The sequence below is a fragment of the Heteronotia binoei genome, chromosome 10 (genome assembly GCF_032191835.1).
Source record: "Heteronotia binoei isolate CCM8104 ecotype False Entrance Well chromosome 10, APGP_CSIRO_Hbin_v1, whole genome shotgun sequence".
In the NCBI taxonomy this organism is placed as follows: Eukaryota; Metazoa; Chordata; class Lepidosauria; order Squamata; family Gekkonidae; genus Heteronotia; species Heteronotia binoei.
The window spans coordinates 6,282,176-6,425,296 of record NC_083232.1 but is presented as its reverse complement, the minus strand read 5'-3'; the positions used below and the strand labels follow the sequence as shown (position 1 = coordinate 6,425,296).

Sequence of the window (143,121 nt, the reverse complement as noted above, 5' to 3'; positions counted from 1 at the left end):
ACTAAAAAAGGAGTTGGCATGGTTACTTATCTTGGCAGCCAAGCTTCCGAGAGCTTCCAATGGGAAGATTTCAGCTAATTCTAATTATAGAAGAAGAAGCTATTGGATTTATATCCCGCCCTCCACTCCGAAGAGCCTCAGAGCGGCTCACAATCTCCTTTACCTTCCTCCCCCACAACAAGACACCCTGTGAGGTAGATGAAGATATTGGATTTATATCCCGCCCTCCACTCCAAAGAGTCTCAGAGCGGCTCACAATCTCCTTTTCCTTCCTCCCCCACAACAGACACCCTGTGAGGTAGATGAAAATATTGGATTTATATCCCGCCCTCCACTCCAAAGAGTCTCAGAGCGGCTCACAATCTCCTTTACCTTCCTCCCCCACAACAGACACCCTGTGAGGTAGATGAAGATATTGGATTTATATCCCGCCCTCCACTCCGAAGAGTCTCAGAGCGGCTCACAATCTCCTTTACTTTCCTCCCCCACAACAGACACCCTGCGAGGTGGGTGGGGCTGAGAGGGCTCTCACAGCAGCTGCCCTTCCAAGGACAACCTCTGCCAGAGCTATGGCTGACCCAAGGCCATTCCAGCAGGTGCAAGTGGAGGAGTGGGGAATCAAACCCGGTTCTCCCAGATAAGAGTCCGCACACTTAACCACTACACCAAACTTGCTCAACTTGCTCTATCTCCTTTAGATAGTTGGTTCCTAAAAGTCTGGGATGTTTTAATTTCTGATAAAATAGCTGCACAAATTCAGCAGCGAGAGACTCCACAATTTAGCAGTGAGTTCCTGCAAAGATGGTTTTATTTCTCTGACTATAGAGAAAATTCTAATTGAGCGTATTGTAAAGTACCTCTGAAATACAAAAAACTTTGTCGTTTATTGACCAGACTGCTTGTAATGAACGGGGGAGGGGGAGCGATAAGTGAAGATTATGTATCTATCTCTAATCCTTTTGTTAATGGAAAAGTTACTATCCCGCACGGATGTGCTGATTTGTTGGTTTGTTGTAGTATACGTAAAGCTCATTTATAAAATAAAAGTTAAAAAGTTAAAAAAGAAAAGAAAAGAAACATGGTCTCTTTAAATGTGATGGCCACAACTCCCTTTGGAGTTCAATTCTGCTTGTCACACCCTTGCTCCTGGCTCCACCCCCAAAGCCTCCTGGCTCCACCCCCAAAGTCTCCTGGCTCCACCCCCGAAGTCCCGAAGTATTTCCTAAGTCAGACCTGGCGACCTTAACACAATCGGATCCAAATTACAGCAAGCTAGTACGGATCACAGCCCCGCCCATAATTTATTAAAGTAACCTGCTTGGTCTGGAATTGTCTTAGATTACAGCTGGCCTTCAGACTACAGAGAGCACTTCAGGAGAAAATGACGACTTTGGAGGGTGGAGTCTATGACATTATACCCTGCTGAAGTCCCACCCCTTTTCAAACCACGCCTGCCCCAGGTTCCACCCCCAAAGTCTCCAGGAGTTCCCTAACCGAGAGTTGGTAACACGGGATTTTTGCCTTTTATTTCGCTACAAACTAACACAACTACAGTTTTCCAAGATACCCCCCCCCCTTAGGGTTGCCAGTTCTGACTTTAAAAATATCTGGGAAGTTCGGGGGTGGAGCCAGGAAACATTGGGGGTGGAGCCAGGAGCAAAGTTAGGACAAGCATCATTGAACTCCAAAGGGAGCTCTGGCCATCACATTTAAAGGGACTGCACATCTATTAAATGCCTTCCCTCCATTGGAAATAATGAAGGATAGGGGCACCTTCTTTGGGGGCTCATAGAATTGGACCCCCTGGTCCAATCCTTTTGAAACTTGGGGGGTATTTTGAAGAGAGACACTGGAAGCTATGTTGCAAATTTGGTACCTCTACCTCAATAAACAGCCCCCGCCCAAGATCCCAGATACTGGCAGATCAACCTGGCTGCTCCTTCTTGCAAAGACAGTCAGTAATTCAACAGGTGCAGCGGCTACATGAGTCCTAGGTTTAATCCATGATTCATTGGCACTTCCACTGGCTGCTATTCTTTTATAATCTGGAACCCGTGGAGACCCAGTTTGGTGTAGTGGTTAAGTGTGCGGACTCTTATCTGGAAGAAATGGGTTTGATTCCCCACTCCTCCACTTGCACCTGCTGGAATGGCCTTGGGTCAGCCAGAGCTCTAATAGAGAGCCAGTTGGGTGTAGTGGTTAAGTGTGCGGACTCTTATAATAATAATAATAATAATAAATTTTATTTATACCCCGCCCTCCCCTGCCGAAGCAGGCTCAGGGCGGCTAACAATACGGTGACCAATGGTGCACCAACAATAAAACAGTTACATTAAAAACATTAAATTAAACATTAAATTAACCTTAAAAACCAGAATTAAAACAATTAACTAAAACATTTTTGACGCTATCCTTGACACTCTTCTAGTTGATGTTGATGGCGGATTTCAGTTATTCATAAGCTAATTTAAAAAGGGTGGTCTTGCAGGCCCTGCGGAACTGATCAAGGTTCCGCAGGGCCCGCACCTCCTCTGGGAGTTGGTTCCAGAGATGTGGGGCTGCGGCCGAAAAGGCCCGAGAGCGAGTATTCTGTAGTTTAATTTGTCTTGGCCCAGGGGTAGTCAGTCTGTTCTTTCCTACTGACCTCAGTGCTCTCTGGGGTTCATACGAGGAGAGACGGTCCTTCAGGTAGGCTGGTCCTCGGCCATATAGGGCTTTAAAGGTGATAACCAGCACTTTGTACTGGACCCGGTATACAATCGGTAACCAGTGCAGTTCGCGTAGCCCCGGCCGCACATGTTCCCATCTTGGGAGACCAAGTAACAGCCTGGCCGCCGCGTTCTGCACTAGCTGTAACTTCCGGGTCCGGCACAGAGGCAGCCCCATGTAGAGGGCGTTACAGTAGTCCAATCGTGAGGTGACCGTCGCATGGATCACCGTTGCTAGGTCCCGACGCTCCAGGAAAGGGGCCAACTGCTTTGCCCGCCTCAGATGGAAGAAAGCTGACTTGGCAGTGGCTGTTATCTGGGCCTCCATTGATAATGAAGGCTCCAGTAAAACACCCAGACTCTTCACCTGCTGCGCCGCCTTTAGCTGCACACCATCGAAGGTCGGGAGAGATATTTCCTCCCCTGGAGCGCCGCGACCCACACAGAGAACCTCTGTCTTTGCCGGATTCAGCTTCAGCCCACTCAGTCTAAGCCACGTTGCGATAGCCTGTAACGCCCGATCCAGGTCTTCCGGGGGGGAGGCGGGCCGGCCGTCCATTAGCAGATAGAGCTGGGTGTCATCTGCATATTGGTGGCAGCCCAGCCCAAACCTCCTGGCAATCTGGGCAAGGGGGCGCATATAGATGTTAAATAACATCGGGGAGAGGACTGCTCCCTGAGGCACCCCACAATCTAGTGTGCGCCTCTGGGATCGTTCACCCCCGATCGCCACCCTTTGTCCCCGACCCCTGAGGAAAGAGGAGAGCCATTGTAAAGCAGACCCCTTAACCCCAATGTCGGCGAGGCGGTGAATCAGTAGCCGATGGTCAACCGTATCAAATGCAGCCGACAGATCTAATAACATCAGCACTGCTACACCGCCTCGATCCAGTTGCCGTTGGAGGTCATCTGCCAAGGCGACCAAGACCGTCTCCGTCCCGTGGCCCGGTCGGAAGCCAGACTGGCACGGGTCTAGGACAGAAGCGTCATCTAGAAATCTCTGTAGCTGCAACGCCACTGCCCTCTCGATGATTTTACCTAAAAATGGTAAATTAGACACCGGTCGGTAGTTCGCCAATTCGGCCGGGTCTGCTGTTGAAGGGGAGAACCGGGTTTGATTCCCCACTGGGAGAACCGGGTTTGATTCCCCACTCCTCCACTTGCACCTGCTAGCATGTCCTTGAATCAGCCATAGCTCTGGCAGAGGTTGTCCTTGAAAGGGCAGCTGCTGTGAGAGTCCTCTCCAGCCCCACCCACCTCACAGGGTGTCTGTGGTGGGGGAGGAAGGTAAAGGAGATTGTGAGCCACTCTGAGGCTCTTTGGAGTGGAGGGCGGGATATAAATCCAATATCTTCTTCTTCTAAGGCAACAGCTCACACAGCTTATTCACATCTCATTAGTTTGCACAAAGTGGAAGTGTAAATGAAACATGGATTAAACCTAGGACTTGTGTAGCCGCTGCACCTGTTGAATTACTGACTGTCTTTGCAAGAAGGAGCAACCAGGTTGATCTGCATCTGTTAACAAGAAGGATGTAATAACAGCAGATTGTGTACCTGACGACATCCAAGGTCTTTGACTGTAACCCATAGACGGTGTTCTGCTTTAAGAGACATTTGAAATAGTTTTTGAAACAATATCTACGTAAAGAGTGTTTGTGCACTTATAACACTGGAAAAAGTGCAGAAAGGGGCAACTAGAATGATTAAAAGTTTGGAACACTTTCCCTATGCAGAAAGGTTAAAACGCTTGGGGCTCTTTAGCTTGGAGAAGCGTCGACTGCGGGGTGACATGAGAGAGGTTTACAAGATAATGCATGGGATGGAGAAAGTAGAGAAAGAAGTCCTTTTCTCCCTTTCTCACAATACAATAACTTGTGGGCATTCAATGAAATTGCTGAGCAGTCAGGTTAAAACGGATAAAAGGAAGTCCTTCACCCAAAGGGTGATTAACATGTGGAATTCACTGCCAAGGAGGTGGTGGCAGCTACAAGCATAGCCAGCTTTAGGAGGGGACTGGATAAAAATATGGAGCAGAGATCCATCAGTGGCTATTAGCCACAGTGTGTGTGTGTGTGTATGTATGTATGTATATATATACACATATATTGGCCACTGTGTGACACAGAGTGTTGGACTGGATGGGCCATTGGCCTGATCCAACATGGCTTCTCTTATGTTCTTATTGCAACATATAAGAGCCCTGTGGCGCAGAGTGGTAAAGCTGCAGTACTGCAGTCCAAGCTCTGAGTTCGATCCCAGTGGAAGCTGGGTTCAGGTAGCTGGCTGCAGGTTGACTCAGCCTTCCATCCTTCCGAGGTCGGTCAAAGGAGTCCCCAGCTTGCTGCGGAAGGCAATGGCAAACCACCCCGTAAAAAGTCTGCCATGAAAACGTTGTGAAAGCAAAGTCACCCCAGAGTCGGAAACAACTGGTGCTTGTACAGGGGAGTACCTTGACCTTTTCTTTTATCGCAACGTATAGTTACGCCCTTTTGAGTTGGAGATGCCGGGGATTGAACCTGGGACCTTCTGCTTACCAAGCAGATGCTCTACCACTGAGCCACCGTCCCTCCCCTGCTCTCCAGGGTCTCCAGCTGAGGTTTTTCACGCCTACTTGCCTGGACCGTTTTTAGCTGGAGATGCTGGGGATTGAACCTGGGACCTTCTGCTTACCAAACAGATGTTCTACCACTGAGCCACAGTCCCATTCATGGCTCTCCAAGGTGTCCAGCTGAGGTTTTTCACGCCTACTTGCCTGGAGCCTTTTTAGTTGGAGATGCCGGGGGTTGAACATGGAATCTTCTGCTTCCCAAGCAGATGCTCTACCTCTGAGCCACCGTCCCTCCCTAAAGTCAGTATTGTCTACTCAGACTGGCAGCGGCTCTCCGGAGTCTCAAGCTGAGTTTTTTCATGCCTACTTGCCTGGACCCTTTTTAGCTGGAGATGCCGGGGACTGAACCTGGGACCTTCTGCTTACCAAGCAGCTGCTCTACCACTGAGCCACCGTCCCTCCCTAAAGTCAGTATTGTCTTCTCAGACTGGCAGCAGCTCTCCAGAGTCTCAAGCTGAGTTTTTTCACGCCTACTTGCCTGGACCCTTTTTAGTTGGAGATGCCGGGGATTGAACCTGGGACCTTCTGCTTCCCAAGCAGATGCTCTACCACTGAGCCACAGCCCCATTCATGGCTCTCCAGGGTCTCAAGCTGAGGTTTTTCACGCCTATTTGCCTGGACCCTTTTTAGTTGGAGATGCCGGGGATTGAACCTGGGACCTTCTGCTTCCCAAGCAGATGCTCTACCACTGAGCCACCATTCCTCCCCAACATATATGAAGCTGTCTTATACTGAATCAGACCCTCGGTCCATCGAAGCCAGTATTGTCTACTCAGACTGGTAGTGGCTCTCCAGAGTCTCAAACTGAGGTTTTTCACGCCTATTTGCCTGGACCGTTTTAGTTGGAGATGCCAGGGATTGAACCTGGGACCTTCTGCTTACCAAGCAGATGCTCTACCACTGAGCCACCGTCCCTCCCCCATGTGTGTACCTATTTAAGATTAGGTAGCAGAGATATAAATTTTATAAAGAACACAGACAAACACAAATATATATTTTAAAAAAACTTAAAACATGCTTTAAACCTTGGCACTCATTGGTTTTAAAGATGCTTTCTTTGTATTTCTCCCACGGGATCCAGGGAACTGGGCAAAGGTAGTTCTGGCTCTTTCCTTTCTTCCCTAGGGGACTGGGGGAGAGCCTCAGCCAATAGAAGGAAGAGAGGCTTGGCTCAGTAGCTCTGCTATTGAGAGACCCTGGCGAAGCATGCTATTGAGAGAGCCTGGCAAAGCATGCTATTCCTCTCCCTTCCTTTCCAAGGGAGCAGCCTCAACCAAGAGAGAAAACAGAGGTTTTGCTCTGTAGCTCCTGTGCGATTGAGCAAGCCTTTCTTTGTATTTCTCCCACGGGATCCAGGGAACTGGGCAAAGGTAGTTCTGGCTCTTTCCTTCCTTCCCTAGGGGACGGGGGAGAGCCTCAGCCAATAGAAGGAAGAGAGGCTTGGCTCAGTAGCTCTGCTATTGAGAGACCCTGGCAAAGCATGCTATTCCTCTCCCTTCCTTTCCAAGGGAGGAGCCTCAACCAAGAGAGAAAATAGAGGTTTTGCTCTGTAGCTCCTGTGCGATTGAGCAAGCCTGGCAAAGCAAGCTGTGATGCAGAAGGAAGCGAGAGAGAGGGAGAAGGAAGTAGATGACAGCCAGTTGTTCGGGCGCCTGATGGGAGCCCTCCGGGGCCTGCTTCGGACCCCTGGCCTAGAGCATCCCTGACCAGTGTTTGTCCAGCCGCTGCTTCAAGACTGCCAGGGAGGAGCTGATTGGACTCTGAGACCGATTTCGCACTCACCCTTAAGCCGCTCTCACGTCTGTCTTCCCAGCGTGGCGTCCTCCCGATTTCCCACGATTTGCACCAGGGCTGCAGCAAACGTCGCGGTTTTTGTGCAGCAGACGGAAACCGCCAAAACCCAGTTTCCAGGGTGAGTGCGAAATTGGCCTAACTCTGACTAAAAAAGTTCTTCCTGCTCTCCAGCTGGTACGTTCCTGCCTTTCATTTAAACCCCTTTATTGCAAGGAGGAGGAAGAGGAGTTGAATTTATACCCTGCTCTTCATTCAGAGTCTTAGAGTGGCTTACAGTCTCCTTCTCTTTCCCTCCCCACAACAGACACCCTATGAGGTGGGTGGGGCTGAGAGAGCTCTCACAGGAGATGCCCTTTCAAGGACAGCTCTGTGAGAACTGGGATGGACCCAGCTGGCTGAATGTGGACGAATGGGGAATCAAAGCCAATTCTCCAGATTAGAGTCCACCACTCTTAACCACTACACCAAGCTGGCTTTCAGCAGTAATTTCCCCAGGGGCACTGATCTCTGTAGTAAGAAGAAGAAGACTGCAAATTTATACCCTGCCCTTCTCTCTGAATCAGTCTCAGAGCGGCCCACAATCTCCTTTCTCTTCCTCCCCCACAACAAACACCCTGTGAGGTGGGTGGGGCTGAGAGAGCTCTCACAGGAGATGCCCTTTCAAGGACAGCTCTGCGAGAGCTATGGCTGACCCAAGGCCATTCCAGCAGCTGTAAGTGGAGGAGTGGGGATTCAAACCTGGTTCTCCCAGATAAGAGTCCACACGCTTAACCACTAAACCAAACTGGTGTGTGGGGGGCGGAATCTTTTCTGAATCAGTTGTCAGCCCATCTTCCATAAAAGTTTTATGTCACTTGGAATTCTTATGGCACTGAGATCTTAAGGAGACCTTTGAAAAGTCTGGAGGTGACGTGTAATTCCAGGGCAGGCAGGGGGACTGAAGAACTGTCTTTTTTGCTCCCCGCAAAAAAAGACGCAGAGCCACACAGCATTCTTGCTGCATTAATTCCTGGCCGTACTGATTTCCAGATGTTTCCAGTGCCAACAGCTGTGGGTCACCTGCCGGCTAAATCAACTTCAGCGCAGTTCTGACCTGTGATAAACTCCTAATGCAAACAAGCCTCGGCTTGGAGCCCTGGGATATTTATTTATGTAGCAGAGTGGGTTTCTTAAAAAAAAAAAAAGAACTTGTCCTTTCCCCCAAAGATTGCTGAGAAGATAATCAACCGGGTTTATAGAACATAAATAGAAAATCCAAACGGTTCAATATTAAAAAGCCGAGATGAAACACAGCATGGGATTTTCCCCCCCCGATCCGTCCACAACGGCTGAATGCTTTCCAGCTTCCTTGACTGGTTGGCATTCGGTGATTTTTTTGGGGGGGAGGTGCGGGGGGGTCATCTCTGAGTTCTCTTCCCGCTTCGAACCAAAGCTGCCCACACCGATAGGTCCATGTTCAGAAAGCTTGAGAGAGCCAGTTTGGTGTACTGGTTAAGTGTGTGGACTCTTATCTGAGAGAGCCGGGTTTGATTCCCCACTCCTCCACTTGCACCTGCTGGCATGGCCTTGGGTCAGCCTAGCTCTGGCAGAGGTTGTCCTTGAAAGGGCAGCTGCTGGGAGAGCCCTCTCAGCCCCACCCACCTCACAGGGTGTCTGTTGTGGGGGAGGGAGATAAAGGAGACTGTGAGCCGCTCTGAGACTCTTGAGTGGAGGGCGGAATATAAATCCAATGTCGTCTTCTTTATTAATGATTTTTCCTGCCTACCTGTCATCTGTCTGAGAGCCCCACAACGAGACTCGACTCATAAGAATGAAAAACCCTTCAAATCTAATCTGGGCTATAAGATTTGCTTTCAAAGGGAAAAGGTTCATCTCAGTTAGGGTACCTAATCCAGACTGGAAAAACTCTGGGAGCTATGGGGGAATGGATGCTGGGGAATTAAGATTGCCGGGAAAAACATCAGCAACCTCAGATATGCAGATGAACATAGGGTTGCCAAGTCCAATTCAAGAAATATCTGGGGATTTTGGTGGTGGAGCCAGGAGACATTGGGGACAGAGCCAGGAACAAGGGTGTGACAAGCGTAATTGAACTCTAAGGGAGTTCTGGCCATCACATTTAAAGGGACAGCACACCTTTTAAAATGTCTTCCTTCTATAGGAAATAATGAAGGATAAGGGCACCTTCTTTTGAGACTCATAGAATTGGACCCCCTGATCCAATCGTTTTGAAACTTGGGGGGGGGGGGTACTTTGGGGAGAGGCACTAGATACTATACTGAAAATTTGGTGCCTCTACCTCAAAAAACAGCTCCCTCAGAGCCCCCGAAACCTCCAGATCAATTCCCCATTAAACCCTATGAGAATCGATCTCTACATAGGGAATAATGAAGTGCTCAGCAGAGGTTTCCTTTCCCCATCCCCGTTTCTGGCAACTCTGAAGCGAGGGGTTGGCCCCTCTACTCACAAGTTGCTGCCAACTTCTTCCAAGTAACACAGACACCCCATCCCAAGAGGAAGCCTTTCAATCGGAGACTGAAGCCTCCAGAGGTGGAAAGGCACATGGTCCTCTGGGGGCGGGGCTTCTCCCCACCGGCCAGCTGCCTGGAGGCGGGAAGGAGCCTGGGAAAGCTGAAGAACCCCCACTGGGACCTGGGGATTGGCAAGCCTAAGATGACACCAGTCTAATGGCAGAAAGTGAGGAGGATCTAAAGAACCTCTTGTTGAGGGTGAAAGAGGAGAGCACAAAAGTAGGCTTGAAACTCAACATCAAAAAAACTAAGATCATGGCATCTGGCCCCATCACACCTTGGCAAATAGAAGGGGAAGACGTGGAAGTAGTGACGGACTTCACATTTCTGGGATCCAAGATCACTGCAGATGGTGACTGTAGCCATGAAATTAAAAGATGTTTGTTCCTTGGGAGGACAGCTACGGCGAACCTGGGCAGTATAACAAAAAGTAGAGACATCACCCTGCCAACAAAAGTCCGTATAGTCGAAGCTATGGTATTCCCAGGAGTAATGTATGGCTGTGAGAGCTGGACCATAAGGAAGGCCGAGCGCAGAAGAATAGATGCTTTTGAGCTGTGGTGCTGGAGAAGAATCTCGAGAGTCCCTTGGACTGCAAGAAGATCCAATCAGTCAGTCCTAAAGGAAATCAACCCAGACTGTTCCCTGGAAGGTCAGATGCTGAAGCTCAAATACTTTGGCCACCCAATGAGAAGGGAGCCCTCCCTGGAGAAAACCCTGATGCTGGGAAAGACAGAAGGCAAAAGAAGAAGGGGACGGCAAAAGATGAGATGCCTGGACAGCGTTACAGATGTAACAAACAAGAATTTGAGCAGACTTCGGAGGATGGTGGAAGACAGGAGGGCCTGGCGTGACTCGGTCCACGGGGTTGCAGAGAGTCGGACTCGACTCTGCGACTGAACAACAACATCCTGGGGAAGGTGGTGTTTGGTGAGAGGATGTAGTCATAGAGCAGGGGTGCGGAACTCATTTGTTATGAGGGCCGGATCGTTCATAAAGGAGATCTTGTTGGGTGGGGCCTTGTATGTCATAAAATGTAATTCCAGGTAGCAGAGACGTCAACTTTATAAAGGACACAGACAAGCACAAGGAAAGATTTAAAACAACTTAAAATAAAGCGTGCTTAAAACATTAGTATTCGTTGGTCTTAAAGGGGCTTTCTTTGTATCTCTCCCATGGGATCCAGGGAACTTGGCAAAGGAAGCTCTGGCTCTTTCCTTCCTTCCTTCCTTCCTCAGGAGACCGGGGGTGGGTGGGAGGAACCTCAGCCAATAGAAGGAAGAGAGGCTTGGCTCAGTAGTAGGCTTCCCAATCCCCAGGTCCCAGAGGGGGATCCCCTGGTTTTACAGGCTTCCCCCCTCCCCCAGCCAGCTGGCTGGCAGGGAAAGTTCCGCCCCCAGAGCCATCATGCACCTCCATGAATGATTCCTATAGGGAATGATGGGAAATTGATCTGCGGGTATCGGGGGCTCTGGGGGGGCTGTTTTATGAGGTAGAGTTACCAAATTTTCAGTATAGCATCTAGTGCCTCTCCCCAAAATACCTCCCAAGTTTCAAAAAGATTGTACCAGGGGGTCCAATTCTATAAGCCCCAAAAGAAGGTGCCCCTATCCTTTCCTATTATTTCCTATGGAAGGAAGGCATTTGAAAAGGTGTGCAGTCCCTTTAAATGTGATGGCCAGAACTCCCTTGAAGTTCAATTATGCTTGTCACACCCTTGCTCTTGGCTCCGCCCCAATGTCTCCTGGCTCCACCCCCAAAGTCTCCTGGCTCCACCCCCAAAAGTCCCCAGCTATTTCTTGAATTGGTCTTGGCAACCCTACTCAGTAGCTCTGTTGTGCAATTGAGAGAGCCTGGCAAAGCAAGCTATTTCTCCCCCTTCATCCCCAAGGGAGGAGTCTCAGCCAAAGGAGAGCATAGAGGCTTCACTCTGTAGCTCCTGTGCGACTGAATAAGCCTGGCAAAGCAAACAGTGATGCAGAAGGAAGCAAGAGAGAGGGAGAAGGAAGCAGATGACAGCCAGTTGCTTGGGGTCTGATAGGAGCCCTCCGGGGGCCCGATTCAGTCCCCAGACCGCATGTTTGACACCTCTTCTAGAATCCACCCTCCAAAGCAGCTGTTTCCTTCAGGAGAACTGATCTCTGTAGATCTATTGTAATTCTGGGACAGTGTGAGGTTTCACTTAGAGGTTGTGAAAAACAACTAAAAAATTTTGCCACTGTGTGGCACAGAGTGTTGGACTGGATGGGCCATTGGCCTGATCCAACAGGGCTTCTCTTATGTTCCTATGTGACACAGAGTGTTGGACTGGATGGGCCATTGGCCTGATCCAACAGGGCTTCTCTTATGTTCCTATGTGACACAGAGTGTTGGACTGGATGGGCCACTGGCCTGATCCAACATGGCCTCTCTTATGTTCTTATGTGACACAGAGAGTTGGACTGGATGGGCCATTGGCCTGATCCAACAGGGCTTCTCTTATGTTCCTATGTGACACAGAGTGTTGGACTGGATGGGCCACTGGCCTGATCCAACATGGCCTCTCTTATGTTCTTATGTGACACAGAGAGTTGGACTGGATGGGCCATTGGCCTGATCCAACAGGGCTTCTCTTATGTTCCTATGTGACACAGAGTGTTGGACTGGATGGGCCACTGGCCTGATCCAACAGGGCTTCTCTTATGTTCTTATGTGACACAGAGTGTTGGACTGGATGGGCCATTGGCTTGATCCAACAGGGCTTCTCTTATGTGACACAGGGTGTTGGACTGGATGGGCCACTGGCCTGATCCAGCATGGCTTCCCTTATGTTCTTATGTGACACAGAGTGTTGGACTGGATGGGCCACTGGCCTGATCCAACAGGGCTTCTCTTATGTTCTTATGTGACACAGAGTGTTGGACTGGATGGCCCACTGGCCTGATCCAACAGGGCTTCTCTTAAATTCTTATGTGACACAGAGTGTTGGACTGGATGGGCCATTGGCTTGATCTAACAGGGCTTCTCTTATGTGACACAGGGTGTTGGACTGGATGGGCCACTGGCCTGATCCAACATGGCTTCCCTTATGTTCTTATGTGACACAGAGTGTTGGACTGGATGGGCCATTGGCCTGATCCAACATGGCTTCTCTTATGTTCTTATGTTCACAGTGTACAAATCAGGAAACAAACAAACAGAAATCACCATGACGACTGACTATTAATTGTATAAGTAATTTAAAATCAAGAGTTTCCTTTAAACGGCAAATCTCATAGTGTTATTATTGACACACTAAATCCACAATAGACGGAAACGTCTCCATGCTCTCTCCGTAGAATACACCATCGATTGTAATTTATGCGATGAAAAGGTGATGCGGTATAACAATAACGAAGAATCCCCTGTTGTAGAAAGCCGAAGTCAACTCTCACACTAAAGTTCTCTGATGTCCAAAACCAGAAGCTTCATGACCGTATGTTGGCCGACTCCAAAACTGGAAACTTTGGAACAAGAGACGGAAATAGTCATCTTCGTCCAAGGCTAGAAGCTTCCGAAGAAATCTTAATTAATTCACAACTTTCAAGGTCTACATCAAAAGCCAGAAGCTGCAAGACAAGATGAACATGAGACATGAGGAATACCCAGATCTGAACTTGTTTCACGCAGAATCTTCTTCATGTCATTATGTCTGACAAGTCACTCCTTCTATATACATTCCCACAGTTCTCACGTTCTCGCTCTCTCTTCTAGCATGTCACCCTTGAGTTGATGTTTCTCCAAGATAAAGAGCCCAAAGCATTTTAGCGTTTCTTCATAGGGAAAGTGTTCCAACCCTGGAATCGTTCTAGCTTCTGAGATCTGACATGTTCTCACAGTGCCAGGACTATTTTTGGTTCGTTGGGTCATCATCCCGCGTACCTCTTCATTGTTACTCACCTGGAGGTTGGCACCCCAGCCTTGATAGCTCTTACACCTGAGGACAGCATTTATTTATTTAAAACATTTCTACCTTACAGGATTCAAGGCAGCTTACGATGTCAATAAAATGTAAAGCATGACAAAAAGGAAAACGCATAAAAGGGCATTAATTCAATATCACAGTTTTTAATTGCCAGTAGGCAGAAAATGAAACTAACTGATGTTGTCTTGAACAACAGTTTTCTGCAGATTTCCTGCCTAAGAACGTAAGAGAAGCCATGTTGGATCAGGCCAATGGCCCATCCAGCCCAACACTCTGTGTCACAGAAGAACATAAGAGAAGCCCTGTTGGATCAGGCCAATGGCCCATCCAGCCCAACACTCTGTGTCACAGAAGAACATAAGAGAAGCCCTGTTGGATCAGGCCAATGGCCCATCCAGCCCAACACTCTGTGTCACAGAAGAACATAAGAGAAGCCCTGTTGGATCAGGCCAATGGCCCATCCAGCCCAACACTCTGTGTCACACAGTGGCCAAAAAAACTAAGTGCCATCAGGAGGTCCACCACTGAGGCCAGAACACTAGAGGCCTTCCCATTGTTGCCCCCCCACCCCAAGCACCAAGAATACAGAACATCACTGCCCCAGACAGAGTTCCAACAGTAGGCTGAGGCTAATAGCCACTGATTGACCTCTGCTCCATATGCTTATCAAGTCCCCTCTTGAAGCTGGCAGTGCTTGTAGCCACCACCACCTCCTGTGGCAGTGAATTCCATGTGTTAATCACCCTTTGGGTGAAGAAGGACTTCCTTTTACCTGTTCTAACTCGACTGGAATGTCCATGAGTTCTCATATTGTGAGAAAGGGAGAAAAGGACTTCTTTCTCTACTTTCTCCATCCCATGCATCATCTGAGCAGGCAGGTTAAAACGGATAAAAGGAAGTCCTTCTTCACCCAAAGGGTGATTAACATGTGGAATTCACTGCCACAGGAGGTGGTGGCGGCCACAAGCATAGCCACCCTCAAGAGGGGTTTAGATAAAAATTTGGAGCACAGGTCCATCAGTGGCTATTAGCCACAGTATGTGTGTATATATAAAATTTTTTGCCACTGTGTGACACAGAGTGTTGGACTGGATGGGCCGTTGGCCTGATCCAACATGGCTTCTCTTATGTTCTTATCTTGCAAACTTCTATCATGTCACCCCGCAGACGACGTTTCTCCAAGATAAAGAGCCTGAAGCGTTTTAACGTTTCTTCATAGGAAAAGTGGTCATTCTAGCTTCTGAGATCTGACAAGATCACGACTCAGAAAGGCTGCTGGTGATGGGAAATGCCTTCAAGGCATAACCTGGACTTCCTTGGAGGCACTTTCCCTATGAAGAAAGGTTGAAACGCTTGGGACTCTTTAGCTTGGAGAAACGTCGACTGCGGGGTGACATGATAGAGGTTTACAAGATAATGCATGGGATGGAGAAAGCAGAGAAAGAAGTCCTTTTCTCCCTTTCTCACAATACAAGAACTCGTGGGCATTCGATGAAATTGCTGAGCAGATAGCCACAAGTATAGCCACCTTCAAGAGGGGTTTAGATAAAAATATGGAGCACAGGTCCATTAGTGGCTATTAGCCACAGTGTATGTGTGTATATAAAATTTTTTGCCACTGTGTGACACAGAGTGTTGGACTTGATGGGCCATTGGCCTGATCCAACATGGCTTCTCTTATGTGACACAGAGTGTTGGACTTGATGGGCCACTGGCCTGATCCAACATGGCTTCTCTTATGTTCTTATGTGACACAGAGTGTTGGACTTGATGGGCCACTGGCCTGATCCAACATGGCTTCTCTTATGTTCTTATGTGACACAGAGTGTTGGACTGGATGGGCCGTTGGCCTGATCCAACATGGCTTCTCTTATGTTCTTATGTGACACAGAGTGTTGGAATGGAGGGGCCATTGGCCTGATCCAACATGGCTTCTCTTATGTGACACAGAGTGTTGGACTTGATGGGCCACTGGCCTGATCCAACATGGCTTCTCTTATGTTCTTATGTGACACAGAGTGTTGGACTTGATGGGCCACTGGCCTGATCCAACATGGCTTCTCTTATGTTCTTATGTGACACAGAGTGTTGGACTGGATGGGCCGTTGGCCTGATCCAACATGGCTTCTCTTATGTTCTTATGTCTCCCACCCAAGGTACTGACCAGGGCTGACCCTGCTTAGCTTCTGAGATCTGATGAGATTGGTCTACCCTGGGCCATCCCGGTCAAAGCAAGAGATGAACAGAGGTGGTTTGCCCTTGCCTGACTCTGCATGGTGACCCTGGACTTCCTCGGTGGTCTCCTATCCAAGTACATTAACCAGGGCCCGCTCTGTAAGGGCCAGTTTGGTGTAGTGGTAAAGTGTGCTAACTCTTATTTGGGATAACCGGGTTCGATTCCCCACTCCTCCACTTGCAGCTGCTGGAATGACCTTGGGTCAGCCATAGCTCCGGCAGAGCTGTCCTTGAAAGGGCAAGTTCAGGGAAAGCTCTCTCAGCCCCACCTACATCACAGCGTTTGATTCCCCACTCCTCCACTTGCACCTGCTGAAATGGTCTTAGGTCAGCCATAGTGGTTAAGTGAGTGGACTCTTGTCTTGGAGAACTGGGTTCGATTCCCCACTCCACCACTTGCAGCTGCTGAGATGGCCTTGGGTCAGCCATAGTGGTTAAGTGAGCGGACTCTTGTCTGGGAGAACCGGGTTCTATTCCCCACTCCTCCACTTGCAGCTGCTGGAATGGCCTTGGGTCAGCCATAGTGGTGAAGTGTGCAGACTCTTATCTGGGAGAACTGGGTTTGATTCCCAACTCCTCCAGCTGCTGGAACGGCCTTGGGTCAGCCAGAGCTCTCACAGGAGTTGTCCTTGAAAGGGCAGCTGCTGTGAGAACCCTCTCAGCCCCACCTACCTCACAGGGTGTCTGTTGTGGGGGAGGGAGGTAAAGGAGATTGTGAGCTGCTCTGAGACTCTCAGATTATAGGGCGGGATATAAATCCAATTTCTTCTTCTTCCTCTTCTTCTTCTTCCAAGATTTGACAAGATCAGGCTTATATCTATTAGATATTAATAAATCGATTTGCCACACTATGTTTGTGAAGCGCTTTGGAAGACCCAGGCAAATGCCCCTTACTTATTATTTCCCCTCTCCGGCTTCATCATCACCTCTTTTGTAGACACCCAGGACTCTATCAGGTGGGGAATTCACTTTCACCAGTCGGGTGGATTATTAACCACAAAAGCAACAGAGGTTGCTGACCTGTTAGCCGCAGGAGAAGATTTTCTAGCTTGTCAAGGGGGGAAAAATAGCATAGATACAAAAGTCACTATCTCCTATCCTGCACTGCATATGCCCATTCCGGGCCTTTCCTAAACTCCTCGTCTTTCTCTGCCTTCATATCCTGACCTCATTTGTCGCAAGCCTTGCGAATAACATGCTCCCAAAAGGAATCAACCTTACGCTGCCGAGAATACCCAAGTCTCGTCCCCAATGTTGCCTCTAAGCTGCAGAGTCTTGGGAGCAAAAACTGGGAGCCGCTGCCACTAAAGTTGCCAGCTCCCGCATCAATTAGGGTGCTCCAGGGCCAGTTTTCCTGAGCTGAGACAAAAAGGTGTGAGCGGGAGACTAAAAAACGATGCGCTAGCTCACACTAACTGAGCTTAGAGGGAACACTGCTTGGGGCCAAGGCAATTTTTGTAGAAAAAGCCGAACAGAAACCCATTTGTTTGTTTGTTTATTTAATTATTTTCTGTCGATTTATAAGAACATAACAGAAGCCATGTTAGATCAGGCCAGTGGCCCCTCCAGTCCAACACTCTGTGTCACATAAGAACATAAGAGAAGCCATGTTGGATCAGGCCAGTGGCCCCTCCAGTCCAACACTCTGTGTCACATAAGAACATAAGAGAAGCCATGTTGGATCAGGCCAACGGCCCCTCCAGTCCAACACTCTGTGTCACATAAGAACATAAGAGAAGCCATGTTGGATCAGGCCAATGGCCCCTCCAGTCCAACACTGTGTCACAGAAGAACATAAGAGAAGCCATGTTGGATCAGGCCAATGGCCCATCCAGTCCAACACTCTGTGTCACAGAAGAACATAAGAGAAGCCATGTTGGATCAGGCCAATGGCCCATCCAGTCCAACACTCTGTGTCACAGAAGAACATAAGAGAAGCCATGTTGGATCAGGCCAATGGCCCCTCCAGCGCAACACTCTGTGTCACACACTGACCAAAAACATAAGAACATAAGAGAAGCCATGTTGGATCAGGCCAATGGCCCATCCAGTCCAACACTCTGTGTCACATAAGAGAAGCCATGTTGGATCAGGCCAATTGCCCATCCAGTCCAACACTGTGTCATAAGAGCATAAGAGAAGCCATGTTGGATCAGGCCAATGGCCCATCCAGTCCAACACTCTGTGTCACACAGTGGCCAAAAAAAATTATGTGTGTGTGTGTATATATATATATATATATATATATATATATATATATATATATACACACACACACACACACACATATACACACTGTGGCTAGTAGCCACTGATGGACCTCTTCTCCATATTTTTATCTAACCCCCTCTTGAAGCTGTCTATGCTTGTGGCTGCCACCACCTCCTGTGGCAGTGAATTCCACATGTTAATCACCCTTTGGGTGAAGAAGGACTTCCTTTTATCCGTTTTAACCTGTCTGCTCAGCAATTTCATCGAATGCCCACGAGTTCTTGTATTGTGAGAAAGGGAGAAAACGACTTCTTTCTCTACTTTCCCCATCCCATGCAGGATTTATAGCCCGCCCTATCCCATGATGGGCTCAGGGTGGGTCCCGCCACAATAAAACAATCAAGCCAACAATAAAACAGACTCAGACAATTAAAAACATTAAAATTTAAACTAAAGTTTAAACAGATTAAGCCATTTCACTTAATGCTGATTCCAGTGCGGCATGGAATGGTGTGGACTAGGCTTGCCAATCCCCAGGTCCCAGCAGGGGTTCTTCCACTTTCGCAGGCTCCTTCCCGCCCCCAGTCAGCTGGCCAATGGGGGGAAGCCCCGCCTCCAGAGGTCCATGTGCCTTTCCCCCTCTGGACGCTTCAGTCTCCGATTGAAAGGCTTCCTCTTGGGATGGGGTGTCTGTGTTACTTGGAAGAAGTTGGCAGCAACTCGTGAGTAGAGAGGCCAACCCCTCGCTTCAGAGTCACCAGAAAGGGGGGGGGAAAGCGTCTGCTGAGCACTTCATTATTCCCTATGTGGAGATCGATTCTCATAGGGTATAATGGGGAATTGATCTGGAGGTTTCGGAGGCTCTGGGGCAGCTGTTTTTTTAGGTAGAGGCAGCAAATTTTTAGAATCTAGTGCCTCTCCCCAAAGTACCCCCCAAGTTTCAAAACGATTGGACCATGGGGTCCAATTCTATGAGCCCCAAAAGAAGGTGCCCCTATCCTTCATTATTTCCTATGGAAGGAAGACCTTTAAAAAGGTGTGCTGTCCCTTTAACTGTGATGGCCAGAACTCCCTTTGGAGTTCAATGATGCTTGTCACACCCTTGCTCCTGGCTCCGCCCCCCAATGTCTCCTGGCTTCACCCCCAGAGTCTCCTGGCTCCACCCCCAAAGTCCCCAGACATTTCTTGAATTGGACTTGGCAACCCTAGTGTGGACATATCAGTTCGAGGCAGCTTGGGTGTCAAGAATATGAGTTGTATTGGCCCGACTTAAGTAACAGTGCAGGGAGGCCTATTGGGAGGTATAGTCTGGTAAGGATGTCTGCCTGCCTCAGCCATAGGCCTGGCGGAACAGCTTCGTCTTACAGGCCCTCCGGAATAGCAAGAGATCCAGCAGGGCCCGAACGTCTAAAGGGAGCTGGTTCCACCAGGCTGGGGCCAAGGCCGAGAAAGCCCCAGCCCTGGTCGAGGCAGGCCAGACGTCCCTTGGGCCACGGATGGTCAAAAGACGTTGATTTGCTCATCTTAATGACCTCCGGGGCTGGTGTATTAGGCCACACCCCTGCCATCAAGCCGGTTGGAACTGTGCTTGCAATCTGATGCGAGCCTAGGGTTGCCAAGTCCAATTAGAGAAAAATCTGGGGACTTTGGGGGCGGAGCCAGGAGACTTTGGGGGTGGAGCCAGGAGACATTGGGGGTGAAGCCAGGAGCAAGGGTGTGACAAGCATAACTGAACTCCAAGGGAGTTCTGGCCATCACATTTAAAGGGACGGCGCACCTTTTAAAATGCCTTTCTTCCATAGGAAATAATGAAGGATAGGGGCACCATCTTTTGGGGCTCATAGAATTGGACCCCCTGGTCCAATCGTTTTGAAACTTGGGGGGTATTTTAGGGAGAGGCACTAGATGCTATACAAAAAATTTGGTGCCTCTACCTCAAAAAATAACCCCCCCAGAGCCCCCAATACCCACGGATGAATTCCCTATTATTCCCTATGGGAATCGTTCTCCATAGGGAATAATAGAGTGCCCAGTAGACATTTCCCTCCCCCTCCCCCCACGCTTTCTAAAGGGGGGAGGGCCTCCAAACCAGGGAATCCCCTGCCCCCTCCCTCTCTCTCACACACAAATACTTACCAGATCTTCTTCCGGAGAAAACTGTGAAAACTAAAGCAAAAGAAAGGGAGGGGCCATTCTCCCAAGCCCTTCCTGCTTCCTGCCCAGCCTTAAAGGGGCGTACATTTTACAAACGGCTCAGGAGCTCTATAATAACATGAAGCCTACAGGTATGTTCTCCCCCGCCCTCCACCCCTCACCCCCCGTTTCCCAATTTTTGAAGAGCGGGAGATGAGGCTGCAAACCCAGGGGTCTCTCGCCAGAGCAGAGGTTTGGGAAGCCTATGCGAGCCGCTCTATTTGGGAGTATGTGCTGTTATTTATCCAGTGGTCGTTTTGTAGAAAAAAGAGGTGTTGGAGCTCATGAGTACAACTCCTACGCAGCACTCCTTTGCATCTGCCGCACACCTCTGACATCACCGGAAGGGGCACTAAATTACATCAGCTCAGCATCTCCCTTCAAATGCTTCTTGAATTGGAATTGTCATCCTAAAACCTTACTGCCTCGGATTCAGCAGGATCTGAACCTTTCTGAGGGTTCTCTCGCCTCCTTCCCACTTTGTCCATTGAATAGTAGGTGCAACTGCATAACAATCCCTGGCTGAGCTCCACCACCTATTTTTCTACAAAGCGAAACCCTGACTCCCATCATACTTTTGAAATCACTTTCTCCTGTGTTGCCACAGCGGCAGGAAGAAGTTTCCCAACTGAGAGCCAGTTTTGTGTAGTGGTGAAGTGCATGGACTCTTATCTGGGAGAACCGGGTTTGATTCTCCACTCCTCCCCTTGCAGCTGCTGGAATGGCCTTGGGTCAGCCAGAGCTCTAATAGAAAGCCAGTTTGGTGTAGTGGTTAAGTGTGCGGACTCTTATCTGGGAGAACCAGGTTTGATTTCCCACTCCTCCCCTTGCAGCTGCTGGAATGGCCTTGGGTCAGCCATACCTCTAATAGAGAGCCAGTTTGGTGTAGTGGTGAAGTGCATGGACTCTTATCTGGGAGAACCAAGTTTGATTCCCCACTCCTTCACTTGCAGCTGCTGGAATGGCCTTGGGTCAGCCATAGCTCTTGTAGGAGTTGTCCTTGAAAGGGCAGCTGCTGCAAGAGCCCTCTCAGCCCCACCCACCTCACAGGGTGTCTGTTGTGGGGGGAGAAGGTATGGGAGATTGTAAGCCGCTCTGAGTCTCTGATTCAGAGAGAAGGAAAGGAAAGGAAAGGTCCCCTGCGTAAGCACCAGTTATTTCCGACTCTGGGGTGATGCTGCTTTCACAACGTTTTCACGGCAGACCTTATTACAGGGTGTTTTGCCGTTGCCTTCCCTGGTCATTACACTCCCCCGCGCAGCAAGCTGGGTACTCATTTTACCCATCTCGGAAGGATGGAAGGCTGAGTCAACCTCGAGCCGGGCTACCTGAACCAGCTTCTGCTGGAATCGAACTCAGGTCGTGAGCAGAGGGCTCCGACTGCGGTACAGCAGCTTTACCACTGCGCCACGGGGCTCTTCAGAGAGAAGGGCGGGGTATAAATCTGCAATTCTTCTTCTGTCTGCTTTCTATGTTTCACGTGGGGCTTTTTTTGTAGAGGAAGCCCAGGGGGGACTCATTTGCATATTAGGCCATACCCCCTGATGCCAAGCCAGCTGGTACTGCGTTCCTGTGCATTCCTGCTTAAACCCTCCCCCCCCAGCTGTGCTGAGTCTTTGACCTTCCTTCAGGGGACGTTCCACTCCAGCCTCTTCCTGCCTTTCCCCTCTCTGCTTCAGATTCCCAGTTCTCCAACATCCTTCATAGATGTAGCTCCTTCTGACTGTCCAAAAGTAACAAGAAAGCCCCAGGAGTCCAGCTTGCCGGAGATTGCGGAGGAACCTTTGGCAACCCTCCGCTGCGTTCCACATGCCACCGTGTCACATCTCGTTTCCACTGTTTGTTGTGATTCATAACAACCGTGGCACACAAGGCCCCGTCCCTCCCTGGTGCCCCCTCCTGGGAGTTCACTTTGGGGGTGCTGCACAGCCAAAATTCAATAATCACAGGGAAAGATTATTTGAAAAAGCCCTGCTCCGAGAACCTTTCGCATGATGAGCAAACTTCATTTCGGCAGTGCCGTAATATTTGAGGCAGCGGTGGGTCTTCTGACAGTTCGGGCAAGCAGGATGTTTAAGCTGGAGATTCTCCAAATTGGGGGGTGGATAGGAAATTTGGGGAAGGGGAATGGAGTTCCTCTGATGGGGAGGGGGTTACAGAAAGGGTAAGCAAGTGAACCTTTGTGATAAAAGTAGAACAAAGGTTTCCAAGTTTCATTCCTAAAGAAGAAGAAGAAGATATTGGATTTATATCCCGCCCTCCACTCTGAAGAATCTTAGAGTGGCTCACAATCTCCTTTACCTCCCCCCCCCCACAACAGACACCCTGTGAGGTAGATGAAGATACTGGATTTATATCCAGCCCTCCACTCCGAAGAGTCTCAGAGTGGCTCACAATCTCCTTTATCTTCCTCTCCGACAACAGACACCCTGTGAGGTAGAAGAAGATATTGGATTTATATCCCGCCCTCCACTCCGAAGAGTCTCAGAGTGGCTCACAATCTTCTTTCCCTTCCTCCCCCACAACAGACACCCTGTGAGGTTGATGAAGATATTGGATTTATATCCCGCCCTCCACTCCAAAGAGTCTCAGAGCGGCTCACAATCTCCTTTACCTCCCCACCCACCAACAGACACCCTGTGAGGTAGATGTGAAGATATTGGATTTATATCCCACCCTCCACTCCAAAGAGTCTCAAAGAGGCTCACAATCTCCTTTACCTCCCCACCCACCAACAAACACCCTGTGAGGTAGATGTGAAGATATTGGATTTATATCCCGCCCTCTACTCCGGAGAGTCTCAGAGGGGCTCACAATCTCCTTTACCTTCCCCACCCCCCACAACAGACACCCTGTGAGGTGGGTGGGGCTGGAGAGGGCTCTCACAGCAGCTGCCCTTTCAAGGACAACCTCTGCCAAAGCTATGGCTGACCCAAGGCCATCCCAGCAGCTGCAAGTGGAGGAGTGGGGAATCAAACCTGACTCTCCCAGATAAGAGTTCGCACACTTAGCCACTACACCAAACTAGAAGGGACCACAGGGTCATCTAGTCGAACCCCCTGCACAATGCAGGGACTTCACAAATACCTCCCCCTAAGTTCACAAGATCAGCATTGCTGTCAGATGACCATCTAGCCTCTGTTTAAAAACCTCTGTTTAAAAACCACACACTGAAGACTCCGCACACTGAAGAAATGCTGTGGTCTGCATGGGTTGAGCTGACAACTTTCTTGCTGCAGGACTTCTTCAGTTACTTGAACAGACACATGACAGACAGACATCCAACAGATAAAGCTCTCCATTTACTTCCACTTTTTGCTAAGAAGATTTCCAGAAAGGAGGATTATCTGTATCACTACTTAGCAACGGACAGGATGAGCGAATCATAGAGTTGGAAGAAGAAGAAGAGGGTGGCAGATTTATGCCCCACCCTTCTCTCTGAATCAGAGACTCAGAGTGGCTTGCAATCTCCTTTATCTTCTCCCCCCACAACAGACGCCCTGTGAGGTGGGTGGGGCTGAGAGAGGTCTCACAGCAGCTGCCCTTTCAAGGACAACTCCTACAAGAGCTATGGCTAAACCAAGGCCATTCCAGCAGCTGTAAGTGGAGGAGTGGGGAATCAAACCTGGCTCTCACAGATAAGAGTCTGCACACTTAATCACTACACCAAACTAGAAGGGACCACAGGGTCATCTAGTCCAACCCCCTGCACAATGCCTCCCCCTAAGTTCACAGGATCTTCATGGCTGTCAGATGGCCATCTAGCCTCTGTTTAAAAACCTCCAAGGAAGGAGAGCCCACCACCTCCCAAGGAAGCCTGTTCCACTGAAGAACTGTCAGGAAATTATGTCTGGAAGCTCTAACTGTCAGGAAGCTGTGGCCTCTGTCAGGAAGTTCTTCCTAATGTTGAGCCGGAAATGCTTCTAATTTAAATTCAACCCACTAGATCTGGTCCTACCTTTTGGGGGCAGCAGAAAACAATTCCACCCCATCCTCTATATGACAGCCCTTCAAGAACTTGAAGATGGTGATCCTATCACCTCTCAGCCGCCTCCTCTCCAGGCTAAACATGCCCAGCTCCTTCAACCTTTCCTCATAGGACTTGGTCTCCAGACCCCTCACCATCTTTGTCGCCCTCCTCTGGACCCGTTCCAGCTTGTCTATTCTTAAAATGTGGTGCCCAAAGCTGAACACAATACACCAGGTGAGGTCTTACCAGAGCAGAGTAAAGCGATACCATCACTTCACGTGATATGGACACTAAACTTCTGGTCAGCGATTGTTATGCAGATGCGCTTACTAGTCAATGGACAAGGTGGGCAGGAGGAGGGGGAACTGTCAGAAAGCTTCAGGAGCTGCACTCCTGTGCGTTCCTGCTGAATTCAAGGCCTGCTTCTGTTGATACAGCCCAAAATTGCATTTGCCTTTTTAGCCGCCGCATCACACTGTTGACTCATGTTCACCGCATTTATTTATTTGATTTATTTATTTGTAATTTATATCCCGCCCTTTCCACCAGGTGGCTCAGGGCGGCTTACAACATATAAAATCTAACGTAAGAGTATAAAATTAAGCATAAAAGTTTAAGCATCTCACAATTTACATAGTTAAAATCTAAACATTTCACACAGTTATATACTTAAAACATTAGAAACCTACAGCGATCTTACAAGCTACGCTCAGTTTCAAGTTTCAGTGCCGGTTAGTTGTAAGCCAGCCGGAAGAGGGCTGTCTTACAGGCCCTGCGGAATTGAGCAAGGTCCCGCAGGGCCCTTACCTCTTCCGGCAGCTGGTTCCACCAGGAAGGGGCCATTACGGAGACGGCCCTATCCCTTGTAGATTTCAAACGGGCTTAGTATGGTCCACTAAGACCCCTAAATCCTTTTTCGCACACACTACTGCCAAGACAAGTCTCCCCCATCCTATAACCTTGCACTGGATTTTTCCTACCTAAATGCAGAACTGGCTGCCTATAGTGTACTGAATCCACTTCAAAGTGTTGGTATTGACCTCTAAAGCCCTCTATGGCCATATTTTGGCTGTATTGGCCATATGGCTATATTTTCCAGCAGGCCTACGGTAACTAAATGCATGAGGAGCTGGCACCCTTATGTCACTGAATACTACCACCTATCTATAAGACACCTAATAGAGTAATGCAGAGAATTGGGAACCAAAACGAAACTGGACCGCCTATGTAAGAAATTTCATAGCACCATTTTAAAGTGTTAAATTATAAATTCTTTGCATGTGTTTGATTTTATGATCGTAAGGTATTGTTACTGTTGTATTATAGCTGTGAGCCACCCAGAGTCCGTATGCGGCGTGGGCGGCATAGAAATGTAAGGTAAATAAATAAATAACATAAACTTTGCATTTATCCCTGTGAAAATTCATTTTAGTGGTTTTAGCCCAGTTTTCCAGCCTGTCAAGATCGTCCTGTATCCTGTTTGTGTCTTCTACTGTATTTGCAACCCCTCTCAATTTACTATCATCTGCAAATTGAATAAGCATTACTTTGTCCTTCATCCAAATCATTGATAAAGATGTTGAACAAAACAGCTCCCAGGACAGATCCTTGAGGCACTCCTCTTGTCACTCCTCTCCAAGAGGATGAGGAACCGTTCACAAGCACTCTTTGGGTGCGATCTGTCAACCAGTTACAGATCCACCTAATGGTAACAGGATCCAAACCACATTTTACCGACTTGTCAACAAGGACAGTATGTGGAACCTTATCAAAAGCCTTACTGAAATCAAGACAAACGATGTCTACAGCATTCCCCTGATCCAGCAAGGTAGTCACTTCCTCAAAAAAAGAGATCAGGTTAGTCTGACATGACATCCTTGAGAAACCCATGCTGGCTCTTAGTAATCACAGCGATCCTTTTAAATGCTCAAGGACTGACTGTTTGTTGATTTGTTCTAAAACTTTTCCAGGTATAGATGCCAAGCTGATGGGCCAGTGGTAACCAGGATCCTTCTTTTCCTCCTGTCTGTGGCATTGTACCATGCTGAGACCGCTCCCCTCCCCAAAACCCCACCCTCTCCCAGATCCATCCCCAAAGTCTCCAGGTGTTTTCCAAAACAGACCTGGCAGCCATACATCTAATGCTGAAGCTTTGAGTTTCTGTGGGCATTAAAAATGCCCTCACAAAGTTTGGATGTGAAAGACGCTTTAGTTCCATTGCAAAACAGGACAGCATATCTGCATTTGAATGGGGCATTCGAAGAGATTAAGCACTTGAAATTTGCAGGGTTTTTTGGGGGGTGGGGGGAGGTCTGGCCCTATATTTGAACATTTCAGTAACTGAACATTTCCAAGAGTTGTTTTCAATAAATCATTCAGGGGGATTTTCTTTCCATTTTCCCCACGCCTTTATTTCAACAAGGAGCCCAGAATAGCATGCATAGCTCTTCTTCCATTTTACCCTGAGCATAAACCTGTGAGATTAGATCATGCTAAGAGACAGACACTGCCCAGTGACTTGTATAAGTGATCACTGGAGATTTGAATCTGCGCTTCCCAGTTTGTGGTCTGGGCATTGTTAGCAGGCTGGTTCTGAAGACAAAGGAAAGTGGAGGCAGGAATTTGCACCATGCAAGACGGCGATTCACTTTGAAAAACGGGCGTCAACGTGCCACAAATCAAAACCTTCCTCTCCGGTTCCTTATCATTTATCAATCAGGCCTCTTGCAATGCTGCCATCGCCAATGTGGGCTTCAGAAAGCGATTGCAACCTTGGCTTTGGCGTCACGGAGCGTACCCCCGCTGTTTTGGGTTTCGACGGGATTAAACATAACAAAAGGCAAAATGTACTTCGCGTGATGAGGTCTTGTAATGCAAGCGAAATTGGACAGAACTAAATTGACCGGCTAATGAAGTTATTTGGGTACATTCCAAAATGCTTGGCCGGGGCGGAGTTATTCAGCCTAAAGGTTAACCATTCACCTTAAGAGAATAGCTTCAGGTTGTATGAAAGTGAACCTAATCAAATAAGGTTTTCAGTGAATGGCCACATAGGTCAGCAGAAGAACAGCTAGATACAAGGCCTAGAGACCACTCCAGAGACCAACCAGGTTTTTGGGGTCTCCAAGGTGGTCTCTAAAATGCTGCTGGACATGCATTTGCCTGTTCCAATGAAATCAAATGAATATATTCAGGGCTAGTCACTGGTTGTGTGGCTAAAGTTAGAACATAACAAGACAATGATCTACCTAGTCCAGCCTCCTGTCTCACACAGTGGCCAGCCAGTTCCTCTGGAGGGCCAACAACAAGGCAGAGAGCCAAGGCCTTCCTCTGAGAAGAACATCAGAAGAGCCCTGCTGGATCAGACCAGGGAGGGTCCATCTAGTCCAGCCTCCTGTCTCACACTGTGGCCAACCAGTTCCTCTGGAGGGCCAACAACAGGGCAGAGGCTGAGGCCTTCCCCTGAGAAGAACATCAGAAGAGCCCTGCTGGATCAGACCAGGGAGGGTCCATCTAGTCCAGCCTCCTGTCTCACACAGTGGCCAATCAGTTCCTCTGGAGGGCCAACAACAGGGCAGAGGCTAAGGCCTTCCCCTGAGAAGAACATCAGAAGAGCCCTGTTGGGTGAGACCAGTGAGGGTCCATCTAGTCGAGCATCCTGTCTCACACAGTAAAAATTTTGGCGGCTATTCGTGGCTGCTGTATTCGGCACCCAAATCAGATCAGAGACTCTGACATGGCTCTATACAGCCTGAACATAGCTGAATCAGCTGTTTTTCAGTGTTGTATTCAGTTCAGCCGAACGGAATCCACATCCCTAATAAGAACATAAGAAAAGCCCTGCTGGATCAGACTATCTAGTACAGCATCTTATACCACACAGTGGCCAATCAGTTCCTCTGGAGGGCTGACAACAGGGCAGAGAGGACGAGGATGAGGCCTTCCCCTGAGAAGAACCTCAGAAGAGCCCTGCTGGATCAGACTAATGAGGGTCCATCTAGTCCAGCCTCCTGTCTCACACAGAGGCCAACCGGTTCCTCTGGAGGGCCAACAACAGGGGAGAGAGACCTAGGCCTTCCTCTGAGAAGAACCTCAGAAAAGCCCTGCTGGATCAGACCAGTGAAGGTCCATCTAGTCCAGCATCCAGTCTCACACAGTGGTCAAACAGTTCCCTTTGGTCACCAGGAGACCTATCCTCCACAAATTTTCTTTAAAGCTGTCAATGCATGTGGCCACAGGTTGCCAACCTCCAGGTGGGGCCTGGCGCTCTGCAATAATTACTCCTGATGATTGGAGGACAGAGATCAGTTCCCCAGAGAAAACGCCTGCTTTGAACATATGAACATATGAAGCTGCCTTCTACTGAATCACTCCCTCTTTGGGCCATCAAAGTCAGTATTGTCTTCTCAAACCGGCAGCAGCTCTCCAGGGTCTCCAGCTGAGGTTCTTCACACCTACTTGCCTGGACCCTTTTTAGTGGGAGATGCTGGGGATTGAACCTGGGACCTTCTGCTTCCCAAGCAGATGCTCTAACACTGAGCCACCGTCCCTCCCACCGTCCCTGCTTTGGGGGGTGTCTGCTGAGAACCCTGCCTTCCTCGTACTCTGCCCTCTGAGGCTCCAGCCTCAGAACTGAATAAAACTTTGTTGGTCTTAAAGGTGCGACTTGACTGCCACTTTGTTCTGCCCGCTTGGATCTAGCCGCACAGGAGAAAGTGATTTAAAAAGCACGATGGAAGTGAGCTTTTATGATGACAATCCTAATACAAGCAGTGTTTTAAGGTAGATGCTGAGCTTCTATAATTTAGTCCCCCTTCCGGTGATGCCGGGGGGCGTATGTGTGGCATATGCAAATGAGTTACGCCCAAAGGATTGTGCTTACGAGCTTCAACACCTCTTTTTCTACGAAATGACCCCTGCACACCGGGGGTTCTCCAGCCTGTTAACAAGGCAGGGAAACCAGGCCACCTAGAAACCCCGCAGAGCTTCCTGCAATGCTTGCTTGCATGCAAGAATAGCCCCGGTGCTTGCACAGGGGACCTTTCCTTTCCCAGCCCCAACATCTGCAGAAGGCTGCGGGTGTTCACTCCTCTTCCCATCGCTTCCTAACGCTCCTACCAATTTCCATTGCCGGTTTCCAATAGCCCAGACTTGAATTACCCAGGTCTCTTCCCATCTACGTCTCTGCGCTCAGACTCTGGCCAATAACCTTCATGCTGCAAGTTTCTATGGCTGCTTCCCAACTGTCCAGACTTTGATTTCCGTGATTGTCCCCAAATCCGCCTCTGCACCAACCATCTATTCGCGCAACAGTCTCCAATAACAGCTAATGAGAATGTCTGCAAGTTTCTAAAGCTGGTTTCCAGCAATCTTGACTTTGCGCTTCCAAGACTCCCCCCTCCCCCGCATCAGCATCTGCATTCATGCAATCCCACCCCCTCTTGCCTAGTCTGGATAACTTTCCCTGACTCTTCCAGGGGAGGGACGATGGCTCAGTGGTAGAGCATCTGCTTGGGAAGCAGAAGGTCCCAGGTTCAATCCCCGGTATCTCCAACTAAAAAGGATCCAGGCAAGTAGGCATGAAAAACCTCAGCTTGAGAGTCTGGAGAGCCGCTGCCAGTCTGAGTAGACAAGACTAGCTTTGATGGACCGAGGGTCTGATTCAGTATAAGGCAGCTTCATATGTTCATATGTTTTTGGGAGGGACAGTGGCTCAGTGGTAGAGCATCTGCTTGGGAAGCAGAAGGTCCCAGGTTCAATCCCCGGCATCTCCAACTAAAAAAGGGTCCAGGCAAATAGGTGTGAAAAACCTCAGCTTGAGACCCTGGAGAGCTGCTGCCAGTCGGAGTAGACAATACTGACTTTGATGAACCGAGAGTCTGATTCAGTATAAGGCAGCTTCATATGTTCATACGTTCCAGCCTCTGTTTCTAACTTCAAATTTTGCGGAGATTTTGGGAGGTGGGTGGGGAGAAGATATCAATCATTCGTGCAACAATACCTAATTAGAATCTTGCAAGTTTCGGTGTCCAACAATCTAGACTTTGCATTTGTGAAATAAAAGCAAATATAGAATTGCCAATCCCCAGTTCGGTTTGGGGTCATCAGAAAGCGGGGAGGGAGGGTGTCTGCTGGGCATTATTCCCTATGCCATAGATTATACCCTATGGGCCTATGGAGACTGATTCCCATAGGGCAGGGGTGGCCAACAGTAGCTCTCCAGATGTTTTTTGCCTACAACTCCCATCAGCACCAGCCATTGGACATGCTGGCTGGGGCTGATGGGAGTTGTAGGCAAAAAACATCTGGAGAGCTACCATTGGCCACCCCTGCCATAGGGGTGAAGAATCGATCTGTGGGTATCTGGGGCTCTGGTGGGGGGCCTGTTTTTTGAGACAGAGGCACCAAATTTGCAGCATAACATCCAGTGCCTCTCCCCAAAATACCCTCCAAGTTTCAAAAGAATTGGACCAGGGGGTCCAATTCTATGAGCCCCAGTGAAAGTGCCCCTATCCTTCCTTATTTCCAGTGAAGGGAAGGCATTTAAAAGGTGTGCGGTCCCTTTAAATGTGATGGCCAAAACTCCCTTGGGAGTTCTATTATGCTTGTCACACCCTTGCCCCTGGCTCCACCCCCAAAGTCTCCTGGCTCCACCCCCAAACTCCCCAGATATTTCTTGTATTGGACCAGAAGGTCCAATTCTATGAGCCCCAGAGAAAGTGCCCCTATCATTCCTTATTTCCAATGACGGGAAGGCACTTAAAAGGTGTGCGGTCCCTTTAAATGTGATGGCCAGAACTCCCGTTGGAGTTCAATGATGCTTGTCACACCCTTGCTCCTGGCTCCACCCCCAAAGCCTCCTGGCTCCACCCCCAAACTCCCCAGATATTTCTTGTATTGGACCAGGGGGTCCAATTCTATGAGCCCCTTTCCTTCCTTATTTCCAACGAAGGGAAGGCATTTCAAAGGCGTGCGGTCCCTTTAAATGTGACAACGCCGCAGCATTAGGAAGGAGCCCTCGCCGTCCCCTGCTGGGTCCCGCGCCGCCGGGAGAGGGCGGGGCCTCGGCGGCCGGCCCCGCCCCCTGGCGGCAGCTTCCCCGCCTTCCAGTCCCAGCCCGGGCGGGCCCGGGAGGCGTGTCCGTCCCTCGTCCCCGCCCCCTGGGGGCTCCGGCCCCGCCCCATCCTCCCAGCTGGCGGCGGCCTATAAAGGGGGCGGCGGCGGGCGGGCCGCGGCTGGGCTCGGCGACGGGGGAAGGAACGCGATGGTCAGCCCGAGCGCCGCGCCAGCAGCTGCCGCAAAATGCTGGATGGACCCCGCCTGCGGCGCTGGCTCCGCTCCGTCCCCTCCGGCGCGCTCGTAGCGCTCCCGCTGCTGCTGCTGCTGCTCCTCGCCGGCGCCCCGCCGCCCTCCGCCGCCTACTTCGGGTAAGCGCTTGGCCCCCGGGCGGGGAAGAGGCGCCTCCTCGGGAGTAAGGGCCGCCCGCACGCGGGGCTCGGGGGCCAGCTTTTCTTTGCTTTTTGGTCTGGCTTCCGAGGAGACGCGCGGTGAAAGCGGCGATGGTTCCCCCCCCTCCCTTTTGCGATCCCTGAACGTCTTTGGCCGTCTTCCCGGCTGCAACGCCGGAGGATCTCTGCCTTTCCTCCCCCCCGTCTCGCTCCCCTTCCTGCGATCCCTGAACGTCTTTGGCCGTCTCCCCGGCTGCAACGCCAGAGGATCTCTGCCTTCCCTCCCCCTTCCTGCGATCCCTGAACTTTTTTGGCCGTCTCCCCGGCTGCAACGCCGAAGGGTCTCTGCCTTCCCTCCCCCCCGCCCCGCTCCCCTTCCTGCGATCCCTGAACGTCTTTGGCCGTCTTCCCTGCTGCAACGCCGGAGGATCTCTGCCTCCCCCCGCCCTACTCCCCCTTCCTGCGATCCCTGAACGTCTTTGGCCGTCTCCCCGGCTGCAACGCCGGAGGATCTCTGCCTTTCCCCCCTCGTCCCATTCCCCCTTCCTGCGATTCCTGGACGTCTTTGGCCGTCTCCCCGGCTGCAACGGCGGAGGATCTCTGCCTTTCCTCCCCCCCGCCCCGCTCCCCTTCCTGCGATCCCTGAACGTCTTTGGCCGTCTCCCCGGCTGCGATGCCGGAGGATCTCTGCCTTCCCCCCCGCCCCACTCCCCCCTTCCTGCGATCCCTGAACGTCTTTGGCCGTCTCTCCAGCTACAACGCCGGAGGATCTCTGCCTTCGCCCCGCTCCCCCTTCCTGCGATCCCTGAACGTCTTTGGACGTCTCCCCGGCTGCAACGCCGGAGGATCTCTGCCTTCCCCCCCGTCCCACTCCCCCTTCCTGCGATCCCTGAACGTCTTTGGCCGTCTCCCCTGCTGCAACGGCGGAAGATCTCTGCCTTCCCTCCCCCGCCCCACTCCCCTTTCCTGCGATCCCTGAACGTCTTTTGCCGTCTCCCCGACTGCAACGACGGAGCATCTCTGCCAGTTCGGTGTAGAGGTGAAGTGCGCGGACTCTAGGAGAGCTGGGTTGGATTCCCCACTCCTCCACCTGCACCTTGGGTCAGCCATAGCTCTCCTAGGAGTTGTCCTTGAAAGGACAGCTTTTGTCAGAGCCCTCTCAGCCCCACCCACCTCACATGGTGTCTGTTGTGGGAGGAGAAGATAAAGGAGATTGTGAGCCACTCTGAGATTCTGGTTCAGAGAGAAGGACGGGGTATAAATCTCCAATTCTTCTTCTTCCCTCCCCCGCCGGGCGATTCAGCTGTTAAAATTGCAGCTTCTGGGGCGCCCAACGGAGGAGGACCGCTCCTCTCTGCGTTTGGTTTTGCCCCTGACTTTTTCCTCCCAGTGGCGGGGAGTTTCGCCGGCTCTTTTTTCCCGCCGCCGAGACGCGCCCCCGCCGGGGGAGATCCCTGTCCTTGCGCGCTGACTCTTCCATCCTCCCCGGGGCGATGCGGACTCTCATCGCGCGGCCCCGATTCCCGCTTCCCCGGCCCCGCAGGTTGCAACCTGTGCTCTGCGCTCTCGGTGGCCACGCGAGGACCTTTGCCCGTCGAAGTTCCCCGTTTCTGCCTCCCCCCTTTTCCAGCAGACCCCACTCCCTCGCCAGCTAACCAGTCTGGATAACTTTTCCTGGCTTTCACAGCTGCTCTTTCCAACTTCAGGTTTTATGGGGGGGGGGGCTTGGGAGGTCATTCTCCGAAGCCCCTCCAGAACCATCCACCCCCCTATGGGGAGGGCTCCCTTCTGGGACCTTGGAATCGGGGCTTCCGACTAGGTGGCCTGCCTTCTAGGACCTGTGCCTTTTCTGGCTGGTAACAGGAACCCAAAACTGTGCTTGGAGTCTGCTTTTTAGGGAGGGGGGATAGAGGAAGCAGACGGATTCCGCCCTTCTCCTGGTGATCTGCAGCCACGTGCGTCTCCCATCTGATTTGGCCAGGGGTGAACGGTATCCCCCTCCTACCTGGCCTTTAGCCATGGCCCTTCCTTGTTTTGGAGAACCTCTTTAGCTCAGGGCAGGTTCCTTGTTGCAGACAGAGGCGTTCTCCATGGGGAAGAGAGGGGTGTGACCTTGACCGGTGGGGCTGGGGTATCTGTCACCCTTGGGCCCTCGGAGTTGTGCCATCCAAATTCCTGTCTTTTTTTTCCCCGAGCTCTGAGCTCTTCTTCCTGTGGTTATATACTGTGGGACTCATGTGCTGAATGAACATCTTGAATTGTTGGCTGGGGGTGGTTGGGGGGGGGGGAGAGGCTTTCTGTATCAGAGCCCCCCCCCTTCCCACTTCTTTGGATGGGACATCTCTTCTCTTCCTTCAGTTGGACCAAGTCAGACCACTGTGGGGGATGCCACGCCAGCTGGGTCTTTAAAACATTTGCTCACAGCAGTGCCATGTGCCCGAAAATAAAATTTTTGCTGCAGAGATAGAGCACTGTGTGCACAGGTTTGCGGTGCCCCCCCCCCCCGCCCCGGCCCAAAGGCCTCCCCTTTTCCAGGGTCCCAGCTGCCTTCCAACACCTGGGACTTGGTTGCTTCATTCCGAGTCGTTTTCCTTTGCTCATGCTTTGGGAATCCCGTCTCTCGCTCGCCCTGCCTCGGCTTTCTCTGCAGGCTGGTTGTGCGCGTTGCTATAAAATGTTGTGCTGATCTGTGCGCCCTCCTTATTTATTGTTCTTTCCTGTGTTTAGCGGTGGGCGCAGGCACGGTTTTGCGAGCGGACGTGGGTTTTTATATCGTGTGGTCCCCACTCCCCCCCCCCTTCCTTTTCCTTTCTGTGTCTCTCGTTTTCTTTTTGCTGGCGCCGCACTTTAAAGCGATGACTCGATTAGGAAATTGCAAGATGGACTTTTTTGGACAGCGGTGTCGTGGGATAGATCGTCCCTCCTTGAAGCAGACTTCTGCAAAACCCGGACAGTTTGCTTGTGGGGCCGGGCGACCTTTTGAGTGGTTGGGTGGCTGTCAGTGACGATGGTCAAGATTGCCTTGGATGAAATCAGGGGAGGCCTTGGGGGGGGGCGGGTTGCCATCCCAGGGCCAATGAAAAGGGGGCTGGTGGATTGAGCTGGAGCTCTCTGCCTCTCTTTTTAAAAAAACTGCAGTTGGTTCTGTTGAAACCTGGACCCGGGTCCTCAACGGATGTTCTTAGCTGGTGCAACTAGGCGTACGCGTGTTAGAAGCCTGCAAAAAGGAAACGCTAGAGGGGGTAACCGCACTCATCTGTTGGACAAAATAAAACAGAAGTCCCATGGTCCCTTAAAAACATGCTGGGATAAATGTCGCTTTAAGGTCATCGGAGCAGAGAGAGATCCAGGTGGGCAGCTGTGGGGGTCCGAAGCGACGGAACACAGTTCGAGTTCATTGCCACCTTTAAGACCAACAAAGTTCAGTGCTGGGTATAAGCTTTCGTGTATGTCCGTGCACACAAAACCTGCCTAGAATTAAACTACGTTGGTCTGAAAGGTGCCAACTTAGCATCCAAGCAGAGGAGTAACTGATGTTATCTGGGTCATTTTGTTGACAGGTGAGATCTTGCCAGATGTGCTCGAGCATGTGGCTCTCTTCTCGTCTGGTTAAGTTGCAGGATCTTTTATGTTTTTAAAAAGCTGCGCTGGAAATTTGGAATTTGGGATGTGGTCCAGGTTTGGGGGAGGGGGGGAGAGGCGTATGCGCTCCAGAGTTCTGGATTCAGCTCTGTCTCTGAGATTTCTCTTCCAGGGGGAGTCCAGAGCCTTAATTTGTTGCGACGTGTTGGAGGTTTTGCGATGTGTGCTTCTGGCATGTGCCGCCGCGGCGCCTCGCCTGCCAAAACGATTGCGCCTGGCGTGCGCGTCCCAGCCTTGGCATTTGATGGGCAGGAAATCAAAGAACAGCAAGGATAAGCTTTTTGGTTGCTTTAAAAAAATAATTTCCCTTCCTGTATTTCATAAGACTCTTCATGTCTGGGAAAGTTTGTGCCCTTCCCCCTTTCCCTTCTTAAACCTAGCTGGCCTCTCTCTCTCTCTCTCTCCATTAGGAAGCTTTTTCTGTCTGTTCCAACACGACTGATCATTGCGATGGTTTCTGAAACTTCCTCTCTGGAAACGCAAAGTGGGTGTTGCACTGTGACCGATCGAGAGGGGTGGAGAAGACTGACAAAGAATTGTGTGTGTGTGTTTTGTGGCAAATGCAGCTTTTAAAAAACTACAGGGCATGATTTAGTTTTGCATTTTTACACTCTGGTCCTTAGGGCCTATAGTGATTCGGGGCAGTTCTGTGACTTGGGTGGGCATGGACTTGGGTGGCAGCCAGTGGCCCAGGAGGCAGTTAGCAGCGCCCTGATGCTAAGCTGCTCCGTGCCCAGGACATGGGTCCAGGAAGGCATGTGGGTCCACCTTGCACGGGACAACAAAATACCATGTTCCCATGAAGCCTTGAATCGTTCCCGTAAGAACATAAGAGAAGCCTTGTTGGATCAGGCCAGTGGCCCATCCACTCCAACAACCTGTTTCACACAGTGGTCAAAAAAACCCAGATGACATCAGGAGGTCCATCAGTGGGGCCAGGATGCTAGAAGCCCTCCCACTGTGCCCCCCTCCCAAGCACCAAGAATACAGAGCATCACTGCCTCAGACATAAGGATATAAGAGAAGCCACGTTGGATCAGGCCAATGGCCCATCCAGTCCAACACTGTGTCACATAAGAACATAAGAGAAGCCATGTTGGATCAGGCCAAAGGCCCATCCAGTCCAACACTCTGTGTCACATAAGAACATAAGAGAAGCCCTGTTGGATCAGGCCAAAGGCCCATCCAGTCCAACATTCTGTGTCACAGAAGAACATAAGAGAAGCCATGTTGGATCAGGCCAATAGCCTATCCAGTCCAACACTCTGTGTCACAGAAGAACATAAGAGAAGCCATGTTGGATCAGGCCAATGGCCTATCCAGTCCAGCACTCTGTGTCACAGAAGAACATAAGAGAAGCTATGTTGGATCGGGCCAGTGGCCCATCCACTCTAATACCCTGTTTCACACAGTGGCCAGAAATCCCAGATGACATCAGGAGGTCCATCAGTGGGGTCAGGACCTAGTAGAGCCAATCAGTAGAACCAATCAGTGGAGCCAATGTTACTCCATGGATTTTCTTGCTAGGGCTTTCTCCCAAGTATGGTGAAACCTGAGAGCCGTGCCACCTCCTATCTGATGTCCTTATACTGAATGGCTTTCTACTGACCATTAGAGCGGTTCTTCAGTGGAACAGGCTTCCTCGGGAGGTGGTGGGCTCCCCTTCCTTGGAGGTTTTTCAACAGAGGCTAGATGGTTGTCTGACAGCGGTACGGATGCTGTGAATTTAGGGGGAGGGATTTGTGAAGTCCCTGCATTGTGCAGGGGATTGGACTAGATCAGGCCTCAGATTCAGCGGGAGCTCAGAGGAGCGCAGCTCCTGAACCTTTCTGAGAGTTCCACCTCCTCCTTCCCACCTTGTCCATTGAACAGTAGGTGCAGCTGCATAACCATCCCTGGGTGAGCTCCACCACCTATTTTACTACAAAACGACCCCTGGGCTAGATGACCCTAGAGGTCCCTTCCAACTCTGTGATTCTCTGTCTTCCTGGTCACTTGTTAAAAGCATTGGAGGTGGGGGGGGGGGGAGGGGGAGCGCAGTTCCTTGTTTCTCCAGCAGAGGGTTCCATCAACCCAGGAATTAAGGCCGTAGCCCTCTGGTGCTAAGTCTTGCAGGTGTATCCTGTTCTCTGCGAAAATAAAATATTTTCATGGGAAAGTTTCTTTTGCCTTCCCCCCCCCCCCCTCTTCTTCTGCTCGTTTCTATTTATTTTGTTTCTCTCTGGGAGGATCCCTTCTCTGCTGGCTGGAATCAGAGGCGGGCATCCACTCCTACCCCAGACGCTGTCGTGAGATGGAAGGGTTTTGGGTTTTTTTCAAGCCACACTGTGCGGTGTTTTTTTTAAAAAATGTTTTAATCTGCTTCTTTCTCAGGCTTTTTACTACTTTGCATGCTTTCTCGACGTGCGGCCCTTGCTTTGCAACCCCCCCCCCCCCCCCGAAAAAAAAAACCCGGCTGAAGCCTTGTCGTGAGCGGTCACACTTATCTCTTTTTGCTGCGTGCGCCAGAGGTGTGCCTATTGATAAACGTCTATGCGCTTCTTTCGGGTGATGATCTATGGAAGTGCTTTGCCTTTGTCAGCGGTGCCGGAGACGTCTTATGCCGGGGAATAGCCTGTTGCAGTTATGGGGCAAGGGGAGACGACGCTGAGATGGGAGGGAAGGAGAGAGGGGAGAAGAGATTGATTCCCTGATGTACAATGTTTAAAAACCCCCAAATTGACCTTTCCTGTTCCTTTTCTAATCTGAGCTAACAAGTTGTATTTTTAGCTCACTGTGTCCTAAACGGGACTTTCATGGGGGGCATCGGCCTCACATCTGCTCACTGCACCCCCGGTTCATCTGTAGGGGTGATGGCTACAAGCGTAGGTGGCTTCATGAGGGGATTGGATAACTACATGGAGCAGAGATCCACCAGTGGCTATTAGTCACAAGGTATAGATAGAACAGTGTTACTGATGTAATGAACACGAATTTGAGCAGCCTTCGGAGGACAGTGGAAGACAGGGGGGCCTGACGTGACTTGGTCCAGTGCAAAGAGTCAGACTCGACTGTGTGACTGAACAACAGCAACGATAGATAGAACTCTATCTGGGGCAAGTGATGCTCTGTCTTCCTGGTGCTTGGGAGGAGCCACAGTGGGAGGGATTCTGGTGCACTGGCCCCACTAATGGACCTCCTGATGGCACTTGGTTTTTTTGGCCACTGTGTGACACAGAGTGTTGGATTGGATGGTCCACTGGCCTGATCCAGCAGGGCTTCTCTTATGTTCTTCTGTGACACGGAGTGTTGGACTGGATGGGCCATTGGCCTGATCCAACAGGGCTTCTCTTATGTGACACAGAGTGTTGGACTGGATGGGCCACTGGCCTGATCCAACATGCCTTCTCTTATGTTCTTATGTGACACAGAGTTTTGGACTGGATGGGCCAGTTGGACTGGATGGGCCACTGGCCTGATCCAACATGGCTTCTCTTATGTTCTTATGTGACACGGAGTGTTGGACTGGATGGACAATTGGCCTGATCCAACATGTCTTCTCTTATGTTCTTATGTGACACAGAGTGTTGGACTGGATGGGCCATTGGCCTGATCCAACATGGCTTCTCTGATATTCTTCTGTGACACGGAGTGTTGGACTGGCCTGATCCAACAGGCTTCTCTTATGTTCTTATGTGACACAGAGTGTTGGACTGGATGGGCCATTGGCCTGATCCAACAGGCTTCTCTTATGTTCTTATGTGACACAGAGTGTTGGACTGGATGGGCCATTGGCCTGATCCAACATGGCTTCTCTTATGTTCTTAAGTGACAGAGTGTTGGACTGGATGGCCACTGGCCTGATCCAACATGGCTTCTCTTATGTTCCTAAGTGACACAGAGTGTTGGACTGGATGGGCTACTGGCCTGATCCAACATGGCTTCTCTTATGTTCTTAGGTGACAGAGTGTTGGACTGGATGGGCCATTGGCCTGATCCAACATGGCTTCTCTTATGTTCTTAAGTGATAGAGTGTTGGACTGGATGGGCCATTGGCCTGATCCAACATGGCTTCTCTTATGTTCTTATGTGACTCAGAGTGTTGGAGTGATGGGCCATTGCCTGATCCAACAGGGCTTCTCTTATGTCCTTCTGTGGCACAGTGTTGGACTGGATGGGCCTTTGGCCTGACCCAACAGGGCTTCTCTTATGTTCTTATGTGACACAGAGTGTTGGACTGGATGGGCCACTGGCCTGATCCAACATGGCTTCTCTTATGTTCTTAAGTGATACAGAGTGTTGGACTGGATGGGCCATTGGCCTGATCCAACATGGCTTCTCTTATGTTCTTAAGTGACACAGAGTGTTGGACTGGATGGGCCATTGGCCTGATCCAACATGGCTTCTCTTATGTTCTTAAGTGACAGAGTGTTATATATATCTCTTGAACCAAATGATGGAACTAAAAAACGGATTAATATCCGGATTACAAAAAATTGTTCTTCCAACTCAGCCATGAACAGACAAGCCAGACTAGGTGAAAAGGGACTACCCGTAGAGACCCCCTGAACTTGTAGAAAAAAATGATCACCTGGAGATTGGCAACCAGAGCGGCTTGTGCAAGCACCGTGCAAGAGACATTGGCGGCACCTGCTGCCATCTGCCTCTCAGCGCCTTGCCCTTCTCCACGGTAGCAGCAGCTGTTGTTGTCTGCTCTGAACTGCTTTCCGGCGAGTCTGAAGAGCAGGCGTGCTTTGACTGAGCCCCTGTCTGGTTGGAGTGAAACTTTGTTTGGTTGCTTCAGACCCCCAGAGGATGGAACACTTTCCCTATCAAGAAAGGTTAAAACGCTTGGGGCTCTTTAGCTTGGAGAAACGTCCACTGCGGGGTGACATGAGAGAGGTTGACAAGATCATGCCTGGGATGGAGAAAGCAGTGAAAGAAGTCCTTTTCTCTCTTCACGGGCACTTAGTGAAACTGCTGAGTAGTCGGGTTAGAACGGATAAAAGGAAGTCCTTCTTCACCCAAAGGGTGATTAACACGTGGAACTCGCTGCCACTGGAGGTGGCGGTGGCGGCTACAAGCATAGCCAGCTTCAAGAGGGGATTGGATAAGCATATGGAGCAGAGGTCCATCAGTGGCTATTAGCCACAGCGTATTGTTGGAACTCTCTGTCTGGGGCAGTGATGCTCTGTATTCTTGGTGCTTGGGGGGGGGCAACAGTGGGAGGACTTCTAGTGTCATGGCCCTACTGATGGACCTCCTGGTGGCACCTGGTTTTGTTTTCTTTTGTTTTGGATTTTTTTTTAATTTTTGCCACTGTGTGACTCAGAGTGTTGGACTGGATAGGCCATTGGCCTGATCCAACATGGCTTCTCTTATGTTCTTATTAAGCCATGGAATTCACTGCCACAGGAGATGGTTGCAGCTACAAGCATAGACAGCTTCAAGAGGGGATTGGATAAATTGTGGCATCTGGAGCAGAGGTCCATGAGTGGCTATTAGCCACAGGGTATAGATGGAACTCTGTGCCTGGGGCAGTGATGCTATGTATTCTTAGTGCTTGGGGGGGGCACAGTGGGAGGGCTTCTAGCCCCACTGATGGGCCTCCTGATGGCACCTTGTTTTTTTGGCCACTGGGTGACACAGAGTGTTGGACTGGATGGGCCGTTAGCCTGATCCAACGTGGCTTCTCTTATGTTCTTATTAACCCATGGAATTCCCTGCCACAGGAGATGGTTGCCGCTACAAGCATAGACAGCTTCAACAGAGGATTGGATAAACATCTGGAGCTGAGGTCCATCTGTGGCTATTAGCCACAGGGTATAGATAGAACTCTCCGTCTGGGGCACATGATGTTCTGTATTCTTGGCGCTTGGCGGGTCAGCAGTGGGACCTGCTGACCCGCCAAGTAGGCGTTAACTTGGACGAAATCTTTTAAGTAGGCGTTAACTTGGACGAAATCTTACCTCTGAAGTGCTTCTCTGCCATGGGAATGGTCTACATTTTTCAAAGATTTCAGGTTTTCATGGCTCGCATCATCATTAGGGTTTGTAGAATCTTTCGGGCTCAAGTGCCGTGTTCGACTGGAGAAAGTTTTCCTTCCAGACGTTTCGTTCTCAGCTGCGGAGAACATCTTCCGTGGCGTTGCAGCCGGAGCAGGCGCCCTGACCTTCTCGGCTGCTGTGCATTGAGGAAAAATCTACATTTTTACTTCTCAAAGTGATTTTGAGCACATATGAAACTCCTTGATACTGATTCAGACTTTTGGTCCATCAGTGTCAGTATTGTCTGCCCAGACAGGCAGCTGTTCTCCCGGGTCTCAGGGTGAGGTCTTCTACATTATGTCCTGCTTGGTCCTTTTAACTGGAAATGCCGGGGGTTGAACCTGGGACCTTAAGAACATAAGAAAAGCCATGTCGGATCAGGCCAATGGCCCATCCAGTCCAACACTCTGTGTCACACAGTGGCAAAAAATTTTATACATACACACACACTGTGGCTAATAGCCACTGATGGACCCCTGCTCCATATTTTTATCTAAACCCCTCTTGAAGGTGGCCATGCTTGTGGCCGCCACCACCTCCTGTGGCAGTGAATTCCACATGTTAATCACCCTTTGGGTGAAGAAGGACTTCCTTTTATCCATTTTAACCTGGCTGCTCAGCAATTTCATCGAATGCCCACGAGTTCTTGTATTGTGAGAAAGGGAGAAAAGTACCTCTTTCTCTACTTTCTCCATCCCATGCATTATCTTGTAAACCTCTATCATGTCACCCCGCAGTCGACGTTTCTCCAAGCTAAAGAGTCCCAAGCGTTTCAACCTTTCTTCATAGGGAAAGTGTTCCAGCCCTTTAATCATTCTAGTTGCCCTTTTCTGGACTTTCTCCAATGCTATAATATCCTTTTTGAGGTGCGGCGACCAGAACTGCACACAGTACTCCAAATGAGACCACACCATCGATTTATACAGAGACATTATGATACTGGCTGATTTGTTTTCAGTTCCCTTCCTAATAATTCCCAGCATGGCGTTGGCCTTTTTTATTGCAAACCCACACTGTCTTGACATTTTCAGTGAGTTGTCTACCACGACCCCAAGATCTCTCTCTTGGTCAGATCTCTCTTCTGCATGCCAAGCAGATGCTCTGCGGCTGAGCCATGGCCCATCCACTTCTTTCCTCTGTGGGACCATCGACCTTTTCCTGTGAGTAGCTCTGCACACTCTAAATTGAAAAAGGAATCTAAGTAGACTCTCCTTTTCCTTCTCTCTTGGACCCAGCCTTTTACGAGATGTTACTGGGGGCTGGAAGGACATTGACTGCCAACGTGCCTGAGTTCCAGTTCTTGACGGGGCGCATGTAGGGTTGCCATCCTCCAGGTGGTGAAAGGGGAAAAACAAAGCGTGAAAAATAACTAAAGCCAATGAGTACAGATTTGAAAAAAATGTAAGTTCTAATATCTCTATCAGTGCAGTTTTGGAATATCATAGCCCAGAGTACGATCGAAGTCCATATAACGTGTAACTGAAGGAAAAATACTTCTAATACTTCAAATGTCTAGAAAGTGAACCACTGTCCTAGTTCTCAAGGTAAGAAGGTCTCCTTATCAGCTCCTTCCTTCTTCATGAAAAAGTGCTTGTGCAAATAAAGTGCTTATCATAATTCTCTTATAGCAGTGTCTTCTCAATTTTCACTTTCCATTATATGATGATGATATTGGATTTATATCCTGCCCTCCACTCCGAAGAGTCTCAGAGTGGCTCACAATCTCCTTTACCTTCCCCCCCCCCACAACAGACACCCTGTGAGGTAAATGAAGATATTGGATTTATATCCCGCCCTCCACTCCAAAGAGTCTCAGAGGGGCTCACAATCTCCTTTCCCTTCCTCCCCCACAACAGACACCCTGTGAGGTAGATGAAGATATTGGATTTATATCCCGCCCTCCACTCCGAAGAGTCTCAGAGGGGCTCACAATCTCCTTTACCTTCCTCCCCCACAACAGACACCCTGTGAGGTAGATGAAGATATTGGATTTATATCCCGCCCTCCACTCCAAAGAGTCTCAGAGGGGCTCACAATCTCCTTTCCCTTCCTCCCCCACAACAGACACCCTGTGAGGTAGATGAAGATATTGGATTTATATCCTGCCCTCCACTCCGAAGAGTCTCAGAGGGGCTCACAATCTCCTTTACCTTCCTCCCTCACAACAGACACCCTGTGAGGTAGATGAAGATATTGGATTTATATCCCGCCCTCCACTCCGAAGAGTCTCAGAGCGGCTCACAATCTCCTTTACCTTCCTTCCCCTCACAACATACACCCTGTGAGGAAGATATTGGATTTATATCCCGCCCCCCACGCCGAAGAGTCTCAGAGCAGCTCATGATCTCCTTTACCTTCCTCCCCCCCACAACAGACACCCTGTGAGGTGGGTGGGGCTGGAGAGGGCTCTGGAGAATCGGGTTTGATTCCCCACTCCTCCACTTGCACCTGCTAGCATGGCCTTGGGTCAGCCATAGCTCTGGCAGAGATTGTCTTGAAAGGGCAGCTGCTGTGAGAGCCCTCTCCAGCCCCACCAGTCCCACAGTATGTCTGTTGTGGGGGAGGAAGGTAAAGGAGATTGTGAGCTGCTCTGAGGCTCTTCGGAGTGGAGGGCGGGATATAAATCCAATATCTTCTTCTTCTTTAAAAATATATAATTGTGTTTGTGATCTTCCTAAAATTTATATCTCTGCTACCTAATCTTAAATAGGTACATGGCCTGTCCCAACCTTACATGGCCCGGCCCAACAAGGTCTCATTTATGTCAGATCCATCCCTCATAACAAATGAGTTTGACACCCCTGTTCTAATATAATATGGTGTCGCTTTACTGTGCTCTGGTAAGACCTCACCTGGAGTCTTGTGTTCCGTTTTGGGCACCACATTTTAAGAAGGATATAGACAAGCTGGAACCGGTCCAGAGGAGGGCGACGAAGATGGTGAGGGGTCTGGAGCCCAAGTCCTACGAGGAAAGTTTGAAGGAGCTGGGGATGTTTAGCCTGGAGAGGAGGCGAATGAGAGGTGATCTGATCACCATCTTCAAGTACTTGAAGGGCTGTCATATAGAGGATGATGTGGAATTGTTTTCTGTGGCCCCGGAAGGTAGGACCAGAACCAATGGGTTGAAATTAAATCAAAGAGTTTCTGGCTCAACATTAAGAAGAACTTCCTGACCGTTAGAGCGGTTCCTCAGTGGAACAGGCTTCCTCAGGAGGAGGTTTTTAAACAGAGGCTAGATGGCCATTTGATAGCGATGAAGATCCTGTGAATTTAGGGGGAGGGGTTTGTGAGTTTCCTGAATTGTGCAGGGGGTTGGACTAGATGACCCTTGAGGTCCCTTCCAACTCTATGATTCTATGATCTTTTCCATACCAGTTCTTGGTTAGTGATAATATTAGGTTTTTCTTTTGTTTTCCACCATAGGTTTTTGAGAACATCTTGGCTCATTAATATTGATGATGGCCATGAGACAATTCGTTGTGGGCAAAGTCAAAGGAAAAAATGAATGCAGCTTGGCTTGCTTGCTCGAGCTTGGTCCTGTAATAAGATGTCATTAATACCTTCCTAACCTCTAGAACTTTGGGGTCTGTGTGTTGTGCTTAGAATATTTTTTTAATGCTCCGTTGGTGATTAAAAAAATGCTCTACGTGTGGTGGTAATGGTGTTCTAGAGCGTCCCATTTTATACAACAGGCCAGTGTATTAATCGTTGGTAAAAAATTGGCGTTCATGAGCAGAGCGAGGGCGGTATCAGTAGTTCAGTTTAAGCCAGCCGTCGGTAGTGCCGTTGTGAGGATAAAGGGAGAAGGAGAGACGGTTGGTTGATTATAGGGCAAAATTCCAGGTGACATCATAATGTAAAATATATAGCCTATCCAATAAGCCATGTCGGGCCCCTGTTGGGGAGAAAAATAATGCAAAAATCCAAAAAATGTCAAGTGACAGCATGATATCACAGCCCAACAGTGATGCCAGTCCCTTCTAGGAATTGCTGGGAACTCTGTGGCGCAGAGGGTTAAAGCTGCAGCACTGCAGTCCTAAGCTCTGCTCACGACCTGAGTTCGATCCCAGTGGAAGCTGGGTTTTCAGGTAGCCGGCTCGAGGTTGACTCAGCCTTCCATCCTTCCGAGGTCGGTCAAACGAGTCCCCAGCTTGCTGGGGGGGGGGGAAGCATAGAGGACTGGGGAAGGCAAGGGCAAACCACCCCTTAAAGAGTCTGCCGTGAAAACGTTGTGAAAGCAGCGTCACCCCAGAGTCGGAAGCGGCTGATGCTTGCACAGGGGACCTTTCCTTTTCCTGTCATTTTGCCATAGAGTTTCCAGTGATCCCTAGAGAGGTAGGATGTCACTTCTGCTCCCCCCTGCCCGAAGTAACATCATGCCATCACAGCCTGTACCCCCCACCCCACCCCCTGGGCTTCTTCCATAGTGTCCTTTTTTTTTTGTCATCAAGTCACAACTGACTTGTGGGTGACCCTGTGAGGTATGCGAGACAAGAGGTGTGCTGGGATGGTTTACCACTTGCCTGCCTCTGCATAGCAACCCTGGATTTCCTTGGTGGTTTCCCATTTGAGGACTAACCAGAGCTGACCATGCTTAGCTTCTGAGATAGCCACCTTCAAGAGGGGATTGGATAAACATATGGAGTAGAGGTCCATCATTGACTATTAGCCACAGTGTATTGTTGGAACTCTCTGTCTGGGGCAAGTGATGCTCTGTATTCTTGGTGCTTGGGAGGGGCAACAGTGGGAGGGCTTCTAGTGTCCTGGCCCCACTGATGGACCTCCTGATGGCATCTAGGTTTTTTGGCCGCTGTGTGACACAGAGTGTTGGACTGGATGGGCCATTGGCCTGATCCAACATGGCTTCTCTTATGTTACACAGAGTGTTGGACTGGATGGGCCGTTGACCTGATCCAACATGGCTTCTCTTATGTTACACAGAGTGTTGGACTGGATGGGCCGTTAGCCTGATCCAACAGGGCTTCTCTTATGTTCTTATGTGACACAGAGTGTTGGACTGGATGGGCCGCTGGCCTGATCCAACAGGGCTTCTCTTATGTTCTTATGTGACACAGAGTGTTGGACTGGATGGGCAATTGGCCTGATCCAACATGGCTTCTCTTATGTTCTTATGTGACACAGTGTGTTGGACTGGATGGGCCATTGGTCTGTTCCAACATGGCTTCTCTTATGTTCTTATGTGACAGAGTGTTGGACTGGATGGGCCGTTGGCCTGATCCAACATGGCTTCTCTTATGTTACACAGAGTGTTGGACTGGATGGGCTGTTGGCCTGATCCAACAGGGCTTCTCTTATGTTCTTATGTGACAGAGTGTTGGACTGGATGGGCCGCTGGCCTGATCCAACAGGGCTTCTCTTCTGTTCTTATGTGACACAGAGTGTTGGACTGGATGGGCAATTGGCCTGATCCAACATGGCTTCTCTTATGTTCTTATGTGACACAGAGTGTTGGACTGGATGGGCCATTGGTCTGTTCCAACATGGCTTCTCTTATGTTCTTATGTGACAGAGTGTTGGACTGGATGGGCAATTGGCCTGATCCAACATGGCTTCTCTTATGTTCTTATGTGACACATAGTGTTGGACTGGATGGGCAATTGGCCTGATCCAACATGGCTTCTCTTATGTTCTTATGTGACACAGAGTGTTGGACTGGATGGGCCATTGGCCTGATCCAACAGGGCTTCTCTTATGTGACACAGAGTGTTGGACTGGATGGGCCGCTGGCCTGATCCAACAGGGCTTCTCTTCTGTTCTTATGTGACACAGAGTGTTGGACTGGATGGGCAATTGGCCTGATCCAACATGGCTTCTCTTATGTTCTTATGTGACACAGAGTGTTGGACTGGATGGGCCATTGGTCTGTTCCAACATGGCTTCTCTTATGTTCTTATGTGACAGAGTGTTGGACTGGATGGGCCATTGGCCTGATCCAACATGGCTTCTCTTATGTTACACAGAGTGTTGGACTGGATGGGCCGTTGGCCTGATCCAACATGGCTTCTCTTATGTTACACAGAGTGTTGGACTGGATGGGCCGTTGGCCTGATCCAACAGGGCTTCTCTTATGTTCTTATGTGACACAGAGTGTTGGACTGGATGGGCCGCTGGCCTGATCCAACAGGGCTTCTCTTCTGTTCTTATGTGACACAGAGTGTTGGACTGGATGGGCCGCTGGCCTGATCCAACAGGGCTTCTCTTATGTTCTTATGTGACACATAGTGTTGGACTGGATGGGCAATTGGCCTGATCCAACATGGCTTCTCTTATGTTCTTATGTGACACAGAGTGTTGGACTGGATGGGCCATTGGCCTGATCCAACATGGCTTCTCTTATGTTCTTATGTGACACAGAGTGTTGGACTGGATGGGCCATTGGCCTGATCCAACATGGCTTCTCTTATGTTCTTATGTGACACAGAGTGTTGGGCTGGATGGGCCGTTGGCCTGATCCAACATGGCTTCTCTTATGTTCTCTTATGATCAGGCTATCCAGGTCAAGGCAAGAGATTCAGAGATGGTTTGCCACTGCCTCCCTCTGCGTAGCAATTCTGGACTCCCTTGGTGGTTTTTGTCAAAGGAATCGAGTCCTATGAGGAGGACTCATAGGACCTGGGCCTGTTTAGCCTGAAGAGGCAGCGGCTGAGAGGTGATAGGATCACCATCTTCAAGTACTTGAAAGGCTGTCCTATAGAGGATGGTGGGGAATTGTTTTCTGTGGCCCCGGAAGGTAGGACCAGAACCAATGGGCTGAAATTAAATCAAAAGAGTTTCCGGCTCAACATTAGGAAGAACTTCCTGACTGTTAGAGCAGTTCCTCAGTGGAACAGGCTTCCTTGGGAGGTGGTGGGTTCTCCTTCCTTGGAGGTTTTTCAACAGAGGCTACATGGCCATCTGTCAGCAATGAGGATCCTGTGAATTTAGGGGGAGGTGTTTGTGAGTTTCCTGCATTGTGCAGGGCGTTGGACTAGATGAACCTGGAGGTCCCTTCCACCTCTGTGATTCTATGATTTTATGATTAGGAAGAACTTCCTGACCATTAGAGCGGTTCCTCAGTGTAACAGGATTCCTCGGGAGGTGTGGGCTATCCTTCCTTTGATGTTTTTAAGCAGAGGCTAGATGGCCATCTGACAGCAATGAAGATCCTGTGAATTTAGGGAGAGGTGTTTGTAAGTTTAGAGCATTTCCTCAGTGGAACAGGCTTCCTCGGGAGGTGGTGGGCTCTCCTTCCTTGGAGGTTTTTCAACAGAGGCTAGATGGCCATCTGACAGCAATGAAGATCCTGTGAATTTAGGAGGAGGTGTTTGTGAGTTTCCTGCATTGTGCAGGGGGTTGCATTAGATGACCCTGGAGGTCCCTTCCAACTCTATGATTCTAGGATTCTATGATTAGGAAGAACTTCCTGACCATTAGAGCGATTTCTCAGTGGAACAGGCTTCCTCAGAAAGTGGTGGGCTCTCCTTCCTTGGTGGTTTTTCAACAGAGGCTAGATGGCCCTCTGACAGCAATGAGGATCCTGTGAATTGAGGGGGAGCTGTTCGTGAGTTTCCTGCATTGTGCAGGGGATTGAAGAAGAAGAAGATATTGGATTTATATCCCGCCCTCCACTCCGAAGAGTCTCAGAGCAGCTCACAATCTCCTTTACCTTCCTCCCCCACAACAGACACCCTGTGAGGTGGGTGGGGCTGGAGAGGGCTCTCACAGCAGCTGCCCTTGCAAAGATAGCTGTGCAAGAGCTATGGCTGACCCAAGGCCATTCCAGCAGGTGCAAGTGGAGGAGTGGGGAATCAAACCCGGTTCTCCCAGATAAGAGTCGACACACTTAACCACTACACCAAACTGGCTCTCCTTCCTTGGTGGTTTTTCAACAGAGGCTAGATGGCCCTCTGACAGCAATGAGGATCCTGTGAATTGAGGGGGAGGTGTTTGTGAGTTTCCTGCATTGTGCAGGGGGTTGGACTAGACGACCCTGGAGGTCCCTTCCTCCTCTATGATTGTCATCCAAATCCTAACCAGGGTTGACCTTGCATAGCTTGGTACACAAATTCCTCTTCCGTTGCCCCGCAGAGGCTCATCCATCCTTCGCTCGACTTCTGTACCACCGCGAGCCCTTTGACCTCCTGGCTGTGGCTTTTCGCCTTGTCTTTGCGTGCTCTGAGCCGCGGTGGGCAGCCCCGCCGAACAGAAGTCCCTGGGCAAAGGGCCACCGCTTCATTCCAGGGTCTGCCGAAGGAATTGAGACAGCTGGGGGCCTAATCTCTCCAGCCTGAGCTGCCCCTCTTTTATTTCGAGCGTAGGAATTTTTGGCCATCCAACCCTGGGAGCTCCGGGACGGATCTTTCGGCCCCTGCCTGTTAATGAGATGGTGTCAGCCTCCAGCTATGCCGCTGTCTGGCCGCTCGGCTGTTTTGGCAACGGGGAGGGGGGAGAGCTAACAACCGTCAGGTGGTCTTGGGCAGGGTGTGGGCCCGGGATTGTTTCCTGGAGGGTGGGGTGCAGCCAGAGGGGTGTGTGTGTGGTGGATGGACCTAAATGCAATGGGTAAGGCTAGGGGTGGCCAAACTGCAGCTCTTTCACACATATTGTGTAGCTCTTGAAGCCTTCACTGCCCCATCAGCCGGCTTGGAGAAGGCATTTGTCGCTTTAATTCACTTCTCCAAGCCAGCTGTCAGCTTGGAGAATGCGTTTAAAGTTGCTTTCTTTCAATCTCTCCCTCCCCCATCTACCTTCCTTCCTTCCTGTCTTGTGGCTCTCAAACATCTGACGTTCATGTCTTGCAACTCTCAGACATCTGGCCTTTATTCTATGTCAGCTTGGAGAATGCATTTGAAGTTGCTTTATTTCCACCTCTCCCTCCCCCATCTATTTTCTTTCCTCGCTTCCTTGTGGCTCTCAAACAACTGACGTTCATGTCTTGCAACTCTCAAACATCTGGCCTTTATTCTATGTCTGCTTGGAGAATGCATTTGAAGTTGCTTTCTTTCCACCTCTCCCTCCCCCATCTATTTTGCTTCCTTCATTTAAAGTTGCTTTCTTTCAATCTCTCCCTCCCCCATCTATTTTGCTTCCTTCCTGCCTTCCTTGTGGCTCTCAAACATCTGACGTTCATGTCTTGCAACTCTCAAACATCTGGCCTTTATTCTATGTCAGCTTGGAGAATGCATTTGAAGTTGCTTTATTTCCACCTCTCCCTCCCCCATCTATTTTCTTTCCTCGCTTCCTTGTGGCTCTCAAACATCTGACGTTCATGTTTTGCAACTCTCAAACTTCTGGCCTTTATTCTATGTCAGCTTGGAGAATGCATTTAAAGTTGCTTTCTTTCCACCTCTCCCTCCCCCATCTATTTTCTTTCCTCGCTTCCTTGTGGCTCTCAAACATCTGACGTTCATGTTTTGCAACTCTCAAACTTCTGGCATTTATTCTATGTCAGCTTGGAGAATACATTTAAAGTTGCTTTCTTTCCACCTCTCCCTCCCCATCTATTTTCCTTCCTTCCTGTCTTGCGGCTCTCAAACATCTGACATTTATTCTATGTGGCTCTTATGTTAAGCAAGTTTGGCCACCCCTGGGAAAGGCCCTGGGTTTGAAAGGTCCTTTTAGGGGCTGCCAACTCTGAGTGTGGAAATTCCTGGAGACTTGGAACTATAGGACTTGGGAAAAAGGACCTTGATAAGGTATAGTGCATAGAGTTCACTCTCCAAAGCAGCCATCTTTTCCAGGGGAAACTGATATCTGTCATCTGGAGACTAGTTGTGATTTGAGGGGGGGGGTGGTTCTCAAGGGCTCACCTGGAAGCTGGCAGCCCTGTGTTCATCCCAGAACCCTGTGTGACACAGAATGTTGGATTGGAAGGGCTATTGGCCCGATCCAACATTGTTTCTCTTATGCTCTTAACTATGGGTGGCCAAACTGTGGCTAGGGAGCCACATATTGTGCTGCTCCTGGAGGTTGAGGAGGTTTACTCTCAAGTAAGTACGCTTGGCATCAAGACCTCAGTCAATCTCTGAGTGCTGACCCATAGGTAGGCGACAATTTCCACCTATTACCACCATAGAGATCCAAATAGGCAGCCGTGTTGGTCTGAAGTAGTAGAACAAAATAGAGGTGTGCATGCACACGAAAGCTTACGTTCTGAATAAAACTGAGTTGGTCTTAAAGGTGCAATGGACTCCTATTTTGTTTTACTGTTTCCACCATGTGTGAAGTGGAGAAGGAGGGGGAAATAGGCAGGCAGGCTTGCAAACTTCTCCACCGCAGAGGTCGCCCGGAGACCTAGAGCAGCGAAAGATGGTGCAAGAGCCAAGGGAGCCGCTGGAAGAAGGGATGGAATCAAAGAGGGTGGTGCAGGGTTCCCCCATTAGTTTTATAGCTCTTGTAGGGGCTGCATTTACTAATCTTGGTGTCAAGTCAAAGAGAGATGCCTACTGATGCAAATGGTAGTGATTTATATGGTACATGTGTGTATCCTTCTCCCACTAGTGCCAAAAAAATAATCCCCTAACCTTTCCCTATGCTGGTTTTATGGGAACTGTTATTACCACCATTTTTTAAAAAGTTTCCTTCTAGCATGGTCATGTTGTAAAGTGCATACGTATGTATTTTATCTTTCAGTGCAAAGAAAGCATTAAGAGTTTTAATAAAGACTCATGTGTAGTATTTATTCATGTCTTGCCGTTCTCAAACATCTGATGTTGATACTATGTGGCTCTTACATTAAGCAAGTGTAAGACGGCCACATGAAATGCAAAGGTCTGGGGGAAAGAAGGGAAGGCCAAGCTGTGACTCAGAAGCCACATGTGGCTCTTCCACACATATTGTGTGGCTCTTGGAGCCTCCACCACCCCATTGGTTGACTTGGAGAAGGCATTTCTCTCTTTGTCACTTCCTCAAGCTGAGGCCAGCTGGTGGCTTGGAGAATGCACTTAAAGTTAAAGTTGCTTTCATTCCACCTCTCCCCTCCCTCGCTAGTTACTCCCTCCTTCCCTCCCTGAAACATCTGACATTTATTCTATGTGGCTCCTATGTTAAGCATGTTTGGCCAGCTCTGCTTTGGAGAAACGCCAGTATAGGTCAGAGTGCCTTGGCACCCTTTGTGTTCAATTTACAGCTGGGCCTCTCACAAATGAGCAGCACTGAGGGGTTGTGGCTCAGTGGCAGAGCATCTGCTTGGCATGCAGAAGGTCCCAAGTTCAAGCCCCGGCATCTCCAGGATCGGGTAGGAGGTGACGTGAAAGACCTCTTCCTGAGACCCTAGAGAGCAGCTGCCAGTCTGAGTAGACAAGAACGATAGACTCAAAAGGTCTGATTCAGTAGAAGGCAGCGTCATGTAGGGGACGGACGGTGGCTCAGTGGCAGGGCATCTGCTTGGTAAGCAAGGAAGTCCCAGGTTTAATCCCCGGCATCTCCAACGAAAAGGGGTCCAGGCAAAAAGGCGTGAAAAACCTCAGCTTCAGACCCTGGAGAGCCACTGCCAGTCTGAGTAGACAAGACTGACTTTGATGGACCAAGAGTCTGATTCAGTAGAAGGCAGCTTCATATGTTCATATGTTTTGGGGAGGGACGGTGGCTCAGTGGTAGAGCATCTGCTTGGTAAGCAGAAGGTCCCAGGTTCAATCCCCGGCATCTCCAACTAAAAAGGATCCAGGCAAGTAGGTGTGAAAAACCTCAACTGGAGACCCTGGAGAGCCGCTGCCAGTCTGAGTAGACAAGACTGACTTTGATGGACCGAGAGTCTGATTCAGTATAAGGCAGCTTCATATGTTCACAAGGAACGATGGCAACTTTAAGGGAGAGATGGTAGCTCAGTGGTAGAGCATGTGTTTTGTAAGCAGAAGGTCCCAGGTTCAATCCCCGGCATCTCTAACTAAAAAGGGTCCAGGCAAAGAGGCGTGAAAAACCTCAGCTTGAGACCCTGGAGAGCCTCTGCCAGTCTGAGTAGACAAGACTGACTTTGATGGACCCAGGTTCTGATCCAGTATAAGGCAGCTTCATGGGTTCATATATGTTGGGGAGGAATGTTGGCTCAGTGGTAGAGCATCTGCTTGGTAAGCAGAAGGTCCCAGTTTCAATCCCCGGCATCTCCAACTGAAAAGGGTCCAGGCAAGTAGGCGTGAAAAACCTCAGCTTGAGACCCTGGAGAGCGGCTGCCAGTCTGAGTAGACAAGACTGACTTTGATGGACCCAGGCTCTGATTCAATATAAGGCAGCTTCATGTGTTCATATATACGTTCAGCACATAGGGTGCATTTGGGGAGCCCAGTGGCATCCTCCGCCCCATGGGAGGTTGAGGCATGAAGCAAACGGGATGAATTCTGCTGACGGCTGCCCCTGGAGCTCCCCAGCTGCAGCCTTAACTAGTTTCCAGCTGTGCGTCTCTGCTCATTGAGGCAGTTGTCACAATGCAGGCAGCTGTGCGGCATGCCTGGGGCCAGGTGAAATGCAAAGCTCTATGGGCAGGGAGAGCTCTTACTCTTTGCATAGGTTCAGAGCTGGCTCGGGGCATGTCAGTTAGGGATGCCAACCTCCGGGTGGGACCTGGAGAACTCCTAGAAGATGATGGTATTGGTTTTATATCCTGCCCTCCACTCCAAATCTCAGAGCGGCTCACAGTCGCCTTTCCCTTCCTCCCCCACAACAGACACCCTGTGAGGTAGATGAAGATATTGGATTTATATCCCGCCCTCCACTCCGAAGAGTCTCAGAGCGGCTCACAATCTCCTTTACATTCCTCCCCTGCAACAGACACCCTGTGAGGTGGGTGGGGCTGAGAGAGCTCTCACAGAAGCTGCCCTTTCAAGGACAGCTCTAAGAAAGCTGTGGCTGACCCAAGGCTATTCCAGTAGCTGTGGGTGGAGGAGTGGGGAATCAAACCTGATTAGATTTAAAAGAATGCAGATTTATACCCCGCCCTTCTCTCTGAATCAGACTCAGAGCGGCTTACAGTCTCCTTTATCTTCTCCCCTCACAACAGATATCCTGTGAGGTGGGTGGGGCTGAAAAGAAGTAGAAGACTGCAGATTTATTCCCCGCCCTTCTCTCTGAATCAGAGACTCAGAGCAGCTCACAATCTCCTTTATCTTCTCCTCCCACAACAGACACCCTGTGAAGTGGGTGGGGCTGAGAAGTGGAAGAAGACTGTGGATTTATACCCCGCCCTTCTCTCTGAATCAGAGACTCAGAGCGGCTTACAGTCTCCTATATCTTCTCCCCTCACAACAGACACCCTGTGAGGTGGGTGGGGCTGGAGAGGGCTCTCCCAGCAGCTGCCCTTTCAAGGACAACCTCTGCCAGAGCTATGGCCGACCCAAGGCCATTCCAGCAGGTGCAAGTGGAGGGGTGGGGAATCAAACCCGGTTCTCCCAGATAAGAGTCGGCACACTTAACCACTACACCAAACGGGCTCTCAGAATCAGAGCTCATCTCCAGACTACAGAGATCAGTTCCCCCCTGGAGAAAATGTCTGCTTGGGAAGGTGGACTCTATGGAATTATATCCCCGGAATCCATCTCCAGGAATTTCCCATCTTGGATCTGACAGCCTTTCCCCCAGGGGCAGGAGCTCCTTTGCCTATTAGGCCACACACCCCTGATGTAGCCAATCCTCCTGGAGCTTACAGCAGGCCCTGTAAGAAGAGTCCTGAAAGCTCTTGGAGGATTGGCTACATCAGGGGTGTGTGGCCTAATATGCAAAGGAGTTCTTGCTGCAAAAAAAGCCCTGCCTAGTACTAGTCCTATACCAGTGGCTGGGGAGGGGGAACTTGGCAACCCTATGTGAGCCCCATCAGGGCTTTTGGGGTAGAAAAAGCCCAGCAGGAACTCATTTGCATATTAGGCCACATCCCCTGTCACCAAGCCAGCCGGAACAGCGTTCCTCCTCAACAAAAGTCCCGAGTCCCATAATATTGGAGAAGACTCAGCAGAAGGTCAGCGAGAAATCTCCTGTTGGATTGTTCTGCACAGTTTCCTTTCCTGGCCACATTTGGCATGTGCGGAGCATCTCCTTTATGTGGTTTGGGCTTCCTGTCTTGGATAAGAACATAAGAGAAGCCATGTTGGATCAGGCCAACGGCCCATCCAGTCCAACACTCTGTGTCACATAAGAACATAAGAGAAGCCCTGTTGGATCCGGCCAATGGCCCATCCAGTCCAACACTTTGTGTCACATAAGAACATAAGAGAAGCCCTGTTGGATCAGGCCAGTGGCCCATCCAGTCCAACACTCTGTGTCACATAAGAACATAAGAGAAGCCATGTTGGATCAGGCCAATGGCCCCACCAGTCCAACACTCTGTGTCACATAAGAACATAAGAGAAGCCATGTTGGATCAGGCCAATGGCCCATCCAGTCCAACACTCTGTGTCACATAAGAACATAAGAGAAGCCATGTTGGATCAGGCCAACGGCCCATCCAGTCCAACACTCTGTGTCACACAATGGCAAAAAAATTTATATATACGCACACACTGTGGCTAATAGCCACTGATGGACCTGTGTTCCATATTTTTATCTAAACCCCCCTTGAAGGTGGCCATGCTTGTGGCCGCCACCACCTCCTGTGGCAGTGAATTCCACATGTTAATCACCCTTTGGGTGAAGAAGGACTTCCTTTTATCCGTTTTAACCTGGCTGCTCAGCAATTTCATCGAATGCCCACGAGTTCTTGTATTGTGAGAAAGGGAGAAAAGGACTTCTTTCTCTACTTTCTCCATCCCATACATTATCTTGTAAACCTCTATCATGTCATATCCATGGAGACACTGCAGAGTAGTCCTCATGCGTTCCTTGCATGCAAGGGTTTGCGCATGTCACTTCTTCTGGGACAAGGAGATGTTATCCTTGCGTCTTGCTGTCGAGCCTTGTGGTTTGCAGCTGCCATTGTGCAATGCTGTAATTGGGAGCTGAACCTGTTAGATCAGGGGTGGCCAACGGTAGCTCTCCAGATGTTTTTTTTTGCCTACAATTCCCATCAACTCCAGCCATTGGCCATGCTGGCTGGGGCTGATGGGAGTTATAGGCAAAAAACAGCTGGAGAGCTCAGCTACCGGAGGCCACCCCTGTGTTAGATGACTGTCGCTTCTCGTGGTGTTGGTTTCAGTGGGCAGCCATATTGCTCTGCGAGTGGAACGGTTAGAGTCGAGTCCTGTAGTTGAGGGGTGTCAAACATGCAGCTTGGGGGCCAAATCAAGCCCCCGGAGGGCTCCTATCAGGTCCCTAAGCAGCTGGCTGTCATCTGCATCCTTCTCCCTCTCTTTTGTTTCCTTCTGCATCACAGCTGGCTTTGCCAGGCTTGCTGAATCGCGCAGGAGCTACAGAGCAAAGCCTCTATCTTCTCCATTGGCTGCGGCTCCTCCATTGGCTGAGGAAGGGGGAAGGGCGAGCTTGCTTTGCCAGGCTCTCTCAATCGCACAGCAGAGCGACTGAGCCAAGCCTCTCTTCCTTCTGTGGGTTAAGGTTCCGCCCCCTCCTGGTCCCCTGGGAAAGAGCCAGAGCTTCCTTTGCCCAGTTCCCTGGATCACACAGGAGAGATACAAAGAGAGCACCTATAAGAGCACCGAGTGCTAATGTTTCAAGCATGTTTTATTTTAAGGGTTTTTTAAAATCTTTGATTGTGCTTGTCTGTGTCCTTTATAAAGTTTATGTCTCTGCTACCTGGCGTTATATTTTATGACACGCATGGCCCGGCCCGACAAAAAAGCAATTTCCTTTTCCTTTCTCACTCACATACAAAGAAGGTGCATCTTTCTCTCCACCTTGCACCATGGAGGCTGGGCGTGCATCCAGTTAGCTAAAATACATGTTCTATTGGTGTAGAGCTAGTTTGGTGTAGTGGTTAAGTGTGCGGACTCTTATCTGGGAGAACCGGGTTTGATTCCCCACTCCTCCACTTGCACCTGCTAGCATGGCCTTGGGTCAGCCATAGCTCTGGCAGAGGTTGTCCTTGAAAGGGCAGCTGCTGTGAGAGCCCTCTCCAGCCCCACCCACCTCACAGGGTGCCTGTTGTGGGGGAGGAAGGTAAAGGAGATTGTGATCCGCTCTGAGACTCTTTGGAGTGCAGGGCGGGATATAAATCCAATATCATCTTCTTCTTCCTTTCTCTCACCCACACTGTCTAGAAGAGGGGTGGCCAAACTGTGGCTCTTTCGCGCATATTGTGTGGCTCTCAAAGCCCCCGTAGCCCTGTTGGCTGGCTTGGAGAAAGCATTTCGGGCAACTAGAATGATTAAAGGTTTGGAACACTTTCCCTACGAAGAAAGGTTAAAACGCTTGGGGCTCTTTAGCTTGGAGAAACGTCGACTGCGGGGTGACATGATAGAGGTTGACAAGATTATGCATGGGATGGAGAAAGTAGAGGAAGAAGTCCTTTTCTCCCTTTCTCACAATACAAGAACTCGTGGGTATTCCATGAAATTGCTGAGCAGTCGGGTTAGAACGGATAAACGGAAGTACTTCTTCACCCAAAGGGTGATTGACATGTGGAATTCACTGCCACAGGAGGTGGTGGCGGCTACAAGCATAGCCAGCTTTAAGAGGGGATTGGATAAAAATATGGAGCAGAGGTCCATCAGTGGCTATTAGCCACAGTGTGTGTGTGTGTACACACATGCACATATATTGGTTACTGTGTTAAACAGAGTGTTGGAATGGTTGGGCCATTGACCTGATCCAACATGGCTTCTCTTACGTTCTTATCTTCTTATTTGTCTCTTTCAATCACTTCTCCAAGCCAAGACAGCTGGCAACTCGGAGAAACGCATTTAAAATTAAAGTTGCTTTCTTTCCAGCCTCCCTCTCTCCCTCCGTTATTCTACGTGGCTCTTAGGTTAAGAAAGTTTGGCCATCCCTTTTCATAAACATTTCTTGTCAGAGTGTAGGAAGTTCTTCGAGTAGAGCACTCTGGTCAGCCCAGCCCCAGCTATAGTTCTAGTGAAGACAAACTCAACAACAGCCAGTTCAAGTATATTTGGGTTCAGGCAAAATGCATAAGTCAAAGTCAGTCCAGTGGTCAGGTCACTCACATTCAGTCCAGCCAGTTCAATAGTACAAAATCTCAGTCCAGAAGAATAGTCATTTACCAGTCCATCAATCCAATACAGCTAATCAGTCCAACAGAATAACAAGCCACTCTCCAACTCCTCTCCATGTCTCTCCTCCGATATTCGCCCTTCTATTCACCCACAAGAGTTAAAGTGTGGCCACTGTTGATATACCTCTATTAGCCAATCCCATTGCCCAATTAGCTAATGAGCTACACATGTTACTCACATGCTTCTTGTTTCAGCTGTATAGTGGGAGTTACATAATCTTTTCACAGTATTATGGACCCTTAAAGTGACATATACTGTCATTTCTTATTAGCTTGAAATTGACAAAAAGGCTCAGTGTAACTTTGTAAGTTTGCTAGCACAGTCAGCAACCGGCAGTTTACTGCATGTTGCTAGATCCAAGGGGGGCAGTGCTTTGTTCTATTGCTTTTACTGCAGGGTTAGCTTTAAGCACTCTGCTACTCAAGGTAAAGATTCCCGGCGATACCAAACCAGAGAATCCAACCTGTGCAAGGTGAAATCTGTTGGGGATGCCCCCAAATCAATGCTCTGTTGCTGACAAATGTCTCCTGGAATGTTTGGATTCTCCATGACGTTGTAGGGTGTGGAGCTCACAGGTGAGCAGGTATCCGTTTTGACTTAACTGGGGAGAATTGGAAGGTCTGGAGCACTTTTGCCACAGAAAGACTAACCTTCTGGCCGAGGCAGAGAGGTGGGAAGGCGAGGTCAATGATTAATTTTTAATTATTTTTCTTTTTTTTTGAGGAAGCTGCTGGTGGCAATGAAATGGAAAGGGGGAAGGAAAAAACCCTTGTCCCTTTGGTACCCTTTTACTGGAAGCCTTTTCTGTTTAATAAGTTAAAAAGGCATGTGCTTTATCTATTATTTTTAAGTCTTCCTGGTCGGCCTCCCCTGGGGGCAGGTGATTGAATTGACGGAGGGTCCGCGGGAAAGCAGGGCCTGGAAATAGAGAAGAAATGGTTACACTGGTAGGACAGAAAAAATACCAACATGTAACTGGCAACTCTAGCAACATATCACAAATTCTGGATAAAATCCATCCCAAATTCACCCCCTCCCAAATATCTCCAGGAATTTTCCAAGCTGGAGTTGGTAACCTTGTGGTTTAGCATGTCGGGATACCTGACTTTTTGCACGCCTTTCAAGAGAGCCAGTGTAGTGCCATGGTTAGGAGCAGGGCTTTTTTTGGAGCAGAAATGCAGTTCTGGCTGGCTTGGTGTCAGGGGGTATGGCTTAATATGCAAATGAGTTCCTTCTGGGCTTCTCTGTGTGGAACAATGGTGACATCAGGGATGCAGCCTAATATGCAAATGAGTTCCTCTGGGCTTTTCTGTGTGGAACAATGGCGACATTAGGAGTGCGGCCTAATATGCAAATGAACTCCTTCTGGGCTTTTCCGTGTGGAACAATGGCAACATCAGGGGTGTGGCCCAATATGCAAATGAGTTCCTGCTGGACTTTTCTGCGTGGAACTTTGGTGACATCAGGGACTGTGGCCTATATGCAAATAAGTTCCTCCTGGGCTTTTCCGGGTGGGAAAATGGTGAAATCAGGGGTGTGGCTTAATATGCAAATTAGTTCCTGCTGGGCTTTTCTGTGGGATTTGGAGGGGGGTGGGGACCTCAGTGGAGTGTAGCACCATGTAATTGGCCCTCCTAGATGGCCATTTTTTTCTGGGGGAACTGATATCTGTAGTTAGGACGTCAGTTATAATCGGGGCTCATTTTGTAGCAGGAGCTCCTTTGCCTATTAGGCCACACCTCCCTGATGCAGCCAATCCTCCAAGACCCTGTAGGGCTCTTCTTACAGGGCCCTGCTGTCAGCTCCAGGAGGATTGGCTGCCTCAGGGGTGTGTGGCCTAATATGCAGAGGAGCTCTTGCTGCAAAATGAGCACTGGTTATAATTCCGGAGATGGCCTACCTAGTCGTCTCCAAGAAGGACTTCGATGAACACGCATGAAGTTGCCTTCTATGGAATCAGACCATTGGTCCATCAAGGTCAGTATTGTCTACTCAGACTGGCAGCAGCTCTCCAGGGTCTCAGGAGGAGGATTTTATTAGGATATCTGGTTAATATAGCAGAGTTTTGCCCAGTCTTAAAAGTGTGATGCTGAGTGCAGTAAATAAATCTCCCAGCAAGTATATTTTTAAAAAGTGAGAGAGAGAAACTTGTATTTATTCAAGAAGATCCACCTCACGTTCAGACTTCAGTCAAAAGGAGAGAGAGAAGCCAAATCGAAAGACCGCTTTCCCTGTCGCAAATGGCCAGCTCCACATGTGGGAGAGTATGAGGGCATTGTCTCTTCTTGAGAGATCTGCAGAGATTGTTGGAACTCTCTGTCTGGGGCAAGTGATGCTCTGTATTCTTAGTGCTTAGGAGGGGCAACAGTGTGAGGACTTCTAGTATCCTGGCCCCACTGATGGACCTCCTGATGGCACCTGAGTTTTTTGGCCACTATGTGACACAGAGTGTTGACTGGATGGGCCATTGGCCTGATCCAACATGGCTTCTCTTATGTTCTTATGTCTGGGGCAGTGATGCTCTGTATTCTTGGTGCTTGGGAGGCGCAACAGTGTGAGGACTTCTAGTGTCCTGGCCCCACTGATGGACCTCTTGATGGAGCCTGGGTTTTTTGGCCACTGTGTGACACAGTGTTGACTGGATGGGCCATTGGCCTGATCCAACATGGCTTCTCTTATGTTCTTATGTGTTGGGGCAGTGATGTTCTGTATTCTTGGTGCTCGGGAGAGCAACAGTGGGAGAGCTTCCTGGCCCACTGATGGACCTCCTGATGTCACTTTTTTTTTATATACTATTTGACACAGAGTGTTGGACTGGATGGGCCATTGGCTTGATCCAACATGGCTTCTTTTACATTCTTATGTTCTTAGACATTTGTCTCCATGGAAGGCCATATGTAGTGATGGAGAGGACAAAAGGAGAGGAGGGGATTAGAGGTCAGCTCCCAGATTTAGACAAAGAAAGGCATCCCATTCAAGGATGTAACACCTGTACACACATGGAGGGATATAGCGCCCTCCAGTGTCCAGGCATTGCTGAGTCACTCATTTCAGCAATTTTTCACATCACCTACTGTGTGGTCTTTTCTAACTGGAGATGCCAGGGATTGAACCTGGGACCTTCCTGCATTCAAGGCAGATGCTTTACCACTGAGCCACAATGCCTCTGCTGAATAGACGGGTGATCGGTCCAGAATTTATTTCGCTCTTCGAGGCGGAGACACAAACTCGATCTGACTTTAAATTTGCTTTCCAGCCAGCTCTCTCTTTCTCTGTATCAGCACCAGGCCAAAGAATAATGAAACTGGAGAAAAAACATGACATCAGAAAAAGCTGGCGAGCGTGGTGGGTTCTTCAGGATGCCGGGGGGGGGGGGGAGGGCGGGAAAGGAAAAAGAGCATCTCTCTGTACTGCTGTTGCAGGCTTAGCTCTGGGAAAGCCAAAATAGCTTCATGTCTTGCGTGTGGTTCTGGACTTCTGTTTCCGATATTAAATCATTGGTTTCCAGCTAGAGTTGAGGGTGGGGAACTTCATGGTTTTAAGTTTTCTTTATTTTATTTTTTTTTAAAAAAAATCACTCGAGGAGGGGGAAGCGTTTTTAAAGGCCGGGTTACTCCCTCCGGCTTTGGATTTGGCAGCCCTTTGCAACAGCGAATATGCAGAAGGTCCTTCAACCACAGCGGTTCATGAACTTTGGAGATCGGCTGCTTGCTTCTGGCGCGAACGGGACGCTTGCGATCCGGCGACCGAAACGCAGAGGGTGTTGGGTTTCCTTTGATTTGAAAAATATGGATCTCTCGTGCGTGCGCTTTGATGTCCGTTCAGTTTTGGGGGAGAGTTTGATCTTCCTTTTGAAGAGAAAATTCCCTTGGGCTCGGTTTGGGCATCTCCCCAGATGGAAGGCGTCGGCCGGTACTCCATGCAAGCTGCGGGCAAGAGATGGCTGATGAGGAGTCTGCTCTAGGCCAGGGGTGGTTAAGCTTGCTTAACGTAAGAGCCACAGAGAATAAATGTCAGATGTTTGAGAGCTGCAAGATGTGAATGTCAGATGTTTGAGGGAGGGAAGGAAGAAAGGAAAATGGGGAGGGAGAGGTGGAAAGAAAGCAACTTGGGTGGATGGTGGCTCAGTGGTAGAGCATCTGCTTGGTAAGCAGAAGGTCCCAGGTTCAATCCCGGGCATCTCCAACTAAAAAGGGTCCAGGCAAATAGGCGTGAAAAACCTCCACTTGAGACCCTGGAGAGCCGCTGCCAGTCTGAGTAGACAAGACTGACTTTGATGGGCCAAGGGGGGTCTGATTCAGTATAAGGCAGCTTCATATGTTCACAAGGAATGAAGGCAACTTTAAGGGAGGGATGGTGGCTCAGTGGTAGAGCATCTGCTTGGTAAGCAGAAGATCCCAGGTTCAATCCCCGGCATCTCCAACTAAAAAGAGTCCAGGCAAGTAGGCGTGAAAAACCTCAGCTTGAGACCCTGAAGAGCCATGAATGGGGCTGTGGCTCAGTGGTAGAGCATCTGCTTAGTAAGCAGAAGGTCCCAGGTTCAATCCCCGGCATCTCCAACTAAAAATGATCCAGGCAAACAGGCATGAAAAACCTCAGCTTGAGACCCTGGAGAGCCGCTGCCAGTCTGAGTAGACAAGACTAGCTTTGATGGACCGAGGGGGGTGGGGGGTGGGTCTGATTCAGTAGAAGGCAGCTTCATAGGTTCATATGTTCAACTTAAAATTTAGATGCCTTCTCCAAGCCGCTGCCTGGCTTGGCTTGGCGAAGTGATTTAAAGAGACCAATGCCTTCTCCAAGCCAGGCAGTGGGAGCCTTGAGAGCTTTGCTCTAGCCAGTGGTTAGTCTTGGCCTAGGGAGGCCGTGTTCAGATCCCCATTCTGCCGGGAAACTGAAGGGGTGATTTTGGGCCCATCGCTCTTTTCTAGACCCGGTGCGGTGTAGTGTCAGACTAGTGCCTGGGAGACTTGGGTTCAGATCCCACACTCTGCTGTGGAGGCTTGCTGTGGGACCTTCGGCCCGCCGCACTCCGTTGAACCTGTGTCACGAGATATTTTCAGGCGGGCAGCCGTGTTTTCGTGCAGTAAAGCAAGATTCGAGTCCAGTCCCGCCTTTGAGACCCGTGGTGGTTTTTTTTAAAGAGTTTAAGCCGGGGAGGCTTGACTGAGGCTCAGGACCCACATGTGCCTCTATCATACATCTTGTGTGGCTCTCGAAGAAGAAGAAGATGATATTGGATTTATATCGCCCTCCACTCCGAAGAGTCTCAGAGCGGCTCACAATCTCCTTTCCCTTCCTCCCCCACAACAGACACCCTGTGAGGTAGATGAAGATATTGGATTTATATCCCGTCCTCCACTCCGAAGAGTCTCAGAGCGGCTCACAATCTCCTTTCCCTTCCTCCCCCACAACAGACACCCTGTGAGGTAGATGAAGATATTGGATTTATATCCCGCCCTCCACTCTGAAGAGTCTCAGAGCGGCTCACAATCTCCTTTCCCTTCCTCCCCCACAACAGACACCCTGTGAGGTAGATGAAGATATTGGATTTATATCCCGCCCTCCACTCCGAAGAGTCTCAGAGCGGCTCACAATCTCCTTTCCCTTCCTCCCCCACAACAGACACCCTGTGAGGTAGATGAAGATATTGGATTTATATCCCGCCCTCCACTCCGAAGAGTCTCAGAGCGGCTCACAATCTCCTTTCCCTTCCTCCCCCACAACAGACACCCTGTGAGGTAGATGAAGATATTGGATTTATATCTCGCCCTCCACTCCGAAGAGTCTCAGAGCGGCTCACAATCTCCTTTACCTTCCTCCCCCACAACAGACACCCTGTGAGGTGGGTGGGGCTGGAGAGGGCTCTCACAGCAGCTGCCCTTTCAAGGACAACCTCTGCCAGAGCTATGGCTGACCCAAGACCATGCTAGCAGGTGCAAGTGGAGGAGTGGGGAATCAAACCCGGTTCTCCCAGATAAGAGTCCGCACACTTAACCACTACACCAAACTGGCTCTCGAAGTCCCCACCGCCCCATTGGCTGTCTTGGAGAAGGCATTTGTCTCTTTAAAGCGGTTCTCCAAGTCAAGCCAGCTGGCGGCGTAGAGAATGCATTTAAAGTTAAAGTTGTTTTCTTTCTCCCTCTCCCTCCCCATCTATTTCCCTCCCTCCTTCCCTCCCTTCCTCCTTCCCTCCCACATTTGACATGTATTCTATCCAGTTCTTACATGAAGCAAGTTTGGCCATCTCTGGTGGAAACTTTCAATGGTCAAAGTTGAAAGGGAGCTTTGAGTCCCCGAAGCTTATACCCTGCTAGTCTTGTTGGCTTTGAAGGGGCTTCTGGACTTGAACCTGGTTCTTCCTCCTTGCCAAGGAGGTCGTGAGGGGGGGGGGGTGTACGCCTCTCAGGAAGTGAGGCAAATAAGAGGTATGCAGGTGTTAGGGAGAGAAGCGGCTAACTTTTGAAGAAGAAAGGGAGGGAAAGGGAGAGGAAGAGGATAAGGGAGGAAGAGAAGAAGAAGTCTGGATTTATATCATGCCCTTCACTCAGAGTCTCGGCTCACTATCTCCTTTCCATTCCCCTCCCCTCCCTTCTCCACAACAGACACCCTGTGAGGTAGGTTGGACTGAGAGAGCTGCTCTTGAGCAGAACAGCTCTGAGAGAACTTGTGACTGACCCAAGGTCACCCCAGCAGTTGCATGTGAAGGGCTGGGTAATCAAACCCAGTTCTCCCAGAGGAGAGTCTGCACTCTTAACCATTACACAAAACTGGCTCTTGTAGTTCAAGCTAATGTAGGTCAGGTACGCCTTGACGTTATCTCTCTCTTTTTAAACTTCATATTTTCTCTGCCTTTCCACCCTGATGGGGACCCAAGATGGCTGCCACCATCCTCTTCTCCTCCATGTTATCCTCACAACAACCCCGCGAGGTAGGTGCAGTGGAGGATGTGAAACTAACCTGAGGTCACTCAGCAAGCTTACTGATTCTTACTGATGCTCTAACCACTACACCACAGGGCCTGTCTCACTGGGGCCTGGTCAGATGTAATGCTGGGAGGGGGGGGGCTGTGTCTTTTCACTGTCAGCAGGACCCCTTAATACTCCTGTTCATCTTGTGCACAGATTCCACCTTCTGGATGTGGCACACCCCGTGGGAGGTGGTGGGCTCTCCTTCCTTGGAGGTTTTCAAGCAGAGGCTAGACGGCCATCTGACAGCAATGAAGATCCTGTGAATTTAGGGGGAGGGGTTTGTGAGTTTCCTGCATTGTGCAGGGGGTTGGACTAGATGACCCTGGAGATCCCTTCCAACTCTAGCATTCTAGGATTCTAAGTTCCCACAGGCTTCCTTGGGAGGTGGTGGGCTCTCCTTCCTTGGAGGTTTTGAAACAGAGGCTAGATGGCCATCTGACAGCAATGAAGATCCTGTGAATTTCGGGGGATGTGTTTGTGAGTTTCCTGCATTGTGCAGGGGGTTAGACTAGATGACCCTGGAGATCCCTTCCAACTCTAGGATTCTATGATTCCTGACCATTAGAGTAGTTCCTCAGTGGAACAGGCTTCCTCCATGGGAGGTGGTGGGCTCTCCTCCTTTGGAGGTTCTGAAACAGAGGCTAGATGGCCATCAATGGACAGCAATGGAGATCCTGTGAATTTAGGGGGAGGCATTTGTGAGTTTTCTGCATTGGGCGTGGGGGTTGGACTAGATGACCCTGGAGGTCCCTTCCAACTCTAGGATTCTATGATTCCTGACCATTAGAGTAGTTCCTCAGTAGAACAGGCTTCCTCGGGAGGTGGTGGGCTCTCCTCCCTTGGAGGTTTTCAAGCAGAGGCTAGATGGCCATCTGACAGCAATGTGGATTCTGTGAACTTAGGCAGATCATGAGAAGAAGGGCAGGAAGGGCTGTGCCAGGGCTTAATTCTCATGGCCCTTTCTTACACAGCCGGGGAAATGCTGATTGGCCAGGGAACCTGGAGATTTTTGCCATCTTCTGGGCATGGAGCAGGGCTCACTGTGGATGTGTGTGGCGGTGGTAGGGTTGCCAAGTCCAATTCAAGAAATATCTGGGGACTTTGGGGGTGGAGCCAGGAGACATTGGGGGTGGAGCCAGGAACAAGGGTGTGACAAGCATAATTGAACTCCAGGGGAGTTCTGGCCATCACATTTCAAGGGACAGCACACCTTTTTAAATGTCTTCCTTCCATAGGTAATAATGAAGGATAGGGGCACCTTCTTTGGGGGCTCATAGAATTGGACCCCCTGGTCCAATCGTTTTGAAACTTAGGGGGTACTTTGGGGAGAGGCACTAGCTACTATACTGAAAATTTGGTGCCTCCACCTCAAAAAACAGCTCCACCAGAGCCCCCGAAACCTCCAGATCTATTCCCCATTATACCCTAGGAGAATCGATCTCCACATAGGGAATAATGAAGTGCTCAGCAGACGTCCCCCCCCCCCCCGTTTTTGGGGACTCTGAAGCGAGGGGTTGGCCTCTCTACTCACGAGTCGCTGCCAACTTCTTCCAAGTAACACAGACACCCCATCCCAAGAGGAAGCCTTTTAATCGGAGACTGGAGCCTCCGGAGGGGGAAAGTCACATGGTGGCTTTGGGGGTGGGGCTTCCCCCCCACAGGCCAGCTGACTGGGGGCGGGAAGGAGCCTGGGAAAGCGGAAGAACCCCTGCTGGGACTTGGGGATTGGCAAGCCTAGGTGGTGGGGAGGTTTTTCTGAAGTTCCTGCATTGTGCAGGGGGTTGGGCTCGATGACCCTGGAGGTACCTTTGGACTCTGTGATCCTAAGCCTTGATTATCTCTCTCCTGCATCCCTGCTTCAGGCCTTTAGGGTTGCCAGGTTCCTTGTCAAAGCAAACCGCAAATGGGAAGAACTTCAGAGGATGTGTGTGGCCTAAAGCCACTGCATCCTGAGATCCTGCCAGCCTATGGAGTCAAAGCAGGTCACTGACTGACTGACCTCCGGTGGAGCAGGGAGTGAGATTCCCTTGTGTGCAGTAATGGGAACCAGAGTCGCACACTGGAACTGCCCCCCACCCCCTTCCCAGTCCAGCCTTCTGCGTCCCTCTAGAGAGCCAGTTGGGTGTAGTGGTGAAGTGCGCAGACACTTAGCTGGGAGAACCGGGTTTGATTCCCCACTCCTCCACTTGCAGCTGCTGGAATGGCCTTGGGTCAGCCATAGTGGTGAAGTGAGTGGACTCTTATCTGGGAGAACCAGGTTTGATTCCCCACTCCTCCATTTGCAGCTGCTGGAATGGCCTTGGGTCAGCCATAGCTCTAATAGAGAGCTAGTTTGGTGTAGTGGTTAAGTGCACGGACTCTTATCTGGGAGAACCGGGTTTGATTCCCCACTCCTCCACTTGCAGCTGCTGGAATGGCCTTGGGTCAGCTGTAGTGGTGAAGTGAGTGGACTCTTATCTGGGAGAACCGGGTTTGATTCCCCACTCTTCCACCTGCAGCTGCTGGGATGGCCTTGGGTCAGCCATAGTGGTGAAGTGAGTGGACTCTTATCTGGGAGAACTGGGTTTGATTCCCCACTCCTCCACTTGCACCTGCTGGAATGGCCGTGGGTCAGCCATAGTGGGTAAGTGCGTGGACTCTTATCTGGGAGGACCGGGTTTGATTCCCCCCTCCTCCACTTGCAGCTGCTAGGATGGCCTTGGGTCAGCCGTAGTGGTTAAGTGAGTGGACTCTTATCTGGGAGAACCGGGTTTGATTCCCCCCTCCTTCACTTGCAGCTGCTGGGATGGCCTTGGGTCAGCCATAGTGGTGAAGTGAGCGGACTCTTATCTCGGAGAACCGGGTTTGATTCCCCACTCCTCCCCTTGCAGCAGCTGGAATGGCCTTGGGTCAGCCATAGCTCTAATAGAGAGCTAGTTTGGTGTAGTGGTTAAGTGCACGGACTCTTATCTGGGAGAACCGGGTTTGATTCCCCACTCCTCCACTTGCACCTGCTGGAATGGCCTTGGGTCAGCCGTTGCTCTCGCAGGAGTTGTCCTTGAAAGGGCAGCTTATTTATTTATTACTTCCCATTTATATCCTGCCCTCTCCGCAAGCGGACTCAGGGCGGCTTACAACATTATAAAAACAATCAATCCAATAAAACATATAAAACCATAATTTACATATATTAACTTTAAAACCATTCTATAGCGCTATTTCAGTCCAGTATAGGCGGTATTGACTTCTTGACCAAGCTTCCGTGAGAGCCCTCTCAGCCCCACACACCTCACAGGGTGTCTGTTGTGCGGGGGGGGGGGGAGAAGATATAGGAGGTTTTAAGCCTCTCTGAGTTTCTGATTCAGAGAGAAGGGTGGGGTATAAATCTGCATATTCTTCTTCAGAAGTCTCTGAAAACCCACAAGCAGGGTTTGACGGCAACGGCCTCCACCATGTCTGTTCCAGCAGCATCTCGGGACAATGGTGTCGAACTCATTTGTTATGAGGGCCAGACCTGATATAAATGAGACCTTGTTGGGCTGGGCCGCGTATATCATAAAATGTAATGCCAGGGAGCGGAGATAGAAACTCTATAAAGGACCCAAGCACAATTAAAGATTTTTAAAGAAAAACTTAAAAGATGCTTAAGAGGTTAGCACTCTTGCAATATTTTGAACTGGCAGAGACTGACCAAGAGAGAGATCTTGGGGTCGTGGTAGATAACTCACTGAAAATGTCAAGACAGTGTGCGTCTGCAATAAAAAAGGCCAACGCCATGCTGGGAATTATTAGGAAGGGAATTGAAAACAAATCAGCCAGTATCATAATGCCCCTGTATAAATCGATGGTGCGGTCTCATTTGGAGTACTGTGTGCAGTTCTGGTCGCCGCACCTCAAAAAGGATATTATAGCATTGGAGAAAGTCCAGAGAAGGACAACTAGAATGATTAAAGGGCTGGAGCACTTTCCCTATGAAGAAAGGTTGAAACGCTTGGGACTCTTTAGCTTGGAGAAACGTCGACTGCGGGGTGACATGATAGAGGTTTACAAGATAATGCATGGGATGGAGAAAGTAGAGAAAGAGGTACTTTTCTCCCTTTCTCACAATACAAGAACTCGTGTGCATTCGATGAAATTGCTGAGCAGACAGGTTAAAACGGATAAAAGGAAGTACTTCTTCACCCAAAGGGTGATTAACATGTGGAATTCACTGCCACAGGAGGTGGTGGCGGCCACAAGTACAGCCACCTTCAAGAAGGGTTTAGATAAAACTATGGAGCACAGGTCCATCAGTGGCTATTAGCCACAGTGTATGTGTGTATATAAATTTTTTTGCCACTGTGTGACACAGAGTGTTGGACTTGATGGGCCGTTGGCCTGATCCAACATGGCTTCTCTTATGTTCTTATTTTATGGAACAATCGCTGATAACTGACCCTTCTTGCTCTGAATTATCACATCAAAATCTGGAGACAGTGTCTGTGCTGTAGCCATCTTGAGTATGCTGTTCAGGGGCAGGTTTGTAAGTTGCAAACCTGCTTTTGATTACAGAAACCTCATGGTCAGGCCTTTGAGCCTGAGACCCAGGGGGAAACATGAAACGGCTGGGCATTGCCAGCTTCTGTACATATGTTGCTTCATGCATTGGTCAGTCAATGGAGAAAAGAGAGGCTTTGTGCTGTAGCTCCTGTGCGATTGAGCAAGCCTGGCAAAGCAAGCTGTGATGCAGAAGGAAGCAAGAAAGAGAGAGAAGGAGGCAGTGACAGTGAGTTGCTTGCTGATCTGGGCCTTCTGGCTGAGTGTTTGACACCCCTGGTCTACTCACCTGCTCTCTAGAGTTTCAAGTGGTGGTTTTTGACATCAGCTCGCCCTTTTAACTGGAGATGCTGGGACCTTCTGCATGCCAGATGGAGGCTCTTCTTCAGAGCAGCAGTCCCCCTCGTACTGTATGTTGACTCCAAACTTCACATATGAGGGATGACATGATAGAGGTTTACAAGATTATGCCTGGGATAGAGAAGGTAGAGAAAGAAGTACTTTCCTCCCCTTCTCACAATAGAACTCATGGGCACTCAATGAAATTGCTGAAATTGGCTTCTCATGATCGCTGCTGCTGGGGTGGGCGCACGCTGAGTAGTGTATTAACAAAGTGTTAACATCACGAGAGACTTATTTTAAAAAAGGGAATTTTAATGTGTTGTAAGGTCAACCATTCCAGTGTGAGAGTATCCTCAGGAGACCTTCGGAGCCTGAAGGTACAATAGATCATGAAGAAGAAGGTGTCAGTGGTCAGAGGGGTCAAGGATGGTGTAGGAAAAGATAGCATTGGATAAAGTGCAGAAAAGGGCAACTAGAATGATTAAAGGTTTGGAACACTTGCCCTATGAAGAAAGGTTAAAACGCTTGGGGCTCTTCAGCTTGGAGAAATGTCAACTGAGGGGTGACATGATAGATGTTTACAAGATTATACATGGGATGGAGAAGGCAGAGAAAGAAGTACTTTCCTCCCCTTCTCACAATAGAACTCACGGGCACTCAATGAAATTGCTGAGCAGTCAGGTTAGAACTGATAAAAGGAAGCCTTTCTTCACCCAAAGGGTGATTAACATGTGGAATTCACTGCCACAGGAGGTAGTGGTGGCTGCAAGCATAGCCAGCTTCAAGAGGGGAATGGGTAAGCATATGGAGCAGAGGTCCATCAGTGGCTATTAGCCACAGCATATTGTTGGGACTCTTTGTCTGGGGCAGTGATGCTCTGTATCCTTGGTGCTTGGGGGGGGCACAGTGGGAGGGCTTCTAGTGTCCTGGCCCCACTGATGGACCTCCTGATGGCACTTGGGTTTTTTTGGCCAATGTGTGTTGGACTGGATGGGCCATTGGCCTGATCCAACATGGCTTCTCTTATGTTCTTATGTGACACAGAGTGTTGGACTGGAGGGGCCACTGGCCTGATCCAACATGGCTTCTCTTATGTTCCTATGAGACACAGAGTGTTGGACTGGATGGGCCACTGGCCTGATCCAACAGGGCTTCTCTTATGTGACACAGAATGTTGGACTGGATGGGCCACTGGCCTGATCCAACATGGCTTCTCTTATGTTCTTATGTGACACAGAGTGTTGGACTGGAGGGGCCACTGGCCTGATCCAACATGGCTTCTCTTATGTTCCTATGAGACACAGAGTGTTGGACTGGATGGGCCATTGGCCTGATCCAACAGAGCTTCTCTTCTGTTCTTATGTGACACAGAGTGTTGGACTGGATGGGCCATTGGCCTCATCCAACATGGCGTCTCTTATGTTCTTATATGCATTCTCTCCCCCTTTTTTTAAAAGGAGGAAAGATGCCTAATGCAATGGAAACCTCTGATTCCATGAGGGAGAATTGTAGTTCCAGGCTTCAGTTCAGGAGGGGACCTCAGCCGTCCGCCGCTTCTCTCCCTCTCCCTCTCTCTTTCTCCTCTCCAGGAAGTTCAGCCAGCAAAAATATCAACAGTTCCATTAAAAAGTCTGCCGGTTTTGCTAGAGTAGTGAAATAAACATACCTGTAGGCAGAACGGGTTGAACCGCACAGGAAACATTAACTAGAGAGAACACACACGGAGACTTCTCTCTCGCTCCCTCCCCCCTACATAATCGCCCCGGCAAATAACATTGTGTGCACCCATATGGCCAGAAATAAATCAAAACATCAACCATGGCGATTGTACTAGAGGCCGGGGGGAGAAGCAGGGACCGGCTTGGAGCTCATGCAGACGGAGTCAGTGGTTGGTTAAGTAAGAGGCTCGTGCTGCCGAACTTGTGTTTCAGGATTTGCCGTCGGAGCGGTCAGATCTGGATCGGGCTGCTTTGTTTTGGATCCTCACAAGAGGCCGGGCCCTGAATGCTTTGCGCGCACAACACCTCAGGCTCGATCTTGGTTAAAAGTGGAAAAGGGGTGCCAACCTCCAGGTGGGACCTGGGGATCCTCTGGAATGACAGCTCATCTTCAGATGACGGAAATCATGTCCCGCTGGAGAAAATGGTGGCGGTTTTGGGGGGTGGACTCGATGGGGCCCTCCTGTCTTGCATAGGGGTGCTTTTGGCTGGAGGCGGGGGGTGGCATATACGAATGAGTTATGCTAATGAACTCTACGATGTGTTTTTTCTACAAAACGACCCCTGGGAACAGGTCAACGCCAGGTCATGGAGGCTGAGGCCTTCCCCTGAGAAGAACATCAGACAAGCCCTGCTGGATCAGACCAGTGAGGGTCCATCTAGTCCAGCCTCCTATCTCACACAGGGACCAACTAGTTCCTCTGGAGGGCCCACAACAGAGCAGAGACGCTGAGGCCTTCCTCTGAGAAGAACATCAGAAGAGCCCTGCTGGATCAGACCAGGGAGGGCCAACTAGTTCAGCCTCCTGTCTCACACAGTGGCCAGCCAGTTCCTTTGGAGGGCCGACAACAGGGCAGAGATGCTGAGGCCTTCCCCTGAGAAGAACATCAGACAAGCCCTGCTGGATCAGACCAGTGAGGGTCCATCTAGTCCAGCCTCCTGTCTCACACAGTGGCCAGCCAGTTCCTCTGGAGGGCCAACAACAGAGGAGAGTGGCTGAGGCCTTCCTCTGAGAAGAACATCAGAAGAGCCCTGCTGGATCAGACCAGTGAGGGTCCATCTAGTCCAGTCTCCTGTCTCACACAGTGGCCAACTAGTTCCTCTGGAGGGCCAACAACAGGGCATAAAGGCTGAGACCTTCCCCTGACAAGGACATAGGAAGAGCCCTGCTGGATCAGACCAGTGAGGTTCCATCTAGTCCAGCCTCCTGTCTCACACAGTGGCCAGCCAGTTCCTCTGGAGGGCCAAGAACACGGCAGAGAGGCCGAGGCCTTCCCCCGAGAAGAACATCAGAAGAGCCCTGCTGGGTCAGACCAGTGAGGGTCCATCTAGTCCAGCATCCTGTCTCACACAGTGGCCACCCATTTCCTCTGGAGGGTCAACAAGAGGGCAGAGAGGCTGAGGCCTTCCCCTGAGAAGAACCTCGGAAGAGCCCTGCTGGATCAGACCAGTGAGGGTCCATCTAGTCCAGTCTCCTGTCTCACACAGTGGCCAACTAGGTCCTCTGGAGGGCCAACAACAGGGCATAAAGGCTGAGACCTTCCCCTGACAAGGACATAGGAAGAGCCCTGCTGGATCAGACCAGTGAGGTTCCATCTAGTCCAGCCTCCTGTCTCACACAGTGGCCAGCCAGTTCCTCTGGAGGGCCAAGAACAGGGCAGAGAGGCCGAGGCCTTCCCCCGAGAAGAACATCAGAAGAGCCCTGCTGGGTCAGACCAGTGAGGGTCCATCTATTCCAGCATCCTGTCTCACACAGTGGCCACCCATTTCCTCTGGAGGGTCAACAAGAGGGCAGAGAGGCTGAGGCCTTCCCCTGAGAAGAACCTCGGAAGAGCCCTGCTGGATCAGACCAGTGAGGGTCCATCTAGTCCAGTCTCCTGTCTCACACAGTGGCCAACTAGTTCCTCTGGAGGGCCAACAACAGGGCATAAAGGCTGAGACCTTCCCCTGACAAGGACATAGGAAGAGCCCTGCTGGATCAGACCAGTGAGGTTCCATCTAGTCCAGCCTCCTGTCTCACACAGTGGCCAACCAGTTCCTCTGGAGGGCCAGCAACAGGGCAGAGAGGCCGAGGCCTTCCCCCGAGAAGAACATCAGAAGAGCCCTGCTGGTTCAGACCAGTGCGGGTCCGTCTAGTCCAGCCTCCTGTCTCACACAGTGGCCACCCATTTCCTCTGGAGGGTCAACAAGAGGGCAGAGAGGACGAGGCCTTCCCCTGAGAAGAACCTTGGAAGAGCCCTGCTGGGTCAGACCAGTGAGGGTCCGTCTAGAGCTTTGTCCATCCTGCATTGTTCAGGGAGTTGGACTAGATGACCCTGGAGGTCCCTTCCAACTCTGATTCTATGATTTCTGAGAGCCAGTTTGGTGTAGTGGTTAAGAGTAGCAGACTCTAATCTGGGAGAACTGGGTTTGATTCTCCACTGCGTCACATGGAGCTGCTGGAGTGACCTTGGGTCAGCCACAAGTTCTTCCAGAGCTGTTCTCTCAAGAGCGTGTCTTGAAAGAGTTAACATCACGAGGGACCTATTTAAAAAAGGAATTTTAATATGCTGTAAGGTCAACCATTCCAGTGTGAGAGTATCCTCAGGAGACCTTCAGAGCCTGAAGGTACAAGAGATCATGAAGAAGGAGGTGTCAGTGGTCAGAGGGGTCAAGGATGGTGTTAGAAAAGATAGCATTGGATAAAGTGCAGAAAAGGGCAACTAGAATGATTAAAGGTTTGGAACACTTTCCCTATGAAGAAAGGTTAAAACGCTTGGGGCTCTTCAGCTTGGAGAAACGTCAACTGCGGGGTGACATGAGAGAGGTTTACAAGATTATGCATGGGATAGAGAAGGCAGACAAAGAAGTACTTTTCTCCCTTTCTCACAATACAACTCGTGGACACTCAATGAAATTGGTGAGCGGTTGGGTTAGAATGAATAATGGGAAGTACTTCACCAAAAGGGATGATTACCAACTGGAATTCGCTGCCATAGGAGGTGGTGGCTACAAGCATAGACAGCTTCAAGAGGGGAATGGATAAGAATATGGAGCAGAGGTCCATCAGCGGCTATTAGCTACAAGGTATAGATGGGACACTCTGGGGCAGTGATGCTCTGTATTCTTGGTGCTTGGGAGGAGGGAGGAAACAGTGGGAGGGCTTCTCGTGTCCTGGCCCCACTGGTGGACCAAGTGATGGCACCTGGATTCTTGGCCGTTGTGTGACACAGTGCTGGACTGGATAGGCCACTGGCCTGATTCAACATGACTTCTGTTATGTACTTACATGTTGGGGAAGTGATGCTCTGTATTCTTGGTGCTTTGGTTGGGGGGGGGGGACAGTGGAAGGACTTCCTGGCCCCATTGATGGACCTCCTGATGGCACTTTAATTTTTTTTTTTTTGCCACTGTGTGACGCAGAATGCTGGACTGGATGGGCCATTGGCTTGATCCAACATGGCTTCTCTTATGTTCTTATAGTGTGGGACCGGATGGGCCATTGGCTAGATCCAACATGGCTTCTCTTATGTTCTTATAGTATGGGACCGGATGGGCCATTGGCCTGATCCAACATGGCTTCTCTTACGTTCTTATAGTGTTGGACCGGATGGGCCATTGGTCTGATCCAACATGGCTTCTCTTACGTTCTTATAGTGTTGGACCAGATGGGCCATTGGTCTGATCCAACATGGCTTCTCTTACGTTCTTATAGTGTTGGACCGGATGGACCATTGGTCTGATCCAACATGGCTTCTCTTACGTTCTTATAGTGTTGGACTGCATGGGCCATTGGTCTGATCCAACATGGCTTCTCTTATGTTCTTATAGTGTTGGACTGGATGGGCCATTGGCCTGATCCGACATGGCTTCTCTTACGTTCTTATAATGTTGGACTGGATGGGCCATTGGCCTGATCCAACATGGCTTCTCTTATGTTTTTATATTCTTGCATTGAGTCCTCTGTTGGTTTGAATCAGGGCTTTTCTTGAGCAGGAATGCACAGCAATGCAGTTCCGGATGGTTTGGTGTCAGGAGGTGTGGCCTAATATGCAAATGAGTCCCTGCTGGGCTTTTTCTACAAAAACAGTCCTGGTGTGAATTAACCAGGTGGAACTTCTGGAAGAGCTGTGAACAGTACTGCACATTCTATACCAGCATGGTATAGTGGTTCAGCTTGTTGGACTAGGAGCTGGGAGAACTCGGTTCGAATCTTGAACCAGGCTGGGTGACCTTGGGCCAGTCACAATCTCTCAGCCTAACCCTACCTCCCAGGGTGGTTGTGAGGATAAAATGGGGGAGAGGAGAATGATGTAAGTTGCTTTGGGTCCCCGCTGGGGAGAAAGGCAGGGTATAAATAAGCAAAATAAATCGATTTTCTGTGTTTCCCTGCAAAAGAGGGTAGTCAGGAAATGAGGGCAGGATTTGGGCTGGGAAAAGTTTGCGAGGTTGACGCCGATATTTCCCAGTTTGCTTTCCACCCGAACATCAGTTGTTTTGAATGGGATGGAATCTCCTGCTAGGATTGCCAACTTCCAGGTGGGGCCTGGAGATCTCCCGCTTTTACAACTAAGCAAGTTTGGCCACCCCTGGCTTAGAACAATTTGTGAGATTTGCTCACACAACAAACCTGGGGAAACGGGGCTCAGCTTTCTCCATTGGAGATGCTTGAGATTTGACTGTTCTTCTTCGAATGAGATGGATCTGTGACTGGGCCTCTTTGATAAAGATTAGGAAATGGTGGAATAGTCGACAGCGCCATCAGAGGCTTCGGTGTGAGTCCATACCTACATGAAGATGTGACATTGACAGGGCACGACTCTAAAGGGACACAAAGCGCCTTTCTGCTGGTTTTTGGAATGGCACAAGCACTTTGGATGGAGCCGTAGAATAGGCACAGGGAACTGAGGCCTTCCCCTGAGAAGAGCATCACAAGAGCCCTGCTGGATCAGACCAGGGAGGGTCCATCTAGTCCAGCCTCCTGTCTCACACAGTGGCAACCGGTTCCTCTGGAGGGCAAGCAACAGGGCAGAGAGGCCGAGGTCTTCCCCTGAGAAGAACCTCAGAAGAGCCCTGCTGGATCAGACCAGTGAGGGTCCCTCTAGTCCAGCATCCCATCTCACCCAGTGACCAATCAGTTCCTCTGGAGGGCCCATAACAGGGCAGAGAGGCTGAGGCCTTCCCCTGATAAGAACCTCAGAAGAGCCCTGCTGGATCAGACCAGGGAGGGTCCATCCAGTCCAGCCTCCTGTCTCACAAAGTGGCCAGTCAGTTCTTCTGGAGGGCCAGCAACAGGACAGAAAGGCCGAGGCCTTCCCTTGAGAAGAGCATCAGAAGATTCCTGCTGGATCAGACCAGTGAGGGTCCATCTAGACCAGCCTCCTGTCTCTCACAGTGGCCAACCAGTTCCTCTGAGGGGCCAACAACAGGGCACAGAGGCTGAGGTCTTCCCCTGAGAAGAACATCAGAAGAGCCCTGCTGGATCAGACCAGTGTGAGTCCATGTAGTCCAGCAACCCATCTCAAACAACAGTGATCCTGATAAAGCTGCCAGTCTCCAGGTGGGACCGGAGATCTCCTGCTTTTAGAACTGATCTCCAGCTGGCAGAGATCAGCTCCTCTGGAGAAAAGGGCTGCTTGGAAGGGTGGGCTCTAGGGCATTGCACCATGCTGAAGTCCCTCCTCTCCCCAGACCCCGCCCTCTCCTGGTTCTACACCAATACTCCCTCTAAGCTGTGGAGTCTTGTGAGCAAAAATTCTGCTTTGTGAGTTACTGACATTATAGTTGTGAGTTACGGTGTGAATTAGCTTGCTCTGCGGTACCATTTCTCCTGAGCTGAGCCGAAACTGTGCGAGCTGGAGACTAAAAAACTGTGAACGAACTCACACTAGCGCGGCTTAGGGGGAACACTGCTCCACGCCCCAAATCTCCAGATGGTTCCCAACCCTAAAGTGGCAACCCTAATCCCCACCCACATCTTGTAAATCTTCACTTCTAACAAAATCATTTTCATTGCCAGTGGTTTTCCACCCCCATCTGTTTCCTCTTTCCCAGACTAGTCATAGGAACGATCCAGTCCTCTGGGTTGCGTAGTAAGCAGTGTGATGATGAGACGTTACCCTCGATGGGATGGTTCTGCTGGAGGTCGATCAAGAAAATCATGGCAGGGGATAGAGGGAAGAAGCTGATGACATGACGCCATGTTGCAAGGGATGCCTGAAGTTGTCTGACATGGTACTAGGCTTGCAATCCCCAAGTGGGGTGGGGGATCCCCTGGTTTTGAGACCCTCCCTCCGCTTCAGGGTTATTTGACAGTGGGGGGGGATGTCTGCTGTTGTTGTTCAGTCGCACAGGCGAGTCCGACTCTTTGCGACCCCATGGACAAAGTCACACCAGGCCCTCCTGTCTTCCACCATCCTCCGAAGTCTGCTCAAATTTGTGTTTGTTACGTCAGTAACGCTGTCCAGCCATCTCCTCTTTTGCCGTCCCCTTCTTCTTTGGCCTTCTGTCTTTCCCAGCATCAGGGTCTTCTCCAGGGAGTGCTCCCTTCTCATTGGGTGGCCGAAGTATTGGAGCTTCAGCTTCAGCATCTGACCTTCCATGGAACAGTCTGGATTGATTTCCCTTAGGACTGGCTGATTGGATCTTCTTGCAGTCCAAGCAACTCTCAAGAGACCTTGCTCAGTTCCGCAGGGCCTGTAAGACAACCCGCTTCCGGCTGGCCTATAACTAAGCGGCACAAGAAACTAAGTGTGGTTCTATTGGACTTCTGCTGCTCTTAATGCTTTAGATGTTTTAAATGTTTTAATTATTTTAACTGTTTAAATACCTAAACTTAATTTATGTGGGACTTTATGTTGTAAGCCGCCCTGAGCCACTTGGTGGGAAGGGCGGGATATAAATCATAACATAAATAAGAGTCTTCTCCAGCACCACAGCTCAAAAGCATCTATTCTTCTGCGCTCGGCCTTCCTTATGGTCCAGCTCTCACAGCCATACATGACTCCTGGGAATACCATGGCTTTGACTACACGGACTTTTGTTGGCAGGGTGATGTCTCTACTTTTTATTATACTGCCCAGGTTCGCCATAGCTGTCCTCCCAAGGAGCAAACGTCTTTTAATTTCATGGCTACAGTCACCATCTGCAGTGATCTTGGATCCCAGAAATGTGAAGTCTGTCACTACTTCCATGTCTTCCCCTTCTATTTGCCAAGGTGTGATGGGGCCAGATGCCACGATCTTAGTTTTTTTGATGTTGAGTTTCAAGCCTACTTTTGTGCTCTCCTCTTTCACCCTCAACAAGAGGTTCTTTAGGTCCTCCTCACTTTCTCCCATTAGAGTGGGGTCATCTGCATATCTGAGGATGTTTTCCCCGGCAATCTTAATTCCTGCTTCTGCTTCATCCAGGCCAGCATTCCGCATGATGTACTCTGCATATAAATTAAATAAGCAGGGTGACAATATACATCCTTGTCGAACTCCTTTTCCTATTCTAAACCAATCAGTTGTTCCATATCCTGTTCTGACTGTTGCTTCTTGAGCCTTATACAGGATTCTTAAGAGACATGTGAGGTGGTCTGACTGGTACTCCCATCTCTTTAAGGACTTGCCACGGTTTGTTGTGATCCACACAATCAAAGGCTTTAGCATAGTCAATGAAGCAGAAATAGACGTTTTTCTGATACTCCCATGCTTTCTCCATAATCCAGCAAATGTTGGCAATTTGATCTCTAGTTTCTCTACCTCTCCGAAACCCAGCTTGAACTTCTGGTAGTTCCCGATCTAAGTACTGCTGACTTGTAGGATCTTTATCATGACCTTGCTGGCAAGTGAAATGAGCGCAATGGTGCGATATTTTGAACATTCCTTGGCATTTCCCTTCTTTGGGATTGGAATATAACCCTATCTTTTCCAATCCTATGGCCACTGTTGTGTTTTCCAAATTTGTTTACATAATGTATGGATCACTTTAACAGCATCATCTTTTAGGACTTTGAATAGCTCAACTGGGATACCATCATCTCCGCTGGCTTTGTGGTTAGCAATGCTTTCTAAAGCCCATTTGGCTTCACACTCCAGGATGTCTGGCTCAAGGTCATCGATTTCACTGTCATGGTTGTCTGGGACATTGAGATCCTTCTTGTATAATTATTTTGTGTATTCTTGCCACCTCTTCCTGATCTCTTCTGCCTCTGTTACGTCCCTACCATTTTTGTTCTTTATCATGACCATCTTTGCACGAAACGTTCCCTTGATTTCTCTAATTTTCTTGAATAGATCTCTTGTCCTTCCCATTCTATTATTTTCCTCTATTGCTTTGCATTGTTCCTTGAGGAAGGCCTCCTTATCTCTCCTTGCTGTTCTCTGGAAATCTGCATTCAGTTGGGTGAATCCTTCCTTTTCACCTTTGCCTTTCGCTTTCCTTCTTTCCTCAGCTATTTGTAAAGTCTCATCAGACAGCCGCTTTGCTTTCTTGCATTTCTTTTTCTTTGGGATGGTGCTGATTGCTGCCTTCTGTACAGTGTCACGAACCTTCGTCCATAGTTCTTCAGGCACTCTTTCTATCAACTCTAGGTCCTTAAACCTATTCTTCCCCTCCACTGTATATTCATAAGGGATATGATCAAGGTCAAACCTGAATGGCCTAATGGCTTCCCCAGTTTTCTTCAGTTTAAGCCTGAATTTTGCGATGAGTAGCTCATGATCTGAGCCGCAGTCAGCTCCAGGTCTTGTTTTTGCTAACTGTAAGGAGTTTCTCCATCTTTGACTGCGGAGGATATAATCAATCTGATTTCTGTGTTGCGCATCAGGTGATGTCCACATGTAGAGTCGCCTTTTAGGTTGTTAGAAGAGGGTGTTTGCTATGACCAGCTTGTGGGTGTTCGCTATGACCAGCAGACCAGAAGTCTGCTGTGCACTTCATTATTCCCTGTGGAGACTGATTCCCGTAGGGCTATAATGAAGAATCGATCTGGGGCGGCTGTTCTTTGAGATGGAGGCACTGCATTTGCAGCATAGCATCCAGTGCCTCTCCCCAAAATACCCTCCAAGTTTCAAAAAGGATTGGACCAGGGGGTCCAATTCTATGAGCTCCAAAAGTAGGTGCCCCATCCTTCATTATTTCCAGTGGAGAGAAGGGATTTAAAAGGTGTGTGGTCTATTTAAATGTAATGGCCAGAACTCCCTTTGGAGTTCAATGATGTTTGTCACAACCTTGCTGCACCCCAGTGTCTCCTGGCTCCGCCCCCAAAGTCTCCTGGCTCCGCCCCTAAAGTCTCCTGGCTCCACCCCCAAAGTCCCCGGATACTTCTTGAATTGGACTTGGCATCCGTACATGGCACATTTTCCAGCAGATTCCACACACACACAGAGAGATCTTTTTCGACCGCCTTGGTAGAAGAGGCCTCCAGCCCTCGTGCTTTTGTGGAATCTTCAAACTGCGTCTTTACGCTCGTCCAGCCTCCGTGGGTTGATTCACAGCCACCTCATTCTTGGGTGTAGCAGTTTCTGTGCCTCATAACTTTTCCTCTCTCCCGGCTTGGCGTGCGGCAATTTGGCAGGGATAAATTCCATTGGAACGTGCTGCGCGAAACCGGCTCTGTCCTCGTGGCTGGCCTCTCTGGTTTCGTTTGCAAAGAGCAGGGAGAAGATCAGGGCGGTTCTTTGCCAGGAGGGGATGGCCATCCTCCCCCTCCCACCCAGTCCTCCCTTCTTTAGGGATGGACAGAGATGAGTGATAGCTTGGGTGTCCAGGCAGAAGAGTTTGGCAAGTAAGGACGGCGGGGTTCGCTCCTGGTTCACCTGGCTGTTGCAAAAAAGCTTCCAGCGGACTGTAACGGGGTACAGCCCCATAGCTAATAGGGGAAGGGGTCCACAAGGCGGCCGGAGGAGGGGGACCATGGGGGTGAGAGCAACAAGCTGGAAAGGCTGGGGGTCACCCCTCTCCCTCCCTCCTCCAGTGTGATTTAAATTGCATGTAAAGGCAAATGCCATTTTGGGCTGTATCCACGGAAGTCTAGTGTCCAGATCACGTGATGTGATGGTATCGCTTTACTCTGCTCTGGAAAGACCTCACCTGGAGTCTTGTGTCCAGTTTGGGGCACCACATTTTAAGAAGGATATAGACAAGCTGGAACGGGTCCAGAAGAGGGCAGCGAAGATGGTGAGGGGTCTGGAGATCAAGTCCTATGAGGAAAGGTTGAAGGAGCTGGGCATGTTTAGCCTGGAGAGGAGGTGGCTGAGAGGTGATAGGATCACCATCTTATTTATTTATTTATTCATTTATTCTATGATTTATATCCCGCCCTTCCCATAAAAATGGTTCAGGGCGGCTCACAACAGATGATAAAACAGAATTTAAATAGACATTTACATATATAAACATTTAAAAAGTCAGAACATTTAAAACCTAAAAACCTTAAAACCTTAACATCAAATACAATATAATTAACAGGAGTTTAATAAGCTACATTTATTTCCCAGTCAAGTGTAGGCTAGCCGGAAGAGGGTTGTCTTGCAGGCCCTGCGGAACTAAGTAAGGTCCCGCAAAGCCCTCACCTCCTTCGGCAGCTGGTTCCACCATGTAGGGGCCATTATGAAAAAGGCCCTGTCTCTGGTTGTCTTAAGACGGACTTCTTTAGGCCCGGGGATGGTGAGAAGGTTTTGAGTTCCTGACCTCAGTACTCTCTGGGGAACATGTGGGGAGAGACGGTCCTTCAGGTAGGCAGGTCCCAAGTACTCTTCAAGTACTTGAAGGGCTGTCCTATAGAGGATGGGGTGGAATTGTTTTCTGTGGCCCCGGAAGGTAGGACCAGAACCAATTGGTTGAAATTAAATCACAAAAGTTTCCGGCTCAACATTAGGAAGAGCTTCCGGACTGTTAGAGTGATTCCTCAATGGAACAGGCTTCCTCGGGAGGTGGTGGGCTCTCCTTCCTTGGAGGTTTTGATACAGAGGCTAGATGGCCATCTGGCAGCAATGAAGATCCTGTGAATTTAGGGGGAAGTTTTGTGAGTTTCCTGTATTGTGCAGGGGGTTGGACTAGATGACCCTAGAGGTCCCTTCCAACTCTATGATTCTATGGGAGAGCCAGTTTAGTGTAGTGGTTAAGAGTGCGGACTCTTATCTGGGAGAACCGGGTTTGATTCCCCACTCCTCCACTTGCACCTGCTAGCATGGCCTTGGGTCAGCCATAGCTCTGGCAGAGGTTGTCCTTGAAAGGGCAGCTGCTGTGAGAGCCCTCTCCAGCCCCACCCACCTCATAGGGTGTCTGTTGTGCAGGAGGAAGGTAAAGGAGATTGTGAGCCGCTCTGAGACTCCTCAGAGTGGAGGGTGGGATATAAATCCAATATCTTCTCCTCCTTCTCCTCCTCTTCCTCCTCCCCTCCCTCCCCCCTCCTTCCTCCTTCCTTCTTCTATTCTAAGTTCCAATTCCCCTTCTAACTTTTCTTGAGCTCACACTGCAGTGATCGACTTCTGGTTTCAAAGTTCAAAAGAAGGCTGATTTGCATCTTTGCGCTCCCTCCCCGTTTCCCTGCTTTCCCGTGCCCTTCCCCAACCGGGAGCGGCAGGGAACACGCATGGCTTGTACACACTGGCTGGGGGAGACACGTCCTGACTGCCCTCCTTCCTCCCTCCTCACCCCGAAAGGACTCTAGCTGCCCTTGCAGCCTGTACACTCTAGGGCCCTCTCCTCCCACCCGCCCAAGAACTTACCATTCGGGATGAGGGGTCCTGAGGGAGAGGGGGGAGCCTAGGCTTGGGGAGGGGGCCCATAAAACCCACAAGAAGGCTGGATCCTCTGGTACCCATGGGGCACTACAGGCTTGGGGGGGTGCTCCTTTGCAAAGGGCAGCTTTCAGGCCTTCTCAAGCAAAATACACCCCCTCGACTCCCAATGGCAAGGGGAGGGCTTTGTTTTGTAGCAGGAACTCCTTTGCATATTAGGCCGCACCCCCCTGATGCAGCCCATCCTCCAAGAGCTTACAGGGCTGTTCGTACAGGTCCCACTGTAAGCTCTCGGAGGATTGGCTACATCAGGGGTGCGTGGCCTAATATGCAAAGGAGCTCCTGCTACAAAACAAAGCCCTGGGAGCATGTATGTGTGGCCATGCAAACACGTACACCCAACCGTCGGCCTCCATATTTTTTGTTAGGGCTTTTTTTGTAGCAGGAACTCCTTTGCATATTAGGCCACACCGCTCTGATGTGGCCAGTCCTCCAAGAGCTTACAGGGCTCTTCGTAAAGGGTCTGCTGCCAGCTCCAGGAGGATGGGCTACATCGGGGGGGGGGGGGTTGGCCTAATATGCAAAGGAGCTCCTCCTAAAAAAGCCCTGAGCAACGGTATCCTGGCAAAAAAATATCGGTAGGTTTGGATCTGGATTCTCCAGGAAAGAGAGAACCGGCACGGACTTTCACACCCACTGAATAATGCACTTTCAGTCTGCTTTCAGTGCACTTTAGCGACCGTTTGCAAGTGAATGTTGCCATTTCAGGCAGTAAAATCCAGTTGCCGAGTGCACTGGAAGTGGACTGAAAAGGCTTTAGTCGGTGTGTGCGAAAGTGCTCTACACTGTGTATGTTGAGGGAGGCTCTCCTCAAAAAGGGGAGGGGGCTGGGTGGGGGATCTCCTTTGGCCACTGTGTGAGGCAAGAGGCTGGACTAGATGGACCTTCGCTGGTCTGATACAGGAGGGCCTTTCTGATGTTCTTCTCAGGGAAAGGCCTTGGCCTCTCTGCCCTGTTGTCAGCCCTCCAGAGGAACAGGGGTGCCCAACAGGGGTGCCCAATAGGGCAGAGAGGCCGAGGCCTTCATAAGAACATCAGAAGAGCCCTGCTGGATCAGACCAGTGAGGGTCCACCTAGTCCAGCCTCCTGTCTCACACAGTGGCCATCCAGTTCCTCTGGAGGGCCGACAACAGGGCAGAGAGGCCAAGGCCTTCCCCTGAGAAGAACATCAGAAGAGCCCTCTTGGATCAGACCAGTGAAGGTCCGTCTAGTCCAGCCTCCTGCCTCACACAGTGGCCCCAACCAGTTCCTCTGGAGGACCAACAACAGGGCAGAGAGGCCGAGACCTTCCCCTGAGAAGAACATCAGAAGAGCCCTGCTGGATCAGACCAGTGAGGCTCCGTCTAGTCCAGCATCCTGCCTCAGTGGCCAACTAGTTCCTCTGGAGGGCCAACAAAAGGGCAGAGAGGCCAAGGCCTTCCTCTGAGAAGAACATCAGAGAAGCTCTGCTGGATCAGACCAGCGAGGCTCCGTCTAGTCCAGCATCCTGCCTCAGTGGCCAGTCAGTTCCTCTGGAGGGCCAACAACAGGGCAGAGAGGCTGAGGTCTTCCCCTGAGAAGAACATCAGAGGAGCCCTGCTGGATCAGACCAGCGAGGGTCCATTTAGTTGAGCATCCTGTCTCACACAGTGGCCAGTCAGTTCCTCTGGAGGGCCATCAACAAGGCTTTGAGGCCAAGGCCTTCCCCTGAGAAGAACATCAGAAGAGCCCAGCTGGATCAGACCAGTAAGGGTCCATCTAGTTGAGCATCCTTTCTCACACAGTGGCCAGCCTGTTCCTCTGGAGGGCCAACAACAGGGCAGAGAGGCTGAGGCCTTCCCCTGAGAAGAACATCAGAAGAGCCCAGCTGGATCAGACCAGTGAGGGTCCATCTAGTTGAGCATCCTTTCTCACACAGTGGCCAGCCTGTTCCTCTGGAGGGGCAACAACAGGGCAGAGAGGCTGAGGCCTTCCCCTGAGAAGAACATCAGAAGAGCCCAGCTGGATCAGACCAGTGAGGGTCCATCTAGTTGAGCATCCTTTCTCACACAGTGGCCAGCCTGTTCCTCTGGAGGGGCAACAACAGGGCAGAGAGGCTGAGGCCTTCCCCTGAGGAGAACACCAGAAGAGCCCTGCTGGATCAGACTAGTCAGGGTCCATCTAGTCCAGCCTCCTGTCTCACACAGTGGCCACCCAGTTCCTCTGGAGGACCAACAACAGGGCAAAGAGGCTGAGGCCTTCCCCTGAGAAGAACATCAGAAGAGCCCTGTTGGATCAGACCAGGGAGGGTCCATCTAGTCCAGCCTCCTGTCTCACACAGTGGCCAGCCAGTTCCTCTGGAGGGCTAACAACAGGGCAGAGATTCCGAGCCCTTCCACTGATGTTTCTTCCTGGATCTGCGATTCAGAGAATTAGTGCCTCTGAATGTGGCCGTTCCCCTCAGTCATCAAGGCTTCTGTGTTGTTTTTGCGTTTAGGCTTTCTTTCCTTGCCCCTTTTTGGGAGCACACAGGCTGCCTTTGTGGTGCTAGCCGGGTCTATCTAATTTTGGATGTCAACATTGCCTAAATCTCTGGGCTTACGGCTATTTTTAGTTGGCAAGTAAGGCCAGTTCAAACCCTTTTACATAACCAGATTGCTAGCCTTGAAAAGGTCTTAATCCTTGTTTGGGGTGGTCTTAACATAAGCTGATCAGACCTGGTGACTCTGCTGTATCTTACTGCTTGTGCTGGTCCCATTGCTTGACCATGTTCGTGTCCGTTTGAAGGGTCGCCCAACAGGTAGCATCTTCCCCTGCCTGCCCCGATTTCATCTGGAAACTTCCGTGCCTGTGGACCTTCAGCTTCCAGAGTGGTGCTGAGGTCAAAGCGTTGTTGACTCTGCCTTGTTGTTGTGAGGGGGATATGGGAGGAGAAGGGGAAACTGCACACCCTTTTGAACCCTTTGGAAGAAGGCTGTGATAAGGTTGGGCTAGCCTGGGCTATCCAAGGCAAGGCAAGAGATAAGCGGGGCGGTTTGCCATTGCCCGCCTCTGCGTAGTGACCTTGGACTTCCTTGGTGTTCACCCATCCAAGTTCTAACCAAGGCCAACCCTGCTTAACTTCTGAGATCTGATGAAGTTGGGCTATCCTGAGCCATCCAGGTCAAGACAAGAGACCTCAGAGGAGGTTTGCCATTGCCTGCCTCTGCATAGCGACCATGGACTTCCTTGGTGGTCTCCCATCCAAGTACTAACCAGGGCTGCCCTGGCTTAGCTCCTGAGATCTGATGAGGTTGGGCTAGCCTGGGCTATCCAGGTCAAGGCAAGAGACTTCAGAGGTGGTTTACCATTGCCTGCCTCTGCGTAGCGACCATGGACTTCCTTGGTGGTCTCCCATCCAAGTACGAACCAGGGCCAACCCTGCTTAGCTTCTGAGGTCTGATGAGGTTGAGCTATCCAGGTCGACAAGAGACTTCAGAGGTGGTTTGCCATTGCCTGCCTCTGCATAGCGACCATGAGCTTCCTTGGTGGTCTCCCATCCAAGTACTAACCAGGGCTGCTCTGGCTTAGCTTCTGAGATCTGATGAGGTTGGGCTAGCCTGGGCTATCCAGGTCAAGGCAAGAGACTTCAGAGGTGGTTTGCCATTGCCCGCCTCTGCATAGCGACCATGAGCTTCCTTGGTGGTCTCCCATCCATGAACTAACCAGAGCTGCCCTGGCTTAGCTTCTGAGATCTGATGAGGTTGGGCTATCATGGGCTATCCAGGTCGACAAGAGACTTCAGAGGAGGTTTGCCATTGCCTGCCTCTGTATAGCGACCATGGACTTCCTTGGTGGTCTCCCATCCAAGTTTGAACCAGGGCCAACTCTGCTTAGCTTCTGAGGTCTGATGAGGTTGAGCTATCCAGGTCGACAAGAGACTTCAGAGGTGGTTTGCCATTGCCTGCCTCTGCATAGCAACCATGAGCTTCCTTGGTGGTCTCCCATCCAAGTACTAACCAGGGCTGCTCTGGCTTAGCTTCTGAGATCTGATGAGGTTGGGCTAGCCTGGGCTATCCAGGTCAAGGCAAGAGACTTCAGAGGTGGTTTCCATTGCCCGCCTCTGCATAGCGACCATGAGCTTCCTTGGTGGTCTCCCATCCATGAACTAACCAGAGCTGCCCTGGCTTAGCTTCTGAGATCTGATGAGGTTGGGCTATCCAGGTCGACAAGAGACTTCAGAGGAGGTTTGCCATTGCCTGCCTCTGCATAGCGACCATGGACTTCCTTGGTGGCCTCCCATCCAAGTACTAACCAGGGCTGCTCTGGCTTAGCTTCTGAGATCTGATGAGGTTGGGCTAGCCTGGGCTATCCAGGTCAAGGCAAGAGACTTCAGAGGTGGTTTACCATTGCCTGCCTCTGCGTAGCGACCATGGACTTCCTTGGTGGTCTCCCATCCAAGTTTGAACCAGGGCCAACCCTGCTTAGCTTCTGAGGTCTGATGAGGTTGGGCTATCCAGGTCGACAAGAGACTTCAGAGGTGGTTTGCCATTGCCTGCCTCTGCATAGCGACCATGAGCTTCCTTGGTGGTCTCCCATCCAAGTACTAACCAGGGCTGCTCTGGCTTAGCTTCTGAGATCTGATGAGGTTGGGCTATCCGGAGCTATCCAGGTCAAGACAAGAGACCTCAGAGGAGGTTTGCCATTGCCTGCCTCTGCATAACAACCTTGGACTTCCTTGGTGGTCTCCCATCTATGAACTAACCAGAGCTGCCCTGGCTTAGCTTCTGAGGTCTGATGAGGTTGGGCTATCTAGTTAAAGGCAAGAGACTTCAGAGGTGGTTTGTCATTGGCTGCCCCTGCGTAGCGACCCTGGATTTCCTTGGTGGCCTCGCATCCAAGCACTAACTGGTGCCAACCCTGTTTAGCTATTGGGATTGGACTTGTCTTGGGCTATCCAGGTCATGCAAGACATAAAAAATAGCAATTGAAATACTAGTTAGGAAGGAGGGTGGGTGGGTGGGGGTCATTGAGGAAATGTCGAATAAAACAGAAGTCTTCCCCCACTGGTGGAAGATGGCAACAGAAGGAGATAGGCTGCAAGCGGTTTGCTAGCCCTACTCTGTGGTACAAACATCAGCCTGATGTGTCCTTCCTGGCCCCATTTTTACACAAGAGACCAATGTGAACATTGTTTTTTTCCCGTTATGCAATTGTCTGTTCCAGCCAATATACCTTTTTTGCCACTTCATTAATCTTCTGCTTTAACAATCGTGGCTGGCAATAACTGTGCGAAGCTCACGTTGGCCTTTGTCTCATAGGAGAGCTCACATCATGATAAGAATCTGCGTTTCGGTGGGTGTGCGGCGAGGCTGGCTCAAAAGCTTCTGAAATGAAAATGCGTGGGGATGGAGGGAGAAGTGGGCAGTGGCGTCCGCATCTTGCTTTGGGTGTGAGCACGTTGTCACGTGGGATGTTGTGCATGCTCAGCATTTGGCTTTTGGCATACATAAGGATGTAAGAGAAGCCCTGTTGGATCAGGCCCGTGGCCCATCCAGTCCAACACTCTGTCATATAAGAACTTAAGAGAAGCCCTGTTGGATCAGGCCAATGGCCTATCCAGTCCAACACTCTTTGTCACATAAGAACTTAAGAGAAGCCCTGTTGGATCAGGCCAATGGCCCATCCGGTCCACTCTGTGTCTCACATAAGAAAATAAGAGAAGTCCTGTTGGATCAGGCCAATGGCCCATCCAGTCCAACACTCTGTGTCACATAAGAACATAAGAGAAGCCCTGTTGGATCAGGCCAATGGCCCATCCAGTCCAACACTCTGTGTCACATAAGAACATAAGAGAAGCCCTGTTGGATCAGGCCAGTGGCCCATCCAGTCCAACACTCTGTGTCACATAAGAACTTAAGAGAAGCCCTGTTGGATCAGGCCAATGGCCCATCCAGTCCACTCTGTGTCTCACATAAGAAAATAAGAGAAGTCCTGTTGGATCAGGCCAATGGCCCATCCAGTCCAACACTCTGTGTCACATAAGAACATAAGAGAAGCCCTGTTGGATCAGGCCAATGGCCCATCCAGTCCAACACTCTGTGTCACATAAGAACATAAGAGAAGCCCTGTTGGATCAGGCCAATGGCTCATCCAGTCCAACACTCTGTTTCACATAAGAACATAAGAGAAGCCATATCTATTCTAAGATCCTGTGAATTTAGGGGGAGGTTGTGAGTTTCCTGTATTGTGCCGGGGGTTGAACTAGATGACCCTGGAGGTCCCTTCCGAATATATGATTCTAAGATCCGGTGAATTTAGGGGGAGGGGTGTATGAATTTCCTGCACTTTTATTAACTTAATTAAGTGATTTTAAACCTATCAGAATTTTTAATGTTTAATGTTAATGTAACCTTGTCTTTTGTATAAGGGAAACTGAATGATGTTGTTAGCCGCCCTGAGCCTGCTCCGGCGGGGAGGGCGGGATATAAATAAAATTACCTACCTACCTACCTACCTACCATTGTGCGAGGGGTTGAACTAGATGACCCCAGAGGTGCCTTCCAACTATATGATTCTAGGATTCTAAAATCCTGTGAATTTTGGGGGAGGCGTTTGTGAGTTTCCTGCATTGTGCCGTGGGATTGGACTAGATGACCCTGGGGTGCCCCTTCCAACTATATAATCCTGCCTATTGGTTACCGGTCTGAGTAGACAGTTCTGATGGGCTAGAGGGTTTTGGCGGAAGGCAGCTTCATGCGTCAAGCCTCTCCCCGAGCTCCTTTTCAAAGGCCAAATGACACACTGGGCGCTCCCGGCGTGGCATTCCAGCATCGTGTACGGCTTGACCTTGGCAGCCGCCGCTTCCCTGCTCTGCTTTCTGCGACTGGAATCGGCCAGGGAGAGAAGCAGGGACCTTCGGCGTGCCAAGCAGGTGCTCCTCTCCGATCTCAGCCCCTGCTGCTTTGCAGTCATGTGAGAAGCGCAGTTCCTGCTGCCGTTCTTCAAGACCGCAGCTAAGGCATTCGTGAGCCAAACAGGGCCGGTGGCAGAACATGAAGCAGCCCGGCCTGGCTCGGCCAAGCAGTGCTTGTATTTTTGCCGCTGGGACGAGGGGAGGGGGTAGACTCATAGAGTCAGAAGGGACCTCCAGGGTCATCTAGTCCAACCCCCTGCACAATGCCGGAAGCTCACAAAACGCCTCCCCCTAAATTCACAGGATCATAGAGTTGGAAGTGACTTCTGGGTTCATCTAGTCCAAAGCCCTGCACAATGCAGGAAATTCACAAACTACTCCCCCCTAAATACACAGAATCATGGAATCCTAGAGTTGGAAGGGACCTCCAGGGTCATCTAGTCCAACCCCTTGCACAATGCAGGAAGCTCACAAACACCTCCCTCTAAATTCACAGAATCTTAGAATCATAAATTAGAGTGGGAAGGAATCGATAGGGTCATCAACACCCTGCACAATGCAGGAAATTCACAAACACCTCCCCATAAATTCACAGGATCTTAGAATCATAGAATCCTAGAGTTGAAAGGGACCTCTAGGGTTACCTAGTCCAACCCCCTGCACAATGCATGAAATTCACAAATATCTTCCCCTAAATTCACAGGATCTTAGAATCCTAGAATCATAGAGTTGGAAGGGACCTCCAGGGTCATCTAGTGCAACCCCCTGTACAATGCAGGAAATTCACAAACACCTCCCCCTAAATGCACAGGATCTTAGAAGAAGAAGAAGAAGATATTGGATTTATATCCCGCCCTGCACTCCGAAGAGTCTCAGAGCGGCTCACAATCTCCTTTACCTTCCTCCCCCACAACAAACACCCTGTGAGGTGGGTGGGGCTGGAGAGGGCTCTCACAGCTGCTGCCCTTTCAAGGACAACCTCTGCCAGAGCTATGACTGACCCAAGGCCATTCCAGCAGGTGCAAGTGGAGGAGTGGGGAATCAAAACCAGTTCTCCCAGATAAGAGTCTGCACACTTAACCACTACACCAAACTGGCTCTTCTTAGAATCCTAAAATCATAAGAGTTGGAAGGGGCCTCCAGGGTCATCTAGTCCAACCCCCTGCAGAATGCAGGAAATTCACAAACACCTTCCCCTAAATTCACAGGATCTTAGAATAATAGAGTTGGAAGGGACCTCTAGGGTCATCTAGTACAACCCCCTGCACAATACAGGAAATTCACAAATACCTTCCCCTGAATTCACAGGATCTTAGAATCATAGAGTTGGAAGATACCTCCAGGGTCATCTAGTCCAACCCCCTGCACAATGCAGGAAACTCACAAACACCTCCCCCTAAATTCACAGGATCCTCATTGCTGACAGATGGCCATCTAGCCTCTGTTGAGAAACCTCCAAGGAAGGAGAGCCCACTACCTCCCAAGGAAGCCTGTTCCACTGAGGAATTGCTCTAACGGTCAGGAAGTTCTTCCTCATGTTGAGTCAGAAATTCTTTTGATTTGATTTCAACCTATTGGTTCTAGTAGGGTTACCAATGTGGGGTTGGGAAATTCCTGGAGATTTGGGGTCAAGACTGAAGAAGTTTTGGGGAAGTAGAGACCCCAGTGGGGTGTTAAGGCTAAGTTTCGCAGGGCCTGTAAGACGGAGCTCTTCCACCAGGCTGTTAGTTGATCCAGCGGGTGTCCCCTGAAGTCAACACTTCCCCCAGTGCCTTATCAGCGCCTTACCATCTAGGTCCGGGGTGGGGAACAGTTAGGGTTGCCAAGTCCAATTCAAGATATATCTGGGGACTTTGGGGGTGGAGCCGGGAGACATTGGGGGCGGAGCTAGCAACAAGGGTGTGAGAAGCACAATTGAACTCCAAGGCATCACATTTAAAGGGACAGCACACCTTTTTAAATGTCTTCCTTCCATAGGAAATGATGAAGGATAGGGGCACCTTCTTTTGGGGCTCATAGAATTGGACTCCCTGGTCCAATCGTTTTGAAACTTGGGGGGTGTTTTGGGGAGAGGCGCTAGATACTATACTGAAAATTTGGTGCCTCTACCTCAAAAATAAACTCCCCCAGAGCCCCCATAACCTCCAGATCAATTCCCCATTATACCCTATGAGAATCGATCTCCACATAGGGAATAATGAAGTGCTCAGCAGACCTTTCCCCCCCACCACCCTGTTTCTGACTCTGAAGCGAGGGATTGGCCTCTCTACTCATGAGTTGCTGCCAACTTCTTCAAAGTAACACGGACACACCATCCCAAGAGGAAGCCTTTCGAATCGGAGACTGGAGCCTCCGGAGGGGGGGGGGATCACATGGTGCTCTGGGGACGGGAAGGAGACTGGGAAAGTGGAAGAACCCCCGCTGTGACCTGTGGATTGGCAAGCCTAGGAACGGTGGCTCTCCAGATGTTTTTTGCCTACAACCTCCATCAGCTCCAGCCATTGGGCCATGCTGGCTGGTGCTGATGGGAGTTGTAGGCAAAAAACATCTGGAGAGCCACCGTTCCCCAGCCCTAATCTAAGTGCTTATGTCACGCTGACTACTACCAGCCTATATGTGTTGCCGATTATGTGGATCGTGGTTTCTGTTAATTCTGTAATTATGATATTATCTAGTCTGTATGTGATTTGTTTAATGTTTCTGCAATGTTTTCTAATGCTGTAAACTGCCCAGATCCTGCTTGCAAGATAGAGCAGAGTATAAATAGAATAATTTAATTTAATTTAAATTAAACGTTATAAAGCACTCTTCCGAAGCAGATATTTGCTCCAGGGGGACGGATCTCTGTACTCTGGAGATTGGTTGCAGTTTTAGGCGGCCTCCAGGCCCCACCTGGAGGCTGGCAACCCGGGGAGGGTCCCCTTCTTTCTGCCAAGTTAGGCCGCTTTTTCGTCACTGCTGCGTCAACTGCGAAGTGCCCCAGTGTTCCCTCTCTGAGGGGTAAAACAATACCGCTTTGGGATGGGTGGCAGGAGTCCAGGCTGCGGAGTGATGGCCGGTCAGTCACGGAGCTGTTTAAATTTAGGAGGTGAAGCTTAACAAAAGGCTGGCCGAGGTGTTAGGCAGACAACCGGGTGATGGATTACCCCAGTCAGATGTGTGTTTTGGCACCGGCGGGAGTGAGCGGAGACTGACGCTCACACATGGCCTGCAGCGAGGGCTGTTGGAGTGCTGCCGGTGTCCTCGGAACATGAGGGCTCAGCCGTTCGTACAGGGCGTTCCGGCCAGCCCGCGGGAAGTTTTTCGGCCTGGACGGGATGGGCTGGTTTGGGGCTTGTGCCTGCTCGTGCCAAGCTGCAGAAATGCGGCCGTGTGATAACCGGTTGTGCCGTGTGCTAGAGGAGAGGGTCGGCTGGATATGGGGGGGTGGGTGGCAGCTTGACAAGGGGAAAAGAAGTATGGGGGGGGGGGGTGTGAAGCGCAAAGAAGGGCAACTGAGCCCACATGGGGAGGGTGAGGTAAAAATCTGAAAAATAAAATTGAAGCATCTTTGAGGAAAAGCTGAAGCACCTAGGGCTTTTCAGTTTAGAAAAGAGGACAAAGGGAGTCTTGGTGGTGGGCCATTGTATGATGTAAGAGTGTTGGACTGGATGGGCCACTGGCCTGATCCAACATGGCTTCTCTTATGTCTGAGGCAGTGATGTTCTGTCTTCTTGGCGTTTAGGGGGGGGGCAACAGTGGGAGGGCTTCTGGAGTTCTGGCCCTGCTGGTGGACCTCCTGAGGACCCCTGGGGTTTGGCCACTGTGTAACGCAGAGTGTTGGACTGGTTTTGGCCATTGTATGATGTAAGAGTGTTGGACTGGATGGGCCGCTGGTCTGATCCAACATGGCTTCTCTTATGTCTGAGACAGTGATGTTCTGTCTTCTTGGGCCCACTGCGCGTACGGTTCTCAGCTTTTGGCTTCTTCAGACAGCTGAGAGAGCAGACGGCTCCAAATCAAAAGAAAGTGTTTGGTCCTAACTATTACCTTCTGATGGTCCCTGGGTTTTGGCCATTATATGATGTAAGAGTGTTGGACTGGATGGGCCACTGGCCTGATCCAACATGGCTTCTCTTATGTCTGAGACAGTGATGTTCTGTCTTCTTGGGCCTACTGTGCGTACGGTTCATCTTTTGGCTTCTTCTGACAGCTGAGGGAACACATGGCTCCAAATCAAAAGAAAGTGTTTGGTCCTAGCAAATTACCTCCTGATGGCCCCTGGGTTTTGGCCATTGTAAGAGTGTTGGACTGGATGGGCCACTGGCCTGATCCAACGTGGCTTCTCTTATGTTCTTATGTGACACAGAGTGTTGGACTGGATGGGCCATTGGCCTGATCCAACAGGGCTTCTCTTATGTTCTTATGTGACACAGAGGGTTGGACTGGATGGGCCATTGGCCTCATCCAACATGGCTTCTCTTAAGTTCTTATGTAACCCAGAGTGTTAGACTAGATGAGCCATTGGCCTGATCCAACAGGGCTTCTCGTATGTTCTTATGTGACACAGAGTGTTGGACTGGATGGGCCATTGGCCTGATCCAACAGGGCTTCTCGTATGTTCTTATGTGACACAGAGTGTTGGACTGGATGGGCCATTGGCCTGATCCAACACGGCTTCTCTTAAGTTCTTCTGTGACACAGAGTGTTGGACTGGATGGGCCACTGCCCTGATCCAACAGGGCTTCTCTTATGTTCTTATGTGACACAGAGGGTTGGACTGGATGGGCCATTGGCCTCATCCAACATGGCTTCTCTTAAGTTCTTATGTAACACAGAGTGTTAGACTGGAGGGGCCATTGGCCTGATCCAACATGGCTTCTCTTATGTTCTTATGTGACACAGAGTGTTAGACTGGATGGGCCACTGGCCTGATCCAACATGGCTTCTCTTATGTTCTTATGTGACACAGAGTGTTAGACTGGAGGGGCCACTGGCCTGATCCAACGTGGCTTCTCTTAAGTTCTTATGTAACACAGAGTGTTAGACTGGATGGGCCACTGGCCTGATCCAACGTGGCTTCTCTTAAGATCTTATGTAACACAGAGTGTTAGACTGGAGGGGCCATTGGCCTCATCCAACATGGCTTCTCTTAAGTTCTTATGTAACACAGACTGTTAGACTGGAGGGGCCACTGGCCTGATCCAACATGGCTTCTCTTATGTTCTTATGTGACACAGAGTGTTAGACTGGATGGGCCACTGGCCTGATCCAACGTGGCTTCTCTTAAGATCTTATGTTTGGGGCAGTGATGCTTTGTAATCTTGGTGCTTGGAGGGGAAAGCTGGAGTTCTGGCCCTGCTGGTGGACTTCCTGATGGCCTCTGGGTTTTGGCCACTGTGTGACCCAGAGTGTTTATTTATTTTATTTTATTTTTGCTGATTTCTAGTCCGCCCTTTCCCAGGTCGGGCTCAGGGCGGATTACAACATAATAAATAATTAAAATCACATCACAAAATAATTAAATTTAAACAGGCCATTAAAATAAATGAATATAAGGCAGCATCAGTGTACAGATATGTACATCCTTCACAGGTTGGACACAGGATGCGGGCAGTGCAGGGAGACCAATAAGCTGGTGTGAGGACGCCCGCCCGCCTCAGCCAAAAGCCTGGCGGAACAGCTCCATTTTACAGGCCCTCTGGAATAGCAATAAATCTGGAAGGGCCCGTATCTCATTGGGGAGCTGATTCCACCAGGTTGGGGCCAGGGCCGAAAAGGCCCTGGTCCTGGTTGAGGCAAGCCGGACGTCCTTTGGGCCAGGGCTGTTGGACTGAATGGGCCAGTTGCCTGACCCAACATGGCTTCTCTTACGTTCTTAAGCCTGGAGTGGTGATGGTCTGTATTCTTGGTACTCGGGGAGCAACAATGGGAGGGCTTCTGGAGTTCTGGCTCCACTGGTAGACCTCTTGATGGCACCTGGGCTATGGCCACTGTGCGACACAGTGTTGGACTGGGTGGACCATTGGCCTGATCTGCTATGTTCTTAAGTTGACTTTCAATGCACTTTGCAGCTGGAATTTACTGCGTGAAATGGCAAAATCCACTTGCAAGTGATTGTTAGTGTGCCTTATTCAGTGCGTGGAATAGGGTTGCCTATCCCCGGTTTGGAGGCCCTCCCCCCACTTCAGGGTCGTCAGAAAGCGGAGGGAGGGGAGGGAAATGTCTGCTGGGAACTCTGTTATTCCCTAGGGAGATTTATTCCCACAGATAATCATGGAGAATTGAACCGTGGGTATCTGGGGCTCTGGGGGGGGCTGTTTTTTGAGATAGAGGCACCAAATTTTCAGTATAGCATCTAGTGCCTCTCCCCAAAATACCCCCCCAAGTTTCAAAAAGATTGGACCAGGGGATCCAATTCTATGAGCCTCAAAAGAAGGTGCTCCTATCCTTCATTATTTCCTATGGAAGGAAGGCATTGAAAAGGTGTGCCGTCCCTTTAAATGTGATGGCCGGAACGCCCTTTGGAGTTCAATTATGCTTGTCACACCCATGTTCCTGGCTCCGCCCCCAATGTCTCCTGGCTCCACCCCCAAAGTCTCTTGGCTCCACCCCCAAAGTCCCCAGATATTTCTTGAATTGGACCTGGCAACCCTAGCGTGGAAGTGCCTGAATCTGTGGCCGCTGAGTTCCTGCACAGGCCTCGTGTGTTGCTGGGGGTGCCGCTTTGACACCCTCTGTGACGGAAGGAGCTCCGAGGGCAGAGTTGCTCTTCCCACCAGCTGGATGTCTTTTGTGGCACGGTTTGCCTTGTGTAAAGCTCTCGGCCTTTAGCATGAAGGTCGCCCCACGTTGGGGGGGGGGGCATTTGCAGCGCCAGCTCTGGTTTGGGATATTTCTGAGGGCGCGGAGGCAGAGTCTGGGGAAGCTGGAATTTGGGTGAGGGGAGGGAGTTCAACAGGGATGTGATATGGTAGAGCCTGCCCTCCATTTCTCCAGCGGAGCTGATCTCTGTTGCCCAGAGACCAGTCGTAATTCTGTCAGCCAGTGGTGGCCCTAGGCTTTTGAGCCTGCGTGCTCCCTGGTAGCACCTTTACAGCCCTCCCCAGTGTTGTCTTATCACTGGTCCGAGGGGTGAAATTCTAGCATGATCTCTTTTGCATATTAGGCCATACATCCCTGATATTAGCCAATCCTCTTGGAGCTTACAAGGCTTTTTTTTGTAAGCTCTTGGAGGATTGGCTACATCAGCAGGGTGTGGCCTAATATGCAAAGGAGCTCTAGCTAGAATTCCACCCCTGCCTGGTCTACAGACGTCAGAAAGGGGAAGGGGGTAGGCATAGGGTTGCCAAGTCCCCTGTGGTCTTTGGCGGGGGACTTTTTTGGCGTGTGCTTTGCGTGTGCAGTGCGATAAGATCACCTGCAAGTAACGTCATCACGCCGGTGATGTCGTGTGCCGGCCGCTCTAGGCGTTTCTGGGAAAAACTCTATGGTTTTCCTGGACGCTCTAGCATTTTGGGAGGCAATGACTCTATGGTACCTTGACCCTGCATGAAGCTTTTGCTCCTTGGGCAGCTGGTGGCTCCGCTGTGGCAGCTTGGCTCGTACCTGCCACACGTCACAGGGTGGATTTCTTGGCCAAAGCGCTGTCATTTAATAGGTCCACTATCCCCAATTCCTGGGGTGCTCCAAATCCAACATCTTACAGTACATGAATCTTTTTTAGGAGAGCTCATGGTGGTTGCACAGCTGCTTTGTGGCTACTCACAACAGCCCTGCCAAGATTCTCTCTCTCTCTCTCGGCTTGACTTCGCGAACGAAGATTTAAGAAGGGTGCAGTAGTCCACGTCTGCTGCAGGCTCGCTGGTGGCTGATAAGACCAATGCGGGACAGGCAGATCCGGCCACAGTGGCTGCAGGGAAAAGTCTGATTTGGGGTTGGTGCTGTAGCAGTGCGATTCTTCCTCAATCTCCTTTGGTCCTCGAGACCAGCTATGCGTGTGTTCTCAAAGGAAGAGACAGCCTGGTGGATGGTGTGCCTCCATGCTTTGCGATCTGAGGATAGGTCAGACCACTGGTGATGGTTGATCAAGATTGCCAAGATTGCCGCTGTATTTTTTGACACTTTGGGGTCAGGAAGGCATTTTTCTACTGATCTGATTGGCCCAGGGATCCTGGAGGGCTGGGTTTTGGGGGGGGGGGGTTGCTTTCCTCTGGGGATAGAGTAGGGGTTCACCTGAGCTTTAGTGCAAGGTAGCTTTGACTTTCTTGCATGGTGGGGCGAAGTAGGTGCATGACTTCGCTTATCATGCCTAACATTCCCTTGTCCTGTTAGATAAGGAAATTGCTCAGTGCTGTACAGTGGATAAGGAAATGCTTTAAATCAGGGGTGTTGAATTCATTTGTTACGAGGGCCGTATCTGACATAGGTGACACCTCGTTGGGCTGGGCCGTGTGTGTACTTATTTAAGATTAGGTAGCAGAGATACAAACTTCATAAAGGACACGGACAAACACAAATAAAAGATTTTTTTTTTAAAAAAAGAACAACCTTAAAATAAAAGATGCATAAAACATTAGCACTCGTTGGTCTTAAAGGTGCTTTCTTTGTATCTCTCCCATGGGATCCAGGCAACTTGGCAAAGGAAGCTCCGGCTCTTTCCTTCCTTCCCCAGGGGACCAGGAGAGGGAGGAGCCTCAGCTAATAGAAGGAAGAGAGGCTTGGCTCTGCTGTGTGATTGAGAGAGCCTGGCAAAGCAAGCTCTTCCTTCCCACTTCTTCCCCAAGGGCGGAGCCCCAGCCAATGGAAAAAATAGAGTCTTTGCTCCCTAGCTCCTGCGAGATTGAGCCTGGCAAAGCTCCCTAGCTCCTGCGCGATTGAGCCTGGCAAAGCAAGCTGTGATGCAGAAGCAAGCAAGAGAAGATGGAGAAGGAAGCAGATAGCAGCCAATTGCTCGGGGGCCTGATAGGAGCTCTCCGGGGGCCTGATTTGGGCTTCGGGCAACATGTTTGATACCCCTGCTTTAAATGCTATCAGGAGATTCAGGAGAGAGACACGGGTGGTCCAAGTAGGGTTGGTAGGTCCCTACTGAGCCATGTCTCTCTCCCAGAGGAGATGACTCTTGACACTGGCCACCGGTAAGAGGGAGGTAGGGTTGTTAGCTCTGGATTGGGAAACTCTTGGAGATTTGGGGATAGATGGACAGGGACCTTCATGGGGGACAATGCCAGAGAGTCCACCCCCACCCCAAAAAAGCATCCATTCCTTGTATCACAGAGGTGGCCAATGGTAGCTCTCCAGATGTTTTCTTGCTTACAACTCCCATCAGCCCCAGCCACTGGCCCTGCCGGCTGGGGCTGATGGGAGTTGTAGGCAAAAGACATCCGGAGAGGGACCGTTGGCCACCCCTACTCTAGGGAAACTGATCTCTGTAGTGTGGAGATAAGCTGTAATTACAAGGGGTTCCACTTGGAGGCTGGTACCCCAGCTCCATGGTGGCATGCAGGACTCTTTTTCTAGCAGGAGCTCCTCTACATATTAGGCCATGCCCCCCGTGATGTAGCCAATCCTCCAAGAGCTTAGAAGGCTCTTAGTACATGGCCTACTGTAAGCTCCAGGAGGATTGGCTACATCAGAGGGCGTGGTCTAATATGCATGGGATGGAGAAGGTAGAGAAAGAAGTCCTTTTCTCCCTTTCTCACAATACAAGAACTCGTGGGCATTCAATGAAATTGCTGAGCAGTCAGGTTAGAACGGATAAAAGGAGGTACTTCGTCACCCAAAGGTGGTGGCGGCTACAAGCATAGCCAGCTTCAAGAGGGGGTTAGATAAAAATATGGAGCAGACGTCCATCAGTGGCTATAAATTTTTGGCCACTGTGTGACACAGAGTGTTGGACTGGATGGGCCATAGGCCTGATCCAACATGGCTTCTCTTATGTTCTTATGTGACACAGAGTGTTGGACTGGAGGGGCCATTGGCCTGATCCAACATGGCTTCTCTTATGTTCTTATGTGACTCAGAGTGTTGCACTGGAGGGGCCATTGGCCTGATCCAACATGGCTTCTCTTATGTTCTTTTGTGCCACAGAGTGTTGGACTGGATGGGCCATTGGCCTGATCCAACATGGCTTCTCTTATGTTCTTATACGACACAGAGTGTTGGACTGGAGGGACCATTGGCCTGATCCAACAGGGCTTCTCTTATGTTCTTATGTGACACAGAGTGTTGGACTGGATGGGCCATTGGCCTGATCCAACATGGCTTCTCTTATGTTCTTATGTGACACAGAGTGTTGGACTGGATGGGCCACTGGCCTGATCCAACATGGCTTCTCTTATGTTCTTATGTGACACAGAGTGTTGGACTGGATGGGCCATTGGCCTGATCCAACATGGCTTCTCTTATGTTCTTATGTGACACAGAGTGTTGGACTGGATGGGCCATTGGCCTGATCCAACAGGGCTTCTCTTATGTTCTTATGTGACACAGAGTGTTGGACTGGATGGGCCATAGGCCTGATCCAACATGGCTTCTCTTATGTTCTTATGTGACACAGAGTGTTTGACTGGATGGGCCATAGGCCTGATCCAACATGGCTTCTCTTATGTTCTTATGTGACACAGAGTGTTGGACTGGATGGGCCATAGGCCTGATCCAACATGGCTTCTCTTATGTTCTTATGTGACACAGAGTGTTGGACTGGATGGGCCATTGGCCTGATCCAACATGGCTTCTCTTATGTTCTTATGTGACACAGAGTGTTGGACTGGATGGGCCACTGGCCTGATCCAACAGGGCTTCTCTTATGTTCTTATGTGACACAGAGTGTTGGACTGGATGGGCCACTGGCCTGATCCAACAGGGCTTCTCTTATGTTCTTATGTGACACAGAGTGTTGGACTGGATGGGCCACTGGCCTGATCCAACAGGGCTTCTCTTATGTTCTTATGTGACACAGAGTGTTGGACTGGATGGGCCATTGGCCTGATCCAACATGGCTTCTCTTATGTTCTTATGTGACACAGAGTGTTGGACTGGATGGGCCATTGGCCTGATCCAACATGGCTTCTCTTATGTTCTTATGTGACACAGAGTGTTGGACTGGATGGGCCATAGGCCTGATCCAACATGGCTTCTCTTATGTGACACAGAGTGTTGGACTGGATGGGCCATAGGCCTGATCCAACATGGCTTCTCTTATGTGACACAGAGTGTTGGACTGGATGGGCCATTGGCCTGATCCAACATGGCTTCTCTTATGTTCTTATGTGACACAGAGTGTTGGACTGGATGGGCCATAGGCCTGATCCAACATGGCTTCTCTTATGTGACACAGAGTGTTGGACTGGATGGGCCATAGGCCTGATCCAACATGGCTTCTCTTATGTTCAGAGGAGCGCCTACTAGAAAAAGAGCCCTGGTGGCATCTTTTTAGGGTAATAGCTAGGACCAAACACTTTCTTTTGATTTGGAGCCGTCTGCTCCCCCCCCCCCCCCAGCTGTCGGAAGAAGCCAAAAGCTGAGAACCGTACGCGCAGTGGGAGAGAATCTTGCAAATACATTGCAAACCCACGCGCATTGTGGCTTTCTTGACAAGGAGCAGAAGGGAAGGGGGTTCGGCAGAAAAAAGGGGGAGTTGAAGGAGGCTTTCTGGGGTGCTACAAAATTCAGGTTCGGTCCTGGCCGAACCCACAGGTCTTGCAATGGCATGTAGTATATGAATCTGGCATTTTGGGCCCCTTTTTCTCATCCCCGCCCTTGCTGCTTAGAACCAGTGACTGAAACATTGCCGAAGCGGGCCCGAGGCCAAACGGAGTGGCGTTTAAACCCGAGGAGAATTGGTGGGAAAAATGAACACTATCCCCGTTACTGAGAGGGGTGGGGCAGCGAACTGCCAAGTTAGGAAGGGTAAGAGAATAAATCTGTGCAAATGTTCCGACGGAAGGTAGAAGAGGAGGGGGGGGGGAAGTAGCCGAAATAAAGAGCTGAAAGCCTGCGGACTTCTCAGCTCCGCACACATTCCACCAATATCTCCATTTTCCCCGTCATTTTGAGGCCAGCGGAGGCTCCTTCCTCCATCTCATCTGCCATGATGGAATAGCAATTAGGAAAACATCCGCCGTTCATTAAAATTGGGGAGCTGGGCCCAAGCGATGCAAGAAGATACCAAAAGTGGTCTTTGGAGGAGGCCCAGTGAGAGAAGGTCAGGGGGTTTCCCAGCCTTTTTAGATATGGTGACCCACTTAAAAGAGGGGAAAAAAAACCCACCAGAACATACAAAAATCACTGCGTGGAAAGGAGGTTCAACCATTCTGTCTCCTTTCTGTTTCCCTAATTGATGTTTCCAGTCCAGTTACAGGCCTGGGCTTCCGGATTATATTTTTTTTCCAGGCTACAGCGTTCAGTTCCCTTCAGTCCATTTCTTTTTATTTTTAAACCATTTTAAATACTGTAAGAAAAATCTAATAAAGTAGGCCTTTTCAGATATGTGCATCCTCTTCTTTTCCCCCTAAGTGTTTTTCTCATGCAGATTTGGTTAAACCACCCAATTCCTTAGCTAATTAGTGAAAGGAGGTTCTGCTGGACCTGGGAAAGAGGCCATGTCTGTGAGGCAGAACCCGCCATTTTAGTCTCTATTGCCAGTCTGTAGTTTTAGATTTTATATGCTTTAAATTGTTCTTTTATTTTTTTTTACTGTTTTACTGTTGATTGTTTTTATAAGAACATAAGAGAAGCCATGTTGGATAAGGCCAATGGCCCCTCCAGTCCAACACTCTGTGTCACATAAGAACATAAGAGAGGCCATGTTGGATAATGGCCCCTCCAGTCCAACACTCTGTGTCATATAAGAACATAAGAGAAGCCATGTTGGATAAGGCCAATGGCCCATCCAGTCCAACACTCTGTGTCACATAAGAACATAAGAGAGGCCATGTTGGATCAGGCCAATGGCCCCTCCAGTCCAACACTCTGTGTCACATAAGAACATAAGAGAGGCCATGTTGGATCAGGCCAATGGCCCCTCCAGTCCAACACTCTGTGTCACATAAGAGAGGCCATGTTGGATCAGGCCAATGGTCCATCCAGTCCAACACTCTGTGTCACATAAGAACCTAAGAGAAGCCATGTTGGATCAGGCCAAAGGCCCATCCAGTCTAACACGCTGTGTCACATAAGAACCTAAGAGAAGCCATGTTGGATCAGGCCAATGGCCCATCCAGTCCAACACTCTGTGTCACATAAGAGAAGCCCTGTTGGATCAGGCCAGTGGCCTATCCAGTCCAACACTCTGTGTCACACAGTGGCCAATATATGTGTGTGTGTGTGACACACACACACTGTGGCTAATAGCCACCGATGGACCTCTGCTCCATATTTTTATCCAATCCCCTTTTGAAGCTGGCTATGCTTGTAGCCTCCATCACCTCCTGTGGCAGTGAATTCCACATGTTAATCACCCTTTGGGTGAAGAAGTACCTCCTTTTATACGTTTTAACCCTGCGGTTCAGCAATTTCATCGAATGCCCACGAGTTCTTGTATTGTGAGAAAGGGAGAAAAGGACTTCTGTCTCTACTTTCTCCATCCCATGCATAATCTTGTCAGCCTCTATCATGTCACCCCGCAGTCAACGTTACTTCAAGCTAAAGAGTCCCAAACATTTCAACCTTTCTTCATAGGGAAAGTGTTCCAACCCTTTAATCATTCTAGTTGCCCCTTTCTGCACTTTCTCCAATGCTATAATATCCTTTTTGAGGTGCGGCGACCAGAATTGCGGTGCGGTGACCAGACTCCTGGTATCTCTGGGCTAAAGATCTTTGTTAGCAGGTGTTGTTAACGTTATATGAACATGTGAAGCTGCCTTAGATGGAATCAGACCCATCACAGTCAGTATTGTCTTCTCCACAGGTAGCCAAACTGCAGCTCGGGAGCCCCATGCGGCTCTTTCACATATACTGAGTGACTCTCAAAGCCCCCACCAAGTCTTGATGGACCGAGAGTCTGATTCAGTAGCAAGCAGTTTCTTGTGTTCACGTGTCCTCCTGCCTTTCCCAAAAGGCAGATCCTGCAACGGCCCTTGCGCTTCGACAATCCCTTGACCTTTTTTCCCTCCCTGGCTTCTCCCCAAACCCATAAAACGAGCCAGCCCTTGGAAACGAGTTCTGGGGATGCCGTTGGCATTCCGGTGGGGAGACTCCGGTGAGCTGGTGCCAAGGCTGGTAGGAAGAGTTCTGTCGCTGGAGGCCTTTTGACATCATTGCCTCAAATGATCCTGCCCCCCCCCCCCCCAATTTGTTCTGAATCGCATAAAAGGGCTTTAAAGGATTACATGTGTGCCATGCAGCGGCTGCTCCCAGGCAACGTATTAAGCCCCAGGCCTGGCTCTTGCTTTCAATACCTGCCTTCCACCTTGTCCATGAGATGATTTTATTGAATCTCTGAGCTGATTTGGTCCACCGGGGTCATGCAAGTGCAACCGCATGCCCACACGGGAACTTACAACCAGGGCTTTTGGGGTAGAAAAAGCCCAGCAGGGACATATTTGCATAATAGGACACACCTTCTGACGTCGTCATTGTTTCACATTGGGCTTTTTGGCAGAACACCCCCCCAGCAGGAACTGATTTGCATATTAGGCCACACCCCCTAACATAACCATTGTTAGGCAAGGTGTTTTTGGTCGGAAAAGCCCAGCAGGGGATCATTTGCATATTAGGCCACACCCCCTGACACCACCATTGTTTCATGCAAGTCTTTTCTGTAGGAAAATGTCAGCATGGACGTATTTGCATATTAGGCCACACCCCCTGACATCACCATTGTTTCGTGCAAGGCTTTTTTGTAGAGAAAGCCCAGCAGGGGCTCATTTGCATATTAGGCCACACCCCCTGACCACCACCATTGTTTCGTGCAAGGCTTTTTTGTAGAGAAAGCCCAGTGGGAGGCTAATTTGCATATTAGGCTACTCCCTCTGTCCTTCACCATTGTTTCATGCAAGGCTTTTTTTTGTAGGAAAATATCAGCATGGGCGTATTTGCATATTAGGCCACACCCCTTGACATCACCATTGTTTCATGCAAGGCTTTTTTGTAGAGAAAGCCCAGCAGGAACTCATTTGCATATTAGGACACACACCCTGACCCCCAATTCTGCTGGAGCTGTGTTCCTGTGCATTCCTGCTCAAAAAACCCCCTTGACTGCAACTATAATATCCCCAACACACACATATCCAGTTGATACTTAACCTCCAACATCAAAGAATCCACCACTCCATGCGGGAGACTGTTCCTTGTTAAACACACCACACCGTCAGTAAGTTCTACCTCAACTTTAGATGCAGCTTCCTTTGCTGTAGCGTATATCCATTAGTCCGAGTCTTGTCACCCAACCCGAGGGAACACTTATCCTCCCCGTCTTCTGCCTGACATCCCTTTTAAGTACCAGGCTTGGTGGGGGGTGGTCTGTTAGGTATCAAAAACACCCTTTCGCAGCAGACGTGAGCGTTTTGGAAGGTCTTTTTCCTTTGGGTAAAAGCAACTTTAGGGTAAAAACACAAAGGCTCTGAATCTCAGTGCCAGGAGGCAACGTCAGGAGAAGGCCTTGGCCTCTGTGCCCTATTGCTGTAAGCCCAAAGGGCCGGGTTGGCTACTGTGTGGGACAGGACGCTGGACTAGATCAACCACTGGGCTGAACCAGCAGGGCTCTTTGGATCTCATCAAGGGAAGACCATGTTGTTGACTCTATGCCGTGCTGTTGGCTGTCCAGAGGAACTGGTTGGGCACTGTGTGAGACAAGATGCTGGACTAGGTGGACCGCTGGTCTGATCTAGCAGGGCTTTTCTTAGGTTCTTCTCAGGGGAAGGCCTCGTCCTCATCCCCTCTGCCCTGTTGTTGGCCCTCCAGAGGAACTGTGTGGTATAAGATGCTGGACTAGATAGTCTGATTCAGCAGGGCTCTTCTTAAGTTCTTTTTAGGGATGTGGATTCAGTTCGGCTGAACTGAATACAACACTGAAAAGCAGCTGATTCGGCTACGTTCAGGCTGCATAGAGCCATGTCAGATTCTCTGATCTGATTCGGGTGCCGAATACAGCAGCCATGAATAGCCGCCAAATTTGGTGGCCATTTGGCTCCGTGATACCCTATGGGCCACTGGAGTCAATGGCAAAGTAGGGTATAATGTATTGCAGCTGGGGGAAAGGGGAGTTTGAGGTAGAGGCTTCAAATTTGCAGGGCAGCTGCAGGGACGGTGGCTCAGTGGGGGGGCGGGATGGTGACTCAGTGGTTGAGCATCTGCTTGGGAAGCAGAAGGTCCCAGGTTCAATCCCCGGCATCTCCAAAAAAGGGTCCAGGCAAATAGGTGTGAAAAGCCTCAGCTTGAGACCCTGGCGAGCCGCTGCCAGTCTGAGAAGACAAGACTGACTTTGATGGACCAAGAATCTGATTCAGGATAAGGCAGCTTCATATGTTCAATCCTCTCCCCCGCAGAACCCCCAAGTTTCAAAAAGATTGGACCAAGGAGTTCAATTCTAGGGGCACTCAAAGTAGGCCCTTTTCCCCTTTGATGGGGGAAAAAAGCAATCAGTCACTTTTCCCACTGTAATTACTCAATTACTATGCTGGTCTTACAGGAACTGTTATTCCCACTTTACAACACAGCCATGCTAGAATGCTAAAGCTATAGATGGGGAGGAGGGAGGGAGAGGTGGAAAGAAAGCAACCTTAAATGCCTTCTCCAAGCCACCGGCTGGCTTGGCCTGGAGAAGGGATTTAATGAGACAAATGCCTTCTCCAAGCCAGCTGGCAGGGCAGTGTGGGCTTCAAGAGCTACACAATATGTGAGAAAGAGCCACACGTGGCTCCTGAGCCACAGTTTGGTCACCCCCGGTATAAGGGTGACTGGGAACAGGTTATACCAGGGGAGGTCAAACAAAATACAAATCTAATGTTTGAGAGCTGCAAGACATGAACATCAGATGTTTGAGGGCGGGAAGGAAGGCAAATAGATGGGGGAGGAGGGAGAGAGAGGCATAAAGAAAGCAACTTTAAATGTATTCTCCAAGCCACCTGCTGACTGGGTGAAGTAATTTAAAGAGCTAAATGCCTTCTCCAGGCTGGCCAATCGGGTGGGGCCCAAGCCACAGTTTGGCCACCCCTGGGTTATACTGTTAGAAGGCTAAATTACTAGGATATATATATATATTGTATTTGTAGTCTGGAAGGTGCATGTAACCTGTAACAAATTGTATGCACATTGAAAGGGTTTTTAAAAATAAAAATCTATTCCCTCTGCCCCCCCCCCAAAAAAAAATCTGTAGCCAATCCTCCTGGAGCTTACAGTAGGGGCTGTACTAAGAGCCCTGTGAGCTCTTGGAGGATTGGCTACATTAGGGAGGTGTGGCCTAATATGCAAAGGAGTTCCTGCGACAAAAAAAGCCCCATGGTGCAGAGTGGTAAAGCTGCAGTATTGCAGTCCGAGCTCTCTGCTCACGACCTGAGTTCGATCCCGGTAGAAGCTGGGTTCAGGTAGCCGGCTCCAGGTTGAAGATGATATCTACTCTCTGAAACCGTTGCTGCTCAGGAAGTGTTCAGAAAGCCTTGGGATGAAACTTTTGGGGCGCATGCATCCACCTGCGCAATGCAAAATGTAGACTGGAGCAGTCGTGATTTGCACTGAGCTATTTCACAGAAGGGGAGAGGGGGTTTCACCCTTCCATCTCTGCTCTCGGCTTCACTGCTTGAAACTGCTCTGTTAGCATTTTAAAGGAAAGCAGCTATAGCTTTAAAAAAAAGAGAGAGAGAGAGAAAAGAACATGCATGTATTTCCCCTTTAAAAGTTCAAATAGCAGTGAAATGGAGCAGAGGTTGCAGGGTAATGAAATCCCTTTTCCTTTCCCCATGCGGCCCCCACTGCATCCTGAGGCTGCATGAACCTACCATCTGCATATTTCAGACAGGCAGAAATCAGTCTGTTTTGCCCATAACTGTCAGCCCCTGGGCATCCAGGTTTCTGTTGAAAAGCGTGATGAAGATGTGACATGATAGAGGTTTACAAGATGATGCATGGGATGGAGAAAGTAGAGAAAGAAGTCCTTTTCTCCCTTTCTCACAATACGAGAACTCGTCGGCATTTGATGAAATTGCTGAGCAGACGGGTTAAAACGGATAAAAGGAAGTCCTTCTTCACCCAAAGGGTGATTAACATGTGGAATTCACTGCCACAGGAGGTGGTGGCGGCCACGAGTATAGCCACCTTCAAGAGGGGTTTAGATGAAAATATGGAGCACAGGTCCATCAGTGGCTATTAGCCAGTGTGTGTCTATATATAAATTTTTTTGCCACACACTCTGTGTGTGACACAGAGTGTTGGACTGGATGGGCCATTGGCCTGATCCAACATGGCTTCTCTTATGTTCTTATGTGACACAGAGTGTTGGACTGGATGGGCCACTGGCCTGATCCAACATGGCTTCTCTTATGTTCTTCTGTGACACAGAGGGTTGGACTGGATGGGCCGTTGGCCTGATCCAACATGGCTTCTCTTATGTTCTTATGAGAACACAAAAGTGTAGACCGGTAAATTTATCATCCTGGCATTAAGTGAAATGGGAATTTCAATAAGGCACAAATAAGATTGTAGAAAATAAAGAAGTAAAAAGGAACCCCCAGGTTTTGAACGGTTGCTTTCCGCAAAAGCTGTCTGGGCATGTTACCATTTGGTGAGCTTGTTGATGCGATAGGAGCCCCATAGTGCAGAGTGGTAGAGCTGCAGTATTGCAGTCCGAGCTCTCTGCTCACGACCTGAGTTCGATCCCAATGGAAGCTGGGTTCAGGTAGCCGGCTCAAGGTTGAAGAAGATTGCAGATTTATATCCCGCCCTTCTCTCTAAATCAGAGACTCAGTGCGGTTTACAATCTCCTATTATCTTCTCCCCCCTATAACAGACACCCTATGAGGTGGGTGGGGCTGAGTGGGCTCTCACAGCAGCTGCCCTTTCAAGGACAAACTCCTGCGATAGCATACGGCTAGCCCAAGGCCATTTCAGCAGCTGCAAGTGGAGGAGTGGGGAATCCTGCCTGGTTTTCCCAGATAAGAGTCCACTCACTTAACCACTATGGCTGACCCAAGGCCATCCCAGCAGCTGCAAGTAGAGGAGTGGGGAATCCAGCCTGGTTTTCCCAGATAAGAGTCCGCACACTTAACCACTATGGCTGACCCAAGGCCATCCCAGCAGCTGCAAGTGGAGGAGTGGGGAATCCAGCCTGGTTTTCCCAGATAAGAGTCCGCACACTTAACCACTATGGCTGACCCAAGACCATCCCAGCAGGTGGAAGTGGAGGAGTGGGGAATCACACACGGTTCTCCCAGATAAGAGTCCATGCACTTAGCCACTACACCAAACTGGCTCTCACCAACTTGACTCAGCCTTCCATATGTCCAAAGTCGGTAAAATGAGTCCCCAGCTTGCTGGGAGAAAAGCGTAGAGGACTGGGGAAGGCAATGGCAAACCACCCTGTTAAAAAGTCTGCTGTGAAAACGTGATGCGACGTCACCCCAGAGTCGGAAACGACTGGTGGTTGCACAGGGGACTACCTTTAAGAGCCCCATGGCACAGAGCGTTAAAGCTGCAGTACTGCAGTCTGAGCTCCCTGTTTGATCCCGGCGGAAGCGGGGTTCAGGTAGCCGGCTCAAGGTTGACTCAGCCTTCCATCCTTCTGAGGTGGGTAAAATGAGTCCCTAGCTTGCTGGGGGGAAAGCGTAGATGACTGGGGAAGGCAAGGGCAAACCACCCTGTAAAAAGTCTGCCGTGAAAATGTTGTGAAAGCAACGTCACCCCAGAGAGGGAAATGACTGATGCTTGCACAGGGGACCTTTCCTTTAGCGGCCCCGTGGCGCAGAGTGGTAAAGCTGCAGTACTGGAGTCCGAGCTCTCTGCTCACGACCTGAGTTCGATCCCCAGTGGAAGCTGGGTTCGGGCAGCCGGCTCAAGGTTGACTCAGCCTTCCATCCTTCCGAGGTCGGTGAAATGAGTCCCCAGCTTGCTGGGGAAAAAGTGTAGCTGACTGGGGAAGGCAGTGGCAAACCACCCCGTTAAAAAGTCTGCCGTGAAAACGTCGTGATGCGACGTCACCCTAGAGTCGGCAACGACTGGTGCTTGCACAGGGGACTACCTTGACCTTTTACCTTTTATCGATGTGATGCGTACGGGAGCTGCTAGACAGTATGCTAGTTCAGATGACCATATGGGAACTTGGGTCAAGCCAAATTTCTCCTCTTTCTCCCCCCTCCCCAAGGCTGACTGGGAATGAACCCCTGACCATCCTCCCTCTGACCTCAGAAATGGAGGAAGCTGCCGTCAAAGCGCATTACAAAGTCTGTGACCGCCTGAAGCTGGAGAAGAAGCAGAGAAGGATGTGCAGGAGAGACCCTGGGGTGGCGGAGACCCTCATGGAGGCCATCAGCATGAGCGCCCTGGAGTGCCAGTACCAGTTCCGCTTTGAGAGGTGGAACTGCACCCTTGAAGGTCGCTACCGAGCCAGCCTGCTCAAGAGAGGTGAGCTGTGGGGCGGTGGGGGGGGGGGAGACACAAAGACTTGCAATTAGAGATTTTTTAGGGGATGTCAGTTGTAGGGGAGAGCCAGTTTGGTGCAGTGGTTAAGTGTGCGGACTCTTATCTGGGAGAACCGGGTTTGATTCCCCACTCCTCCACTTGCACCTGCTGGCATGGCCTTGGGGCAGCCATAGCTCTGGCAGAGGTTGTCCTTGAAAGGGCAGCTGCTGTGATAGTCAGCCCCACCCACCTCACAGGGTGTCTGTTGTGGGGGAGAAAAGTAAAGGAGATTGTGAGCCGCTCTGAGACTCTTCGGAGTGGAGGGCGGGATATAAATCCACTATCTTCATCTACCTCACAGGGTGTCTGTTGTGGGGGAGGAAGGTAAAGGAGATTGTGAGCCGCTCTGAGAATCTTTGAAGTGGAAGGCGGGATATAAATCCAATATCTTGAAGAAGATGATGATATTGGATTTATATCCCGTCCTCCACTCCAAAGAGTCTCAGAGCGGCTCACCATCTCCTTTACCTTCCCCCCTCCACAACAGACACCCTGTGAGGTATATGAAGATATTGGATTTATATCCTGCCCTGCACACCGAAGAGTCTCAGAGTGGCTCACAATCTCCTTTCCCTTTCTCCCCCACAACAGACACCCTGTGAGGTGGGTGGGGCTGAGAGAGCTCTCACAGCAGCTGCCCTTTCAAGGACAACCTCTGCCAGAGCTATGGCTGACCCAAGGCCATTCCAGCAGGTGCAAGTGGAGGGATGGGGAATCAAACCCGGTTCTTCCAGATAAGAGTCCACACACTTAACCACTACACCAAACTGGCTCTCCAGGTAAAGATTTGCAAATGGTGGAGGAGGGGAAACCTCGGTATCTCCTCTGGGATGAATTGGGTGGAAGGATACCCTACCAAGTAGCTTTCGTCAGTTTTCATGTTGACTCAGAATTTAATAAATTATAGAATCCTAGAGTTGGAAGGGACCCCCGGGTCATCTAGTCCAACCCCTGCGCAATGCAGGAAACTCACAAACACCTCCCCCTAAATTCACAGGATCTTCATTGCTGTCAGTTGGCCATGTAGCTCAGGGGCGTTGCACTCATTTGTTATGAGGAACTGATCAGACATAAATGAGACCTTGTCGGGCCAGGCAACGTGTGTCATAAAATGTAACGCCGGGTAGCAGCGATATAAACTTTACAAAGGACGCAGACAAACACAAAGATTTAAAAAAAACAAAACCAAAACTTAAAACATGCTTAAAATATTAGCCCCCGTTGGTTTTAAAGGTTTTGCTCTGTAGCTCCTATGCGATTGAGCAAGCCTGGCAAAGCAAGCTGTGATGCAGAAGGAAGCAAGTGAGAGGAAGAAGGAAGCAGACGACAGCCAGTTGCTTGTGGGTCTGTAGCAGCCCTCCGGGGGCCTGATTTGGCCCCTGGGCCGCATGTTTGACATCCTTGATCTAGCTCCTGTTTAAAAACTTTTAAGGAAGGAGAGCCCACCACCTCCGAAGGAGGCCTGTTTCTCTGAGGAATCTCTCTAACTGTTAGGAGGATCTTCCTAATGTTGAGCCAGAAACTTCCCGAATATTGCCAGGTCTTGAGTTAAGTAACGCGCTACTGACATTGTCCCTGTTGAAAATGACAATTCAGAAGCACTGGGGCCAAATCAAGGTCTCCAAGAGGAACAAAGCAAGGAGTGTGGGTGGGAGACTGGCTCTGGTCATCAACTAGCAAGCATAGTGTCAGTAGCGTACAGCAGTGTCCTGGCAGCATTACCAGAGTTCCACCCCTTCATCGCCAATCAAGGCTGGTCCAACCAGTTGTATTGTACTGCTGTTTTTCCTTTGGTGGCTGGGGTTTTCAAAATTGAACTGGGAGCCCAGAGCACCCATGTTGCTGTGGTGTTGCTAGCTCTCTCTTCGTTACCACACCCTGCATCAAGAACCTGCTCCCAGTCTCAAAGCTATCTCCCTTTGAAGCTGGAGCCACATTGATAAGCATGAGCTTCAACCTTTCCACCTAAGGAAAGGTGCACACTATGTGTCTGTGCACTACGGCACAGCAGAAAGTCCAATTTGGGGATGAGATATCTCTTGTTCAACACACTTGATTCCCTCTGGCGAAACCAAATTCGAGTCTTCTAGCACCATAAAGAGCAACACAATTTCCCATGATATAAACTTTCGGAAGTCAAAACTCATTTGGCTAGATATAATTGGGTTGAATACCCACCACTTTGATGAATCTTTGTTCTGTTTGTGTCTGCTGAACCTGCATTCTCTTTGTGTCTGCTGAATCTTGGTTCTCCTTGTGTCTGCCGAATCTTCGTTCTGTTTGTGTCTGCTGATTCTTCGTTCTGGGTCTGCTGAATCTTCGTTCTGGCGAACCTTTGTTTTGTTCTTATCTGGCGAACCTTTGTTCTGTGTGCTCCCCAAAAAGTAAATTTTTGACTCTCAAAACTCTCATACCCTGGAAAATTGTGTTGGTCTTCCAGGCGCTACGGGTCTCAAATCTTCTACCATTACCGACTTAACTTGGCTACCCACCTGAAACCAGCTTGTGAAACTAGTTGTTGACCAGGGGTTCGTCTACCACATGCGAGAGGTGCAGAAGAAGTCAAAGGCCTAAATTTTTCTTGAAGTATTAACTAGCCCATGTTAGGCTAATGAGACGGTTAACACTGTTGTTCATTGTCTTCTGCAGGTTTTAAGGAAACTGCCTTCCTTTATGCCATCTCTTCAGCAGGGTTGACGCATGCCATGGCCAAGGCGTGCAGCGCCGGGCGCATGGAACGCTGCACCTGTGATGAGGCCCCTGACCTGGAGAACCGCGAGGCCTGGCAGTGGGGTGGCTGTGGCGACAACCTCAAATACAGCAATAAGTTTGTCAAGGAGTTCTTGGGGAAGAAATCCAACAAGGACCTGAGAGCCAGGGTGGACTTCCACAACAACCTGGTTGGCATGAAGGTGAGGAGAGCACGCTGCGGTTGCATGGGACTGAGGCACCTGATGTGAAGACGGGTGCTTGTTTGGTTGTGCACATTGTTCTAACATGTGGCAGAGTTGGACTCAGCCATAATTGAGATCCCTTCCTTGGTTTCCTAAGTGGTAATCTTAACTATCAGCCGCAGCAACCTGAGTAGCTCTGGAGATGTTATCAGGAGCAAATGAATACATGAAGCTGCCTTATACTGAATCACACCATTGGTCCATTGAAGTCAGTATTGTCTGCCGAGACTGGCAATGTCTCTCCAGGGTCTCAGGCAGAAGTCTTTCACATAGCTGACTACCTGGTCTTTCAGTTGGAGATGCCAGGGATTGTGTGCCAAACAGATGATCTACCACTGAGCCACAGCCCTTCCTGATAATAGAAGAAGAAGATATTGCATTTATATCCTGCCCTCCACTCCGAAGAGTCCCAGAGTGGCTCACAATCTCCTTTCCCTTCCTCCCCCACAACAGACACCCTGTGAGGTGGGTGGGGCTGGAGTGGGCTCTCCCAGCAGCTGCCCTTTCAAGGACAACCTCTGCCAGAGCTATGGCTGACCCAAGGCCATGCTAGCAGGGGCAAGTGGAGGAGTGGGGAATCAAACCCAGTTCTCCCAGATAAGAGTCCATGCACTTAACCACTACACCAAACTGGAAGAAGAAGAATTGCAGATTTATACCCCGCCCTTCTCTCTGAATCAGAGACTCAGAGCGGCTTACAATCTCCTATATCTTCTTCCCCCACAAAAGACACCCTGTGAGGTGAGTGGGGCTGAGAGAGCTCTCCCAGAAGTTGCCCTTTCAAGGACAACTCCTATGAGAGCTATGTCTGACCCAAGGCCATTCCAGCAGCAGCAAGTGGAGGAGTGGGGAATCAAACCTGGTTCTCCCAGATAAGAGTTCGCACACTTAACCACTATGGCTGACCCAAGGCCATTCCAGCAGCTGCAAGTGGAGGAGTGGGGAATCAAACCTGGTTCTCCCAGATAACAGTCCCCTCACTTAACCACTATGACTGACCCAAGGCCATTCCAGCAGTTGCAAGAGGAGCAGTGGGGAATAAAACCTGGTTCTCCCAGATAAGAGTCTGTGCACCAAATTTGCACACCAAATTTGCTCACCAAATTTGGACACCAAATTTGCTCTCTATTAGAGCTATGGCTGACCCAAGGCCATTCCAGCAGCTGCAAGTGGAGGAGTGGGGAATCAAAACCTGTGAGGTGGATGGGGCTGAGAGGGCTCTCACAGCAGCTGCTCTTTCAAGGACAACCTCTGCCAGAGCTATGGCTGACCTAAGGCCACTCCAGCAGGTGCAAGCAGAGGAGTGGGGAATCAAACCCGGTTCTCCCAGATGAGAGTCTGCTCACTTAACCACTACACCAAACTGGCTCTGATAAGATTGACTGGGCTTTGATAACAGATTAGCTGAAAAGTTCTTCCCATTTAGGACTTGAGCAATCAGATCCCTTCCCCGGGCATCTCTAGTACTTGATGTGGTTTATATTCTTCTGTTCACTGTTGGGTGCCATCTATCCTTTTCCATGTTGTCTCAATTAGCCAACGATTACTTGGGCACCATTTCCAAATCAGAGGTGTTAACTGATACTAAGGAGCTGCCATTTCTGGTCTGGACGTACAGCACAGACAATTCCTGGGTTGTTCAAGTGTCATCAGAAACCATGGTTTGTGCTTACCGGGTTGGCATTTGTCACACACTTGGGAGGAGAGGATGTACTTCACAGTTTGCTGATTCAGATGTTGCTCCTTTTTTCTTTTTTTCACTTGTCCACATGCAGAGTTGTTGGGGAAGGGGCTATGGCTTAGTGGTGAAGCACCCGCTGGCATGCAGAAGGTCCCAGGTTCAGTCCCTGGCATCTCCAGTTATAAGGGACCAGGCAAGTAGGTGTGAAAAACCTCAGCTGGAGACCCTGGAGAGCTGCTGCCAGTCTGAGTAGACAAGACTGACTTTGATGGACCGAGGGTGTGATTCAGTATAAGGCAGCTTCACATGTTCATTGGCTAACTGTGGATTCTTTGATTTATTAGACACCCTTATAATCTTTTGTGAAAGACCTCTGCTTGAGACAGATGAACATATGAAGCTGCCTTCTACTAAATCAGACCCTCTTTGGTCTTGTCTCCTCAGACTGGCAGCGGCTCTCCAGGGTCTCAAGCTGAGGTTTTTCACGCCTACTTGCCTGGATTCTTTTTTAGTTGGAGATGGCGGGGATTGAACCTGGGACCTTCTGCTTACCAAGCAGATGCTCTACCACTGAGCCACCATCCCTCCCTTAAAGTTGTCGTCATTCCTTGTGAACATATGAAGCTGCCTTCTACTGAATCAGACCCCCCTTGGTCCATCAAAGTCAGTCTTGTCTCCTCAGACTGGCAGCAGCTCTCCAGGTCTAAAGATGAGGCATTTCATGCCTACTTGCCTGGATCCTTTTTAGTGGGAGATGCTGGGGATTGAACCTGGGACATTCTGCTTACCAAGCAGATGCTCTACCACTGAGCTACCATCCTTCCCTTAAAGTTGCCTTCATTACTTGTGAACGTATGAAGCTTCCTTCTACTGAATCAGACCCTCTTTGGTCCATCAAAGTCAGTATTGCCTACTCAGACTGGCAGTGGCTCTCCAGGGTCTCAAGCGGAGGTTTTTCACGCCTACATGCCTGGACCCTTTTTTAGTTGGAGATGCCGGGGATTGAACCTGGGACCTTCTGCTTACCGAGCAGATGCTCTACCACTGAGCCACCGTCACTCCCTACTGAGACCCTGGTGAGCTGCTGCCAGTTTGAATAAATGAAATGGATCTTGATGGGCCAAGGGTCTGACAGAAGGCAGCTTTGTGTGTTCGTCTTGTGTCTTAGGTTCTGGTCTTGAATGGTGCATCCACGCTTCCCTCTCTTAAGGAGGTAGGTCCCATACCTCCATGGTACACTTGTATTACAGAAGGCCCCGTAAGCAGTCCCCGGCATTTCTGGTTAACAGGAACTGGGAGAACAGGCTGGGAAGAAAGAGACTGCATTGCCTCTAGATGGATTTGCGGAACACACGGCTGTTCTCGTGTTCATGCGAATAAACTAGAAGTTTGGCAGCGGCTGGCCATGTTCTGAGCTAATGGCTTCGGAAGGCCATGCCTTGCTTATGGGCTTTCCAGAGTAGCAGCTGGCTGGTCATATATGAGGCAGACTTCGGGGCTAAAGGATCTTTGGCGTGCATGGCAGTTGCGTACAGCTGATGTCTGAGGTGTGGCTTCCTTATTAAGAGCACTTGCTGTCTGAGTGTTGGGAAAATATAATGAATTGCCACTGGGGAAATGGACTCCTCCCCCCCCCCCCGTTACCAAGGCACTTGTGGAAGATTTCTGGAGTGCCGTCTGAATTCTACAGTATCTGGCTGCTGTCAGAAATGCCCCCAGCAACATTTATAAGCTGCCTTGAACCACGAACAAAAGCAAGTTAGAAATGTTTTAACAAACAAAGAAACATTTGTTTTGGGGTGTTTTTTACACTGACAGTTTGTGACTCTATCACCGCATTGGAAACTCACCTTTTACATTACCTAACGTTCTCACAACTGTTTTGCATCGTTGCTGCCCGAAGCATCTACATTTGTTTCGGTGAGATGAGTTTTGGAGCTGCTGCTGCAATGTTTTTCTCCACGCCAGTTTTGATCTGGTCTTTTCTCTACAGGCATTTCAAACTTGTATTGTAGAAGTTTTCATGCGTTTTAAAAGACTCCTCCAAAAGCCACAAGGTGCAGTAATTTGCATGAGAACTGACAGCACTTGAAATTTTTACGTATCATTGCTTGCCTCATCTTGTAATTTAAATGTGTATTCTTTTTGCAGTGTTGGTACCATTTCCAAGCAATCGTATACGTTTAACTAAGCACAGGTATTCCGGCTGCCCTCTGATCAGAGACCCCCCCGCCCCCCCAAATTGAAACGCTTTCCACAGGAAATATAGAAGTTTGGCTACACAAAATGAGTGCAGCAAATTCACGAATGTAAAAGGAAAATAATGAAAGCGGAATGGTGGCAGGCGATTTGAAGACTCTAAAACTCTGGATCAAACTGAATGTAAAAACACCCTTTGATCCCAGGCTCCGCGGATGATCTGTGAGCCAGACAACAGTTGCTTAAGTTGCGGCCCAGAGCATCAGCGGTCATCTCGTAAAACAGTGGCTGTGTCCCAGGAAACAAAGTAGGAGTCAAGTATCACCCTTAAGACCAACAAAGTTTTATTCAGAATGTAAGCTTCCGTATGCATGCAGACTTCTTCCTTTTAAAGTTGTCTCTGCTTGTGGCCATGACTACATCTTCTGGCAGCAAATTCTAAATTTCAATCACTTGCTTTGTAAAGCAGTATTTCCTTTTGTCCATCCCAAATCTACTGATTCTAACTTTGTATCAGTTTACACTCTTAAACCACCAGCTATATGTATTTCAGCTCACTGTACCTCATCCCCTCATGTGAATGCATGCATACAAAAGTTTTTAAAAAGGGTAATGGTAGTCCCCTGTGCAAGCACCAGTCATTTCCGACTCTGGGGTGACGTCGCATAACGACGTTTTCATGGTAGACTTTTTAACAGGGTGGTTTGCCATTGCCTTCCCCACTCATCTACACTTCCCCCCCCCCCAGCAAGCTGGGGACTCATTTTACCAACCTCGGAAGGCTGGAAGGCTGAGTCAACCTCGAGCCGGCTACCTGAACCCAGCTTCCGCCAGGATCGAACTCAGGTTGTGAGCAGGGAGCTTAGACTGCAGTACTGCAGCTTTACCACTCTGCGCCACGGGGCTCTTATATGAAAGTTTACATTCTGAATAAAACTTTGTTGGTCTTAAAGGTGCTATGGGACTCCTACTTTGTGTCCCAGGAAGACCCTGCAATGGTTTTCATTGGGCGATCTTCCTCTCTGTAGCAAGGGCACTGCCTGGAGAAAAGTGAGTGGATCCATTTCCCAGGGGGGGGAAAAACCTTCCCCCACCCCCCTCCCAGCCTAGCATGGTTCTTCCACTGAAAAAAACGTGTACCTTGAGTCAGTACAGAAACCAAATCATGTGAATTTGGCACTCCCTTGAGGGGGAGAATGAAATGAACCAGACCTCATTAACCCTTTTTTTTTTTTGACACATCCTTTCCCACTTGCTTTGGAAAGAAATGAGAAAACTGTTGGCATGGCTTCTTTGCAGTGAATGGTCTTTCCGCAGGGGTGGGAGAATCCGTTACCCAACAAACAGCGGTCGATGGTGTAGTTGAGGTTCAGTTTCAGGGAAAACAAAGGATGTCTGCATCAGGATTTGAGGGGGGTTTGTAGAGGTAAACTGATGCTAATAAGATTTGGGAGCGAAGAGAGTGTTTGTGGGATTGTTGCTGCGGAGGTAGCTTTGGATTTGTGCATGGTGCCTTTATTAGCTCCCCAGAAGTAGCCAATACACACTCGCATGTAAGCGGCTGGAACGTCAGACATGCTTTATACCATGTCGTCTAGGAAATTCACTGTTTTGTCCTTCGCTGCAAAGGCAGAAAACAGTGCTGTAAAAGCAAAGCGATGCATGCAAGAACCAATGCAATGGGCTACAACCCTATTCCCTTATAAAAGCACCCTCCAGGACTGCTCTGTATTATACTGCAATCCTGATCTCTTTATAAAAACATCCTCCAGAGGACTTCTGTTTTGCACATTCCGCAGAGTGCGTCCTGACCTCAGTTCCACAAGACTGGAACCGCAATAGAGAATGCGTGTGTAGCACTGGGGTCCCGAGAGCCAGTTTGGTGTCGTGGTGAAGTGTGCGGACTCTTATCTGGGAGAACCGGGTTTGATTCCCCACTCCTCCACTTGCAGCTGCTGGAATGACCTTAGGTCAGCCATAGCTCTAATAGAGAGCCAGTTGGGTGTAGTGGTTAAGTGTGTGGACTCTCATCTGGGAGAACCAAGATTGATTCCTCACTCCTCCCCTTGCAGCTGCTGGAAGGGCCTTGGGTCAGCCATAGCTCTAATAGAGAGCCAGTTGGGTGTAGTGGTTAAGTGCACGGACTCTCATCTGGGAGAACCAAGATTGATTCCTCACTCCTCCCCTTGCAGCTGCTGGATTGGCCTTGGGTCAGTCAGCCATAGCTCTAATAGAGAGCCAGTTTGGTGTAGTGGTTAAGTGCCTGGACTCTTATCTGGGAGAACCAAGATTGATTCCCCACTCCTCCCCTTGCAGCTGCTGGAATGGCCTTGGGTCAGCCATAGCTCTAATAGAGAGCCAGTTGGGTGTAGTGGTTAAGTGTGCGGACTCTTATCTGGGAGAACCAAGATTGATTCCCCACTCCTCCCCTTGCAGCTGCTGGAATGGTCTTGGGTCAGCTGTAGCTCTTGCAGGAGTTGTCCTTGAAGGGGCAGCTTCTATGGGAGCTCTCTCAGTCCCACCCACCTCACAGGGTGTCTATTGTGAGGGAGGAAGATAAAGGATTGTAAGCTGCTCTGAGACTGATTCAGAGAGGAGGGCAGGGTATAAATCGGTGGTCTTCTTCTTCTCCTCCTTCTCCACCATGAGCATCACCATTTGAGGATGCTGGCTGGGAGACTTTAGTCATTCCTCGGATAATTTTCCTAAACTACAGTTCCCAAGATTCCTCTGGTCTGGCACATGCAGGAGGTTGAGTACAGTAGGAGCCTCAGAAGGTGTCTCGTCCGCAAAAGAGGCTTGGTGGTCTCTCAGCTGCATGGAATGCTGCTTTTTCCATGACACAAACAGGCTTGATCATAACAGGTCTCCAGGGGCTCGGTAGACTTGTTTATCCCCCTCCCCTCCAGCTTGTCTTAGTCATTCAAGCTAGCAACAAGCAGAGTTTTATTTCTTCTGCACCAGGAAACTTTTTAATAGTCGATGTAGATAACTGCTGCTGAAACAATTCCTGGGTGACAGGACTTTTGCCTTGCCAAGTTTCAAATACTTTCCCCTCTTTTGCTACGAGAAGCTCGTGGATAGTCCTCCCCCCCCTTTCTTCACACCCTTGATGGCTGAGCTGTGTGACTTTGCTGCAAAAACGGGTGAAATAATCGCCTTCCCCGACCCCGTTGCGCCCATTTCATGCCTCGCTAAGTGCCTACCATATGACCTCAGTGGGCATGACAAGGCCAGCTTGTCTGGCTAGAGAGATGAGGTAATTAACCAGAAGGGCTTCTCCGTGCTCCTTTTTTTTTTCTTTATTGACAAGTAGGAGCTTTAAGAATATGTCGCTTATTAAAAAAGCAATTTTCTCTTCTGCCAAAATCCACTTGAGCTCACTCAACCATTTTGGGGGAGGGAGTCGTTGGGGGGGGGGGAGGGAGAGCAAGAAGAAAGGAGTGAGAAACTGCAGACTCCTCCCTTCCCGAGTGTTGGCAACGTACTGGATGATCTTTGTGCGTGTACGCTGGGTGGCTGCTTTCTGTTCCTGTTGCCACCCTTTCTGTCTGCTGAGAATATTCCCCATCCCTCCTTGACTCTAGTCCTCCCTTTGTGTCCCATTAATGAAAAAAAGTCAGAGTATTAGCCCACTCGATTTGTTCCACTGGACCCGAGTTAAGTGATGTTTTAATTAAATTCCCCCCTCCCGCCTCGTTCATGTTTCTCAGCAAAGTATCATTAAACATGACTTTCTGACTACCTCTTTGGAGCGTTGCTAAGTTCCTTAATCCCTAGAAGGCTGACCCCTTCTTCTTTCTCTTTTTTTTCCCTCCCCCTCCTCGAGGTATGTCTGGTCAAGCATATCTTACACGTCTGAGGGGTGCTATGAAAGGGGATGCTGTTGCCCTAGGCAGAAAAGCTGTGTTGCCTTTCCTTCCCCCCCAAACCTGTTTACTCGTGAGAAAGGGCAGGGATGGAAGGCACATGTGGCTAACCGCCAAGGTGGTAAGCTTTCCCATCCGGATGGGTAAAGGGCGCGGGTTGTCCCATCGCAGATCTCTCAACATCCGGCATTGTTTGCCACTTCAGAAGGAGTCCAGTTTTACTACCCTTACAACCCATCAAAACCCCTGTGATTGGATCTCTTGGCGAGCATTTCTGCTGGAAAAAACCATCTGTGCTCGGTGATACGGAATTATGAGAATGTGCTGCAGGGTTGCAAAACAGGGAGTTAACGCTCATCAGTTTCTCTCTTTTGAGCCTGCTCATTTGCGGCCGTTTTACAGGTACCTCAAGTAGAAGCAAAATTCTCAGAGATAAATTAACACTTGCACAACCCAGCCAGGAGAACTGTAACATGCATGCTTCAGGTGCTGGAGAGCATAGTTCTGTGTATCCAGGCAGGAAACTGCCTTACTGAGTGGGTACATGATAGTGACTTTGGGATCTGCACTGGCTGCCAATAATATACCGAGTCCGGTACAAGGTGCTGGTCATTGCCTTTAAAGCCCTATATGGCCTAGGACCTGCCTACCTTAGGGACCGTCTCTCCCCACATATTCCCCAGAGAGTACTGAGATTGGGTTCTCAAAACCTGCTTGTAATCCCCGGGCCAAAGGAGGCCCGTTTGAAATCTACCAGGGATCGGGCCTTCTCGGTAACGGTGCCTTTCTGGTGGAATCAGCTGCCGGAAGAGGTGAGGGCCCTGCGGGACCTTGGGCAGTTCCGCAGGGCCTGCAAGACTGTCCTCTTCCGGCTGGCTTACAACTAACCGACACTGAGAATTTTGGATGGGGGTAGTGTGCATTCTGACAGACCGCTGGTTTTTATGTTTTATGTTTTATTAACTTACTGTTTTAAACTGCCACTAATTGATGTTTTAAAGCCAAACCTATGTTAGTTTTTATATGCTGTAAGCCGCCCTGAGCCACTTCGGTGGGAAGGGCGGGATACAAATCGAAATATAAATAAATAAATAAATAAATCCCTTATCCTGAAGAGTGTGGCTCAACAACTTAGACTTTGCATTTTCCTCAGTTTTATGCATAAGGGGTTGCAAGTTCGAATCTCCATTGTGACAGTTTATGAGGAGAAATACACCATTGCATACAGGAGATCCCAGTTTAAATCTGTGGTTTGTTTTTAGTTAAAAACACTTTTATCACGTCTGGGAATGACCTGCTTGAGACACTGAGAATAGAAAGTACTGAGACAGAAGGGTGCATTTCGATATTTCTGATCCAAAACCATCTCTCACCATTGGGGAGGGACGGTGGCTCAGTGGTAGAGCATCTGCTTGGTAAGCAGAAGGTCCCAGGTTCAATCCCCGGCATCTCCAACTAAAAAGGGTCCAGGCAAGTAGGTGTGAAAAACCTCTGCTTGAGACCCTGGAGAGCCATGAATGGGGCTGCGGCTCAGTGGTAGAGCATCTTCTGGGTAAGCAGAAGGTCCCAGGTTCAATCCCCACATTTCCAACTAAAAAGGGTCCAGGCGAATAAGTATGAAAAACCTCAGCTTGAGACTCTGGAGAGCTGCTGCCAGTCTGAGTAGACAAGACTGACTTTGATGGACCAAGGGTCTGATCCAGTAGAAGGCAGCTTCATAGGTTCATATATGTTGGGAAGGGATGGTGGCTCAGTGGTAGAGCATCTGTTTGGTAAGCAGAAGGTCCCAGGTTCAATCCCCGGCATCGCCAACTAAAAAGGGTCCAGGCAAGTAAAAACCTCAGCTTGAGACTCTGGAGAGCCGCTGCCAGTCTGAGTAGACAAGACTGATTTTGATGGACCCAGGGTCTGATTCAGTGTAAGGCAGCTTCATATGTTCATATGTTCTTTAGGGAAGGGACAGTTGCTCAGTGGTAGAGCATCTGCTTGGTAAGCAGAAGGTCCCAGGTTCAATCCCCGGCATCACCAACTAAAAAGGGTCCAGGCAAGTAGGCGTGAAAATCCTCAGCTTGAGACCCTGGAGAGCCGCTGCCAGTCTGAGTAGACAAGACTGATTTTGATGGATCGAGGGGTCTGATTCAGTATAAGGCAGATTCATATGTTCATGCCTGAGATTCCCCATTTGGTTTCAGATCAGGAATACCTGAAAAAAAACAAACCCACTAGGAATTATGGGTGCTGTTTCAGATTGGAAATATCCAAATGTAGCCCCCCTACTACTGGGTTCAGTGGCTTTTTCACATGCCTATAAAATTTTTATTTATTTTTATTTATTTAGTAATGCGTATGTTCCACCCTTTCCCATAAACGGGCTCAGGGCGGATCACGACATAAACTGAACAAGAAAAGCCTGCGATTTAGAACTGAAAACGATGTAATAAAATTAACAAACCAAAGATCAATAGAATAAGAAATAAGGCGCATCACAGGTGGGCAGGGCACATTTTATAGAATAAAACAATTATCGGCCCAAGAATAAAATGATGGTAATAATAAATAAGATAGCTGCAATGAAGGTAACCACAACAAGAAGAAATGCAAGAAAACAAGAATTTAGTATAGATTATGCCTGTTAAGTAGATCTGTATTTCTTTGCTAATTCTGCAAGTCATGGGGTGGTAGATGGGGTGGAGAGCCAGTTTGGTGTAGTGGTTAAGTGTGCGGACTCTTATCTGGGAGAACCGGGTTTGATTCCCCACTCCTCCACTTGCAGCTGCTGGCATGGCCTTGGGTCAGCCAGAGCTCTGGCAGAGGTTGTCCTTGAAAGGGCAGCTGCTGTGAGAGCCCTCTCAGCCCCACCCACCTCACAGGGTGTCTTTTGTGGGGGAGGAAGGGAAAGGAGATTGTGAGCCGCTCTGAAACTCTTCGGAGTGGAGGGCGGGATATAAATCCAATATCTTCATCTACCTCACAGGGTGTCTGTTGTGGGGGAGGAAGGGAAAGGAGATTGTGAGCCGCTCTGAGACTCTTCGGAGTGGAGGGCGGGATATAAATCCAATATCTTCATTTACCTCACAGGGTGTCTGTTGTGGGGGAGGAAGGGAAAGGAGATTGTGAGCCGCTCTGAGACTCTTCGGAGTGGAGGGTGGGATATAAATCCAATATCTTCATTTACCTCACAGGGTGTCTGTTGTGGGGGAGGAAGGGAAAGGAGATTGTGAGCTGCTCTGAGACTCTTTGGAGTGGAGGGCGGGATATAAATCCAATATCTTCATCTACCTCACAGGGTGTCTGTTGTGGGGGAGGAAGGGAAAGGAGATTGTGAGCCGCTCTGAGACTCTTTGGAGTGGAGGGCGGGATATAAATCCAATATCTTCATCTACCTCACAGGGTGTCTGTTGTGGGGGAGGAAGGGAAAGGAGATTGTGAGCTGCTCTGAGACTCTTTGGAGTGGAGGGCGGGATATAAATCCAATATCTTCATCTACCTCACAGGGTGTCTGTTGTGGGGGAGGAAGGGAAAGGAGATTGTGAGCCGCTCTGAGACTCTTCGGAGTGGAGGGCGGGATATAAATCCAATATCTTCATCTACCTCACAGGGTGTCTGTTGTGGGGGAGGAAGGGAAAGGAGATTGTGAGCCGCTCTGAGACTCTTCGGAGTGGAGGGCGGGATATAAATCCAATATCATCATCTTCTAGATAAAGAGTTGCTGGATCCTGAAATTCCTGCCATGTTTGCCTAAGCATTATTACCGTTCAAGGTTATGGACTAGACACTTGATATTGTAAGAGAAGAAATTTTGGAGTTGACTTTTGGGAGTTTTTTTGTTACCTGTAGGTCATCAAAGCTGGCGTCGAGACAACCTGCAAGTGCCATGGTGTGTCGGGGTCGTGTACTGTGAGGACATGTTGGCGGCAACTGTCACCCTTCCATGAGATTGGCAAGCAGCTGAAGCAGAAGTACGAGATGGCGCTCAAAGTGGGCAGCACCACCAATGAGGCGACGGGTGAAGGGGACATCTCTCCCCCAAAGAAATCTGTCCCAGGTCATGGTGACCAGATTCCAAGGACTACGGACCTTGTCTACATTGACGACTCCCCGAGTTTTTGCCTGGTGAGCAGGTATTCGCCTGGCACTTCGGGCCGGAAATGCTACAAAGATAAAAACTGCGAGAGTATTTGCTGCGGCCGAGGCCACAACACCCAAAGCCGGGTGGTCACCCGGCCTTGCCAGTGTCAGGTTCGCTGGTGCTGTTACGTGGAGTGTAAACAGTGTACGCAGCGAGAAGAAGTTTATACCTGTAAGGACTGACGAGCCTCAACTGGATCGCCCTTCGTGATGAGAGTCTATAATGTGTACGTATGGAGACCAAACAGGGTTGGAGGGTAATAGAAAGCTATGCTGAGGTGTGCGCACTTGGTAGGGTACTGGTGACCCGGCTGAATTGCTCCCTGTTGTGATATTGTTCCTTCTGTGGCAAACTGATTTGGAGATCCAAGCATATGAAACCAAGTGCTTGTTGAAGTGGAGTAGATGCTGATTTTGTCTAAGCCAGGGGTGTCAAACATGCCGTTTGGGGGCCATATCAGGCCCCGAGCAACTGACTGCCATCTGCTTCCTTCTCCCTCTCTCTTGCTTCTTTCCCCATCACAGCTTGCTTTGCAAGACTTGCTCAATTGCACAGGAGCTACAGAGCAAAACCTCTATTTTCTCCATTGGCTGAGGCTCCTCCCTTGGGGAGGAAAAGGGGAGGAATAGCTTGTTTTTTCCAGGCTCTCTTAATTGCACAGCTGAGCTACTGAGCCAAGCCTCTCTTCCTTCTACTCGCTGAGGCTCCCCCCTCCCATCCCCTGGGGAAGGAAGGAAAGAGCCGGAGTTTCCTTTGCCAAATTCCCTGGACCCTATGGGGGAATTACAAAGAAAGCATCTTTAAAACCAATGAAGAAGAAGATACTGGATTTATATCCCTCCCTCCACTCTGAAGAGTCTCAGAGCGGCTCACAATCTCCTTTACCTTCCTCCCCCACAACAGACACCCTGTGAGGTGGATGGGGCTGACTCTCACAGCAGCTGCCCTTTCAAGGACAACCTCTGCCAGAGCTATCGCTGACCCAAGGCCATGCTAATAGGTGCAAGTGGAGGAGTGGGGAATCAAACCCGGTTCTCCCAGATAAGAGTCCGCACACTTAACCACTACACCAAACTGGCTCACCACAATGAGTGCTAACGTATTAAGTTTAATATGTGTGTGTATGTATGTGTGTGTGTGTGTGTGTATATATATATGTATATGTGTATATATATATGTATATGTGTATATATATATATATATATATATATATATATATATATATATATATATATATATATATATATATATATATATATATGTAGGTATGTATGTTTGTCTTATGTTCTTTATAAAGTTTATATCTCTGCTACCAATTCTTAAATAGGGTCACACATGGCCCGGTCTGGCATGGCCTGGCCCAACCTGACGTGGCTCGACCCACCAAGGTCTCCTTTATGTCAGATTTGGCCCTCATAACAAATGAGTTCGACACCCCTGGTCTAAGCAAAAGCTATTCCTCTCGATTGGCAGGAATGCTTCTTCTGCCGTATTTCTAAATAAGGAACCTTCGGGGCCCGATGAATTCCTGGCCTGTAATTCCATATGATCTCTCCCTTTGTTGACCTGTTTTAGCTACCTTAAATAGTAAGGTCTGGAACAGCAACTGTGCTGGATGGAAGAATTTGCTATCAGTACGATGGTTAAGCAGTAGAGTATGGCAATAGTGGGCACTGCTTTCTAAGCCCCACATCCTGTCTCTTGAAGATCCTAATGTGTAAATGTGACCTGTGTGAAGGAAGACTTTTGCCTTTCTATTACTGCATTTTGTAATTTCTCATGTATGAGTTTCTCAAAGACATTGATCTAGCCGGTAAGATACTTGAGAGTATTGTCCTCCCTCACCGTATGCTTTATTCTAATCCATTTCTTACTTTTTTGTCACTTGCAGCCCTCATTGTCTACTTTGTACACTATGAAAAAACCACTAGAGGCCTTCTTAACAGTCTAAAGACAACTGCTGCCCGTTATCTTTCTCCTGATTTCCTTGTACCTCGTATCAATCCAAAGTCACCCTGTGGAGGCCGCTTGAAATCTCGACGTAGATTATGTCCGAACGTACAGATGTGCCGTTTTGCAAGTCTGTCTTCTGGTGGTGGATGGAACTCTGTTGCCTTGTGGAGCATAATGCTGCTTAGACTTCCTTGGAACTGAACTATAAGCTGTTTGGGACATGATTGCGCCTCCCAGGATCCTACTTTGCTAGGACACCATTCCGTCGATTCTGCACAGGGGCTGAGGTTGTTGAACCTGGCACAATTTGCTCTACAGACGTTTGACGCTTCTTTAAACCACTAGCTTGAGGTGTGTATTTTAAAAATTATATATATAAATAACCACCAAATGGCAACACCGGTATTGGATTCCAAGTGGCCAGTCAACTGAGATAAGGGGAGGAAAGGAAGATGGAGAAGAAACCGAAACTGCGAGAGTGACCAAAATGCACACGCATTGTGGGCTGCCTAACATCCTTCTGTTCCTTTCCTTTTTTTAACGAGGATATTACAAATTATGACATCGACATCGTGGCTTTTCTTCAACAACACTACTCGGATCAGAGGTGGCTGGCTAATTTCTGAGTGAAGCGCTCTTATTGGTGGGTGGTGGTGGTGGGTGTTTCCAAAGATGGCGCTGCTTTGATTCTCCAGTAGTAGCAAGTCCTCTAGTTTAATCCCTTGACCTGGTTTTCGAAGGAAGCTGGCTACGTTACCTTCCGCGTGGCTTCCGTTTGCCTTGCTGGAGCTTCCCAGCCTTCCAAGGACAAACCTGTCTTTACTCCAACTTTCTTTAAAAATAATAAAAAAAAATAGTAGCCACTTGTATTTAAGCTATATTCTTGTGCGTCTACTGGGAGGGGTTGGAGATGGTTTGCTTTGTGTGCTTGGGACCCAACAACCGACTTTCGACTTGGCTTGTGATTTACTATCTGGAGGGCAGTGGAGAGACACGGGAATGGCACGCTTCCTCTGTTTTGATTCAGGATTCCATGGAAGTGGAAAGACTGCACCCGCTGTATCTTTATGAGGTCAATTGTAACAGATGTGAAACTCAAAAGATGGTCGGTCCCCCCTCCCTCTCCACCTCTGGTGGCTCAGCACGGCTATGCACAGTGGACATTCTTGACCTGAAATGTCATTGGCTTCTGCACAGGATAGAGCAGTCCTGAATATATGGAAATGGTTGTACTTTACTGTTCTAAAGAATCGAGACTGAATAGAAACCTATTATTCAGTGTGGATAGATATATGCCTAAATATAAATATTGAACATTTATTTATTAAGCCTTTCAGAAGGATGTTCTTATGGTTTCAATGTGGTATTGTGTCTGGTCCCCTCTTGAGAATTCTCTCCCTCTTTGCCCGCACGTGTAGCTTAGTTACTGAACGTATCTCACGAATGGCTCGTTCCCTCACCAACATTGGGCATGGCTGCAGTTTGAGGCATGCCATGTTTTTCACTTTGGGGGAATATCTGAACCACTTGTCTATATCCGATTTCTTTGGAAGAAAAGGGTCTGGATTGGTGCCTTCTAGATTCCTCTTATCCACATATGAACATATGAAGCTGCCTTATACTGAATCAGACCTTGGTCCATCAAAGTCAGTATTGTCTACTCAGACTGGCAGCGGCTCTCCAGGGTCTCAAGCTGAGGTTTTTCACGCCTATTTGCCTGGACCCTTTTTAGCTGGAGATGCCGGGGAATGAACCTGGGACCTTCTGCTTACCAAGCAGAAGCTCTACCACTGAGCCACCGTCCCTCCACCGTCAAGTAGCACAAATGCCAAGCAGCTAATTTGACCTGTCTTGATATTCTAGATGAAGATGAATTTGGCCCCCTTCTGCAATAATTAGGTTTCCCCGAGAGAGTTTTCCCGACAACCTCTTGTTTTTCCTCAGTGCAAATAACTAGTTTGGTTTTGCAGTTAGTATATATGAAATCATCCTGTTATGATGATCACATCTGAAACTCTCATGTGCAGAAAAGATCCAGGTTTCTGTAGCAAAATAACATGCATTGCTGGTTTCTTTTTTTTTTAAGTCAAGTCAAGTCAATTTTATTTGTATCCTGCCCTCCCTGCCAAAGCAGGCTCAGGGCGGCTAACAACATAATCAATGCATTAGTTTACAAAGTATATAACTAATTAACACATCAATTAGCCTGCTTCGGCAGGGGAGGGCGGGGTACAAATAAAATTTATTATAATTAAAATTCTACTAAAACTCTAAAATCAATAAAATCTTTAAAATTAATATACTGGTGCTATCATATAGGCCTTGTTTCATATAGGCCAGGTCATATAAAGGCCTTGTTTCTCTGCAATAAATGCAGATTTCCAATCACCGCTACGGCAAGAAAACCCAGCTTTGGGAAATGAAAGTTGGCAATGCATGTCGTCGTGTGTGGATCGCTACCTAGACAGGATTGAAGTCTTTTCAGCCAACAGTGTAAATGAACCTTAGTGAACAGCTAGGCTCTGTTGGTATGAACAGTATAGGGTTGCCAGACCCACCCCCCAGCATGGAGGCAGGGGTCCCCCACTGGTGATCAGCTGGCTGAGGGAGGGAACTTACCCCCTGAAAGAGGGAGGCCCATCCAGCATGCCATGCCATGTCTATGTCACTGCCCACGGGACCCGGAAGTGACGCCATCACATCAGGGTGACGCTCTGGTATTTGGGCAAAACTCTATGGTAGAAGCCAAATTTACAATAGAGATCTTGGCCAGAAACCATGTGTATCGCCTGTCACAGCATGATGGCATCGCTTCTGAGTCACATGGGAAGTAATGTAGGAGCGCTGCAGCAATTTTGGCTTGGCCTCCCTCCTGCTCCCGGTACGTTTCCCCCCACTGGTTGCAAGGAGGGAGCTGGTAACTCTAGAGCGGCGCTGGAGCTCTTGGTAGAAAATTGGGCAAATAGAGGTAAACAAAGTTGAACTAGAAACAGCAAAATGTGGATACTGCAAATTGAGTCCTATGCAGTCTACTCAGAAATAAGTCTGTGCTCATAAGTCGACCCTGGAGAGCCGCTGCCAGTCTGAGAAGACAAGACTGACTTTGATGGACCAAAGGTCTGATTCAGTATAAGGCAGCTTCGTATGTTCATATATGACTTATTTCCAAGAAAGAAGGCATAGAGTTGCAATCCTAACGTTTACTGCCTTGCTTCTTGAAAGGTCAAGGTAGTCCCCTGTGCGAGCGCCAGTCGTTTCCGACTCTGGGGTGACGTCGCATCACGTTTTCATGGCAGACTTTTTACGGGGTGGTTTGCCATTGCCTTCCCCAGTCATCTACACCAGGGGTGGCCAACGGTAGTTCTCCAGATGTGTTTTGCCCACAACTCCCATCAGCCCCAGCCATTGGCCATGCTGACTGGGGCTGATGGGAGTTGTAGACAAAAAACATCTGGAGAGCTACCACTGGCCACCCCTGATCTACACTATATCCCCAGCAAGCTGGGTACTAGGGGAATTGATTTTGCCTTGGCATAGCTGGCCCTACCTTGGCTGGTAGATTTTGGGCTACCCTTATCAAAGTTACCCACAGTCAGTCATGTTATTCAATGTGTTTCTGCCACCATGAAGGCACCATGCTGGAATTTCTGCTTTGGAATTCTTAGTCTGCCTCTGGTTCCATGGAGGTGGCACCGTGGTTTTCCCTGCAGAGAAGCTGAAGTCCTGTAGATTTAAATGCCCATTGGCTTGCGTTTACGTATGGGGAAAATAAGTAACATTTCATATTCCCCCCCCCCCAAAGTCTCTGCAACATCTGGGAATCTGATCCATGTTGCATCCAGTTTTTGGACATCTCTTTATTGATTTCAGCGTCACGTGCGGACGAGGAGGGAAGCAGAAACAAGCAGATGGGGAACATCTCTTTCAGCCCAATCCTACACCACTCCGCTCCACAGTAAGCCCCACAACAGGACTTACTCCTGAGAAAGTGTGTGTGAGATTAGTGGCTTTTTGAGACGGAGGCAAAGGAATGAATGAACTACTGAGTTGGGAAAGGTCTTTGTGTTATAATTCACGCACTGAAGCCAGGGTGCTTTCTGTAAGTATTTTTTTAAAAAAGTGTATTTATGTTAATGCAAATATTATTACTTTCTTGTTATATATTGTAAATAGTAAGGTTTATTCTCCTGTGGCTAAAGTTATAAATGTCAAATAGTAATGAGGCACATGTGTTTGAAAGGTCTAAGCAGGTGTAATATACATAGTTATCCTTTGGGTGAGTGTATTCTGCCGCCTTATGCAACAAAAGGTGATAAAATAGAACACGAGCTGCCATTTGGGGGGGGGGGGGTGGGCAGAGCTGTCCACACCAGTAATTGTGCCTTCTCCATATGCCTTAAAATTGGAAATGTTACAGACTAGGATCCAAATATCTGCTCTGGGAGAACCTGAGAGCTGGCTTTTTTCTTGGTGGGGTCTTCAAACTGACCTCATGCTTATCACAAAAAAGACCCTCTTTTGGACCGGGCTGCCGTATGAAATAAATTGGGGGGATGGGGTTTGGGATCTGGAGAAAAGCTCACTTAGATCTCATCATCCGTTGTATCTTGGCCATGGAGATGGGAGAGTCTTCGATGGGCAAGAACCAACAGATGTCAGCTTTTCATTCATAGCGCAGGCAATACCAAAAAACACTGTGATATACTGACTAACAATATTTAGCCTGAGGAAGACTTTTGACAGAATGAGCCTATATACGGATGCTCTTTGGATGTTCAGTTCAGTTCATTATTACAGTCATGGACCAGAACATTTTAGTCATCTAGAACAACCTTCAAAGTACCTTATAAAAAGTCCCACAAAGAATCTGCATGTTAAAATTTGATGACCTGAGGGTTATAACAGTAAAAAAAAGAATTTAACAGATTATTATTTAACCCTTTAAATCAGGGGTGGCCAACGGTAGCTCTCCAGATGTTTTTTTTGCCTACAACTCCCATCAGCCCCAGCCATTGGCCATGCTGGCTGGGGCTGATGGGAGTTGTAGGCAAAAAACATCTGGAGAGCTACCATTGGCCACCCCTGCTTTAAACCACTTTAAATAGTCACTTTAAAATTTGTTAAAAGAGTTACAGTTCGGCCTATCTGTCTCGCTTTTTTGCGTTCTTTATAAATCAGGAAACAGAACCTAGCCACCTGTCTTCTTGTTTGGTGGTTTCTATCTGACAGAAGATAATCTAATATGAGTTTATTTGATCTGCCAGGGAATGCTCTTTGGATGGACCTTTCTTTGTAATATTGTGAAATTGTACTTCTTTATAACGTGTACAAAGGACTTATGTGACACTTCAAAAAGTTTTACTAAATGTTGTGAGCCAGTATATCAGGGTTTGGGGTTTTTTTTTTGTATTGCCTGTAATATGAATTGTGATCCCAAGTTGTTCTTTTTTCATCGATAGCAGGCTGCTGTATATTAATATTTTAGCAAGCGCCAAAAGTTATACCAAAGCCACATCCTTTTTCTATTTCAGATCACAGAAGTGTGATCAGAAGAACTTTTCAATTGGCCATAATGCTCTGGAGCGTATAGCCTTGTGAGGGGAAAACACCCCTCTTCTTCATAACAGGAAAGCACATCTTGGAAGCATTCCATGGGGGTTTTGAGGGCCGTGTTGATGGATTCAGAAAAGCACCATACCTGTTGGCTCCACCTGTAGGTGGTGCTTCATGAAGTCAAACTCCAAGGGCCAGTAAGCCAAAACTGGCCTGTTGCGACAGTTGAATGGATCCACGTGGAGTATGGGACCGTCAGTGCTCTCATCCTCTTCAGGCTGATGACTCCATCATGCGTCATAACTTCAGGTGGATCAGTTTCTTTGGGGAACAGTTCAGTTTGGCTATGGAGTTGACAATTGCTATGATAACCTGGGCTGACGTTCTTTCAGTAGGCCCTACGTTCAAAAAGGATCTCTTCCCTGACGTTCCTAACCTTAAAGTCAACATGGCAGGCTCAACCTGAGAATTTTGTTGAGGTAACGTCCAAAGACGATCTTTTCTATAGGCTTCTGCTGCTGCCAAGTCCACTCGCTGTGTTCATTTGACTGAGTTTTCAAGGAACAAGAGGTTCCTGAAGAACAGTTGTCCATGTTTGGAGTCTGAATTTTCACCACCCAGAGTAGAAATAAAGGCATGAATCTCTTAAATTCATTTGGCAGTGAATCTAACTAGAGACGGTTAGAAGACACGGAGCTGGCTCCAAAAGATCTTGTTCCAGTAACGGTGGTGTCTTCCTCAAGTGGAAGACTCCTATTCCTCCGAAGGAAAGGTATCATCTATGCGAGACTACATAGTGGGCTTAGGGATTTAACTATGACTATAAACCAACTGAAAAGATGCCCCGTCAAATGTGTGATGAGAACAGAGCTTGATCCAGAAGGCAGTGGAGGGTCAGTAGCAAGAAAAACTAAGGGAGAAGGGGAAACTACATCCTTAAGAAGCTAGAATGTAAGCAGAGATGGGGGAACTTCAAAATGGATCTTCCCTCCAACAGATTCCTTCATTGAATGCTAGGGTAGCAAAATGGGGCAAACCCCCTTTGTGGATGGCCCTCTTGTGATTCCCCAGGAACGCACCTTGATCTTCCTATGAGAACTGAGCATGTTCACTGCCAGGGTTTTTTTTTTTGTAGCAGGAACTCATTTGCATATCAGGCCACACACCCCTGATGCAGCCAATCCTCCTTGGAGCTGACAGGGCTCTTTGTACGGGACCTACTGTAAGCTCCAGGAGGTTTAGCTACATCAGGGGGTGTGTGGCCTAATATGCAAAGGAGTTCCTGCTACCAAAAAAGCCCCGCTCACTGCCCTAGAGGACAAAGAATGTTGAGGGAAATTGGCTTTCCGAAGGGGACAAAGGGAGAAAAATCTGGCTTTTGTCCAGGCTTGTTAAGATCTTATGGCTTCCTAGAGGGCATGGATTGGGGAGATTTCCAAATTGGAAACTTAACTCCCCCCATTCCTTCTGGGCCCCAACATTTTTTTTAGGCCTGTTTGAGTTGATGCCTTTTTCTCAGTTTCAATTGCCTTATTCAATCGCCTTATTTTCAGATTCAATTGCCTTATTACCAAAACCTCAAGATGAGGTGCCTTCCCAAGATGTTCCAAGGTGTGAGATTCTTATCAGTTGCGAGCAGGAGAGGGCCTCTTTCAGTGTTCTTTAATGCTCATTTGACTGTAATGCACCTGAAGCGCCTGCCGCGAACATGTAGCTCTACCATTAAAGCTTGGCCCTCGCATCAATTAAAGCTTTCGTACATCTACTTTCAGCCTGGCAATCACAGGCCCAAGCATTTGGAAGATGGCTTCATCCCACCATGTTTCCCAAACCAGCTTTTGGTGAAAATGCTTGAGAAAATGGCTGCCGGCATCGATTTTGGATGCTTTCTCTCCAGTAGGTTTAGATCCAGACAGGGTTGCCAGCTCTCGGCTGAAAGCGGGGGATCGCCTGCCTCCCGTCACAGCTCAGCTGGCCGGTGGGGAGTCTTACAAGGAGCAGGTGGGAGGCCCAGGCTACGTTGCCAGCAATTTGGTGACATTACTTCTGATGGTGTTTGGATAAAAAAAACTCTGTGGTATTTCTGCCATAGAGTTTTTGCCAATATACCAGATCATTTCTGGGATGTCCCAATGTGATGGTGTCACTTCCTTCGCATACTGGAAGTGACATCACCACACTGCCAGTAGTGTAGCTTGGAACTCCTTCCTGCTTCCGGTAAATTCTTCCCATCCCCTGCCAGTTGCCAGAGGGTTAGGCAACCCTAGATCCAGGGGCTCATCTCTGATCCCCTGCAATTCTCTTCGAAATAGGCTTCTTGTGCACGCTCGTGAATGATGTTCCTTCTAGAAGGGTCGTGAGGAGCAATAACATATGAAGGACTGGTGGAGTATTTTCCTGGGGGAGGGGAGGGAGGGTGGTTTTATCGTCTTATGGGAGCCTAAATTATTTTTCTCTACCTCATATGTACAGCTTTGTAGGTATAAATCTGATTTCTTGAGTGACTGTGGAGAATGTATTTAAGTTATTTAACTTCTTTGTATAACAAATGAGAACAAATGAAGCAATAAATGTATTTTAAATTATACACAGAGCCTGCTTGCTCTTTTGCTGAGTTGGGTGGTGGACAGTGAGGGGGTGGGGTGTGCCCTCATGTTTTTATGACTCTGGTTTGATAAAATTTCTTTCGGAAGGTTGTCTACACCTGGGATCCCAACATGGTGGCCACCAAGTTGTGCGTTTGCAATAAAAAACGCAGTGTGCGTTTGCAATAAAAAAGGCCAACGCCATGCTGGGAATTATTAGGAAGGGAATTGAAAACAAATCAGCCAGTATCATAATGCCCCTGTATAAATCGATGGTGCGGTCTCATTTGGAGTACTGTGTGCAGTTCTGGTCGCCGCACCTCAAAAAGGATATTATAGCACTGGAGAAAGTTCAGAAAAGGGCAACTAGAATGATTAAAGGGCTGGAACACCTTCCCTATGAAGAAAGGTTGAAACGCTTAGGGCTCTTTAGCTTGGAGAAACGTCGACTGAGGGGTGACATGATAGAGGTTTACAAGATAATGCATGGGATGGAGAAAGTAGAGAAAGAAGTACTTTTCTCCCTTTCTCACAATACGAGAACTCGTGGGCATTCGATGAAATTGCTGAGCAGACAGGTTAAAACGGATAAAAGGAAGTCCTTCTTCACCCAAAGGGTGATTAACATGTGGAATTCACTGCCACAGGAGGTGGTGGCGGCCACAAGCATGGCCACCTTCAAGAGGGGGTTAGATAAAAATATGGAGCAGAGGTCCATCAGTGGCTATTAGCCACAGTGTGTATGTGTGTGTGTGTGTATATATATATATATATATATATTTGGCCGCTGTGTGACACAGAATGTTGGACTGGATGGGCCATTGGCCTGATCTAACATGGCTTCTCTTATGTTCTTATGTTCTAAGTGTTTTTAGAATATGGGCAGGTCTTGGAGGGGCTTTTGCCTAGCAAGGCTTCTGATTGGTCACTGGAGATCTGATTGGCTATACAGATTTTTTAATATGGTGCTTTGGCAGCAGCTGCCACTACAACAGGAATGATCTTCAGTTTGGCGTAGCGGTGAAGTGCGCAGACTCTTATCTGGGAGAACCGGGTTTGATTCCCCACTCCTCCACTTGCAGCTGCTGGAATGGCCTTGGGTCAGCCATAGTGGTTAAGTCTGCGGACTCTTATCTGGGAGAACCGGGTTTGATTCCCCACTCCTCCACTTGCAGCTGCTGGAATGGCCTTGGGTCAGCCATAGCTCTTGCAGGAGTTGTCCTTAAAAGGGCAGCTTCTGGGAGAGCTCTCTCAGCCCCACCCACCTCACAGGGCATCTGTTGTGGGGGGGGGGGAGAAGATATAGGAGATTTTAAACTGCTCTGAGTCTCTGATTCAGAGAGAAGGGTGTGGTATAAATCTGCATTCTTCTTCATTGGATGACTGGATGCTATCTATTCTGTCTATTTTGTGCCTCATTCTGCCTCCTGTAGCCGCCATTTTGTGGTAGCCATTTGGATACTCTGTCAGAATTCGTCAGAAACCCCTGGTCTATACTTAGGATGCAACAGCGGTTGCAACAGTTTCTGTCCTTCTCTTCTGGCCGTCTTCTCAAAATTCAATAGAAATATATTTAGCAGAAATTAAAATGGAGGACTTGTTCTGTAAATGGCATGAGAACCAAATGGAAACTTTTGTCCAAATAGTTGGGATGATAATGATCCTTTTGACCATGCACAGACATTAAGGAACATATGTGTACACCCCTCATGGGAGAAGAACCTGATGCTGGGAAAGGCGGAAGGCAAAAGAAGGGGAGGGCAAAAGATGAGATGGCTGGACAGCGTTACTGATGTAACTAACATGAATTTGAGCCGACTTTGGAGAATGGTGGAAGACCGGAAGGCCTGGCGAGACTTGGTCTATGGAGTTGCAAAGAGTCAGATTCGACTGTATGACTGAAGAACATTACATAGTAGGGTCTGCCAGCTCCAGTTTGGGAAATACCTGGAGATTTTGGGGGTGGAGCCTGAGTAGGGAAGGGTTTGGGGAGGGGAGGGGACTCAGCTGGATATAATGCCATAACATCTCCACTTTGCAGGGGAAGGCCTCAGCCTCTCAGCTCTATTGCTGAACATCCATCTAGTCCAGCATAATGTCTCACATGCAGTGGCCAGCCAGTTCCTCTGGATGTCCAGCGAACAGAGCAGAGAGGCTGAGTCCTTCCCCTGATGTTGCCTCCTGGCACTGGTATTCAGAGGTTGACTGCCTCTGAATGTGGAAGCGCTATTTAATCACCATGGCATAACAATTAGCCAAAGAGCCTTGCTGGATCAGACCAGTAGACTACCTAGTCCTGACACGCGCAGATCCTTTGGTGGCCTTAGGCATAGAGGTTGATATTGCATCTTGACACTGGAAGTTAGAGGTTGCCTGCCTCTAAATATGAAGGTTTCCTGCAGTCAGCATGGCTACTGAGAGACCTGTCCTCCATATATTTCTCTAGTCCTATTTTAAAGCAACTGAAGCAATGATCACTTGTGCAAGTGTGCCGGGGATCACACGACCAGCAGTGTGAATCATCTTCACTTACCCTAAGAGAACTCTGAACATGGGATCCCAAACTGGAACTGTCACACAGCGGGGGAACCAGGAAGGGCCATCTACCGGCTTCCATCACTCTGGTAAGGGTCTGTCTGAGTGGTCCCATGGCCTCTCTTCTGTTCTTATGTGACACAGAGTGTTGGACTGGATGGGCCATTGGCCTGATCCAACAGGGCTTCTCTTATGTTCTTATGTGACACAGAGTGTTGGACTGGATGGGCCACTGGCCTGATCCAACAGGGCTTCCCTTATGTTCTTATGTGACACAGAGTGTTGGACTGGATGGGCCACTGGCCTGATCCAACATGGCTTCTCTTATGTTCTTATGTGACACAGAGTGTTGGACTGGATGGGCCATTGGCCGGATCCAACATGGCTTCTCTTATGTTCTTATGTGACACAGAGTGTTGGGACTGGATGGGCCATTGGCCTGATCCAACATGGCTTCTCTTATGTTCTTATGTGACACAGAGTGTTGGACTGGATGGGCCATTGGCCGGATCCAACATGGCTTCTCTTATGTTCTTATGTGACACAGAGTGTTGGGACTGGATGGGCCATTGGCCTGATCCAACATGGCTTCTCTTATGTTCTTATGTGACACAGAGTGTTGGACTGGATGGGCCACTGGCCTGATCCAACATGGCTTCTCTTATGTTCTTATGTGACACAGAGTGTTGGGACTGGATGGGCCATTGGCCTGATCCAACATGGCTTCTCTTATGTTCTTATGTGACACAGAGTGTTGGACTGGATGGGCCACTGGCCTGATCCAACATGGCTTCTCTTATGTTCTTATGTGACACAGAGTGTTGGGACTGGATGGGCCATTGGCCTGATCCAACAGGGCTTCTCTTATGTTCTTATGTGACTCAGAGTGTTGGACTGGATGGGCCATTGGCCGGATCCAACATGGCTTCTCTTATGTTCTTATGTGACACAGAGTGTTGGACTGGATGGGCCACTGGCCTGATCCAACAGGGCTTCTCTTATGTTCTTATGTGACACAGAGTGTTGGACTGGATGGGTCATTGGCCTGATCCAACATGGCTTCTCTTATGTTCTTGTGTTCTTACTTCACCTTTCTCCCCAGTGAAACCCTGACACTGATTACATCATTATTTTCTCCTTTCTTTTATCCTCATAACAACCCTGTAAGGTGGGCTAGACTGAGTGTGCTGGCCCAAGGTCACCCAGTGCATTTCCATGGCAGGAGTGGGGATTCAAACTCTGGTCTCCTGGATACTAGTCTGACACTTTTAACTGCTACGCCACTTGCTGCTATGGCTATTTGATTTTGCAAATCCCCTCTAGACTTGCTCTGAACTTGCTAGCTGTTTTGCTTCCATCCCTGTTGAATGTTAAGGCCATCAGAGTTTACGTGAGATGCATGCATGCCACAAACCTCACCTTACCAAAGGAGCCGGGGCCAGAAATCTCTTTAAGCAGACTTTATATGTTACTCTTTCCACTCATCCTCAGCATGGTTTCCTGATGGGAGCGTTGATTTTTTTGCAGCTGCTGTAAGAACTCTCTCAGCCCCACCCACCTCACAGGGAGTTTGTTGTGGAGTAGGAGGGAAAAGGAGATTGTGACCAGTATTCCCTCTACGCTAGCGTGATCTAGCTCGCAGATTTTTAGCCTCCAGCTCACACATTTTTGTCTTCGCTAGGGAAGGATGACCCCCAGAGAACAATGATTTATGCAGTAGTTCACAACTTTAATGCTGGTCGCTCACAACTTTAATGCCAGTAGCTCACAATGTAGAATTTTTGCTCACAAGACTCTGCAGCCTAGAGTGAACATTGATTGAGACCAGTGACCGCTAAGTGACGCTGAGCTTCAGAATATAGCAGAATATAGGACAGGATATAAATCCAATATTTTCTTAAGAACATAAGAACATAAGAGAAGCCATGTTGGATCAGGCCAACGGCCCATCTAGTCCAACACTCTGTGTCACACAGTGGCAAAAAATGTTATATACACACACACACTGTGGCTAATAGCCACTGATGGACCTGTGCTCCATATTTTTATCTAAACCCCTCTTGAAGGTGGCTATACTTGTGGCCGCCACCACCTCCTGTGGCAGTGAATTCCACATGTTAATCACCCTTTGGGTGAAGAAGTACTTCCTTTTATCCGTCTTAACCTGTCTGCTCAGCAATTTCATCGAATGCCCACGAGTTCTTGTATTGTGAGAAAGGGAGAAAAGTACTTCTTTCTCTACTTTCTCCATTCCATGCATTATCTTGTAAACCTCTATCATGTCACCCCGCAGTCGACGTTTCTCCAAGCTAAAGAGTCCCAAGCGTTTCAACCTTTCTTCATAGGGAAAGTGCTCCAGCCCTTTAATCATTCTAGTTGCCCTTCTCTGCACCTTCTCTAAAGCTATAATATCCTTTTTGAGGTGCGGCGACCAGAACTGCACACAGTACTCCAAATGAGACCGCACCATCGATTTATACAGGGGCATTATGATACTGGCTGATTTGTTTTCAATTCCCTTCCTAATAATTCCCAGCATGGCATTGGCCTTTTTTATTGCAAACGCACACTGTCTTGACACTTTCAGTGAGTTATCTATCATGACCCCAAGATCTCTCTCTTGATCAGTCTCTGCCAGTTCACACCCCATCTTCTTCTTCTTCTTCTTCTTGGGAGGCCGAGGTTGCCAACCTCCAGGCAGTGCTGATAAACACAACAGCTGAAATACAGGAGTGCAATAAGTCCCCAAGTATTATTTATTTATTTATTGGATTTATATCCCACCCTCCCTGCCGAAGCAGGTTCAGGGCGGCTCACAACAATCGAACTAAAACAATAAAACAATAGATAAGCAGGAGAATTTAACAATTAAACCAAGTTAGTAATAACAATGAAATAGCTTCAAACAATTATAAACAATTTCGGTGCTAGTAAACATTTTACACATTTTTAATCTATATGTCAAGCACCGATATTGCTCAATAACCAAGTCCTTTGTTTTAAATCAAAAGTAGGTTTATTGTCAGAAACTCAGGAGTTGTACCAAGGACACAAGCCTTGGGAGTAACAGGGTACGAACAGTTACACAGTTGCTATATACGATATCATCAAAGGTTACACTACAGATGCATACTTGAGTCACGGGTTCAAAGGTTACTAAGCAACTATCAATTTTATTACTAAGGAATTTTAGGCTATTGGAAATATCAAACCTTCTCACACTTCTTTGGGGAGAGATAAGATTGTCTGTGTGAAACCGTGGAAGAGGCGATGTGAAGGTCCCAACAGCCAGTCTGTAACATAAACATTTTAAGGCCTGATGGTTTTATTACTTGCCTGCTGGCCGTAAATAAGGGGAGAGAGATGGAGAGCTGATTGCCTGCTCTCTACAAAGAAAAATACAGTCCAGAAATGAGCGCGCTTGACACTATAGCATATAATACAATATTTATTTGACCATTCTTCACATCCATACAGTAATAGAAATCCTCACTTCCTCTTCTTGGAAAAAAAAGGGACAGTCCCTTCTCTCTTATTCTCCACATTGTAGACTTTCAGCACCTACTCTTTCTTGCTCCCACGGTGAACTTTTTCAAGCCATCAAACGGTCCATAAGAACTGATAATATTCACTTAACAAGGAAGTCACTTCCTAAGGAGCCTTTAGGACTGGAAAGAAGAAACAGGGAGCAAAACAAAGCACAGATCCATGTAAAATTTAAGCCTGTGCCTCCAAATAAGGATTCAAGTTGTCATAAAATGCTGAGAAAGTTGTACCAAAACCACCTGTTACCCGAAGGTGTGTCTGTTTGTTTGCTATAGATTCCAGTCTTCATTTGTACTTGTGGAAGTGTTTTCACCTCCTGGATTCCACTCCCCCCCACACACACACACCATAACCTCTTGTTCTTGAGGGCCAAGCTTCTGATTCCCAGATTTAGTGGGCAACATCAGGAGAAGTTCTTAGCCTCTATGTTCTGTTGTTGGTCCCCCAAAGGAACAGGTCATCTGCTGTGTGAAATAGAATGCTGGACCAGATGGACCCTCAGTGATCTGATCCAGCAGGGCTCTTCTGATGTTCTTCTCAGGGGAAGGACTTGGCCCGTCTGCCCTGTTGTTGGCCCTCCAGAAGAACTGGCTGCCCACTGTGTGAGGCACAATGATGGACTAGATGGACCTTCATTGGTCTGATCCAGCAGGGCTCTTCTGATGTTCTTCTCAGAGGAAGGTCTTGGCTTCTCTACCCAGTTGTAGGCCCTCCAGAGGAACTGGCAACCCATCGTATGAGACAGAATGCTGGACTAGATGGACCTTCACTGGTCTAATCCAGCAGGGCTCTTCTGATGTTCTTCTCAGGGGAAGGACTTGGCCTGTCTGCCCTGTTGTTGGCCCTCCAGAAGAACTGGCTGCCCACCGTGTGAGACAGAATGCTGGACTAGATGGACCTTCACTGGTCTGATCCAGCAGGGCTCTTCTGATGTTCTTCTCAGAGGAA

The 143,121-nt window shown here is 49.2% G+C and overlaps 1 protein-coding gene and 2 non-coding genes across 3 annotated transcripts; 2 read left to right on the top strand and 1 right to left on the bottom strand.

Moving 5' to 3' along the window:
* The first annotated feature begins 31,497 nt into the window (after window positions 1–31,497).
* Window positions 31,498–128,823, top strand: WNT9A (Wnt family member 9A). The gene is made up of 5 exons (XM_060248270.1): window positions 31,498–31,622; window positions 110,853–111,112; window positions 113,819–114,081; window positions 125,710–125,985; window positions 127,893–128,823. The coding sequence occupies exons 1-5, from the start codon at window positions 31,498–31,500 to the stop codon at window positions 127,950–127,952; spliced, it is 984 nt and encodes a 327-aa protein (XP_060104253.1). The 3' UTR covers window positions 127,953–128,823.
* TRNAS-UGA (transfer RNA serine (anticodon UGA)) lies at window positions 61,509–61,581 on the bottom strand. The gene has a single exon. It is a non-coding gene; the product is annotated as a tRNA-Ser (tRNA).
* TRNAT-AGU (transfer RNA threonine (anticodon AGU)) lies at window positions 62,904–62,975 on the top strand. Its single transcript has one exon. It is a non-coding gene; the product is annotated as a tRNA-Thr (tRNA).
* Window positions 128,824–143,121: the final 14,298 nt, after the last annotated feature.

Excerpts from the sequence above, each read along its gene's own strand:
- WNT9A (XM_060248270.1), top strand. The coding sequence starts at position 31,498 with ATGCTGGATGGACCCCGCCTGCGGCGCTGGCTCCGCTCCGTCCCCTCC. Across the intron at positions 111,113-113,818 it reads AGCCAGCCTGCTCAAGAGAG|GTTTTAAGGAAACTGCCTTC; the intron begins GTGAGCTGTGGG and ends TGTCTTCTGCAG. Across the intron at positions 125,986-127,892 it reads ACTCCCCGAGTTTTTGCCTG|CCCTCATTGTCTACTTTGTA; the intron begins GTGAGCAGGTAT and ends TGTCACTTGCAG.